At 47.2% G+C, this 121,896-nt stretch overlaps 5 protein-coding genes across 6 annotated transcripts in view; 3 read left to right on the top strand and 2 right to left on the bottom strand.

Moving 5' to 3' along the window:
- Positions 1-11,998: 11,998 nt before the first annotated feature.
- Positions 11,999-17,113, bottom strand: fbxo4 (F-box protein 4). The gene is made up of 7 exons (XM_035435572.1): positions 16,728-17,113; positions 16,102-16,328; positions 15,604-15,824; positions 15,342-15,417; positions 14,170-14,342; positions 13,386-13,573; positions 11,999-12,805 (listed from the first exon to the last, which is right to left on the bottom strand). Exons 1-7 carry the CDS (start codon positions 16,926-16,928, stop codon positions 12,722-12,724), a joined length of 1,170 nt encoding a protein of 389 aa, XP_035291463.1. The 5' UTR covers positions 16,929-17,113; the 3' UTR covers positions 11,999-12,721.
- A 314-nt stretch (positions 17,114-17,427) lies between these two features.
- On the bottom strand, positions 17,428-24,048 carry c10h5orf51 (chromosome 10 C5orf51 homolog). The gene is made up of 6 exons (XM_035380344.1): positions 23,912-24,048; positions 22,230-22,339; positions 19,764-19,910; positions 19,340-19,471; positions 18,813-18,927; positions 17,428-18,373 (listed from the first exon to the last, which is right to left on the bottom strand). Exons 1-6 carry the CDS (start codon positions 24,003-24,005, stop codon positions 18,138-18,140), a joined length of 834 nt encoding a protein of 277 aa, XP_035236235.1. The 5' UTR covers positions 24,006-24,048; the 3' UTR covers positions 17,428-18,137.
- Positions 24,049-24,961: 913 nt separating this feature from the next.
- On the top strand, positions 24,962-80,826 carry oxct1a (3-oxoacid CoA transferase 1a). Its single transcript, XM_035380064.1, has 17 exons — positions 24,962-25,188; positions 29,842-29,950; positions 31,328-31,418; positions 36,577-36,712; positions 37,741-37,890; positions 38,317-38,423; positions 39,414-39,474; positions 51,661-51,768; positions 52,968-53,082; positions 53,655-53,749; positions 55,833-55,881; positions 56,206-56,278; positions 59,179-59,254; positions 69,489-69,578; positions 71,902-71,982; positions 79,735-79,836; positions 80,229-80,826. The coding sequence occupies exons 1-17, from the start codon at positions 25,090-25,092 to the stop codon at positions 80,262-80,264; spliced, it is 1,578 nt and encodes a 525-aa protein (XP_035235955.1). The 5' UTR covers positions 24,962-25,089; the 3' UTR covers positions 80,265-80,826.
- Positions 80,827-83,286: 2,460 nt separating this feature from the next.
- plcxd3 (phosphatidylinositol-specific phospholipase C, X domain containing 3) lies at positions 83,287-110,630 on the top strand. The gene is made up of 3 exons (XM_035435724.1): positions 83,287-83,541; positions 101,901-102,609; positions 105,390-110,630. The coding sequence occupies exons 1-3, from the start codon at positions 83,439-83,441 to the stop codon at positions 105,544-105,546; spliced, it is 969 nt and encodes a 322-aa protein (XP_035291615.1). The 5' UTR covers positions 83,287-83,438; the 3' UTR covers positions 105,547-110,630.
- Positions 110,631-115,647: 5,017 nt separating this feature from the next.
- Positions 115,648-121,896, top strand: part of c7a (complement component 7a) — an 11,295-nt gene continuing 5,046 nt past the window's right edge. Inside the window, exons 1-11 of one of the 2 annotated variants that reach the window (XM_035435492.1) lie at positions 115,648-115,790; positions 115,970-116,069; positions 116,787-116,848; positions 117,209-117,284; positions 117,720-117,861; positions 118,212-118,347; positions 118,675-118,813; positions 118,992-119,126; positions 119,652-119,895; positions 120,246-120,359; positions 121,120-121,286. In XM_035435492.1, the coding sequence (XP_035291383.1) occupies positions 116,064-116,069; positions 116,787-116,848; positions 117,209-117,284; positions 117,720-117,861; positions 118,212-118,347; positions 118,675-118,813; positions 118,992-119,126; positions 119,652-119,895; positions 120,246-120,359; positions 121,120-121,286 (1,221 nt within the window). In that variant the 5' untranslated portion in view covers positions 115,648-115,790; positions 115,970-116,063. Of the gene's footprint in view, positions 115,791-115,839; positions 116,070-116,786; positions 116,849-117,208; positions 117,285-117,719; positions 117,862-118,211; positions 118,348-118,674; positions 118,814-118,991; positions 119,127-119,651; positions 119,896-120,245; positions 120,360-121,119; positions 121,287-121,896 lie in introns of those variants that run through there. The other variant, XM_035435493.1, reaches the window with a different exon arrangement.

Here is a 121,896-nt window from a genome sequence, read left to right as displayed (position 1 = left end):
TTTTATCTCCCTTAAAAATCCCCCTGAAATAAAATAAGCTCAAAGATGTTCCTCATCAAATCATTCTGTCACACCGTCCTAGATAGATATAATATACAACAGATTCTGTAAAACGTGGATTCATCTGATGATTCATCTCAATATTATGCAGGAAATTATTAAATAGCTAAATCTATAAACTTCAGAACAAGGTTAAAACATGACTTTCTGTATTCACCCAGCTATAACAAATAGGGTACATTCTTGTTTTTTGCGAGGTTAATATTATGACAAGCATTCACCCAAACAGTCCTAGAACATATTCGTTGTTCAAAACAAATTCTGTCAAATTCACAGAAAAACCAATCTGGGCATGTTGTATTCAAACTCACTGGTAATATTGTTTATTCATGGGAAAAATCATGGAGGATGCTAATCATGTTCTAAGTGTAAACGGTGAAAGATTTGTTTGTTGTACCATCCGCAGTTCAAATTCTTTTATAACAGCAATGTCAAAATTTGAGCATTATGGTAATGTTTCTTGGGAACATCCAAGGAACCTGGATACATTAACATTTTGTGAAACTTGTACTGTAGCATTCCAAGAAATCAACATCTTTTTTTTTTTTAGTTGGGAACTGTTTATTCAATCGCTAAAGGTTAAAATCCTCTGTCTGGCGTAGAATTTGTGGGATTCACAGGCCAAGAGCAGAACCGTGGAGAAGAGTGTAAGGAGAGCTCATTTTGATAATGCTAAAAGCTCTGCAGCAAGGTATGCCAGGGATAATAATCTTCTCTTTCTGGGTTTTCTTTTTGGGCAGCACTTTTTTTTGGGTGTTCTGATTGGACAGAATGTTATCAAGTCTGTTAAACAAGGCGTGGGGACCCGGTGGAGGGGCCTCCAAATATTTCATCCTTCAGTCTTGTCCTGAACGACAGTTTTTGGAGCAGTTCATTGAATGTGATGTTGGAATGACACTGAATACCGTGGCAAAATGGCTGACTACCAACAATCTCCCATTACAGACAAGGTTTGAACTGAGACAGGGGATGCTGAGTGTACCCCCCCCACCCCCCCCCCCCCCCCACAAACTTATTGTGTCCTGAATGATCGACAGCCTGCTAACTGTCTAGACAGAATTTCACCCCCGCATTTCATTACTCTGAAAACAGGCTTGAACCGAGCGCCGCGTTTTTGCAGGGGCACGAAGGCAGCGTTTGGTTTCGCTCAGACGGTTACCCCTCGCCGATAGCACCCCTTCCAGGTGGAGAGTGCCAATCGGACGCAGCTATCGATCTTTCCGACAACGTGAATTTTCCGGAATAATGAAGTAAAGGACCAAGTGGGGCTGATTAGGGCTCCTTTTCTGTCTTTCAAATCATTCTTAAGATTCTCGCAACAAAAGACCTGGGGGGGTTGGGGGGGGGGGGGGGGGGGGCGAGGCATTGCCCTAAGCTGTCGCCCACTACGATCCCTATTCAACTGTCTGGTTTGAATTAGGATACCCCTGGGGTGCGATAGGGGTGGTACAGACTCCGTCCCGCAGGCTGTTTTGTTTTTTTTTTGCAGAGAAATTAGTATGCGCTTTTATAATCCCGCTCTGTGAATTTGGAAGCAGGGCGGTTGTTTCTGGGTGGGTGGGTCTGCCCCATGCGGCCGAGACGCATGAAGACCAAAAAAAAAGTTGAAGGTAGGGGGTGTTTGATTGAAGCGTTGCTTCCACACGAGCGGGGAGAGGTTTTCAAAGGTCAGACTGCCTCGGACGCATTCTTCCTGTTCTTTTGGTTTGATTTTGTGCCACGTTTAATTCTGCTCTGATCCCTACTGTGTGCCCTATTCAACATTGATTCCAGTTCGTTCCCCTCTTGAATACGGCTATTGAAGAGGGGAGCCGCTACCCTTCTCACTGTTAATTATGGTCGTGATTTTTATTGCTATTTAATCTGGCTTTAATGAAGCTATGATTAATGTTTCCACCGGGGCAATCAGATCTGAAAGGAGCATTTGACACAAGATGTTTTTCTCTTGAGAATGAATCAGCCTAAAGTACTATACAGATGTGAGTGATTCGTTTTTTGTTTTTTTTTGCTAAAAATTAATTAACAGCTTGACATAATCTCTGCATTGTGTTCGTTGGGAAGAATAAAACCAGAATAGCGATATGCTCTTAAAGCAAAAAAAATTATGAATAAAAAAATGTCACCAGGACCCTGTTTGACATGGGAAAACTTCAAAGGAAACAGTCTCATGAATTCTGATCCATCGAGAATCTGTTACTGTTGAGGTTGCTAAGAAACAAAAGGAAAAAAACCCTGTGAACCTGTGGATGGCCTCCCAGGATGCACTGGGCCAGGGTTCATCCCGAGAACACATCCATTTAGCTGTGATGTCAGCGGGCAGGCATTAATTAGATTCGGAGGCTGATGCGGTGGGCCTGGGGCTAGCAGGTACAAGGGGGGTGAGTCGGTCTGCCCGCCCGCGCCGTGGTTACAGACGGGTAATGATGTTTGCGTTACCGGAGGCAGGGGGGGAACGCGGAGAGGGACGAGCAGCCGACGAGCCGCTGGGAGTTTTGGCGCGCTCGTGTAGGGCGTGACTGGGGCCTTCTGTAAAACGCATCGGCTCTTCATCGCCGCTCTGCTCTTCATCCTCCCCCCCCTCTCTCTTTCTGTCTCTCTTCCTCCTTTTCTCTCTCTCTCTCTCTGCCTCCATATATGTGCAGGTAAATGCCGTGCCTGGTTGGGTGGATTGGCCTGTTCTGTTCATTATATTCTCTCTCTCTCTGCCTTCTCTCTCTCTCTGTCTCCCCCCCCCCCCCCCCGTTGTGCAGGGCCGGGGACTCAGTTCTCGGGGCAGATGGGGCAGGTGTATATACGGGGGCCAAGGTACAGGGTGTCAGGGAAGGGGAGAAGTGTGCTTGCTCAGTTTTATTTTTGGGCAGGCCGAGCTGGCTACTTGGCTCAGTGGGAAGAATTTGAGGCTGAGGGACAGGGTCTGTGGAGGCAGGCTATGTTCTGAGGGGTTCCACTGGCAGCGAGTCCGAGGGGGTTATTTTCGTAGTACTCACTTGTGTACAATGTACCAAAGTTTGTGTTCCTGTGGGGGATTGACTGGGCCCTGTGTCAAGTCGATGGGGACGAGAGGCTGGACCTTCATTTTTAGTGCTTGCACAGTAGTGTTGTGTTTTATGATGATTTTGTTTCTCCTTGCAGGGCTGCCAGATGATCTTATTATATTTTGATCGTCATCTGTATATGTGGTGGAATTGTGACAATAAAGACAGTTTTTAATATCGCGCTCTCTCTCTCTCTCGCTCTCTCTAATTCAATTCAATGCAATGCTTTATTGGCAGGACAGCAAAGGTTGGCAAAGCACATTCAGAAGATGTCAATGATCTATAAAAGTTGAATTATTATGTCTATGCTATCATACATATAAACATAACAGAAGAATTAAAACGCACCACCACCAATAATAACCAGCACTGAAAGGAGAGTGTGTTTCTTAAACATGTCAACCAGACATGTAACGCTGTACTGTGTTTCTGTCTAACAATAACAGGATGCACCAAGTGGAACATGTAGCGTGTCTTTCACAGAATTGCTAATTTATTCATCAGGAAGTCAAGATAAAACTTGAAAGTGCTGCTTTTTACTTATTCAGTTAGAGAAGGCCCGGTAGATCTGGTAGGCAGTGTCAGGGGAAGCGTGTCGTCTCAACCTCACGTGTATGTCTGGCCACTTCTCTTAGGGACGGCAGGTGTGTTCGTGTCACCTGTTTCAGTGGCTAGACTATGGCCTCTTCATCTGTGCTGGCTAAGGGTCTGTTGTGGATGTTGACACTGCTGCTGATGCTGATGATGATGATGATGATGATGATGATGGTATTAAAAAAATAGGTTGGCTGAGAACGTTTTAAAAAATTCTCTCTGATGAGCAGCATGGCTTGCGTAATCTCCTCTTGTACTGAACAAAACCTTGACAACAGGGAACAACTTAACTAGGAGTGCATGGGCTACTCTTGTATAAATATTCTTATCTGTGATAAATTCATTTTCCCCATTGACCCGTGTGGATGAGTCATGCACGGCGTTTGCAGAAAGGATTATTTCATTAGATCCGTGTGATATAGTCGCCTGAGAGCCTTACGCTGGAGTGGGGTCTGGTTACTGAAGCCTTTTGGTTGAGTTTTGGTTGAGCATCTCCAAGTGCATCTTATTTTTATTTTACCTTTATTCACCCCAGAGGGAATCTTTTACTAGGGAAACCAATCAAAGGAAAATGCATTCCATTTCAGCTTGTACATGAGCCAATCATAGTGAAATATGTTACATGTCAGCTTGGACATCATCCAAACAAATGACAGAATGAGGCAAAAATGAACAAACCTTGCTGAAGTATGTCAGCATCTGGGACTGTTCTTCATATAAATCAAGTAAATAAAATCCCTATTCTGACAAGATAGTTTTCAATTTGAAGCAGCGGTTCCCAACCCTCTTCCTGGAGATCTAGTTTTTCTCTGCAACCCTAACAGAGTGCACCTCATTCAACTGCTAGAGATCTCACTGAGGGGATTAGTAGAATCAGGTGTGCCAAATTAGGGTTGAAATGAAAACCTTCAGGGTGGTTGATCTTCCAGGAACAGGGTTGGGAACCACTGATTTAGAGCTGAAAAATTAGAGCCATTTGTAAAATAAATAAATGTACCCCATTCTTTTTTGGAATGGTCCCGCTGCATTATTGAGCCAATCACAAACAAGAGCAAGCTCTCCTTCGAAACTCAACAGTGCCAAACCACTGCTTCCTCGTACCGCACAGTCCAATTGACACAGAGGAGGACATTTCACATGTAGCTTCTGCAGGCAGACTGCTGACACCCAACTGTCCACAGGGGGTCACTGGTGAGCGGGAAGACGCAGTCTGTTCGCTGATTGGATAGCTCACCCTTCCAGATGTTCTGGGGACTTTTTGTTTGCCTCTAAAAGCAAAAGCATCAAAACTTAATAGCTTTACAGAATATGTGACATGGATGCATTTTTTACCAAGCGATTTCCAAAAAAGGGGCTACTTTTACTTTCCTTAGTTATTTTTTTGTATATGACGTGTCATCATGCCGTAACATTGTCACGTCAAGTGACAAATCGGCCAATCGGCAGAAGTGTGGAAGATGGGTAAACTGCGTTCTGTTGGTTTGATAGTGACCACGGTTGCCACAGTGATCCTGTGGAACAAACACTGGGGGGAGGGGGGGGGGATCCTGATCCTAACGAGACAGGTCCTTGCAAAGAAACTGAAAAGAGAAATTGATGTAAATTGAAGAGCATTTCGTACGCGGACACTAAGAGACATGCTAGTGTGGGCTGTTTGTGTGTGTGCGTATGTGTGTGTGTGAAAGAGAGAGTGTTGGGGTAGGGGGTGAACCTCAGAGGGTATCTGGGAAAAGTTAATTGGCACTCCAGCGCTATTAATCATTTAGTATATCATGCAAATTGAGTGTTTTTTAAAAGCACACTTGTATTCTAAAGGTTTCAGTAACCGATGAATATAAATCAGGTACCAACTTCTGAGACGGACTGTTCTAAAGGAACTGCTGCATCCCTGTTGTCGTGGTTACTCATGATGATTATGATGAAGATGACGTGCAGCTTTTATTCGGATTTGAAAGAGCATTTCTTTTTCTCATTAGCATAACCAGCTAAGATAATGTATATGTTTTTAAACCAAGATATGCTAGTCAGATATGTAATTATTCTGCTTCCGTTGATGATAATAAGGCTATTGTTGCGATCAAACCAGTCAAGCAACATGACTTCACTAGGAAGAGTGTTGTAGCAGGTCTGAAGGTTTAGTAGTAATGCTGTGTTCACATTCAGCAGATGTAGTGCCCCACCTCAGAATCAAACCTGCAACCCCTGAGTTCTAAACTACAAACTACTACAAAGTAAAAGTAAAACTAAACTACTAAACTACAAACTACTACAAAGTAAACTACAAACCCCAACTGTACTGCTCAGTAGACATGCTCTCACCTTCATCCTGGTTCCCGAAATACAGTACTTAATTTATTTTTTGAAAATTATGCAAGTCATGTCTGTCTATTAAAAAAAACAACCATGCTCTGTCTGCAAAACGATGCAGACCTTGCCTTGTGACAGGCGACCCAGACTGGCCTCTGCCTCGACCCAGACTGGAATCTGCTCCCAGTTCTAATTGGAAACACTGAGAATATTTTTCACAGGGGAAACACTTGCTCTTCAAACAAACGGGTCATTGTTGGTACACGCAGCCAGCCAGTCCACTGACAAAATTTATCGCAAGGCAGGGTACACAAGTGTTATCAACCAAAGCGAGAGAGGGAGAGAGAGAGAGAGAGAGGGGGGGAAAAAAATTAAGTCAACACAAGTGAATGGACTTTGGAGCTCTTTCTCCTGGTGGTTCACCAGATTTTAGAAACCAAGCTCCAAACGTCTGAGCCCAAACGGCCATTTTAAATGGAGCCTAACAGATGTTCAGGCGCTGCGGGCGTCACCGCGTCACGCGTCAGGACCCTGGTTCTGTTCGCGGTACGCAGGCTGGGTTTGGGTCCCAGGACCCTGGTTCTGTTCGCGGTACGCAGGCTGGGTTTGGGTCCCAGGACCCTGGTTCTGTTCGCGGTACGCAGGCTGGGTTTGGGTCCCAGGACCCTGGTTCTGTTCGCGGTACGCAGGCTGGGTTTGGGTCCCAGGACCCTGGTTCTGTTCGCGGTATGCAGGCTGGGTTTGGGTCCCAGGACCCTGGTTCTGTTCGCGGTACGCAGGCTGGGTTTGGGTCCCAGGACCCTGGTTCTGTTCGCGGTATGCAGGCTGGGTTTGGGTCCCAGGACCCTGGTTCTGTTCGCGGTACGCAGGCTGGGTTTGGGTCCCAGGACCCTGGTTCTGTTCGCGGTACGCAGGTCAGTCAGCATTTTAACGTTTTTTTTCGTTTTTCTGCTGCTGCGGTTGCCGCCCCGACCCTCACTGTCGCCACGGGTGTAGGAGACCCTGCTGGTTACCGCGGTGATCTGTGACGTGCTTGGCAGCGGAGTTCAATGTGTGCCGGGGTTTTAAGTAGCGGGGGGGTGGGAGTGGGGGTGGGGGTGGGGGGAGTATGGATGTGAACCGAAGAACCCCTGGAAATGGACTCAGTTAGATGCACTGTTAGTTTTACGCATAGGAAAGGGAGAGATTGAGAGGGAAGGACAGACAGAAGAGAAGTAAGAAGGGGGGGAGAGAGGGAAGGTCAGAGGAAGATGTCGGTTGATATAGATGTAGGGCGGGTGAAAGAGATCGGACTTCCTTAGCAGATGTTCAGAAAGACGGCTCAACAGGGACGGAGGGAGGGAGGGAGGGAGGGAGGGAAAGCTGGAGCGTAATGTGGTGGAGAGGATGACGGAGAGAGAGAGAGAGGGAGGGGGTCTCAGTATCTGATGTCCAGTACAGACTGTCTCTGAGTTCGCTCCTAAAAATAACCACCTGGCAACCAATCCCGGCGGTATACAAATCATCACTAATTTGTTGTCAATGGTGACACACCTGTTTTTTTTTTTTTGTTTTTTTTTTGTGTGTGTGTAATTGGTTTGCATGCCACAGCCCATGCAGGCCAATCAAGCGTCAGCTTGTTCCACTGAGTAAGGAGCTTGTGAGCACTGATTGGACAACCCAGTTTCTTACATAACAAAAATAAATAAATAAATGCATAAAAACACTCAAAGTTAGGATAAACATTGTTTCTTAAGGAACATCTAAAGCACTGAAGCTTCAAACAGGAGTGAAAGAGCCATTACTGTTATTTTTGTTTTTGTTCCGGTCTTGGCAAAGCATCCGGTAGGACCACGTGAAGGTCAAAGGTCTCTTCAGCAGCCTCTTCTGGGCAATGATGTCATTTCCTGCTTTTCTTTTCTGTGCTCCGAAGCAGCCCCGCTCCCTACCAGTGATGTGTCCCAGGGCAGTTCCCTCCCTTCTCCGTGCCCTTGTGTTGGGACAGCACTGCCATCTGGTCCCAGGTTCGATTACATCACAGATGAGTCGATGGGTCTAGCACGGAAAAAAAGAAATCCCTGTGGAGTGAACATGCACACGCACGCACACACACACACACACACACACACACACACACACACACACACACACACACACACACACACACACACACACACACACACACAGCAGCCTCTGGCTCTAATGTAGGAACGTCGCTGTGGGACTTGGCTTGTCACCGCCAAACCGACTTCTTCCTCCTCCAATTTTAGCTTGACCTTTACCCTTTGACCCGACGGGAAGTACTGATCAAACAGAAACGACCTTCTAGGTCACTGAGAGATGCAGGCTAGCTGCTCGCGCGCGAGCGAGCAGTCTTCGAACAGTCCCGGGGTTCACCGAACACGGTCCCTGTCTGGGCTGAAGGCAGACGCATCTGACGCGCGTGTTTTTCTTTGCACGGCTAAGTGCTTCTTGGTAATGAGCCCAATTGCCTCATTAGTCACACGCATCTGCTCCAGTGCGTTTCCTGCGAGCTGCAGCGGCAGACCGCCTGGGCTCGGCGCGGCTGCGACGCTCGCTGACGCGCGGGTTTCCCGCCAAAAATGCACCACGGCCAATCAGGAGAGAGGGGGGCGAAGCCCGGGCTACCGGTTCCAAAAAGCACAACCTGTCAAATGGCTTCAACTAGAGCACGAATAAGACGCGTCTGAACGCCATCTTAAAAATGCAGAAATGTGTATTATTCTGTCCTTGGTGAGCTGGCCCGTCACATTTTGGATAATATTTTTTTTCCTTCTCAATCGTCAATGGGTCAGTTGTGTCTGTGGGGGGCTTCATCTGGTTCTACACCTTAGTAGCCTAGTAGTGCGAGGCCACAGAAGCTTCAGATTAGGGAGAGCGGTCGACGTCCCTCATAAATCCGCCCTCGTTTTCTGCGTGAGCAGTGTGCGGATTTGAGCGCGCTACTGTCCCTGCGGCCGGGTGGGTGACCCTGGCGGCTGCACCGGCTCGTCGAGGTGCCGTGTGGGACGAGACGGCGGCCCTTTGGGCTGCCCGCGGCGATTTGCCGATGGGCGGCCGACGTTTCGTAAGCACGGCATTTTTCATTTAATTTCGGCAGCGGTGAATAAAAAAAAAGAAAAAAGAAAAAGAAAACCGGGCCAGTCGGTGCACTTATCGCCCGAGATCTCTTTTTCCGTAATGGCCGTGATAGAAATATATGCCTTTTGTCTTTATTCATTATTTCCTGCCTGTCTCCAGGAAGAGATGTGCAATTATTGAGTGATTCCGCCTGGCCAATGAGGACGCGGGTCCTCTTCGCGGTAATTGGATAGGTAAAGAGCGTCAGGAGACATCCCCATTGTGGAAGAGCAGATGCCGGAATGAACCAAACAATTTCAGTTCCTCCAAAGGTTAGCTCACTCCATTACCGCACATTTCGCCGCAGCAGGAGAACAGTCCTTTCTCTTATTCAAATTGGACTTAATGCAACCAAATCGCACCAATTATGATTTCACAGTCTCTGTCTGTCTGAGGAAGATCACAACCACTTACAGTCCTTTTCGTGGAAACAAAAAGTTTAAATAAAAAAGAAGCAGGCAATTCAAATTCCTACTGGGAAAAAAAAACACACGTAGGGGTAATGTTTCAAAATGTAGCTTCTGCAATTTCATTTCATTAAAAATTGAATAAGAGCATGCTGTTTATTGAATGAATAAATTTATGAAAAAGTTTTTGAAGTTTTAGGCTTTCCAAGGGCAAGTGGCTACTTTTATCATTAGATAATGACACTTCTTTGACATTGAAAGAACAAAATGAAAATGCTGACAGGAAGTACTTTTGAGAATTTGAGAATTCAAACGAGGGGAACACTGGTGAGACTACTGCATAGCTCACATGCTCTTTCTCTCGGTGGGGCTTCCAGGTGCAGGATGCTGCAGGTAAGGTGACTGAGAGGGCGATTGGCTGAAGCCTTTATAATCTGGCCAATTATGCGCATTAACTCCGCAGTATGCTACTCCACCACCAATCAAGGGGAGTCTACGCTATTACACACACAACTGTTCAGACAGAGCATCCTGTTCAAAAGATGGAACATTCTAAATATAATTCTGCCCACTGAATGAGCCCTGCGTATCTACATACCTGTTTCACTGTGACCTTTGACCTAAGCAAGGACTCCCAAGGAGAATTTGAACAAAAAAGATACTTGTTGTACTTTAATAGGAAGCGGTCTATCAGATAAGGTGGTAAAACGGCAGCATTCACTCTTGTCCTTCGAGCTTTTATGGACCCTGTATGTTTTTACTGTGACTTGACACTTAAAATCATCAAAGCAGTTAATTACAGTTCGTCCCCCTTTCCTGGTTTGTTTTTAAAAAGTACAGAAAAACTGGAGCAGAACCCTGTGTAGGTCTCCACGGGCGTGAGTGGACCACACCATACTGTTCTGGGATCCCAATTCAGCATGCTTTCGGACCCCATGGGCTCAGAACCTCCTGTACAGAGGTGTCCCTGATGTCCAATCAGGTGCTGTAAATCTGCTCATCTAAATCAAATCCCCACTTTAATTGGCTGAATAATTACCCAGCTGGCGTACTCTGGTCATCTGCGAGGAGCGTTCTACTGGAAAATGGTCACTGTGCAACAGCTGTACGGATTAATTACTCTCCTGGCAACGGGTAAGTGCTGCATAGGCCTACATGCAGTTCATTATGATATCATTTCTATTATTAACCCCTTAAAATATTGATAATTCACAGAACTTTTAAAAAAAACGTACTACGTCGATTTACTTGGAACTTACCAAATGTAAGCTCTCAGGTAAAATGTCAATAGATCTTAGTGAAAATGAACAATAGGGAATGCATTAAGTTGGGCCTACCAGAGCTGGGGTCAGTGCCGTTAGACCTCGGGGATCGTTTGAAATGAAATTACTTTTTTACATCTATTTTTATCGTAATTATGTGCGTTCTGAAGCCCTTAACGAGGATAAAAATTAGCGGGTGACCAAGAAATTCCGCGAATACAGCGATAACGGATACTGATAGCGATTTAAATATGCCTATATAATGACTATATGTGCAAAATATTGAACCACTAATGATCTATTAACTCTCTGAGCACTAATAGAATTGCACCATTTCATTTGAAATGCAAACGTAGGCATTATAATGGGCATTGTTAATTAGGACAAAAAATATGTTGGGCGTCCTCCTCCACTGCTGTATCGCGCAAGCATTGACAACGCTCTCCGGAGTCTTGTGATGGTCTGATCATTCCTGACAAATCTTAGCACTCGCCATCAATTAACGGTCGCTGCACTTCATAGCAGCACTGGCCCCTCCTGGAAGAAAGTGGAATTGCATTCCTCGCTCATGCACAGATGTGAAATCACTTCCACATGTTGACAGAGAAACGCTTCCTCGGAAAATTATCCAGCAGAATCCTGGAGAAAACACACTGTACTCGCGATACTTTGACCGGACTAGGACCGCTACCAAGGCCAGAGGGAAACACTGTTTTCTCGGTTCAAAGTCATGGCGGAAATTTCAGTTGCTGGTGAAATGTGAACAGGCACACAAACACATAAACACTTGTGAATAATAAATACATACAACGAATAGTCCCTGAATGTGATCCAAAGTAACCAAAATAATGTAATGTGAAATTATGTGTTTTTGCAATCTTAAAGTCTTCCAATCTTCCTTGTTTATACGTTAAATCCTGACTTATAGTAACCTTACATTCAAAGGTACAGGCTTAAAAACAAACTAATGGGCTTCAAGATTTCAATAACGGACCTCGCAGAATAACCATGTAATTTCAGATGAGTAAACTGGCCTCTAACAATAATAATAATAATTATTATTATAACAATAATAATAATGCAGAATGTCAACTCCAAAATACCAGAGCTTTATATTAAAAACAAGAAACAAGAGTTCAGAAAATGTGAAAAGAGTGACACAGTGTGGTCATAATCAGGTACTACACACAAATGTAAACTGTAATGCCCATAGTGATGTTACGTGCACAGAAACTTTAATCTTTGGACTTCATCGAACATCATCCCTGTTGCAATAAACCGGGAGACCATACGGTCACTGAACTCGCCCCATTTTTACACAAAATTCAGCAAGTTTATTTGTCCTGAAGAACAAGTAATTCATACAGACGTACAATTAAAATGTTCACTTTCTATTATTTACACAAATGCAAATATATATTCCACTACGCATGTCACTGGGAAACTGGGGGGAAATAGTTCCATTTAAAAAAAAAACGTTTTCCATTCAAAAGTCACAAGGGTTTTTACAAAAAAAATCCAAACTCCAAACTTTTTATTTAAAAGTAATTTCTTAAGCCACTTCATTTCCATCCAAGTGCAGGCTTTTCTAGAGAACAAATCAGGATATTCAAATTTCTGTGAACCCAGAATCTTAAAAAAAGGGAGGGGGGTGAAACACCTCTGTTGCGTTAACCCAGGCAGCAGCTGAATATTTTATTTATTTTTATTATTGTTATTTTTTTTTACCTTGCATAAATCACAGCACCTGTCAGGTGATGGCAGCTGTGGGGTAATTAGGGGCCGTCTCAGAATGAGTGGATCCACCCCTTCATACAGGCCTGTTTTTTAAAACGTATTCCCTGGATAAAGCACATTAATACCGGCGCCGTTCGGTTATTTTTGCCGCGAGTGGGCTAAACTTCGGAGCCTCCGTTGGGAGCCGTGGTCGCCGTGGTTACAGCCTCAGCCCGCACGCGCCCAGCAGCCACCCGATGCCGTCGGTGACCCCGGCGAGCGACTCGCACACCACGTCCTGGACCTGCAACGACAGCCCGAGATCTCGCCGATCAATTAACCCAGGGGCTCCCTAACGCTGGTTAAACCAGGGACTCCCTAACGCTGGTCCTGGAGAGCCACAGGGTCTGCTGGGCTCCCTAACGCTGGTCCTGGAGAGCCGCAGGGTCTGCTGGGGTCCCCAGCCCTGATCTTAGAGAGCCGCAGGGCCTGCTGGGGTCCCCAGCCCTGATCTTAGATAGATCTTTCACGTGCGCTGCTTAAACATTCCAGGATAATTTGATGCGTATCTTACCGAATGATCTCATCAATTAAATTTGGGCTCGCTCCATTTCACAAACGTGAATTAAGATTTGATTAGTTTGTCCAGGATTGAATCATCTCGGACAACTGCGCGCACCCACTCTGCTATAAAGGGGAGATGGATCGCACGGCAAAAACAGGATCAAAGTCCTTATATGGACACAAAGGGAGGTGGTGCTGACCTTTGCAGGATCATATAATCCATAGAAATTGACAAAAGCAGTCATTTTTAAACTCTCATAATGTAACCCACTAATAAAACCCTAACCCTAACCCTAACCCCCCACCCCCACCCTGCTCACCATCCAGGGGTTCTGCAGCTGCTGCAGGTCCAGCTGATGGGCCAGAACAACGCAGGGGGTCCTGGTTCTGGTACCGCCTGGCGCCTCCCTGGACACACAGGACAGCACCAGGACCGGCCGGCTCGATTGGCCCCAGGACGGGTCCAGCATGGCCCGGAACTGTGCCCGTTCCACCTCGAGCCCTCCAGCTTTAAAACAGACCAAACGCAGGCATCGTTATCCCCAACAGCCACCAGAGGGCGCCCCTTTACTCCTCTCATGGCGTGAACCTGAACCGCTTCATTGATTGGTTTGCGCGACTGATGAACCAATCAGTTTAAAATACAACAAACCCATTATCTCTTTTTTTTTTTTTTTTGGACTCAGCTGCATCAAACACAGTGATCTGTCTTTCGTCACACAAAATCATCTACAAGTGAAAGAAGAAAAAGAAATCTTGTTTGCAGGACCGCCTCGGCACCAGATTGCCCTCCGTCGATCCGGGAGATTGCTTCATTATAATCACAGTGATTTACTGCGAAGGGCCCAAAGGCTAATGTGATTATGTCGGGCACAATGACAGAATTCAGATGAGCCTGAGGACAACGCATTTGCCAAGCGGAGGCACCGCTAGAATCTCTTACACAGCGCACCTGAACACAGGTCGAAAAGGCTCTGCCCCTTACACGCGAGAATAACACGCGTGTAATCCTGCAATTTCAGGAGGAACTCTTTCAAAGAATTAGATCGGTGTGAAGTGAAGGTGGATGCGTGTTCACCATGTCCACGGGTTGGGGCCCCTTACCCATCGCAGCTTCCGCATTGGCCACGTAGATGAACCCGTCGACGGCGCGACACACCTCCTGGACAAAGGGGGCGATGCTGAAAGCGGGGCTGTCCGTCTGTCCGTCACCCTCCTGGACGAATAGCCTGCTGTGCACGTTCTGCCGCTCCAGGCGGGCCCTCTCCCGCTCTGCACTGCCAGAAACAAACATGGCCGCCAGGGTCAGTCTCCTTTGTCCATCGTGCTAAATTCCAGGATGGCATTTTTTCTGATCAGTCAGGAAATCCTGACTAAGACCCAAAATCTCTGGGGGCCACTACTATTTGGCTTTGTTGGTGAATATTCTCCCTGATATTAACCATCAAGGAGAAAAAAATATCTGGATTTGTGCACCAATGACTTGAAGGCCCAGTCAGTTGCTAATAAAATGCTAATTGCTTACAACCAGCAAAAGGACAAAAATATAGTACAATAGAATACTATTATTCTCCAAATAAAAATTATGATGAAGTTCCTCATGAAAAGCACTTAAAAAGGAAAAATAAGTACTTAAAATATGTGTCTGGCCGAGAGTACTTCCTTGTTCATCTTCAGTCTTCTGCATTTCATTCTTCTCCTTTGTTTTTTGATATCTGAGCATTTTTGAGGAATCCTTGCACAGCTCATCGCCATGGAAACAAATGAACTCATCACTCACTTGTCAACTACGACATCAAATGGAACAGTGTTTTTATGTTTTCCCAAATTAACTATGCCTAACTAGCTAAGGGCGATGTACTAAGAAGGAAGCTTAACACACCCAGGGTTCGCTTGCGATAGATGACTTCACAAAACCAATCTACCACAATCTGGTTTAACCGGTATCACAGGGATGGCTATAAATTTGCAAAGTGTACATGGGCTTTGTTAAGCAAGCTCTGCGCGCATTCCCTTAAATACCGGTGTCTGTAAAAATGAGCCTATAGCAGCGCAGCATGGACCGCCTTAAAAACTACAAGTACCATGATCCACTGAGGTATTTCATTGCCACCCACATCGATAAGCAACTGAAATTACGGAGTGGGCCTTTACCGTCTGCCTCTGGTTTGAGATTTAGGGTCTTGAAATCAGAGTTTTATTATTAACGGGGGGGAGGGGGAACTTGCATCTCCTTAGATGAGAACATCTCTGCTGTCCAGTTCGAGTCAACTCACCTGTTGTTTGAGTACAGGACCAAAATGTTGAATTTATGCTGATCACGGAACATGAAGCTAACTCCAGACCCAACACCTAACAAAGGGAGGGAAGCATGGGGGGATTAACAGCATTCTGTACCGGGGCAATGACTCAATCAACCAGCGCAGGGGAGGGTTGCCAAAAATGCAGGATTAAAACCCCCAAATGTAGAGTCCAGGGGCGTTTTCCTCCATCCTGGCAACCCAGGTCCCGGGCAGGTGGGCGTGAGCGGTAACGCACCGTTGATCTGCCGCCGTGGTATTCCCGCCACCGGCAGCACGTGCGGGGAGCGCATCAGCACGTTCATCAGCGAGACCTCCAGCTGCTCCAGGCCGGGCCCGAACATGAGGAGGCGGGGCTCCGCCGACAGGTAGAGGGACTGCAGGAAGGAGGCCACCGCCCCGTGGCCCTGCCTCGGGGGTCGGCACGGCCGCCTGCACGCCGGGCTGCTCCTGAGGTACCTGCCAGTGCGGCCAGAACCACCATCAGACCCGGCGGGGAGCTACTCCATTCCAGTGTGCACCTGTTCTGGTTTTTGTTCAAACCAACTATTCTTGAGAGGCACAGAACAGCAGCTTAATTGGAACAGATGCACAAAATCGGCCAAAATGGTGCCATTAACCTACAGCCACCATCTTCATAGTAACGTAGCTACACTCTCAGAACGGCGACTTTAACAATGAATTCACAGATTAAATGCAGAGATGTAAAAAAGAAAATAAGAAAAGATCTACTGACTCCGCCATGAAGTCGTGGTCGGGATCTTCGTGCAGGGGCACGTCCAGCGCCTCCACGCACGGCATGGAGGTGTGGTCAATGGAAGACCAGAGCGGCATGTCCCGGACGAAGAAGTATCTCCACAGAAGAGGATCTCGAACCACTGACCTCCAGTACCGACAAGTGCCCCCAAGTCGACACAAGTCTCGGGGAGACAGGAGCTTCATGAGGTGAAACTGAATGTCTGCCTGCAGAAACAGAGGGAGCCAGGTTCACGACAAATGTCACACCGTCATCGTCCTAAATCTCCGTGTTTCTTATTTAAAATAGGTCACAGACGACACAGCCATCCATTCTCATCAAACCTGGCTAACAATCCATGCAATCAAAAAGTAGCGATAACAAATAAAGTTATGGCTGCTGTGAGATTAGTTAACTGTGACTAGTTGACGTTGCCGGGCAACTTTAACCCAGTGAAGCAGTAAACAGCTAGGCTAGGCTAAGCTAGCTAACGAGCACTGAACAGAATCATACACTACATACTGTATATGATACGCTCTATGCCAACGAGCCGTGGTCAGTAGTGTGAATATAACGTGTCATCTGGTTATCCAACTAGCAGCAGCGGATAATTTATGTTATCTCACTGGTAAACTCTCCAAAACTCCAGGCGCGGCATCCTCGTCCTGTCCCCCGGTGCCTGCACTCGCGGCGTTTCGGGAAAGCAGAAAGTATTTCTCCCTGAACTGCCTCAAGCTTCTTCTGAACGCAGACTCGCTTCCCCACTGCGTCTCTGACATCTCCGGCTTTCGCCAGCTAGCCAGCCAGTCATCTAATGCTAAGGTCATGTGGAATCTGTTCACAACGTTTTTCGCTGAATAGTTGACGCGTCGCTACTGATCTTATGTTAAGGTGCATGCTCCTCCGTTACTATTTAAATGTTTACAGGTCTAAGAAGCAGGAAGTGGGAAGTTGTGTTAAGCTCATGACGTTTCAGCAGCTGCCATAACAAGTTCCACGAGGCACACCAGATGCCACTGACGTGTAGTGAACTGTTGCATTGTGGTCATTATAGTTTCTCGCCAGGACGGTGTCGTTAATGTCAGGCTGTGTTGTGAGAATACATCGTTTCAAGCCATATTTTGACAGTATTGCTGGCTGGTGAATCAAAAGTACAAGTTTTGTTCCAGGTGATTATTACAGTTTTAATTTTTTTTTTTTTAAACCATATTCTCCCTTCAGAACATCGATTCTCGATTACTTTAATTTTCTGCATAAGTGTAGTGCAACATACAAGCTATCACATAAAGACACTGTAACAGTATGCTCAAGAAAGTCCCCAAAACATTTTTTTTAAACCAACATATATTTATTTTCAATGAAGACATAAAAAATGAAATACATTTTGAAAGAATACCAACACTGAGATTTTCTGTTTAGATGTATACTATCAAAATATCAAAGTTCCCACTGTGGGGCGTTACCTCTGGTCAAAGCATGAAAAACAGAATTTTTTTTTTAATAAATGAGAAAAAGCCTTTTACACAGCAGAAACAAAACTGTACATACTTTAAAATAGTCATGAATACTTAAGTCTTCAACATAGATTTGTGTTCCTCTCCCTCCCTCCCTCTCTCTCTCTCCACCCCTCCCTCCCTTTAATATATATAAATGCAATTAATCAAAAACAAAACAAAAAATTAAAATAATAAATACAAGCAGCTGCTGTGTGATGTTTCATTCCCAGCTGAATTAAGAACTTTTGACCTTTTTCTTCATTTTTTTAATTACTATTTGTTATTATTAATTTTTGTTTAAACCACATTCTCAGAGCAAACACATGGGCAGCCAACAGTCTGGAAGATAAGCATTTTTTTTTATAGGGAAGGGGTAGGGAGGGAAGGGGTGGGGTTGGTGGTTTTGGAAATTTTTTTACTTTTTTTTTTTTTCTCGTCCCATTTTATTTTAGTTTTTTTTAATGATTATTTTACAGACGCCCTCCCTCTCTTCCTCGGCCCCCAGCAGGTCGCCCCCTGCAGGATGACCCTGCAGGACGCTCACTGCAGGATGTTGAGGATCTCCTTGGCGTTCTCCGTGTTCCAGCCCTGGCCCTGGAGGGGTCCTTCGCACACCAGCACGTACTTGTGCAGGATCTGCGTGCCGATGTCTCGGAACTGCAGGCGCTCCTCCTTGCGCTCGGCCATCTCCACGCCGCAGTCCTCGTACTTCACCGCCCAGAAGCACATCTCCCCGATGTACATCATGGTCAGCAGGTGGGTGTCCGAGAATATGCCTGTTCAAAAGACGAGACGTCGTGGTCCCCGTTTTAAAAGAACATAACCATGTACTGTGGACAGTGCATTAGTGTCTGCAAGTTTAAAAACAATTACGATCAGCAGGTGGGTGTCCAAAAATATGCCTGTATTAAAGAACAGAGATGTATATCACAGTCACAAGTTTTGTGTCCTAGAGTGTGCCTCTTTAAAATAAGAGACATACATGGTGTTCAGCAAGTAGGTATTTGAATTGATGCCTGTTTAAAAGCATTAAGATGACTTCCTGGGTGGCTTGTCAAACTAAAGCCGTAGACCTTGGTATGGTATCACAGCAGTTTGACAACTGTTCTCCGGTAGATACGCACTGAGGTGGTGGGCTGAGGGCATCTGCGTCGCTAAGAGAGCTGTCGACGTACGTAGCGATGAAACCGCGAGTGTGGAGGACAGAGTTTTTACCTTCCGCAAGGAAGTTGGCCGTGGCGGAGTCGTGGAAGACCACGCCGTCGTTGAGCTTCACCGAGTTCCTGACCTGCAGCATCCTCATCAGGTAACGTACGCCCTCATGGAGACACTGCAAGGCATTATTATTATTATTATTATTATTATTATGATGATGATGCTATTGACATTACTGCTAAGCAAATGTGTACAGTATTCTTAAATGGTTAAATGCAATTTCGGTTGCCGGCGTGAGCCGATTGGCTGTGGAGATGTGGGGACTGGGAGGGCCAGAAGTGAGGCGTCTGAGGTGAATGCCTGGCAAACCAGGCAGGAAGAGAGCAGGGATGCAGACTGCAACTCCCAGTGCACCTCAGACTGAGCGGCTCCAGGTTTTGCAGGAAGCAGAGTGGCGGTGCTGAGGGGGAATACACCAGCCACCTGCGTGTGGCAAAACCTGGAGCGGCTCAAACCGACGTGGAGCGGGATCAATGCTGAGTCCACCCCCGGAGTGGGAGGGAAGGAGGCGGGGTTATGCTAATGACCTTGAGGAAGGTGGCTTTGTTCTTTTTGATCCACTGCTTCCGTCGGTGCAGGGTGTGACAGTACATGTACAGGAGCGCCCCCCGTCGCCAGTACAGACACTCCAGCAACTCCAGCCCCAGCACTGACTGCACCTGACAAACGGAGAGAGAGAGCGCTGCGTCACAGAGTACATGACCGCATCACAGGACATGACATCAGCACAGGACATGACATCACATCGTACGATTCGGTACCTGATGGCAAGTTAATCACATCACTTCCCTGTAGGCATAATATGGCTTCCGTATGTTATGACATCATCATATAATGTCAGACCACATTATGCATCACTGTCCCATGTACAATGTACAAAGATCTATGTAAATCCTCCATACATGGTCTCACACACACACACACACACACACACGCGCACACACACACTACCTCTTGGGCAGGTGCAAGTCTTCCAGCCAGCACCTCTGGCTCAGTCAGGTCCTGCAGCAGCTGCTGGATCTTATACGGGGAGCAGTCTTCCGGAAACTCCTGATCAACCAGCTTGTTCTCCTCATAAAACGTGATGTCAAGAACCACCTGGAATGGATGTGTGAAAGCCCGCCCACACAAACACAGACATTCACTTCCTTATTTACCACAGCTCAAAACATTCCTGAAGAACAAAAAGGAAACCGAACTCACCCACAAAGGCTTTGTGGAGTTCAAAATAAAATGTATAATATTGAGAGGGGGGGAGGTCAAATAAAATAAGCATTTTGTTCTGAACATTCAAGAAATAAACTACCGTTTATACTATCATTACTTCTCCTGTGAAGCAGCACACCAAAGCGCTGTTGCTTTGCGCAAGACTGATCGTCTCCAACTCCACTCTTGTGAGACTAGTGCCATTTCTATTTAAAAATGTCATTCAAAAGCCATGACCTTCCAAAAGTGATGTAGCACCAGCAAATATGATAGGAAAATCCCTCCTGGGTGGCAGTGCGATGGTGTGATGGTTAGAGAACTGGGCATGTGAATCAGAGGTTGCTGGCTTGATTCCCAGGTGGGGAAAAAGGCAATGCACCCCTGAGCAAGGTATTTAATCTGAACTCATTCAGTGAATATCCGGCTGTACATGCATTTTAAGAAAGTGAGCTGTGTAAATCGCTCTTAGTGTCTGCTAAATTCCTAAAATGTAGAAATGCACATTTAAAAGGACACCAAAAAACATGTCTGTGCCCGATGACGAGTTTGACTTCTACCTTCCATCCCACACAGCGAAGCTGCAAACTGACAGCAGGGCTACTGGAGGTCAACAGGACCAGAGGCAGGAAGACAGAGTGTAGTATAAAGATCAAAGGTCAAAGGCCATACAAACCGGTAGGAACACTAGTCTGCTATTGATGAAGAGGAAAGAAAGGTTTCTGATGCTGAAAGTGCTGTTCTTAAAAAAAACTAAAAAAACAACCACTTTCACTGCAAGCAAAATGTCAGACGATGTTGAAAGTCACAGCTAGTGTGTGTTTGTGTTTGTGTGTGTGTGTGTGTGTACAACAGCAGTAATCCTGAGTGTTTGAGAGCAATCCCTCCAGTTCTCTCCTGAGCTCTAAATGCTGCTTTAGAAGTGAATCAGCCCATTGTGCGAAGGTTCTTCTACTCTTAATTCCTGCTGCTTAGTGTTTGCCTGCCTTGTGTTTTTCACGCAGCTGTCCTTCCATCTACATGCACCGCTTTCTGATGGGCAGAGGTACCCCAGAACTGCGTACCCCTCAATAGTGTATCTCTGTTGAAAAGCACAGAATACGTTTACGCGCAAACAGAACTAATGCTAAAGCCTCCAAGGAAAACACTGTGTTTATTTATTTTCATTGTCTTCCCATAACCTTTTAAAGACACACAACATAAGAATTCATTTTAAAATAGGCTATTCGATTACATCAACGCCCCCAAAGTCCTAGGAAGCTCATCTGAACACAATCAGAGCACCTGAACTATACTTACAGGGGACAGAGGCCACTTTCATAGAGAGGTTATCATCATGGTAATTGCAGGTAATTAAGTTCTTAAAACAGCAGGTGTGGAGGGAAGATGGCCATATGCTTTCACTCTCACTAATGGAGAACAGAGACATGCTCAGATAGGCCCTAACCACAACCTGCATGTGGAAACCACATCACCCGTGTACAGTTCCCACATCAGCCATCACTGGACTTTTCAGACGCCTAAAATGGCTTTCTTTTTTCATTAATTTGTGAACCACGGGTTTGAACACAGTTTAACATTTAAAGAATGTGAATATTTCTACAGACATCAGTTGAACGCAGCACTGTTAAAATTACCTATGTGTAGCTAATTCATGTAAAACTGAACCTTCTACAGTTAGTATGTAGGGTTTGATTTCATCTTCGACCCTTTTACTATAACAATGACTACTACTTTTGATCTAATGGGTGTTAGTATGTTGAGGGAGGGACAACAAGTTAAAGAAAATATTTTTGTTTGAAGGGTACAATGAAGGTTTACACTCAATTTGGATGCTGGGCATAGACATGGCTAAATAGTAACTAGATTTAACTCCTTTTGAGAAAAAACAATATACACGAGCATACTGTGGCAATATTTGCATGCAATATCCCAGGTGAGTCATGGGGCTATTAAAAATAATCCAATTTAGTAGAGGAAATGGAAGTCACAGCTCTCTAACCAATCAGGGGGCTTGGCTTGGCCACATTTCTTCTATGACGTCATAAATGGTAAAATGTGCTCCAAAATTCCACGAGTTTGGAGACAAAAAACAAAAAATCAGTTCATGCTTTTCAGTTCCATAATAGCACATCTGTTGAGGAGACTTTTGGAGAGTCCCAACAATTAATGATTGAAGTTCATTTTGCGGTTTAATTGAATTAACTGCAATACCTGCGTGTAATCCTGGAGCAGTCTTGGTAGACTGTTACTCTCTCCCCCTTGTCTGTAATAGCTTTTCAACTTGTCTAGTATGGCAGACGCATTCTGTAAATAGTCATCATCTAGGAAAAAATAAAGTATGTTAATTGTTTTTTCGAAGTCCAAGACGAGAGTGCATAATTAAGCATAATTACGCACAATTGTTTCACCTAAAACATCAAGTGCACCATGTTATCAACCGAAACTCCACTGTCTGCTTTGAACGGAAACTATCACTGTAAGCCAATTGTGAACGCCAACTATTTCCTGCAGAATACGCATTTTCCGTTTTCTTTTAAAGGACAACACTAATCTGTCTCATTTAGCTACGAACAACCCTGACAAATTTAACAGAAAATAATTAGTCATCTCGGGTTTAGCAGTAGACACACATGGTTGACAATAGGACAAATATAATTGCGCATCATGACTTGTCCACTGTTTGATCAATTAAGAAATAAGCGCGTGAAATGAATTCTCTGTTATGGACATGCTAATCTTTGGCGGTAACGGTAGTGGTAGTATGGTGTATAGATGGCAATGTTGAGCATAAGGAATACAGCGAACAGATCGAACGACCTGACATTAACATCATTTGAAAGTGTGGATTGTGTAAATTAGGCTACTTTTCTGCGAGGAAGGCAATGTTTGAGAAAGTGAAAGCAAACTAACAATCTGCGTAGCACTAGCAGATCAAAACGCAGTGAAAAATGAGTTTAGCTATACAGTTATACACTTAGTAATAGCATTAATCGAAAAACCCATTAGAATGAATAATTCACAAAATATTATCTGCACGAAAAAGATTTATTTACGTTAATTTAGGACGCATAAGTCATGCTTAAACTGACGTGATGCTAGCCAGCAAGCTCACCACCGGTAGGCTGTCAATTGCAGGCTAGGAGCTAACGTGGCTAGCGCTAAATTAGCTGTAAACACACTGAAGAACGTCAAGACCTGTCATTGAGGATTGGGTCAGTATTACAGTTCACAAAAGCAACAAGGTAAGGTTAGCTATCGTTAGCCACTTTTTACTGAAGTTAAATAAACTTAACAAAACAATAGCAACATTAGTGACACGAGTAGCTAGCTAAGCCTGCTTACGGACAAACTAGCTAGCTGGCTAACGAGGCTATACGTTAGCTAACAATTGCGATGGCCTGTGACCGAGCCAACTTGCAAGGCTTCTTCCGTAAACAAATAACGACCGAACGTCAACGTTTAATTGTTGTTTATTTACGAATGACAGACGGCCAATTTCGTACCACAGTCCATCGACCTTATCCAGCTATTTGACGCTGCCTAGCTACCTAGCAGGCTATATAATGCGCTAGACTCGCTAACCACATTCGCATGAAAAATCGGAGTTAGCACAAGCTATTGTCACGGTGTTATATTGTTTACTGGTTGCTTATTTTCACAAACCTTGTCATTTACAGCTAGAATATAATTTTACAGCGAATCTAAAGGTCTGGTTTACAACGATGAAATTGCCATAGCTATTTGCACAGCTATGAAAACACCAATGCCGCAAGCCAATGTACTGTTCTGCATTTTTTGCGAGCTAGGATGCTGCACCGCAGCTAGCTACCTGCCTATAACCCTAAACTCACAGGCAGTAAAATGCAATCATTGTGATGAAATGTACGTTTTACCTTGCTTTTCTATCCGGAGACTGGCGCACTTGTTGTCCAACTCAAATATTCTTCTTTCCAGCTCAAAGCCCTGCCTCCTGCAGTCGTCGGCCATGACTGAAAATGCAATCACATGGTAAAATGTGTTTGCTCATGTGATAACGCGAAGTCTCGGTAGCGATGCTTTACTCACCGTTTGCATCCAACTTGGTCTGTTATTGGTCCATATGGGTCACAATGGAAGTTTAGACCAATCGGACGATCGACGTGTTGCGTGCGAAGAGACAAATGACGCAGTGATTGCGTGGACGCTGCAAGGCTCACCGGGGAGTTGGAGGGGAAAGCGTTAACCCTTGTCTCCAGCTGGTGGCATTATTTGAATACCAGTGTTCTGTCACCTTTGGCTTGCTGTGACATTTGTCTTAAGGTTATATAATTACGGAATGTTTCTTCTCCCTCTTTCCATTTCCCCTGCCTTTCTCAAAGTATTATAAAATGACACCAAAACTACATAAAACCAATTAATCAATTGAAATAATAGGCTACCAATAATGTCAACAAACACAACCACAGATGTTTGTTTTGTGGTGTGTAATCTTTTAGCTATTTTGAATGGTAGACGCTTAATGGAATCATTTTATTTGTGAGAAACACACACACATCTGCTAATAAAATGTGTAGATATTCAAAGGGTACCTTTCAATTATTTTACAATGTCATTTCAAATAAATGATAGTTCTGTCTTAAACATGAATCACATTTGTAGCAAACGAAATGGAATTTGTCATATTTATACATAATTTGCATGATAAGGCATATTAGGCTATTTATAACAAAACATTTTGTTATATTGAAATAAAAACTAGTCCACGTGGCCCTCCGTGCAAACAGAGCTCACCGAACTCGCTTCGGAAACCAGCCCGGAGGTGAGATCTATTAACAAGGTGCATAAAGTGGTCATTTTTGACCCACTGGACTGTGCATTTTCGCAGGTTTCGCCGACGACGTCACGGGAGTGAAACGGTTAAATTATAATTAGCTTGACAAGCCCCTCTCACTCCCTCGCTGAGCCTGCCCCTTGCGCTCTAAACAGTATGTCATTTGCAATACCGTTGTATGACACAGGACTGATCTCTTTTCAAGCCCTCAGCCGACGCACATCATCATCATATTAAAAAGGAGACGCGAAGCTCAGAAACATGGCGGCTTTCAAAGTCTTGTCGAGAGCGGAAAAAGTGATATTCAGAAATTTATCTGCTGCCTTCAGATCAAACATCGCCGCTCATCGAGTGAACAAGGTAGGTATATAAAATAAATAGCACTACTCAGCGCGTAACCAACCATTTGCATCCATGTTAAACAAGTCTAACAAAAGGCTGAACCTGCACCTTGTCGGTAGCTGCTTATATATAGGAATTTAAGTAATTTTAGCAGATGCACTGGTAAAATTATTTTAAATTGATTGGTCTCGTTTGACTAGTTGGCAAGCAATTATTTTGACTGCACTGCAATGCTTGTATTGAACTAGAATAGATCATGAGCTAACCGGAAACCGAGCTAGCAACCTGCATGAAGATTTCACTCCTGTCCAAAAACTTGCAGCCACCCAATCCATCTAATACGTTAGCCTACTAGCCGGGGAGGTTGCCTGTATTTTTTATTTATTCACAGCTAAGCTGCGTGGCCGTGTTAGGTAGGCGGCTATACTATGAGCCATCCGTTTGATGCAGCAACTGCAAACCTAAGGTCAATTCTGATTGAACTAGATAGGTATGTTTGCTGCCTGACCTTGATGGGAAAGCGATGCAAGAAATTATTCAGTTACATTGCTCCACAATAATGTTGCTCATTTACAGCGTTGATAAGTAGAGCGCTCGTTTTAAAAAAAATAAACGATAGTCTTTAGAAGGACTGTCCTTTGTTTTGCATGGGGTTCTTTGTGTGTATGGAACGACCGTTGCTTTGTCAAGCAAATAATACCTTAGATTATCTACGTGAGCCATTTGTAAGTAGCCTGGCCTGAACGTGTTCCTCTGTACCCACAAGCCCGGACGGTGTGAGGAAAATGGATCAAATCGAGAAGTAACGAGAAATGTACATAATAAATAGTTTTAAAATTCAAATGATAACCTCATGGTCTAAACGACGGTTTCAGTCAGTGGTCATTGTTCAAGACAACTATGACAATGAATGGTCTTTGACTGGAACCACTGAGATCTCAAATGACACTGTCCCTAGAGTAACTTCTATTTCAGAGTAACTATATTCCCATTTTCTTTCTGTCAATATATTGACTCATTGGGTTATATGTTATAATTCAAGGAAAGTTTTGGTAAAAGACAACATCCAGGAGTAAGATTATTGACATAGGGGCACAGTGTATGAGTGGGTCCTTCTTTCCTATATATTCTTTTTTTTTTTTAAATCGCAGATTCATTTTAAATGACAGTGGCCCTCACTTTCTTTATCTTGATCCTCTAAGGCCCACTCCAAAATATGCGACCACAAAGTACAATAGGAGGTCCATATTACACCTGTTCTAGTGTTTCACTGATATATGATCTGTAACAGATTCTGTTCTACATGGTTACAACTGTCTAAATTTGTGATTAGACCAGTTTTGACAATGGTTGTTGATAAGCCCTTGAATTATAACCAAGTACATTTACTGTCCACTGAAGACCATGTTCTTTGTTTTTAATTGGCAAGCATTTGGAAATGTTCTGTTAAGGTTTTTGATTACATTGGGGAGTTCACCAGTCTTTACAGATGCAGACAGTCTTGTGATGATCTCTCGGCCTAGGATGACATTTTCAGACTTTTTGCATTGGAAAATTATTTGTCATAAGATAAGCTTATTTTAGACCTGTCATAAGATAGAGGACAAAGCAGTCGGTATGACTGCACTATCTTGTACTGGCCACCAGGGGAAGTGTTCTAAATATTTTACAGCTAGAGACAGTTGCTTGGGTTTCATGCCCCAGCTAAGCTAATGGGGACCACTGCAGCACGTTTCTTGCAATTATTCATGAAGTGAAGGGCTCCTTTACAATGCAAGAAATCCGCACTTGCTTATAGCTCTTCCATCTGGACGATGAGGCTACAGGCTGAGCACCAAGTTGTGTTTTCGTGTGGTAAGGTTCTAAGCTTAGAACCACGGTGTGCTCTGTGTGAGCAGCAAGATTTTGCTGTAGAACCTTTGAGTGCTTGGCACGAACAGCATCGTTCTTGGCTTGTAACCATGCGGCTTTTCCCATCGAGATGATTGTGCATTCTCTGGTTTGAACCGGTTAGATCGTTGTTGTCAGGGTTGTCCGTTCGTAATGTCTGGAATGAACCGGTTAGACAATGGTAATGTCAGGGTTGTAGGAGGTAGGTTAGCTGTTTAGTGCAGCGGTCACAGGCTCTTTGTATTTCTCTGCCAGAGCTGATTAGATTGGGTGACACTCTGTGCTCTTGAGTGACTTGACTGCAGCTATAAAGATATATAAGCTTGTATATAAACAATAATTTAGTTTGCCAAAGCAAGCAAGTTATGCAACAGTGCAGGTCTGCTGTCTGACCTTGTCACATGTCGGTCACGAGGTCTCATAGTGCAAGTGACACATTGACTGACATTTTAAAGCTTTTCTTGGCAAAGCAGGAATGCGATTCGGCGAAAGGAAACGCGCCGCTCCGGTCAGCTCAAACGGCAGCGGACAACCGCCGGACCGAAGGGCTCGAACGTACAGCTTCCAAAACAACCTGAAATGACCGCGCAGGTTCCCGTGTTCGTTCCCGTGACCGTGCGGCTTGTGGTCACATCAACTCCAGTGCGGCCATGCTGGTGTGTGAGACTGGAGCTGACCCCTGGTATCTGTTATTGGGCATAATAGTAAACATGGGTTAATGGTGCCCGGGGACGCTGATCTTCTCCTGGAGGTCAGGTAGATTTACCTGTAAGGGGGAGGGCAGGCACACGTGCACACACAGCTCGAGGTGGTTTGATTAGCAGGCACAATCGTAAGGTCACCTGGAGCTCCCCCGTTCTCAATCTGCTGCCAGTCTTGAATCGCTGAGGAAAAAATGACAGCCGGTAGACCTTTTTTTTTTTAAATCAGGAAGTGCAGATCATCCTAAAACCAACCGACCAATGAATCAGCCACATCATTTTCCAATGGTGAAGCTGGCGAAGTGAGAAGCTGTTATGGCTGTTTTTTAACTGCTGAAGTACAGACGTCCACTTTTGGTCAGTCAAGCCCCACCTTGGAGATTTATGGGCTGAAAACAGTTTCCTGAACCACGTGAATCGTAACCCAGTCAAGCATTGAGGCAGGTTTGGACGGCTCTTGTCCCACAGGGGACATTATCCTCCGCACCACTCCCACTGCCACCAGTCACTCCAGTGTTGAACGTTTCTAGGGCAATTTTCAAGCACCGTTTGGAAATTCAGTTTATTCTGTTTTATTTATTTGATGCGCAACACCCCTGCACCTGAAAACAAAGGAGAAGCTTTTTTTTTTCTTCTCCTCAGTAGAGGGATCTCCTTCAAATTAGCTTCAGGGAATGGGCTTCACTCCCAAGGGTGTGTGTGTTTGTGTCTGATCTGAACAATGTTTTTTTTTTTTTCTCGTCCTCAAGAAAGCAGCGCATTTCTGTGTGCAGGCAGGAGCTTGAAAACCTTTGTTTCCCCTGCGTGGATTTGCCAGTTTAGTACAGACGAGTGCCTTGGCCTAGTGCACGTCTCCCTCCCCAAAGAGCAGCTCTGCAACTGCAGCTTCAGTTAATCGCCATTTGAGCTCTCTGGCAGTCTGCTGAGCCATGACTTTTGTTTTTCTGCCCTTCCTTCTTTCTCTTTTTTTCCACCCCAGAGTTTGGAGCATTCCTGAGGACAGTCGCAGATCTGCCATTTTCTCCTTTCCTCCCTCTGTCCTACCGTTCTGGGAGGAGCTCCCTCTGACTATTATTAGTTACAGTCTGTCGGGTCGATGAGGTTAAAGGATAAGCCAGGCTGGCTGGATAATGAATGAAAATGAAAGCGGTGATGAGGTTAAATATATCCGCTTACTCTGTGTCCCCCCCCCGCCCCTTCTCTCTCCTTCTTCTGTCTAGTAATTGTAGTAGTAGTAGTAATACTAATTGTTGTAGTAGCAGTAGTAATTGTTGTTGTTGTAGTAGTAGCAGTAATAATGATAGCTCCACCCATTGCTCTGAGGCAGGAATTGACCCACATTTCTATCAGCTGAAATATTGACTTTTTTTTGCTCTTCAGTTAGTTATTTCTGCATTTATTCATTTGTTTCTGAAAACAAACGTTATGAAGCATGAACTCTGGAGTGCCAATAGTAATTTTAGGGGTCTCCTTAACCTGTGTGTGTGTGTGGTGGTGGGGGGGGGGGGGGGGGTGGGGGTTTTTTTTATTGGGCTGCTCCTAATCCTAATGACCACGCGCAGTTGGAGCTACTGAACATGGAGGGAGGGCAGGGGGGCTGGGGGGCTGGGGGGCTGGGGGGGGGGGATGACACTGGTGGACCAATGTTGAATGACACTCCCATGGCTTTCCTTTGTCCTCGCTGAAGGGTGGGGGTGGGGTGGGGGTCTTTGGTCACCCTTTCTAAAAAAAAAAGGTGATTTCATTGCAACTTTGGTCAAACCCCTGCCTCCCTCTCCTGACCTACTTTTCGAAAGGGCGATCGAGGTTATGGTTCAGCCGAATGAGAACCCTTTCATTATGGCGGCTTTTAGAATTCCTTTTAAAGCTTGTACAAAAATGCGAGAACTGCAATCGTTTCAGAAAGTTTTTATGTGATATTTATGAATTGCCCAGACCCTTTTCACAGAGTTGTCATTGTTGACAAGTAACCAAGTAACTAGGTAAACAAGACAAATAGCAGGTGTATTCCCTGAATCTTAATATATAATATTCACCCAGCATGCCTCTCTCTGTCCCCCTTTCCCACCTCTCCCTGCAGACATGTAGCTGTTATTTCTCCACGTCCAGCGGCCGGAAGTCCAGATTTTACACAGACTCCTCAGAAGCAGTTAAAGACATCCCCAACGGCGCCACCCTACTGGTGGGAGGTATGCTCTGCCATTAATCTAAAATTTGGTAAAATCCTCATTCAACTGAGGTCTTGCAAGCTGATATGAACAATCAACATTTACTTTGTTGTTATTATTATTATTATTAATAATAATTTTAAAAAATGTATTATTATTATTATTATTATTAATAATTTAAAAAATGTATTATTATTATTATTATTATTATTAACAGTCTACCTTCCTTTTGTATTTTTTGTTGTTGTGTTCAGACCAGTAGAAAGCTGAGAAGGTTACAGATAGAGAAGGGACGTCAGCTGAAAGAGCTCTATGGCGGGGGCCGATCCCCGGGGGGGGGGGGGGGGAATCCTGCATGACCGAGATTCGGCTGCTCTGTGGACTGCACCACACGTCTCGCCTATTGTTTGGACCTTAAAAAAAAAAAAAATTTTTTTATGGTCCAATCTTCCTTGTCCTACACTTTAATTTCACATTATGAAATCAATCCACTTTACTGCTTGATTGAGTCATAAACACTGTGCTGTTGGCTCTGTGTGTTTGTTTATGGCCATACATTTTATTTCATTTTTTATTATTATTATTCCTTTGCCCATTTCTCTGCAAAACTCGCAAGTGGAGATAGAGCAACACCCATCCCAACTGCAACCGCACTTGTAGTGGTGGAGAAGGATGTGAACTGAATAACCCCACTACACCAATCCCCAACTCCACCCCTCCCGACGGCCAGTCATGTTACAACGTGCCCAGCGGGCTGAGGGTGTGGGGGCAGGGCTGACACTCCTTTCTGTAGCGGCCCCAGGATTGGTCCTGCGTCGTGCCCTCTGTCCCGCCCCCAGCCCCGGCCCCGTCCCCGTCCCCTACACCCCGTGCCCGCCCCGTTTGAAACTCTATAGCTGGTTATATATAGCAACAGTTGCCATGTCCTGCGAGCACTGCTCAGTCAGGGCTCTCTTAGTCATGCAGTCAGCCATGCTGTAATAGACACCTGAATGAAGACGGGGGTCCCAGAAAATGGCCCCTTTGGGTACATCTGTACCCCCTCTCACCCCCCCTCCACCTCCAAGTATCAGTGCAGTTCACCGGCGTTCATTGCCCCCACCCCCCGCCACATGTTTTTATTTTTTCTGTAATGACACCAGCATTTAAAATGAACAATTCTTTGTTAACATTATTCCTGAGATGGGCAATTGACAGCTCTGTGCTGATGTTATTCCTAAGAGTAATTCCTGGTTTTCAGGCAAAAAATAATAATAAAGTGTTCCCTTTGTCCTATTTTTGTGCTGCTGACCTGGTGGTGTAGAGCATCAGGTGGTGTCACAGGTGTGGAGAGGTGCAAACTGGCGCGCTGGGTGAAATGATGACTCATTGTCTCTCTGCTTCCCGCTCTCCCCTCAGGGTTTGGCCTGTGTGGCATTCCTGAGAACCTCATTAACAGTTTGCTGAAGACCGGCGTGAAGAACCTCACCGCTGTCAGCAATAATGCAGGGTAAGAGAGAGTGTGTGTGTGTGTGTGTGTGTGTGAGAGAGAGAGGAAGTGTGTGTGTATGTGTGTGTGTGTGAGAGAGAGAGAGAGAGAGAGAGAGAGCAAGTGTGTGTATGTGTGTGTGTGTGAGAGAGATAGAGAGGGAGAGATCAAGTGTGTGTGTGTGTGTGTGAGAGAGAGCAAGTGTGTGTGTGCGTATGAGAGAGAGAGCAAGTGTGTGTGTGTGAGAGAGAAAGCAAGTGTGTGTGTGCGTGTGTGTGATTGTGAGAGAGAGAGCGTGTGTGTGTGAGAGAGGGAGCAAGTGTGTGTGTGTGTGTGCGTGTGAGAGAGCGCGTGTGTGTGTGTGTGTGTGAGAGAGGGAGCAAGTGTGTGTGTGTGTGCGTGTGAGAGAGAGCGTGTGTGTGTGTGAGAGAGGGAGCAAGTGTGTGTGTGTGTGTGTGTGTGTGTGCGTGTGAGAGAGAGCATGTGTGTGTGTGTGTGTGTGTGTGTGCGTGTGAGAGAGAGCATGCGTGTGTGTGTGTGTGTGTGCGTGTGAGAGAGAGCATGTGCGAGCACGTGTCTCTGGTACTGTTGACACTTGATATCACTAACACTACCAGCTTCACCAAAACATTCCCGTCATCACAACAACGAATGCAAGAAATTAGACCAGCTAAGACAACTGAGTGTCATGGTAACCCCAATGGCTGGCATGTCGAACAGTCAATCAATCAATCAATAAATCAATCAATCAATTGTTTGGCTCACGCTCTTTCCCAGAGCTCATCAGCTCCTTTGTCAGTATGTTGTGAACTTACAGGTCCGTTCCGCTATGTTGCTAGTCCGGTCGGCTATCTAGTATGGCATCATTGTTCACTTAGTCCTGCTGAGTCATCATGCACTTTGATAACCCTGTCAATACTGTATTCTTATTCACTTATAAGGCCGTTTGAAACCATGAATGTTTGCTGCAGGAGAGCAGTGCATACAAGTCTTGAAGTGTTCAAGGAAGAAAAACAGTTGCGCTTGGAAATGTTTGGCTCGGAAACTGCCCCGTGTGGTTCAGTATGCATCCCAGGTTAACCCACTTAAAGAACTTGTCTGAAAGCATTCTTGGCTCATTTCCAATTGTATCTGTTCATTTACATATTTGCAGGTTTATGTTGGCTCAGGTCAGAAGGCAACTGTCATGTGACGGGTCTCTGGAAAACTCTTTCATTAAAATGCTGAGATATCACCGCGGGGAGGGAAGTTAGCTTGAGCCTCGTGGTGTTTGAATCCTGCAGTGTTTGAATCCCACTGGGTTTGAGTCCCGTGGTGTTTGAGTCTCGCTGTGTTTTGGGTCTCGCTCCAACGAAAACCACTTCCTGCCACATACCCTTCCAGAAGCATGCTGTCCTTGAAATGTAGGAACTGTCTCAAGAATCTGTTTCTAATTAAAAACAAAAGCAGAACCGTCAAGTGTGAGCCTGTACAGTGAGTGTGAGCCTGTGTGTGTGTGTGTGTGTGTGGTTGAAAATGAGTCCTGGTCTATTAGCTCTTGTCATTTTCGGCATAGACATACAAATTCCTGTGGCATAGAAGATTTTTGCTGATGGTGTAGCTGGAGGAAGACTTAATTATGCCCAAAATGTGTGGGAGCTTGTGCTGGGTGCTGTGAGTCACTCACAGATTTGAACCAAACTCACGCTGTGGAGTACTAACTCCAAGTGCTTTTGATTGATTCAACCAAATGATTGACAGTGCAAAGTAGCTGCAACCATGATGGGGTTCACGACGCCCCATTCTCTCTCTTTTCTGCTGTGTTCTCTAAATCGCCTGTGAGATCAGTGTGTCTTCCTGCCAGGTCTTCTTTTTGTGTGATTGCGAATCTAAGCTGCGACAGTCTGCAGCGGAGGGAGGGGGGTACTTTCTGCGACAATAAAGGCTCTTAAACGGAGCCGTCACACCCTTGAATTTATCACTGAAAGCACACGCAGGACCTTCGTAAGCAAACAGACCCTGTGAAACGAGCTGAAATCGAAAGTGCCGTGTGTAATGTTTTGCTCGTTCCGCTCGTTTCCGTGGCAGCCAGCATGATACTGGCGCGGGTGACGCGCGAGCAGGAGCGGTCTCGCACGATTTGATGAAAGCGACGGGGAGCGCGCGGTCATACGTGTCAAACGGCTGCCTTTGTCGGCGTCCTTTTCACTTGGACTCGCGAGAGACCGTACGGGGCTGTCTTTTCGCCGTCATAAATTTTCCGTGTGATCGCGAGTCAAGAAACTGATGTCTATGGTAATAAAGCGCAATTGACCTGCCATGCGATTTAGATTTGAATAGCAATGCTTGTTAAGATCAGTAAGGGAATAAATTCTACTGCTCAGTTAAAACACGACTTGATAAAACAGACGCCATGCCTTAATAGGACATCATAAAATTGCACAAGTAAGGTCAAATGACAGAAGATTTGCTCAGCTGGCACTACTGATTCTGTTTATATTGTGTCGTGTTCTCAGAAACAATTCTCTGCCTATAGATTATTTATGAAGAAATTTTATTGCTGCTAGAATCAGTCTTGCTTAAGAAAGCTTTTCTCCCTTTTCCCCGTAATCTGTCGAATAACCAACAAGCTGCTGCTATTGTACTAAGCTTTTCATTAAATAGACTGGGACCTCATGAATAGATTTGTATCTTGAGAAACATTTCTTTCCTCCGCCAATGTCCGACGACGCGCTTGGAGCACTGATTTTGGGAGGACTGAGGACAATGGGTATAATCAGTGCCCCCCCCCCCCCCCCACCCCAGCTTGTGTGATTACAATGGGAGTCCTGCCAGACCTAATTATGGGAGAATTAGCAGGTGTTTTTTTTTTTGAGTGCAGTGCACATTCACGTATTACCCTCCTGTTGTTTCTCTTCTTTTGGAGTCATGTTTGACCTCCATTTTGAATCCTGGAGTGCTGCTGAAACTCTAACGTCCAAGTATACTTTGGCTCAAGTGTGGGAAGGAGAACTGTCTCTCCGTGAAAGAAAAATACATTCTTATAAACGTTGAATTAACTAGTTAACTTTTTCTCCTTCAGTGAGCGCAGCTGTTTCTGAAAGTGAAAAACGCACGTAAACGTTCATCCATTAACCTGGTGTGTGCCGCTGAGCCGTGTTAGTGAACCAGTCTGTTTTTTTTTAAATGTGGGGATTATACTAGGCTGAGAGGTGAGTGTTTCCTGGGGGGGAGATTTAGCGGATGGACCACTGCAGAGAGCTCTGAGGTCGAAAAAATTAAAAATCCCCCCTGGAGTGCATAAATGAAAATAATGAAGTTAACTCGATTTCCCCCCCCCTTTCTCTCCCGATTCGTATCCTGTGGAAAAGCGAAACGGGTGCTAAAAAGGGGATAGAGGATGCTTGGCATGGCTGCAGCGTTAGCAGAGTCTGTACGGAGTGTCCTCAAATAACCTTGAAAAGCCCTCGCTGCTGAGAGAGGGAGAGGGTGGGGGAAGAGAGAGGGAGAGAGTGCTGAAGTGGAGACAATGAGAGGTGGTGTGAGTGAGTTCGTGTGCGCGGGAAAGAGGGAGGGAAAGATGGAGGGGGAGGAGATGGAAGAAGATGGAGGAGTGGGTGGGGAAAGGCTTGAAGACAAACCGTGACTTTGGATGGACGTCTGCTCAGTCCGCTGGTGCTAGACACACACACACGCGCACACACACACACACACACACACACACGCGCACACACACAGGAGCACACTCTCTCTCTCATACACACACACACACACACAGGAGCACTTTCTCTCTCAAACACGCATACGCGCACACACACAAGCACACAGGAGCACTCTCTCTCTCATACACACGCACTCAGGGACACGCACATACGCACAGGAGAACGCTCACGAGCAGACAATCCCCTGGTCACACACTGACGCACGTATACATACTGTACAGACACACATCCTGACGTATACAGGCACACTTGAATACACAGATTCCATGAGGGCTGGTGGGAGCAGGACGTTTAGACGACAGCTAAAGCTTCAATGGGCTGTTCCCACACTAGCCCCACCTCTTCCCAGCCCCCCACCCTCAAAGTTCTGTCACCTTGACGGCTGCTAATCTGTTACCGCCCCGCCCCCCTCTCTTTCATTTTTGCATTCTCCTCAACCGCCTCATTTGTTTAACCCGTGGCTGTGGCGGTTACGCAATTGTTTCCACCGCCCCCCCCCCCCCGGGTCACAGTTCAGTCACCTCTGCCCCGTTGCCTAGCAGCGCTGCTGGCGGGGGGTCCGTCCGCGCCCGTCGGTGTTCTAGAACAGTCCGGTTTTCCAGGAATCCCTGATCCCTGTTCGGGGTAACCGTTGTGCTCTGACGCCCGTCCAGCTCCCTGTGGTTGATCAGCTGACCCGTCCTCCCCAGCTTGAAGGCCACCTGTGCGACGGTGGCTTGCTTGTTTGCATAGGAACAAATCCTTCATTAAAAAAAAATAAATAAAAAAAACCTTGCCTGATGAAGCACACTAAAGAAAGAAGTTGTATTCACAGCTTTCGCTTGAGCGACTTCTCAAGCACACTCTGCCCTGTCCCGCTGATGCTAATGCTAGCACAGCTGACCCAGATCTCAAACCCATGCGAGTGAATGGGTCATAAGGCTTTTGACTGCTCCTCACTGCTAAAGAGAGGAAATGACATCATGTGACACTTGTGCATATGCCTTTTGACTGGCTACCTTTAGCTGAGTAATGAGTACTGCCTGGCCAGCCCTGTGTAACGAGACCAGACATGGGTCAAATACGTGCTTGTTTTGGATTCAAATACTTTTCTACGCTTTACTGGTCTTGTGTATATAGCCTACTCGCTGTGCAAGAGATTATTTCCTTGGGGATAATCACTGCGGTTCTGGGTTTGTTTCCTTGCAGGGTGGATAACTTCTTTCTTGGGGATAATCACTGCGGTTCTGGGTTTGTTTCCTTGCAGGGTGGATAACTTCTTTCTTGGGGATAATCACTGCGGTTCTGGGTTTGTTTCCTTGCAGGGTGGATAACTTCTTTCTTGAGGATAATCACTGCGGTTCTGGGTTTGTTTCCTTGCAGGGTGGATAACTTCTTTCTTGGGGATAATCACTGCGGTTCTGGGTTTGCTTCCTTGCAGGGTGGATAACTTCTTTCTTGGGGATAATCACTGCGGTTCTGGGTTTGCTTCCTTGCAGGGTGGATAACTTCGGGCTGGGGCTGCTCCTGCAGTCCAAGCAGATCAAGCGGATGATCTCGTCCTACGTGGGCGAGAACGCGGAGTTCGAGAGGCAGTACCTGTCTGGGGAGCTGGAGGTGGAGCTCACGCCCCAGGTAGGGTAACCGCAGGACCCCGGCGGGGCGGGGTGGGGTTGGGCAGGGCAGGGCATGAGGCAGTGGGGGCGGTTCCACCACACACCTTTAAACTCCCAGTTTATTTTTGTCAGCTTCCATTTATAACGCGAGAGAACACTGTGCAGGACATGGTCGCCATGGTAATCTGACAGGGATAATAACGCCCTGCAACGCTCCACCTGTTCGATCACCTGGGGGGGAGGAGGGGGGGGGGGGGGAAAATTCTCTGAAACTCTCTCTCCCTCACCTTCCTCCGGATCAGTGTGGAGCCCTTTATCGCTTTACTTCTGTTGTTAAAATTCTGCCTCGCTCGTCTGGGGTATTTTTGGGGCCTTCATTCGCGCGTGAAATCTGCCGCTTTTTCGTCTGCGTTCCGTAGCCGCGAGTGGCAAAGTGGTGATTTCTCACCTCCTGCTGGTTGAGAGAGAAAGAGAGAGAGAGAGTGAGTGCACACACTCCCACCATATCTCAAAAACCAAAAAACACTTCTAGTTTTTATTTTAATTTAATTTTTTTATATATAAGCCAGCTTAACCCTTATCTTTGAATTTTTTTTCTTATAGTTTTGCGTGCCCAGTCTCTATTGTTGTAGTGCACCTCCCGCATGATACTTCAATAAGAAAATGACCTGGAACAGGCGACCTATTCAGAGTAGAGCTCCACCAATCGCTGAGAAAGTTCACTTTATAGAATAGAACAACCCTGCTTGTGATTGGTGGATACTTTCTGGCTATACTTCCTGGATCCCTGTTGCCATGGATGCTGTTCTGTTGGTTGTTCCTAACCTACTTAGTCATTGGTGGAGCTCCTCTTTGTTTTATACCTATCAGGCGATGTCATGACTGCCGTATGTTCACTTTATCATCCTGGTTCCCGACCAGGAACACACTCAGGTGCTGTGGGTTGCCACAGCAATGTTTAGGAGCGTAATAATGGCGTGGATATGGGGTCGGTGGTTTCCGTGGCAACGGTGGTGGTGGTGAGGCTGTGGCTCGCTGTACCCACAGGGCACCCTGGCAGAGAGGATCAGAGCGGGCGGAGCAGGCATTCCCGCCTTTTTCACCGCCACGGGCTACGGAACCCTCATCCAGGAGGGCGGGTCGCCTATCAAGTACAACAAAGATGGCACCATCGCTATTGCCAGCGAGAAGAGAGAGGTGAGGCTCTGGCCAATCAGATCACCCGCTTCGCCTCACCGATGGGCCAACTTCTGCCAGCGGTCTTCAGTGCAACTAGGCAAAACTGTTGTTTTTTCTCAGCGCAGGCCAGTGTCTAGTGAATAAACAATCCTCATTGTAATTAGGCAGATTGATTTTTTAAAAAACTCTGTTAAATCCCAAGGAGAAATTAGTTTTTCCTCTGCTCAAATTACGATTTGTGTGTGCGTGCGTGCGTGCTTGCACGTGCATGTATATATGTTTTCTTGGCCAGGTCACTCTTGAAAAAGAGATTTTAATCTCAATGAGACTTTTACCTGGTTAAATAAAGGATATATATACATGTATGTGTGCACATGTGTTTGTGCATGTCTGTATAATGTATGTGTGGGTGGGTGTGACGTGTGATGTCATCGCCGTGCGCAGGTGCGGGAGTTCAAGGGAAGGCATTACATCATGGAGAAGGCGATCACCGGCGACTACGCGCTGGTCAAGGCCTGGAAGGCCGACAAAGCCGGAAACGTGGTGTTCAGGTAACGGGGGGGGGTGCCACGCCCCCAATCTCCCTCCCACATTACACCTGGTTAACATGGACTCTCCAGAGCTGAGGACCATAAACATTTACCTGCGTCACTCACCCCAGCACCTGCTGTTTGCACTAAACAGTCTGAAGCCCTTTGGGGATGGCGGCATATTTCCACTGGGTCACACGTAATTCTGCAGAATCGCCACCTCAAACGCTGCAGGTGCTGATAGCTTTATTTAGGGAGTTCATAAAAATCTGTCATTTTAACATTAAATAGAAAATACACTTTCCTCAGTGTAATCTACAGTGGATCATAATCGTGTGAGCGTTTTGGTAAAACTTCGACTGCAGGAGGGAACAGGTAAATTTTGCAGGGGGGTGCTGGTTGTTCAGTCTACGGCAGGTTCATGGCCGTCATTTGCCAGCCTACGTGTTGTATTTTAAGCCCTCGGATGGACGAGCGTGGGCAGACTGTCTGCTGAAAGTGAGACATTATTTCAGGTGTGTGGTTCACGGTGCGCTACAGCAGTGGCGTGGAGACAGTGTGGGCAGCTTCGGAAAAGTTTGGCTTGGGCGAAGTCTAGAAATAGCCACCGAAAACACTGGCTCAGCTTGTGTTATTTACCACTGTAGATATATTCGAGAACAGAAACACGTTAGAAAGATCGTGTGCAAGGCGCCTAAAAAAAGAGCTTTATAAATACATTTTCGTTTTCAGTTATTCCGGTTTAAAATTCACTGCGGTGGTTCTCAGCCTTGTCATGCCTCGTTTTCACCACAAGGGCGCACTGTTTACTTTTCCACCATCAAAAATAACTTGCGCCAAATTTCCCTGCCTAGCATGTCTTTGTGTTTAGAGCGTACCAGTGCCAATCATTGTGATTAAAACCGCGGTCACTGGCGTTTCAGCAAGGACAGGAGAACAGAAGTGTTTTGTGCGTTGCGTGTACAGCATGGTACAGCCACTTTTGACATATGTCTCCACCTCTCTGTACAGGAAAACGGCCAGGAACTTCAATCAACCCATGTGCAAAGCGGCCAAGATCACCATCGTGGAGGTACGGCGTTCCAAAGGCTCTTGTTTGCGTACGGAATTAACGCATTCGCACCTCATCGAGGCGATTTCCCCCCGGGGAGGAAGTGTGACTGTTGTGTCGGGCACGTTTCTCGCTCTGTTGTAGTTGATGCCCGAGATTAATTTAGCGTCGTAGCCTCAGCTGGCGGAGATCCAGGGCTTTATTGTTTGCCTGAGCTGTTGGAGTGCCCGCGGTATCAGAGGAAGTAGCTGAATTAATAGCGCAATCACAAAATGCTTCCGGAGGAATTTATGAGCAGCTGGAGTAAGCTGGCACCTGTAGATTTTTATTAGATAGTTTAAGCATCCATCCATCCTTCCATTATCTACACCCGCTTATCCTGGGCAGGCTAGCGGGGGGTGCTGGAGCCTATCCTAGCGTGCGTTGGGCGAGAGGCAGGAATACACCCTGGACAGGCCGCCAGTCTATCACGGCACCATTCACTCACCATTCACTCACCGGCTCATACTTATGGGCAATTTAGAGTCTAAATTCACCCGTGTAGAGTTGGGCTGCCATTTTGCAAATCCCACCAGATTAAAGTTTAAGTGGTCCCTCACTCAAAGGTGTGTTCCCCCCCCCCCCCCCCCCCCCCCAAATAAATAAATTCTAAAATTTGCACAGTACGTTTGAAGTGAGTGCACACTCACACATTTCTGTATGGATATTTGAGACTTCTGTGGAAGCTTCACTGAGAGCTGTGACCAAGCGCAGCACTGTGGTGGTAATGGACAGCGTGCGCTGTAAATGTGTCGGACCGCCCCGTTAGAGCGGGCGCAGGGACCAAGCGTGCGGCGAGCGCGGTGAATTTGGGGTTACCGCGGCGCGTAGCGATCCAGGACGCGCCTCGTCTCCCGTTCGTTCAGTCGTCGGCTGCGCGTCGTCTGTCGGCTTCGACCTTTAAAACGTCCGCACCAGCTGTCCGCCGCGCCGCGGGACCGGCAGCAGTGGGGCGTCCTGACGTCACGTGCCTGAGAATGTTCCGCTCCGTTCCGCGCCTCGCCACCCTCCCCTCTTAGCGGCCGCTGTTCATTTTTCGAAGTTTTTACGCCAACCCGGCGAAGTCGTTTTTTTGAAGGTTTTTTTTTTAAAGCCCCGCCCGTGTCTCCTCCCCATGGGGTTCCGAGCTCTGTTTAGTCGCTCAAGGTTGGAGTGATGAAGGACTCTTGTGCTTCTGTTCCAAAACTTTTTTGAATGTTTTTTTTTTTTGTTGTTGTTTTTTGTATGCAGCCATCTTGTGGGCCACCTCTCCCATGACGCATAGCTCTGGAGTAGAAATGTGCCTCATAATTTTGTAGTCAAGTCATTTACTTCCTCATTCTGCAGATGTTTGCCCCGTTGTTCTGTAGCTTGGCACTTGCTTCGTTGTCTCCTTTGACTGCATTTGTGTTGTGGAGAAGAAAGTCACAGGAAAAAATGATAAGAAATTTTACCCAACTGAGGAATACCAGGTTTAAAAAAAAAACATTTTTAAACAATTTTTTTAACAGCATAACGCCAAATAAAAGTAGTTTTAAACCACTTGTTCCTGTTACTGTCTTCGGGTAATGACAGCCATCTTACGCCTACTTTTCTAAAATGGATAACCTTGAGCTGACTCTAAAAATCATTCCTTCTGGAGGGTCCTTCCGCTGCTGTCTCTCAGGCTTGCTTCGAGAGCTGGTCGAGTGCGTTTGGGCAGATGTAATATCCCTGCGCTCACCGACACTGAAATTCTAATGCGTCCAAACAAGCGGGCGAGGCCTCTGGAGTCTCTAGGTTTCAGATTGTATTGTAGAACAAATTTAAAATATACAATCTTGAAGTTAATGCTCTTTGGGGAAAGTGCATTTGTGGCCATTCACTGTGTATCTTCCTTCCAGTCCAGTTAAGGGATTAAACAAAGTCCACACACGGTTGTTTCTTGAGATTCAGAAAGAGCCAGAATTCCTATATTGCAATATTAATTTGGACAGCTCCATTTTTATTTTCCTGATGCACCACAGTAGAGAGGATTTAGGGAAAATAACACATTGAAATGAAATTTATACTGTACTTTCACGGTCTGTGTTCTTTATATGCAATAATAGTCACAAATTTATTGATGCACACAAGGCTGTAGAGCACTCAGCCTATCCTGAAATGCGTTTCTAACAATGTTCTGTGCCAGTGTTCTCTGGCTATAGCTCAGCAGGCTAACCAAATCTTCTTTGTCTTATTCATTATTATTATTAATACTAATAGTAATAATAATAAATAAGTAGGAGTATTTTTATTTTTATTTGACATCAGTCCCATTAGCTCTTATAGAAATTATTTTTAAGTTTGCCTCTTTTTGAAAGACGCACAGTTAGGTCTTTCATGCACGTGGCAAAGAGTAAAAAGCCCGCAGAACGGAGTGCCGCAAGGTAAATGAAATAACTGTGTCAATTTCATAATACATCTTTGAAGTTTTACGAGAGACGTTTCTCCTTTTCTTTTTTTTAACAAACCCGGTCTTTTCAAAGCCGGCCCGCGCGTATGAAACGTGCTCTTTTATTCCGGCGTATTCTCTTTTGTTTGAGTCCAAGTGAGAATGACAAAGAAGCCACATCAAAAGGCATTTTTTATTCACGCTGAAAGAACTCCATTAATTACGAATGTCGTCCCCGCTTTGTGACGAGCCGCTGCGAGTCGCGTGTTTTGGAGCCTCGCGCTCCTCATCAACAGAAAACCAACCGAATGAAAACGCTGAGTGAATCATCAGCCGACCGAAGTCCGTATCGGAAAAGAGAGAGAGAAAATAACCGCAAAAATGTAAATGTTAACACACGTACTTAAACTCCCTATCAGGAAATCGATGTCTGGCAATAGCATTCGCACCATTAGTCATAATCCTCTATTTCTGTGAATATTTTTATCTGGACAAAAAAGGCAGCCATATTTCCAAGACAGTTGGAGGCTTTCTAAGATTTATATATTTGGCTCTGTCAAACCCCCACTCCCTCTGTGTCAAGAAATTGTGTGCCCTTTGCTTACTTGTTTATGTCATATATCTTTATAATAAAATTGTGATAAAACTTGAGTGAAAGTGGCGTCTAACTTGCCTCTCTCTCTTTCTCGTGGCTCAACAGTTCTGGTTATAACCCTGTCGTACTTGCATTTTGAGCAGATGTGTCTTAAAATGCAACTGGAATTTCTGTGGTGTGTCGGCAGACGGTGCTTCTCTTGCAGGCAGCTTGCAGTGTTAAGACTGCGGAGCTGAGTATCGTCCGGTGTCTATAGAACCTGTGCTCTGTCTCACAGATGCTTACATGCGCCTGGCCTGTTCTGCACTCGTCTGATGTGGTGCCCTCGGTCCCCTTCTTACAAGTAGCGAAGGCCCCGTGGCGGTTCTTGTACGCCTGTACCATGCAGGAGTCTGTAGAGGTCTGCCCATGATGGTTTCCCTGTACCTCTGTCCATTGAGTGGGAAAGAAAAGCTATTGCCTGGAGAAAAGGTGACCAAGTCATTTGCATAGTTTACAAAGAAAAGAAAAAAAAAAAACAGAAAAAAGGAAGATGTCATTATTGGCATTCAGAGAAGCTGTTTAGATAACAGAAAGACGTTCGGATCAGTGAGGGTGGCCGCTGGGTTGCCTGGCAACTGTGGGGGGGGGGGGGGGGGGGGTGGGGGGGGTGGTGGGTGCTTGAAGCACCGTCGAATCCGACGCCTGAACTGTTATCTGGGCCGCGGTGCGAAAAGGCCCAGTGCATTGTGGATAAGGCGGAGTATTCATTCGCCGGCGAGGCGTTTCAAGGTTGTCATGGTTACAAAGGGGGCGAGGGCGGAGCCTCTCGAGGTTGCAGGAAAGGCCCGTCTCCAGGTGTGCGCTCTCCTCACCTGTGTAATTCCGGAACTCGGGGCCTCTCCTTGTCGGGTTTGACCGGAGCGTCGTAGGACGTTCATTTCTGCAGGGTTTCCAGAAGCACGCAGGCTCCACAGCTTGCAAAAGGAGGGAGGAGGCTTACTCAGTGTGAAACTGTAGCTGACCGGGTTGTGTGTTCTTTTTACCGTTAGCCATGAATGGTATTTGTAATGGAATCTCTCTGACACAAGCGTTGCCATCTCGTTAGCTGTTGTGAAATTATTTGTGCTGTGATTCTATTCCCTCCGTAGCTTGACATCAAGAAAAAAGCTAAAGAGGTTTGCGCTCCTATGAATAACAGTACAGACGGACAGCAGCTTTGTTTCACACCTTTATTTTCAAAAATATTTCAGAAAACTGCCACCAGGTGTGTTCTGCTTCAGTTTCAGTTTAAGAAAACAAACAATAACAATAAATAGAACTGAAAGAACCAACAGTGACAATAAATGACATCTCTTTTCATTTTTTAAAAGAATGTCGTTTTTTCGTGGGTGGATGACTGCAGGCTTGGAGAAAATGGGACTGAATTGGCGTGATAGTCGTGTGGATATTTGCATAAAAGCCTTTTCCGTTCGCCGCGGACTCTTCTGGAGTGCAGCTCGTGGGGGGAGTCGGGGTTTGTACAGTAATTGCTCGCCGTGAACCTCGCTGGACGGCCCGGGGATCTTAATGGGTCTCAGCGCAAGGTGCTTCCAGCCCGATAGCCGGGTTATGAATTGTGATTTTTTTCTTTTGGGGAAAGTTGAACGCGGGCGACCGGAAGAGAGGTCAGGTGCATTGTGTAGCTTCTCCATGTTCTCCTGTGATTGCGATGCTCTGTTCAAACTCTGCTTCTAGTTACAACAGTGTTTTGGGGGGTGGGGGGGCTGGGGGTAAAGGTTCCACAGCCACACATTGAGAGTAACTTGTAGGCCCTTTTGTGGGGTTAATAATGTCTTTTCTGATTCCCTTTTGTTGGGTATATCACATAAAGATCAAACACACATACTTATTAAATGGTCCTCTGCAATTTGGCTTTGCCTCTGATATGCCCCAGCTGAATATATAATTAGCATTGAAGGTTTGACCTGTGGACACATCAAGCAAATTGGGTGTGAGCACTCGGTGTGTGTGTGTGTGTGTGTGTGTGTCTGCATGCTTGTATTCTTACATGCGTGTGCGTGTATGTGGGCGTGTGGGCATGTGTGTGTGTGTGTGTTGTGCGTGTGTGTGTGTGTCTATCTGTCTGTCTGCATGCATGCATGCGTACCTGCATGTGTGTGTTTCTACGGGAACGGGGTTACCTCAGGGTGAGAGAATCGCTGTTCATCACACTGAGGTGACACTGAGCTTCCCGGAGACACGCGGTGGCATTAATCTGATCTGTCCCTCCTCTGCTGCATCGATTAGGTCCTGTCCATAGCAATCACCGCTAACCTTCAGAGTCTGTGGCGGTTCCTGACAGAAAACCCCCCGCCCCCAGCAAAAAAATACCACATTAAGTGCCACCCTGCTGGAAGAGGAGGGAGATATATGGATGTGGGGGGAGGGGGGTTATAAAGATAGAAAACAGCCTCAGTAACTTCCCATGAACCTCCCCATGAAATGTCCGTGGACCTTCATGTAGACACCGTTGAAAGGCAGCTCCACAAATCGTACCCCTAATAAAAGAGAAAAAAAAAAAGGTGGGGGTTGGAGGTTGTGGTGTGTGCTCGGGAGCGATTTCGTCGTCTGATTTTCGCCGCCCCGTCGAAAGACGCGCCTCAAGCCGCCCGCTCGCGCCTCGTTACCCTGCGCGCTCGGTCGGCGTGGAAACGCCCGTCGGCCAGGCGAGAGGAGGGCTGGAGCTATAAATACCCCTTTTTTCCACCCGAAAACCCACCCACCCCCCCCACCCCCCGGCGCGCGCCAGCCGAACCACGAGCTCCGCGCCCCGCGGGGCTGGCAGAAAGGAACCCCTGCGGCCTGTTTACGAGACCAGCGCCGCGTCGCGTCCTTCGTTCCGGAACATTCTCCGCTCTCTGACCGTCTAAAAAAAATAGACAAGTGTTTTTCACAGCCCCCCCCGAAGTCCTTTTTTATTTATTTATATATTTATTTATTTTTATTTGTTTTCGTTTCCTTTTGTCGGCTCGCCGGCCGTGCCGAGCCGCTCTTTCCCTTCGCGCTTCCTCTGGAGCGAAAACAAGCGCAGCGGCGGGCGGGAAAATATCGAGCCGATGTTCGACCTCTCCGTCTCTCCGCCGGAGGCGCGCGCCGTCGGGCGCAGCGGTGCATTGTGGTCCGGGCTCTTCAAAGTCGAATGCCGCGACTGCGAGTGCGGCGTTTCTAATCGCCTATCGGGCTTCGCTGGGGGGGGCCGGGGGGGCCGGGGAGGCCTGACAGCAGAGGGCTGCTTTCACGTTCGCAGCGATAAGCAGGGGAATCTAATGGATTGTGCAGCCAATCAGGTGTAAAAGGTGACGGTCAGGTGACCAGATGTTTTTTGAGAAAATTTGTTTCCTGGTGTCAGGTTTGGAAGGAAAATGTAATTGGGATTAATATCTTAACTCTTTTTGTTAAGTGTTGTGAGATTTCTAACAACCAGGACCTCATTTAGGGTTTCCCTGCGGAAGACAGGAAAGACTCTCTCCAGCACCGTGTCCCTGTCACTGCTCCGGGACACTGGATTTTAATTTGGGGCGGAGAGGTGAGTCCCCCATTATTGATCATGGGAAAGGGTACGGGGTTGGTAGGGCTGTTGGATCCACATTCTCAATTTCTTCTGTGGTGTAGCGGCTTCAGAAATGACTTCCAAAATGTGCAGCTTAAATAAAAATGTACCAGCTGGCACAAAGACGCAAAGGAGACCCCTTCATTTTGCGTCTTGTGTGTGAGGTTCGTCCCCGGAGTCGGCCAGTTAAGTTTCTTCCCCCGGAAGCCGATGGCCGTCTCCTTCCGGCTTACCCGGGCCGCACCGCGACCCCGCGACCTTGAAGCCGCCGTCTCTACATCTCCCTCTGCCCTCTCTCCTCATCCCCCTCTTCCCTCTTCTCCTTTTTTTTTTTTCTGCCTTCGGAACCTGTCAAGTGGAAATAGATTTTTCACGCCAGGAGGAGATATTTAGGGCTTATCGGCACTGCCCGTATTTCTGCCCAGCATTTCAAACGCTTACCTCACTCGCTCTCAAAAGGCTCGCAAGTCCCTGTCGGAGCTAGGAGCCTGCCCCCAGGAGTGCCAGGAATTCTGGGAAACCCGCGTTTAGGGCCGCCGAGCACGGCGAGACCAAACGGCCGAGCCCAATCGATTTACGACTTCATTTTTCACGCGCTGCGTTTAAATTGATGCCGCGTTATTGCTGTGCGTTACGTCACGTCAGTGGCGTTTAGCAGACTTCCCCGGAGCGGCTTACCGTGCCGACAGAACAAGTGTCGAGATCAGGGATCAAAGTGCCGGAAATTCTCCAGAGGGGGAAGAGCGTCGTCTGGAGACGAGTTCAAGAAGCTCGAGCTTAATTACCAAGTAGTCTGGTAATCTACCGCACATTAAATTAAATTACAGAAAGTGACACCACTGAACACATCACTATGTTTAGGTACTGTAGCAGTAGTGTAAGAGCTATAGGGACTTAAAAAAATGATCTCGGTGTTTCTTTAACTGCCTAATTCGGAACACCTTTTCAGAACCAAATAGATGTCATTGCGGTTCCTCTACCGGAGGAGACCTGGAAGGTTTTCTGACGGCGGAGGTTTTTGATGGGGAGTTAATCGGACGGATAATAGGATGTGCCTGGTCATAAAGCTTTTGGGACCTTCTCCGTCGGGCCGCCTGATGGTGGAGTTCTCGGCAGTTTGTCACAGTTGCCCGATTCCAGAAAGTTTGCTCCCTTGATCTACCGCTTCTCTTTTTGTGTTTTAAAACCGAGACGTTGTCAAACTGCGACCAAATGAATTAGAGGCTGGCACGTGCTGAATCGGTTGTTTTTGTCAGCGAGTGCCAAAACCCTTTCTGCTGACGGTGACGCTTTTCGAGAGTTTCCTCTGAAAAGTCCCGGATGAGCCCCCCCCCCTTCGCAACTGCAGTCTGCGTGTCCCTAGAGGACCCCTGATGATTGCAGTCTGTTTCAGGTCCCTGGTTTTTTTTTTTCGGTCCGACAGGATTAATGCGTCCTCTCGACCTGGCAAACTTTTAACAAACGAGTTTGTGAAATTTGCAGGTTATTCATAGAACGAATTAGGGAAACATCGTATTAGGATGCATTCTCAAGAAGGATGTTTTTTTTGTCAAAGGAAATAGTGCGTTTTTTGGGGGGGGGGGTGCTTATGTTGCTAAGTAACGGTGTGGGAACGGAATCCTGTGATGAATTGGAATCGCTTCCTCAGAGGCGTAAATGGCCGTGACAGTGTGTGTGTGCATGTGTGTACGTGCGTGTGCGTGCGTGTGTGTGTGTGTGTGTGCGTGTGTTACCGTCACGCGTTACATCTCCCGTCGATACTGCGCATTTCGTTCGGCCGCTGAAATTAGATTTGATATTATTTCTAGAAATAGCATTTTAAATGTATAATTTTATGTATTATTATTATTATTTAATTAATTTTTTTACTTTTATTGCCAATAGAATTTTGTGAAAGTGTGAAATGAGCAGTCTCGGGGTAGACCCCGGGCGGTCGGACCTTGAGAGCGGAGAGATGTTGAGAGCGGAGAGATGTGGAGAGCGGAGAAATGTGGAGAGCGGAGAGATGTGGAGAGCGGAGAGATGTGGAGAGCGGAGAGATGTTGAGAGCGGAGAGATGTTGAGAGCGGAGAGATGTGGAGAGCGGAGAGATGTGGAGAGCGGAGAGATGTGGAGAGCGGAGAGATGTGGAGAGCGGAGAGATGTGGAGAGCGGAGAGATGTGGAGAGCGGAGAGATGTGGAGAGCGGAGAGATGTTGAGAGCGGAGAGGTGTGGAGAGCGGAGAGATGTTGAGAGCGGAGAGATGTTGAGAGAGGAGAGATCTTGAGAGCGGAGAGATGTTGAGAGCGGAGAGATGTTGAGAGCGGAGAGATGTTGAGAGCGGAGAGATGTTGAGAGCGGAGAGATGTTGAGAGAGGAGAGATTTTGAGAGCGGAGAGATTTTGAGAGCGGAGAGATGTTGAGAGCGGAGAGACGTTGAGAGCGGAGAGACGTTGAGAGCGGAGAGACGTTGAGAGCGGAGAGACGTGGAGAGCGGAGAGACGTTGAGAGCGGAGAGACGTTGAGAGCGGAGAGACGTTGAGAGCGGAGAGACGTTGAGAGCGGAGAGACGTTGAGAGCGGAGAGACGTTGAGAGCGGAGAGACGTTGAGAGCGGAGAGACGTGGAGAGCGGAGAGACGTTGAGAGCGGAGAGACGTTGAGAGCGGAGAGACGTTGAGAGCGGAGAGACGTTGAGAGCGGAGAGACGTTGAGAGCGGAGAGACGTTGAGAGCGGAGAGGTGTGGAGAGCGGAGAGATGTTGAGAGCGGAGAGATGTGGAGAGCGGAGAGATGTGGAGAGCGGAGAGATGTGGAGAGCGGAGAGATGTGGAGAGCGGAGAGATGTTGAGTGCGGAGAGATGTTGAGAGCAGGGAGATGTTGAGAGATGTTGAGAGCGGAGAGATGTGGAGAGCGGAGAGATGTGGAGAGCGGAGAGATGTTGAGAGCGGAGAGATGTTGAGAGCGGAGAGATGTTGAGAGCGGAGAGATGTGGAGAGCGGAGAGATGTGGAGAGCGGAGAGATGTTGAGAGCGGAGAGATGTTGAGAGCGGAGAGATGTGGAGAGCGGAGAGATGTGGAGAGCGGAGAGATGTTGAGAGCGGAGAGATGTTGAGAGCGGAGAGATGTTGAGAGCGGAGAGATGTGGAGAGCGGAGAGATGTGGAGAGCGGAGAGATTTGGAGAGCGGAGAGATTTGGAGAGCGGAGAGATTTGGAGAGCGGAGAGATGTGGAGAGCGGAGAGATGTGGAGAGCGGAGAGATGTTGAGAGCGGAGAGATGTTGAGAGCGGAGAGACGTTGAGAGCGGAGAGACGTGGAGAGCGGAGAGACGTGGAGAGCGGAGAGACGTGGAGAGCGGAGAGACGTGGAGAGCGGAGAGACGTTGAGAGCGGAGAGACGTTGAGAGCGGAGAGATGTTGAGAGCGGAGAGATGTTGAGAGCGGAGAGATGTTGAGAGCGGAGAGATTTTGAGAGCGGAGAGATGTTGAGAGCGGAGAGATCTTGAGAGATCCTTCGTTCCGCGGCCGACTGGCGCACGAGGCTTCGGGCGGAAGTTGTTTCCGAGGGCCGTCTGCGTCGCTGGGCAGCGCGACTGCTCTGCGAACCCGTCCTTCATTCCCTTTTCAGAAACCAATTTCTGTGTATTCATTAAAAGCGAGAGCGAGCGTTCGGAAGTGGGTAGCGGCAAGCGGCGCCCTTGGCTCGTCTCGAAAGAATTCGGGACAAAGAGGAGGCCGTGGCGGCGCTTGGACTTCCTTCGGCGCATTTGCGAAGCGACCGGTCTGCCCCAGCGTCCCGACACGCGACCTTCCTCTCTTTGTGCTGTGAGAAACGACCGGAATGCTCCGGCCGACCCTCTCCAGTAGCACATCGTACTTGCATGTCAGGGACCAATGTGCCGGGTTCAATGAATCTATAAGCGGAAAGGGGCTGTATTTGTGTGTGTGTGGATATATGAGGAAGAGACCGTCCAGATTGTGAGTTTCCTGGTTCATTAGCATATACCACTGAGCTACAGTCTCTGCTACTGGAAATAATTCCTTCAGAAGCTTAGCAGGTTTTTTTTTTCCATATACGTGTTTTTATTTGTACATTTTTTGTATGGTATCGTGTTGCATTAATCATACACAATACCACGCCGAAAATGAATAAACTTCATGTTTATACCTGCGTGGTGTGCATACATCCCGGTGCTTGTGTTCAGTCTTCGGCTGCGTGAGTATTTCGGGGATGTTGCCCAGTCCTTCTTTTGTTATCGTCTCGGTGTAACGTTAGACCAGGAGGTGAGCTTTTGTTTTTTTCCCCAGAGGAGTCCCTAGCCTTTCGTTCCTCACCCTCTCGCTGTCATGTTAAATCCCCCACGAAAAATGGCGGGGATTAGAGGGTCTGGCGCGGTCCTGTGGGGGCCGGGGCGTTACCGCGGCCGAAGGAGGCCGTGCGGGGCGCGTTTGGGGGGTGCCGCTCCCTGGTTCTGCGCCACGGCGGTCAGGCAGAAGTGTCCCACCAAACCCAGACGTCCCACGGGGAGGGGGAGGGGGATGGGGGCTTCTCTTCTCTTCTCTCAGGCTTAATGTATCGTATCAGTCATCTTTAACTCCCATGAGCCTTTGCAGTGGCAGATTGATGTGGGGAGCTGGCTGTGCAGGGAAGCGCTGTGGAGACCCTCTGTGTCTGTGTGTGTGTGTTTGTGTGTCTGTATGTATGTGTGTGTGAGACTGTGTGTATGTATGTTTGTCTGTGTGACTGTGTCTGTCTTTCTATGTGTGTGTGTGTGTGTGTCTATCTGAATGTATGTGTGTGTATATGTGTGTGTCGGTCTGAATGTATGTGTGTGTATATGTGTGTGTCTGTCTGAATGTATGTGTGTGTATATGTGTGTGTCTGTCTGTCTTTCTCTGTCTGAGTGTATATGTGTGTGTGTATGTGTGTGAGAGAGTACACTGTATCTACCATTAGACGTGTCTCTATTAAGAATAACAGAGGTAGCTTATCCAGCATCCGTGCTGCGTTATCTGGGCCCTGTCAGCTTTAATAAGAATAACAGATCCCATATTTCAGCCCCGTCTTCCGCTGCTGGTTTTAATAGCACTGTACCGCGAGCGTCTGTGTGTGACTTCCTTAATTATTCCATTTTCTGCCAGGGCCTTGTCAGTACTGGGGGTGTGTGGGCACTGTAATGGGTGGGGATCTGGGCTAGTAACTCTAAGGCCGGGGGTTTGGATCCCTACTGGGGACACCGTCATCGTACCCTTGAGTGTGGTGCTCTGCCTGAACTGCTTCAGTAAAATATCCGGCTATATAAAATGGGTTTTTATATAGAAAATGCGCTAGTCGCTCTGGATAAAAGCACCTGCTAAATCTCAAAATGCAAATGTAATGTAAGTGTCCTTTGTCTCTCTTCAGATCCTAACTCTCTAAAAGAAGAGTGCTTGGTGATTTTATAAGGGTTGTGTGCTTTTTTTTCCTTTTTTTTTTGCATTGAGCCGCCGGATTTTTAAAGAATTTTGTTAATATTAATCCTGAGAATCATAAATCAGAGTCATGCTCTCATGTAGGAGCTGACCCCCCGCCCACCCCCCAACACTCTCTCCCTCACCTTCGTCCATCTGTCTGTCCTCACGCTCCTGGCAGGTGGAGGAGATCGTGGACGTGGGGACGTTTGCCGAGGAGGACATCCACATCCCCAGCATCTACGTCCACCGCGTCGTCAAGGGCAACCAATACGAGAAGAGGATAGAGGTGCGCGCTCCCCAAAAAAAAGCACCCCGAGCCACCGGTCCCCAGTGCGTGTGGGCTTTGAGGAAACACACAGGAAGAACTGCTTCCTCTTTATTGCACCGCACGTCGCACTGACGTTCACACCCGCCGAGTTAAATGCTGCCCCTGCAGTGGGGCTGTACAGGCGGCACTCGCAATTCGATATTTCAGCATGTTAGTTTGCGTTTCAGTCAGGGTTGGGTCGCAGGAAAACATGTACCCGCAGGTGCAAGGGGATCATGGGAATCCCCGCTAATTTTAAAGGCTAATTTGTGAAGGTAGATTTGAACAGCGTGTGCTATGGGGCCAGTTTACGGTCTTTAATTTTGGACATTGAACCAACAGTCTCCTGCGGGGCGGGGGGCGGGGGGGGGGGGGGGGGTGGGGCGGACCCACGGGGGCTCTGACCAGGTCGCTCCGCTTGCGCGGTCGCTCGCGCGGTTCTGCAGCGGTCGGAAGGCCGGTCGCGTCCGCGGCTCCCTCCTTAACGAGCTGCGTAATTAAGGGTCTCGCCGATCGTGCCGCCGGTCGCGCCGCCGCCCCGGTGTCGGAGCCGGGGGATTAAACGCGGGGTCTGAGTCACCGCCCGGTCTCGCCGTCAGCGGCTAGCGCTCGCGGTCCGGGCGCCGGTTGAGCCCCTCCCGCGGACGGCGCGTTCCCGACGCTCTTTGGAGAGACGCCGACGTCAAATGGATTGTTTTTTTCCGTTCGACGACGGCGGTGTCACTGATTAGCGACTAACAAGCGGTACGGGGGAAATTACGGTGGTGTGATTTGATTGGGGTGGGGGGGGGGTATTTTTTGCCATCCCTTGGTCAGGCTGTTTAGTATTCTAGAAGGCACTTTGCATTGGGCGGTGATGACATTTGCGTTAATGTCACACGGTGCGACCTTTGACCTAACGGGTGATTTGATGCAGACATTTTTATCTTCTCTCTCTCCCATCTCCCTCTCTCTTTCTATCTTTCCTCTTCCTTTCACACACACACTCTCTCTCTCTCTGACCCTGCTGTTCCTCTTGCGCTCTCCTTCCCCCTTCTCTCCCTCTCCTCCTCTCTCCCCATACCCTTCTCTATACCTCCGTCCCTCTTACCCAATGTCTTCCTGTGCCCCTCTCATTCTTTCCGTCCCCCCCTCTCTCTCCCTCCCTCCCTCTCTTCTCTCACCCCTCCCTCCTGCAGAAACGAACGGTAAAGAAGGACCAGGCAGAGGCGCCCAAACCCAAGAAGGAGTCGGACCTGGTTCGGGAGCGAATCATTCGCAGAGCCGCTCTGGAGTTCGAAGACGGGATGTACGGTATCCTTAAGCCCGTGCCCTCATCTGGCCAATCGCTGTTGCCCGTCAGGTGTGTGGGCGGAGCTTTAGGCGCTGAGAACCCCGCCCCGTTTTTTAATTAAAACTATACACAGGAAGTTATATTACTGCCAATTTGCAACAGGTCAGTAATGGAAAAATGTCTGTAAACATAGAAAATGACAATAACCAGTTTAGACCCATGTGACTAGGTGTGGTCAGGTGACCGTGATGTCATCGGCTTTAATTGATCAATTTTAGAGCTGAGTAACAACAAAAAGTAGCTGATCCTGCAGGTCTCCCGGACAAAGGCTGTCCACCCCTGTATTCCTGCGTTCGGTTGGTCTGTTGTTTAATGGGAAATTTTGATCAAACTCACAGCAGCAAAAAAAAAACAAGATGATGGCAGTGAGTATGTACATCTGCCAGTCATGGTGAGGGTGTGAGATGGGGTGGGAGTGGGGGGTTCAAATCCCAGGCAGGACGTCCTGCAGCTGGAACCCTGAGATGGCAGCTGGGTTCCTCCTTTAGTTATTCGGTTGGTCTGCGACCTCCTTGACCGACCGGGCGACCAGCGAATCTCGGCATTGGGATCCCAATGCTGGCCAGTAACTTCATCAAGCCCGACATCACCGTCCACCTGCAGAGTGAGAACGGCATTCTGGGATTGGTAAGCCCTTCTTGTGCTCCAAAAAGAGTTAGATTAAATCAGCCATTATTGTTCACTTCAGTGGAAATGCATATTTGGTCTCACTAGGTTGACATGAATTCAAGACATAAATAATAATAAAAAACACAGGACAGTACTGCTGTAAAATGCATTACAACACTCAAAAATAATCCACATTCGATGTTTGATTTAACGTTAAAATCAGCACTTATATCGTTGTCATGTAATAAATAGGCCAAACTCTTTTTTCAAATGCTCTGTTCTACTGATCAGTAAACTTCTCCTGTGGGTATTTTCTCTGGTCTGAAGGGTTGAATGAGAGTGTGTGATTTGAGCCCCTCAGCACGCTAGGTCCAGATAGCGGAGAATGCTCTGTGGTGAGATAAGCTTGTAACTCTGCCGTGTTGTGATTTTCTCCTTCCGTTGAACGAGACCTGTCGCGATTCCCGCCGTTCGGGAAACATTTCTTGCTTCAAAACCGATATGATAAATCCATTATGCCTTTCTTCAGATTTAAAATTCTCTGGTGTTTATGTGGATGTGTTTTTTTATGTCACGGAAGACAGAAATAAATGAAAAAAAGCACTTGAAATGGTGACATGATTATTACAGGCGCGTGTTCCAGCTGTTCATTGTTTTAATAAATAAATAAATAATAATAAATAAAAAACTGATCCAGAATGCCGCGGGGAAAATATCTCATTTCCACTGTGGTGACTTCTGCCAATTGAGTCATGAGACTAGGACTGGTCTCAGAAATGGATTCAGAGAGAGAGGGAGAGAGAGGGAGGGGGGAGGAGAGAGAGAGGGAGTGAGGGGGGAGGAGAGAGGGAGTGAGGGGGGAGGAGAGAGAGGGAGTGAGGGGGGAGGAGAGAGAGGGAGTGAGGGGGGAGGCGAGAGAGAGAGGGAGGGAGAGAGAGAGGGGGGAGGAGAGAGGAGAGGGAGTGAGGGGGGAGGAGAGAGAGGGAGAGAGAGAGGGAGAGGGGGAGGGAGGGAGAAAGGGAGAGGGGGAGAGGGAGTGAGGGGGGTGGAGTGAGGGAGTGGGGGGTGGAGTGAGAGAGAGTGAGGGAGTGAGGGGGGAGGAGAGAGAGGGCGGGAGGGAGAGAGAGGGGGGAAGGGAGGGAGAAAGAGAGAGAGGGAAGGAGAGAGAGCGGGAGGGGGGAGGAGGGAGGGAGAGGATGGGAGAGAGAGAAGATAGCCGATTGGAGAGGCAAGGTATAGAGAGAGCGAAAGCAGACATGGGATGGAGATGGGGAGGCAAAGTGAGGGAGAGGAAGATAAAAATGGAACAGGGGATGAGAGAAGAGAAGGGGAAGGCAGAGGTAGTGAGATGGAGGAGAGAGAGAGGGAGAGAGAGAGGAAAAGGCTGACAGAGGGAGTGAAAGAGAGGAGGACAGCCTTAATGGAATGGATGGGGTGTGAATGGGGTTTCTGCCATTCAGATCAGATTGATATTTGGATATAAATAGCGCCCCCCCACCTTTACATTCCACTGAGGGAGGTCGGCTGAGAGGGAGGGACAATATACACCCCCCCCCCCCCCCCCATGCATCGCATCACTGAGAGAGAGAGGGAAGAGAGAAAAAAGAAAGGGAGGAAGAGGGAGAGGCTGATAAAGAAAAAGAGACAGTGGGAGAGTGAAGAGAGGGAGAGAGAGATGGTGTGAAAACAAAATAGGGAAGGACAGAGCGAGAGGAGGAATGACGGGGGAAAGAAGTGAATGGAAAAAGAGGGGCGGGGGATGGAGAGAAGGAAAGATGGAGAGGTGTGGAGGCAGACGGAGGGGGGGGGGAGATGCCGGCAGAGCTCCTGTCTTGTCCGTTACGCAAGAGCAGTTATTTCAAAATGTCAGACCTCCACGCGGCGCGGTGCGGCATGGCGGCAAATCAAACAGCCGGCGGGAGAAACAAGCGCGACATGACCCCCCCCCCCCCCCCCCCCCGAATATCGCCCCTTCTCCCCCCTGTCTGCATATCACACCTAGCTCTGGAGCGTGTGGAATTATCTACCTATTTTCCTTTTTTTTTTTTTTTTTTTTTTTTTTTAAAGGTGACCTTTGACCCTTTCCTTTCTCCCTCCGCAGGGCCCCTACCCAACGGAAGCGAACGTTGACGCCGACCTCATCAATGCCGGTGAGCTCGCCGCCCCTGACCCAGAGAAAGGGCGCCGCCCTGTTGTCTGCTGGCTGGAGCTGCAGCAAAATTTAACAGCCCAGCCTCTCCTTCCTCTCGGGCACCCATTAAACCCATTTCTGGGGGGGGGGGGCGGTGGGCGGTGTTTAGCCACTTAAATATTGATCCCACAGCGGCCTCCATAGTAAATTATTGCCAAAATACAGCAGTTATTGAGCAGAATGGGCTTCAGATTAGCAGCCACTTCGCTACTTTCAATTTTTTTCTAAAACTTGGCCTGTTGTGACCTTTATGCCCCCCCCCCCCCCCTTTCTATCTCCACAGGGAAAGAGACCGTCACCGTGCTTCCTGGCGCTGCCTACTTCTCCAGCGACGAGTCCTTCGCCATGATCCGAGGGTGAGGGCTCCAGGGGCATGCTGGGAAATTTAGGGCCATTCCATTTTCTCTCTCTCTTTTTTGTTGTTGTTGTTTTTTTGCCGCCGGCCTTCGTATCGCCCTAGACCACTACTCTAACGCCTCCCCTTTCCGAAGCACAGACAGTCTCCTCGTGTAAACTGCTGCAATAATATCGTAATGGATTTCTATTCCTTTCTACCTTCCTGCACTGTCCAACGTTCGTTTAAAATTACATTGCTTTACATTGCGTTCATTCGGCTGACAGCCCTATGCATCCGGCAGAGCGATTAACAAAGGAGGGTACAAAAGATTACTGAAATGGGTTAATTGGACGAACAGTCACACAAAGAGGATAATTAAAGACGCTTGGAGCCATCGATGTTCCGACAAGAAGCGCTGGAGTCAACTGCGCCGGTAAAGACCGTCAGAGTAAAAGAGCACATTCACATGAGTCCTCATCGTTGGACTTAATTCAAGCTGCTTGGTAAAAAAAAACAAATGGTGGTAATTTCTCCTAATTTCATCACAATAACAGTTTTAGGAACGTTCCATTCAAACTTCGGATGTTTTTTTTTTTTTTTCTGGGGGGGGGGGGGGGGGTAGAGGGTTTGGGTTCATTCCAGTCCTGGTTTTGACTTCACAATCTAAATTTATTAACAACAAATACCGGAATTGAAAAGCATTTCAGTCGCGGTTTTACAAGGTCGCGTTCATCGTGGCGGATTTTACTGAATCAGGAAGGCAGCCTTTTTATTCAGCAGTAAAACATGCCAATTTGAAATTCTTTTATTCTCCCATTGTCAACTGAGCCTGCCAAAAGTCTTTAGAGTCCACTATTTACACCTTTTTCCTGAGTTCCTTTTTTCTGCATACCCGTTTTTCAGTGTCCTTTCGCACGGCCGGGCGTCTTGCCAAAAGTGCCTCAGATATAGTGCCTCGCTGCATACGGCTGTGCCCCTGGGATTTATCCCCGCAACCCCCCGAGACACGGGTCGAACTGCTTAACTGCACCGCTGCCCCCCCCCCCCAGCCTGGTTAGACAAAAAACCCAAACTTATGTGAAAATGCTGGGTCAGGTGATAGCATCGACGGCACAGCTGTTCGCAGGAAAAACGCCATGGTGGGGCTGCACTGCGAAATTTTTAAAGCGGTTTCCCAGATCAAACCCGATACCGTGGACTGGTGATATATCATATTCCATTTTAATACACGTGTGTGTGTGTGTGTGTGTGTGTGTGTGTGTATATGCATTTAAATTAATATTTTAGTAATTCATATGTTGATATTTGTTGAATTGTCCGTATTGGTATAACGAGGCTCTGTTTATTCTCCTGGAGTGTGGCACTGCATCGGCAGCTGATGTGACAGAATCATCTGGAAGGGTTGCCGAAGGGGGGGGGGGGGGGGGGTGGGGGGTGGAACTGTAAAACACATATTTTTTATTTCTTTATTCTCTTCCTCCGGCCCGGGATGCGGGCGCTGACATGTGGGCTGTCAGTGGGCCCGCTCCCCCGCTCATTAGAGACGCAGCCCTGGTGCTGCCGCAGTGGGGGCCCGGCGCAGCTGTCATCCTAATGGGATGCTAATGCTGACGCTCAGATCCCGCCCTGTCACTGTCTCAGAGCCAGAGAGCCCCCCCCCCCGCTCTCCTGGCCTCTCACACGCACACACATACACACACACACACACACACACACATACACATATACACGTATATACACACACACACACACACACACACACATATACACACATACACACACACTGACACACGCACACATACACACACATACACACATATACACATATACACACATACACACACACTGACACACGCACACATACACACATACACACATATACACACACTGACACACACACACATACACACACTGACACACGCACACATACACACATATACACACACTGACACACACACACATACACACACTGACACGCACATGCACACACACACATATACACACACTGACACACACACGCACATATACACACATAAACACACACACTGACACACACACACACACACAAATACCTACACACTGACATACACACACTAAGACACACACACTGACATACGCGCACGCACACACATACACACACACACACTAAGACACACTAACACACATATACACATAAACGCACACGCACACACACATAAACACACTAACATGCACATAAATGCACAAGCACACAGACACATTATTCTCCCACCAACATGGAAGCACAAATACACACACACACTCATATACACACGCGCGCGCACACATACACACACATTTCCACACACACATACTCTGTCAACAACATGGACGCACATATACTCACACACACACACACACACACACTTCTGTGTGTGATAGTGCATATCTCTGAAGCTGAAATGACTTACTTAAGGTAAGGGTGTCCACAGCATCGTCTGTCTAGGTGTGAAGGAGAGAATTCTTGGATGGTACTCAGTCGTACAGGTGTGAAAGAGAACTTTTGGATGATACTAAGTTTTACAGGTGTGAAAGACAGAACTTTGAGATGGTACTCAATCATCCAGACATGAGAGCTGACACCTGTCATTCAGACCATCCTGTCTGAGAGGCACTTGATATCGGCTCGGATGGTCTTGTGTCTGAAGCATATCAAAGACAGGGGGCGCTGTTGCACCCTTGAGCCGTGATGTGCATTGGTTCAGTGGCCCAGTTAAAAATCGACTGTGTCAGACCCTGATTGGACTGCTTACTGCCTGACTGATATGCCTATTCATTTACTGATTGATCTGTCGATAAAATTCATTTACTTCTTACCTGGCTGAATCTTTGATTGATCAGCTTGATTGGCTGATTAATTGATTTCGGTATTGATTTTTCTTCCTCTCCCCCCCCCCCCAGGGGCCACATCAATCTGACGATGCTGGGTGCCATGCAGGTGTCCAAGCACGGAGACCTGGCCAACTGGATGATTCCGGTGAGTGCGTTCCCGTGGTTACCGCCGCTTCTCACATGGAGCCTCATTGGAGGGCAGGGGGGGGGCAGCGTCGTGTCTGCCCTGTGATGCATTCGGCTGTTATGGGACGTCCCCCAGGACCGGGGTTGAGCTTTCTAAATATGAGTGTGTGTGTGTGCGTGTGTGTGTGCATTCGTGCGTGTTTTTATGTGTGTAAATATGTTTGTATGTGTGGGTTTGTGTTTGCGTACGTGTGTGTGTGAGTGTGTGTTTGTGTGTGCACACGTGTATGTGTGTGTGTGTGTGTGTGTGTGAGTGTGGGTTTGTGTGTGCACACGCGTGCGTGTGTGTGTGTGTGTGTGTGTGTGCGCGTGCGCGCATGCGTGCGTGTGTACATGTGTGTGTACATAAAACACAGTACGTACAGATGTAGTTGTCTCCTAACCCCTGTGTATCTGTTGTCTGGACTTTCGTTAGCAGTGGAGCTTTATTGTGTCTGGTCTCCCGTGCTGGAGGAGGCCAGCTGTTAAAGGCTGTGTTTCTCCAGAGGCTAACCGATCGCAGGGCTCCTTGTAATGAATCACACATAATTGCCCCTCTCTCCTTTTATTACTCGGCTCCCTTGATCCTAATACCCCCAGCGGCGGACTGGCAGTTTTTTTTTAAAAGCCCCGGCTGGTTTATTTTGGAGATTTTACCCTCGTGTCAGTGAAAATAATCACGTTATCAGAGACGGGGCGGAAAAAACGTACGACCCGCAAAATTATTTTCGCCGAAGCGAAATATAATTAACGCTCAGATTAGCGTTGAAGTCAGTGGGTTAAAGGCTGTTATAAGTGCCTCTCGCAGCTCGTGCCTCTTAATCGCCATCGCGGCAGAACAAACCTAATCTGTCAGCTCCAAAGGGGCACATTTTTTACATGTAGGGTCGGCTTAATTTAATGTCTCTCAAAGTAATTTTAAGAAAAGGGCCGGGCCTACTTAAAGCCTGCGGAAATTACATTTCTGCTACGATCTCATTGTGCTTTTGTTAATGAGACTGCCTCTTTACTATTAAACTTCAATCCATTACAATTAATCATGGCCAAATGTGAGACGTGTGGAGCAGGCAGTTACCCACACAATACATTAGAGTTTTCAGCTGGGTAAGGCCAGCGCAGGTAGATAATGATAACAAACCACTTGCCAAAGTAAAGATATAAAAAAAGAAAAAGTGGACAGAGAGAGGTAGAGGGAGGAAGAGGTCGTGGCTGAAGAAAGCGTTTCATATTCACAGTGTGCACAGAAAGTAATGAAGGTAATGAAGTAGCAAATTTGCGTACAGGGATGGGTTTGAGAGTGATACAGCTGGATGCAAACTGGCAACCCCCAACCTCCCCATCACTGGACTGGGGTGGGCTGGGGGGGGGGGGGTTGCTCTGTCCCGCCAGGACTCCTGTCTTCTCTCCCTCTCTCCCACCATACAGACTTACTGAAGTTTATTAGTTTCCTGGTTGGCTGGTTGTTTGTTTGTTCAGCTTCCGTTGGCTGCAGTGATGTTGTTGTTTTTGACCGTTCATACGTCACCTGCCTCTTTAGATCAGGGGGTTTTCAGTCTTTTCAGATCCAGGGACCCCCACCATACTTTAAAAAGGATTATAAATAAAAAAGGTTTTATATTTTGAAATGCTTTCTCAAATCTGTGCATAGTCATTGCATAGCTGGCCTGGGACATCCTACAGTTTCTTCAAGGACCCCCTGGAGTCTGCGGTCCCCCTGTTGAAAACCAGGGCTTTAGATGACTTTTCTGAAGGGTGTTAGAGCGCTACCCCCACCGGGGATTTGAACCGAAGCCATGCTGGTGCCCATGTTGTTGCGCGTGACCCTCACACTCTCACTTTCCGCAGCGTGATGCTACTCAAGTCCGTGTCCTGGTGGAAAGGGGAGCTGCCGTTCGCTGGCCTGTTCCTGGCGCGGAGCTCGGCTCGTCCCTGTAATTACTCCAGCGCTGCCGAGCCGGAGGAACGCGGCCGACCCCGTTAGCCCGTTAGCTCGTTAGCCCGTTAGCTCGTTGGCCTGTGTTGTGAGTTGTTGAATTAACCTTCGCTGTTTTTGCTAATCGTTTTTGCTGCTAGCTTTAAAAAAGGAGGGGGAGGAGGAGGAGGAGGAGGAGGAGAGGCAGAGGAGGGGTGTGAAAAGAACATGCTTTCTGTTTTTACAGATAACGGAAAAGTTACGGACGATTCCTCAGACACACTTTCTCTCTCTTTTTCCGTTTTTCTCTCGCTCACGCACACGCATACACACGCGCACACACACGCGCACACACGCATACACACACACACGAACACACTCAAGCACATGCACAGAAACACACACACGCACACACACAAACGCACACGCACACACACAAACGCACACGCACATGCACACAAACACACGCACAAGCGCGCACACACACACACACACACACACAGATCACTGCTTTGGGGTTCCATTTCTCTCTCTCGTTTTATAGCTCCCTGTATTTCTTTCACTCTTCATCTGTCTCCCTCTCTCGCTCTGTCACACACTCTCTCTCTCGCTCTCTAAACTGCCTTGGAAATGGCACAATAATAAAGTAGTATTCTAATGTCTACGCAGTCCTATCCCAGGGTGCAGCTTTTACTGGCAAAATGCTCAGTTTCGGTTTCTTTTTTTGGCTAATGTGGCATTTTTTCAGCTCAAAGGGGAAAAAAGCTGTCAGATTGTGAATATATATTAGTGTTTTAATATTCAGATATTCTTTATTATAGAGAGAGAGGAAAGCAGAGACAGTTTTTTTGTTGGAAGGGGGTGTTTAAATGTACAATCGCGTTGAATCACTCCTCTCTCTCTCAACACAATTTTAAAATGTGAAAACACCCATGGTCTGCTGAGCGAGTGACTGCGCAGCTCAGCTGGTAGACAGCAATGTTACTGCGCAGCTGGACTGATAGACTGCAATGTTACTGCGCAGCTGGACTGATAGACTGCAGTGTTACTGCACAGCTGGACTGATAGACTGCAGTGTTACTGCACAGCTGGACTGATAGACTGCAGTGTGACTGCGCAGCTGGACTGATAGACTGCAGTGTTACTGCACAGCTGGACTGATAGCCTGCAGAGTGACTGCGCTGTTTGGCCGATAGACTGCGGAGTGACTGCATCGTTCGGCTGATGGACTAGGGGAGAGAAATGTGCTTGTGCTTTGACGCAGTTTCTCCCAAACTGGCAAAAATCCTTGAGTTGTTGCGACAGGCCTATGAATATGATCGGCTGCTTCAAATTTGAAGAAAAGAAAAAAAAAATGGGAATGAAAATTGCATTATTAATGGAAAACATCTCGAACTGGTGAATGCGGTGTTTGTTAATGCCCTCTTGAGGGATTGCTGCTCATTAGCCTTTGAGGCGGATGCCGGATCAAGCAAAGTTGTTGACAAGTTCTCTTCAAAGCCGACACACACACATACACACACACACAAACTGTCTCTCACACACGCACATGCATGCACACACATACACAAAATGCCGAACATGTTTTGAGGCGGTCGGCCTATCAGAACCCCCCCCCGCCCCCCCCCCACTCCCGCCCCCCAGCTGTGCTGTTGGCTCTGGAATCTCTCCTGCTGAGTCGTGAGGACCCTTAACCCTGGCAACCCTTGTTAAGAACCTTGCTGAAATCTGAGCCAATCAGAGCCCACTTCAATCAATCAATTTCCCACACGACACCCGTCCTGCCACGTTCAAAGTATTTGTCATGCAGAGAGGACTTCAGGCTGTTGTCGAAATTGGGTGGGGGGGGGGCGAGGGCAAGGGTGGGTGAGTGGTTCTGGTGAGGCGAGGGTCATTTTGGGTCACTTCACTTTCGGTGCTACTGCTGTTAAAAATATTTATTATTCATTTTTTTGTATTTGTTGAGTGCTCTCTTCTTGAGCAGCCTACAGGACAATCTGAGCAGGTACATTCCAGTAGGTGACTGTCAGGGGAGCTCATGCTATGGGGAATTGTATGACAGCTAGCCTTTTTGTAAATATACACAAAACATAAGTTCTCATTGGGAAACGTCACAGTCTTGAAATATTATATACGCACATCATCTTACTTTTTTAAAATTAAGAGTGTGAAAAACGACAATTTTCCATCTAGCTAACTGTAATATTGCTGACAAATATTCTTTCTTAAGCAAACCCAGGAAAAACGAAGTTTTGCTAACTCACTTCCCTCACACAACCCAGCTCTTCCTTATTTCCTCTCACATGACAGGAAGTTTTTTTCCAAGTCCATGTAGCAATGCATAGATCTACAGATACTAGACCAACTGAGCATGGACTGATGACTTGTAGATGTTATTATATTTGCTCAGAGATCTAGACAATATTACACAGCAGGCAATGAATGTGCAAAAATATGGCAGTTAAAATTCAAACATTTGCTTTTCCTTTATGTGTCTTGCAAAGATTATTTCTGCTTTAGTTGCATCTCATATATAAATGAAATGAGAACAACTTTATGTGATATGGTAGCTGCCTCATTTTGTTGATGGAGAGGTTTGGTGGGGGTGGTGGGGTTGGGGGTGGGATTTTATTTGTTGTCATGGAAACATTCTTGGTGCTAAGTGCTGTGTTCTGAGTTGCCCTTCTCCATGAATCTGCCCCTTTTAATATACTTTTTTTTTCTGTTTTCTTTTTTATTGGAGTGAGTTCAGACACTTAAGAACAGAGGTTCTGTCTGAACAGACAGCTGACGAGATGAATGCTTCAATAACAGAGCCGTACAGCATATAGCACAATGCTAGTACAGGCTGTAGCACAATGCTAATGCAGGGTATAGCACAATGCTAATAAATGGCATAGCACAATGCTAATTCATGGCATAGCACAATGCTAATTCATGGCATAGCACAATGCTAATTCATGGCATAGCACAATGCTAATTCATGGCATAGCACAATGCTAATTCATGGTGTAGGACAATGCTAATACAGGGTTTAGCACAATGCTAATACAGGGCGTAGCGCAGAGCTATTGTGCAGTCTCTTTCTAGTAAAAATTGAATATATATTCAACAAAATCTCCCTTGAAAGATTATTATTGGTGAACTGTATCTAAAAAGGCTATGACCGTTATTTGCAATATATATATATATATATATATATATATATATATATATATATATATATATATATATTCAAATCCGCATCCTTACGGTTAGTTTAACCTAAACTATGACAAACTGGCCTAACGGGGCCTTCCGAATCCTAGGGAGCCCACCCTGCTCACCTGCCAAGTGCTCAGAATGGTCTTGACCATGGATGTCTGCGCTCTCCCGAATCGACAGCGGGGGGCGTATGCGTGTCCGCGCTTGCCGGCGATTGGTCGTTCCAAATTTGGGTGGGAATCAAACGCGCTCAACCCTGTGTTAGGCGCAACGTTTTTAAGAGGGAGAAAAAGACAACCGTCCAGAATAATTTAGAAAATTGTTTTGTGTTGGAAAGCACTGTCATGACATACATCAATGAAGAGTGCTCTTAGTGTCTTATATTGGCTTTTTTAAAAAAAGCCTTTTTATTTAAACTGTCACTTTAGTATCATAGTACCGTAGTTTTTTTTTCCTCTTCTGTGGTACATATTTTTATACGTATCATTGCATAATAGGGTGTATGCCATTAAAAAAAAAACTTCCATTAGAGAGATTCTCGTCCTCTTCATGTTTTCTCTGTTCCCGCCTCTGCAATCCCTCATCAAACGGGAGGGAAGTGTGCCCGGGCGAAGACGCGGGGATTCAGATTTGTGTTTTCGTTTCTTTTCCATTAATGGCGCCCGAGGCGACGCCCGCGATATGGCGGTGATTACTAGCGGAGGAGAACGGGCTTCAGATGTTCGTTTGAAGCCCCAAATTGGTTTTATTGGCATGTGGTCAAAAAACGGAGCGAGCGAGCGAGTGAGCGAGAGCTCTGAGTATTCGGGCCGTTCCTGACGTCTCAATTTCAGGACGCCGTGCGGGATGTCGAAGGAGGGGTGATTCGTGGATCAGAATACTGATGGCCGTTTATTTATTTTTTATTTTCGCAAATTCTATTCTCCCCTTTATTTGTTCCCTGTTTGGAACGTCCAGTCATCGTATTTCCTAACAGTGGAGAGAGCGGCTTTATAAATGCCTTTTCAGTGTTTTCTGATCTGATTTGTATTCCAGAGGGATCGGATGCGCTTCCACCAATCTGTGCATGTTTCGCGCACCCCGAAAATTCGGTCACACCTTTTTTTTTTAAAGGCTTTTCACCCCATACCTCCTTTTTAAATTGCTCCCATCTACCATTGATTTCCATGTTTGTTTTGGTTTCAGACTTATCTCGTGGATTCTTCTTTCAAAATCCCCCGCATTTGGGGGATGATGCCTCCTTCTGGCAACCGTGGCGATTTACCGCGGGGCTAAAGGCTAAGGGCGAAATGAGATGGGGAGCCATGGCGGGAATGGGGGCGGGGGCGGTGGCGGGGGCGGGGGCAGGGGCAGAGGGGGGTTAGAATAAATGTTGCAGAGGAATCGCTGCGGCATCAGCTAATGGATCTGGGCCAGACATTACAGTATATATGTCACGCTGTTTGCACACGGCCCTTCACCTGGATTATGTAAATGGGAGTGGGGGCATTATGCTCGGGTGTGCAGGTTGTTATCTGGGAGAGGCATGCGATGCTGAGACCGCAAAGCTTTGCCTGTTTGTGCCGCGCTCCCGTTCCATCGGGGGCTCAGCCACCGGCTTGGGGGGGGGGGCGGGGAGGGGGGGGTAAGCCCGCAAAATTCAAACGGCGCAACTTCTCGATCGCCCTGCTCTGGGGCTCCATTTCTCTCGCTCTCATTTTCTCACTCCCTCTATCCGTCATCCCTTGCCCCTTTTAGACTCTTCATCTTCTCCCTGCCCCATCTCCATCCATCTCGTTCCATCTCTCTGTCCCTCCCTCTCTTGCCCTCCTTCTTCGTTCTATCTCTGTCCCTCCCTCTCTTGCCCTCCTTCTTCTTTCTGTCTCTCACTATCTCCCTCCTCTCTCTCTCCCCCCCCTTTCTCTCTCTCCATAAGGTGAACAGGAGTATAACGGCATAAAGTCATTAGTCTCATAAAAGCCTTTGGTGGTTCTAGCCACAGGTGATCCATGCTCCAGTCTCCTAGCAACAGCGCTTTCTCAGTAAGAGGCCAAAAATGTACACAAGGCAGGTTTCTGTCTCCCTCCAAAACCAGCGGGATTAAATTAGAAAGCAGCCAATGAGGGGCCGGCCAAGCCAGAGGCAGCCCTCAAGAGTGCTGAGCTTCCTGCTGACTTTGTACACAAACACACACACACACACACACACACACACACACACATACAGAAACACATACACACACACACACACACACACATACACACACACACACACACACACACACACACATACACATACAGAAACACATACACACACACACACACACACACATACACACACACACATAAACACACACATACAGAAACACATACACACATAAACACACACACACACACATACATACACATAGACGCACATGTCCAAACACCACATAAAGACACAAAGACACACATACGCATGCACACAAGCCTCATAAACACATAAACGTGCGCTCACGCACTCAGTGTTGGAACTGGTTTTTACGTATTTATTTATGTATTTATTCAATTTTTCTTTTTCAGTTAAATCACATAGAATGCGGGTGAAGGCTTTTATACTCGCACGTTAAATCCTGAAATCACGTTGGCTTTTCCCGCTCGATTATTTGTGCCCCTGCGTCTCTTTTTTTCACGGTTCGGTTTTTCCGAGAAGATGACCGTCAAAGCCTCCCCAGCCGGCTCCGCGCCGCGAGCCGCTATCGTTTGGTACCGCCGGGCCGGTTCTGACCGGCATCGTAAATTCTGCCCCCGCGGGGTCGTTGCGAGGCGAGGTGGCCGAGACGGCGCGGCGGGGGACGGGGGCGTTCTTCCGTGGCGGGCCGGGGGGCCCCCTCCGCCTCTCTCTCTCTCGTCCGCTGTGCGCGTTTCGCCTCGTCTTGGCCCCTACTTCCTGTGTGGTAGTGAGAAGGGAGGTGAGTCCACGAGAGGTCATGTGACCCAGGTGCACGTGAGAGTGGGTGGTAATGGTGAAAGGTATAGCAGAATGTCGGGAAGCCCCCTAACCCAGAGATCTTCATTCCTGGTCCTGGAGAGCCTGCTGGCTTTTGTTGTTGCTTGGCGCTTAATTGATCAATTAATTAAGTAGTTGATTACACAGTTGGCTCACCTCACCTGGTTTCTTGGGTCTGAATTGGTTGCAAATATTTAGGTGAGAACAATAACCATCAGACCCTGTGGCTCTCCAGGACCAGGAATGAAGGTCACAGCTCTGACCTTGCAGATTAAACCACAGTAGAATGTTTCATACATCTTGTCTTCAGCTGTCATTTTCACGCTAGTTAGGAAGTTAGCACCGGTGTCAGAACGCGTAAAGGATATGGGGGCAATTAACTCTCATTAAATTAAATCAGTGTGTGTAAACAGTTGGCGTGAAATCCAGAAATAGCGAGGACCTTCCTTGCTCACCTGTGCTATGAGGATGTGTGTGACTTCATGTTTATATCTGACAATATCTTCTTTTTTTCGTATCTACGAGAAGCCCATTGTTATGCTAAATTGCCTGCATATCCGTGTAATTACTGTGTCATTAGGGCTCCGTTGGCTGAGTTTGCATGGAGGGAGAGTTGATGAGATGACTCCGCTCTTGTTACCCACTCCCTGTAGTGCTGACTTCAGCCGTGACCCTCATTCTGAGCCCAACCAGCTCCGTATCCACAGGAGCGCGTGAGCGTGCGCTCTGGTGCTTTTTTTAATTGCTATGTAATGCACTTCAATAGCACTTTAATCAAGAGCGTGAGCAAAGGGTGACGGTAGTTAGTACTGTTTTTGTGTGTAGATATATGTGTTGCTGTGGCTAAATTAGTGTGAAACAAAAGGCATTCAGTGCAGCCCAGGTCCACACATACAGGCAAGCACACACACACACACACACACACACACACACACACACACACACACACACACACATCGGGTATAGTCAACAGTATAGTCACAGTCAAACAGAAGCTGACACGGCTTCTGTACTCTACCTTTCCCTCCTAATACCTCCGAATCGCCAGGTTTCTACTCCCACACCCCCTCCTCCACTAGCCCCATTCATCCTGGCCTACATGCCCCCCCCCCCCTTTCTCTGGGTGGTAAATTTTGGCGGTAAAACGTGAGCAGCGGATAATCGCCTCCTCAGCTTCGTCGGCACACCTGGCAGGGAGCGTGATGTCATCACACCGTAAATTTGTGGACGAGGCGTGTTGCTGCATAGGATCGTGGGATGGCCCAGGAAAGGAGGGGATTGGTCTGTGTGTGCCCGTCCGCCTCTGCCTGACTTCACCTGCGAGCGTCTGCACAAGGTCGCCCCATCACTCAGAACAAAAAGACGTGCCAGGGCCTCATTGTATTCATGGGTGTGTGTGTGTGTGTGTGTGTGCGTGCACACCTACTTGTGTGGATGCCTTCATGTCTGTGTGCGTGTGTGTGTGCGTCTGTTTGTGTGTGTGCACGTGCCTGCTTCTGTGCATTCCTGCGTTCGTGTCTGTGTGTGTGGGTGTGTGAGAGAGAGAATGATGCTGTGTGTGTGTGTGAGAGAGAGAGAGAATGATATTGTGTGTGTGTGTGTGTGTGTCATCACACTGTACCGTGCTGTAAATGTTTCTGTGTGGAAAGTTGCAGAGCAGTACCCAGGCATGGATAAACATGCCCTGGAAAGGGTAAACAAATATCACACATCAGCACAAACATTCTCAACAAGTCTTCATGCCTGGCGGCACTTCTGGTGCAGAATGCCAACACAACCATTCATAGCTGGGATCAAAACGGTCCAGCCTGACTTCCTTAAAGAGCCGACGGGAGGCTCTGCCTTTGTGACGTCACAATGGTCACCAAGGTCACCGGCGCACGGAAGGTTTGAACTCAGGCCTGGTATGGCCTCCATGAGTGATGTCACGCATTGCCATGGCCACTAGGCCAGGGCTGCCCATCCCTGTTCCTGGAGATTTACCGTCCATGTCAACTCTAACTCTAATCTTTCAGGCTCATTGACAGGTAGAATACGGAGCTGGATCTCCGATGCGATGAGAGCACACAGCGTTTCTCTGTGCCTTGCTCATGTGTGTGTGTGTGTGTGTGTGTGTGTGTGTGTCTTGCAGGGTAAAATGGTCAAAGGCATGGGAGGAGCCATGGACCTTGTCGCCAGCGCTGGAACCAAGGTGGTGGTTACCATGGAGCATTCCGCGAAGGTAGTCCCGACTCCAGCTGTCATCCGCGATTCGCGCTGTTTCCGTTATTTCACAGCCTTGACGGATCTAAAGCGCGGAACTGGCAACCGGTCTTGTTAACCACGTAGGTTGGGTCCCCAGGTGGGACCCTGCTGTTCCGCAAAGTGCTTCAATTTGCTCAGTAAAATACCCAGCCGTATAAATAGATTATATTTTTAAAAAATATACGGTATACTGTGAGCTCCGTAAATCACTCTGGATAAGCTCTTAGAGACCGAATGTGATGCGGTGTTGCGGCAGTGTAGTGTAACGGGTAAGGAGCTGGACTTGTAACCCAAAGGTCGCAGGTTCAATTCCCGAGGAGGACACTGCCGTCGTACCCTTGAGCAAGTTACTTAACCGGCATTGCTTCAGTATATATATCCAAGAATGGATGCATTTAAAAATGTTGCTGTGGATAAGTGCGTGTGCTAAATGCCTGTAATGTGATGTAAATGTATTCGAGGTGCTGACACGGCTGTCTTCTGTTATGCTTGTGCTCACCATACAGTCATACGTTGGCCTTTGTCTCCTAATTATTCGCGCCCCCGCGGCCCTCCATTGTGCGGCTGTGTGGCGACACAGCGGGCACTGAAACCCTGAAGCTGTACGTGAGGCACATCTGAGTTGGCGTACAGCGATGCCCCCCCCGCCCCCCCCCACCCCACCCCGCCCGCGCAACCCGGGGCGCTAGCTGAGGCTAAGCTAAGCCTTCTAAGGTCTCTCCCAGAACACAGAGCTGAGGCTGCCTGACTGAGCTCCATTCAGTCTCTCAGGCAGTCACGCGGACTCAAGGACGCGCGGTACAGAGCGAGCGATTGTCTCCTGAGTTTCCCCCCCGGTGGACTTTGCGGCACTGAACCGGGCCAGCGAATGTGGCTGGGCTTTCCAGAGTGGGAGAACAGAACGAACTCAGGGCTTACGAGGACACCCTTTGTTTAGAGGTTACGGTATGTAGCGGTTTAAATAGCGCAATGCTCCTTCGGTTTAATCCAGTTCTCGGGCATCACCGGTTTTCAGTTGTGAGGGAGGGAATTAGGAATTATTAAAGCACCTAAAAATAACCCATTAAACTTTGGGAGAGAAGGACATTTTTAAAAAAAACACAAAAAAAAAGAACGCTGGCTTTCATTGGCCGAGGCGCAAAGTGGGCGGGGCCAAGACCCCGGCGGTTTTCGATTTGTCGGGTCACTGGAGTCCATTCGCGCTTCTCAGCGTTGTGACGTCAGCCGGTCGAAGCGCTGTCATATTTATGTGGATACCGTGGCGACGGCCGGCCGGGGGGGGTGGGTGGAGGGGGGGTTAGCGACTGCGATGCGGTTGCAATTTAAAGAGCCGGTCGGAAAGGGAGCATAGATCACCCGGGAGACGGAATTACGGATGAGGAACGAGGGGATGGATGGATGTGCTTTCATGGCAAGGTGTGGGTTGCTGCCACCACCTCTGAGAGGAAAACGACCGGGTGGCCAGATTGTGCACGTGCCTCCCCCACCCACCAGTCCTGGGGACATTTTAAAAGAAACGTTTTTTTCTCCCCAGTGTGATTGCCTTCACCGTGTACTTTTTATTTAGCTGCGTATTTCTTTGAAATTGAAGCGGAAACCTGAATGAGTGTTTTGTGAGCACACAAGCACTCATGCGCACACACACACACACAAACACACTAACACACTAACATACACACACACACAAACACACTAACATACACACACACACACACTCTCCAGTTTCCCCGGCTCTCCAGGAGCAGATGGTGCAGCAGGTGTTGGGTGGCTCCCCCCTGGTACGCTCTCTGACTCTTGGCCCCAGGCCTATCTGGCCCCCGTGTTTGGGGGCCTGGCCCTCTGACCCAAACCCTGCAGGCCCCTTCGGAACTCCTGGGGGGGAGCTGTGGTTGGCGCCCTTGAACAAATTGAAATTGCCACAGTAAATCTTCAGGAGTGTAAACGCAGTCAAGCCCTTGAACTCCCTCTGATTTACCTGATACAATAAAATGCAGAGGAGTCTGGTTCTGGAGTCTGGTTCTAATCTTGTTGGATCCTGAGGTCGACATGAACCACAAAAATGGGTTGAGTTATCGTGTTTCGAGATTTCAGCCAATCGTAGCATTGCTGTGAGGGCAAAGGTTGTTGATTGACAGCACATGGTTGCCCCACCCTTGTCGGGGGGGGGGGGGGGGGGCATGATGTAGCTGTACTCTGTTGTAATTAGCCTCAGTGCAGCTGACATGTTTGGGTGTGCTGTGGTTGGCGGGGGGGGGACACAGCAGAGAATGATCATGTGACCTTTGGCCCTGTGCTTCCAGGGGGGCGGACACAAGATCCTGGAGAAGTGCAACCTGCCGCTGACAGGGAAGCAGTGTGTGGATCGCATCATCACCGAAAAGGTAAGAGCGGTTAGCGCATTCTGACTCTAATCTCTCTCCCTCTGTCTGTTGGTCAGCAGACACACAAAAGAAGACACACGAAAGAAAGCTCTGGAGTTTCTGCAGGGCCGGGGAGTTCTGCCGGGCCGGGGAGTGCTTGTGTGTGTTCAGACTCATCATTTTTTTATGGCTTCCCCAGTAGTCCCCCCCCCCCCCAGTGGTGGGGGAAGTAAATCTCCCTCATCCCTCCTGGCAGGAAAATGGGGGGGTGATGGGGGGTGTGATCGAGTGTCCCAACGCCTCGACACGGGGGCGCGGGGGGGGGGGAGAGAACCGGTAGCAAAGATCAGCGTTTGTTTTGACCATAATTTAATTGCAGCCTCCCTCCACGGACCCGGCGTCTGATTTCATTTTCCAAAAACAAGAGCCTGGCGAAGACCTATTTTAACGGCATTCTCGCTTCGGTTGCATGGTGTTCAGCTGTGTCAGAGGCCGCGTTAGCCTCCACCGTCGCTTGCTGCTTGTTTTCTGAGGGGTTCCATCCTGTGGCCACTTCAGGAGTTCCTTTCTCACCTAAGTAGTAGTGTTGTCATAACAGCAGCAACTTGCAGGCATACTCAATGCCTCCTGACAACCCTCTTTTACTCCGCCCACTTTTTTTTTTTCTGATTGGCTGGACAGCCGAAGAACGACTGTTCCTTTCACTCTCGGAACCGAAACACTACAGTTTCCCGTTTGAGTTGGAGGAACGGTGTCGGGAAGCAGTCAGAGGCGTAAGCTCTGAAGAATTTAAAGATGGAGCGTTTTAATCCCGGCTCGCGTGTTTTCACCAGGGGGGATAAGAAAAAAAAATAATTCCAGCCGTAAGAGATCTGTCCAGAGAATCTGTCCGACGCAGAGGCCCCCGGTTTGCAAAGCAGATAAGGAGATAATGCGCCTTGCCACAGACGGTGAATTCTGCCATTAAGGGACGACGCCGCCGCGTTCCGACTCATTTTATTACACGCGCGAGCGGAAGCCGCCCGCCACTCGTTTCCGTGGCAATGTGAGAGCGGCTCGTTTTCACGAAGCATTTTCGGCGACTCTCCCGCTCCTCTGGATTAACCGTGAGCGATCGCGCCTCGGGCGCTTGTTCCGGTCCTGAGCGGGACGCGTACCGCGCGCTCGCCGCTGATCGGGAGCGCGGCGCGGTGGGTCCCGAAACCGAACGGCCGCCGTCGCCCAGAGGCGGTTCGGCGTCGGTGACGATGACGGGACGTGTCCCGGCCGGTCGGGAACGGTGGAGGACCGCGCCGGATCGCACGGAACGAACGAAGCGGAACGGCGCGTTCCCATTAGCCGGGGGGGGGGCGTTTCACCTCAGGTCACACTTTTTTGATTGGTGTGGGGAGAGGAGAGGAGAGGAGAGGAGAGAGAGAGAGAGAGAGAGAGAGACAGATAGAGAGACAGAGAGTGAGAGGGAGAGAGGGAGAGAGAGCTCCCGTTCCTCGCCGACGGTTGCTATAGCGATCCAGCTCGCGGTTTCGCTTCGCTTCGCTGGGTTCCTCCCGTTCCGAAGACAGATTGCGCCACACGCTCCGGACGGTGAATCTGGCCTTTCGACATTTAGAAAGGTTAACCCCGCCCTAGTCTCCCTGTGTCACAACCCCGCCTTCCGCCCCCCCCCCCCCCCCTCTCAGCTCAGAGGCCGCTGGCCTTGCCCTCTGCCAGGTCAGTACCTTCATTACCTTTAGTGCTGCGAGGTTCTGCCCCCTCTCCCCCCCCCCCCCGCCCAGGCTTCCTGTCAGCGACAGGATCTGCCCAGCCCGGCGCGGCGAGCGGATTTTCCCGCCCTTTCTCCGCGGCCCACCCGTCACAGAGCAGCGCCGTGTCGCGTTCCCGCCGTCCCCGGCTAAATGGAGGCTAATGTGCGAAGATTTCGTTTTTATTTTTGTTGTTTTTTTTCCTCTTCACTACATGTGCATTAGTTCACTGGATTTTCACAGAGGGAGCTGGAGCACAGTCTCACCAAGTGCTTGGTCTTTATATATATTTTTTTTTAAAAAAGCTCTTTTTCCCTGAGCAAAGAGCTTATGCAAGTCTGCTTTTTAGCATATTTTATTTCATCAAAAAAACCCGCTAACTTGAAACCACTGTCCAAATGCGGGATAGAAGGCTAAGCATATAGACTAGCTTGAGACTTTCTCATTGTTACTAATATCAGCTGCTAATGTGAACCAAGGTGGGTAACCAAACTGAATATGCAGTGAACTACCCAATGAGGGTGTCACTGAAAATGTATCATTTCACCAAAATTATAACTGTAAAATGGCCGAAAAATGACAGCAAAATGGCTGTCGTAGTTGAGTCGTTAGCCCTCGTTTTCGGTTTAAACCCCTCTCGCTGTCCCGTGTTCTCTCGGCGGTGTCCCCCGACTCCGGCAGCCTTCGAACCCGGGGCGGGCGGGCGGGCCGGGCGGGCGGGCCGCGCGATTATCGCGAAAACCCCGGCACCTGCGTTTCGCCCGCCCGCGAGCTCCCGCCATCCGTCCTTATCGCTCTCAGCCTCGAGAAAGAGAGAGAGAGAGAGAGAGAGAGAGAGAGAGTGGGAAAAAAAGGAAAATACATAAAACGGATTCGAGTTTAAATGTGAGGTTGAGAGAAAAAAAAACTGTCTGGAGAGTGGAGAGGAGAATCATAAAGTAACAGCTACTGAGAGAAAACAGAACAGCCGAGCCAGAAGTAATTTGTGGAGAAATGTGACGGAAATATACTGATTTTCTCTTCAGGCGATATCCCAAATCTGGCTGTGACATTTCCTAAATCCGTACGTGCGTTTCCTTAATTGTACATTTTGTCCTGAGCTTTGCTCCGAGCTTAATATGGATTTTTTTTTGCGGGTGTTGCCAGTTGATAAATCGCACCTGCGTGTGAATTGTCCACACGTTCTCACGTATCGGCATGTTTGTGCCATTTTGGAGCCGGGCTGTCTCTCAGTGAGATTTTATTTACGGTTTTATTAATTTATTTTTAGTTTTTTGTAGTTAAGACACGGTGTCTTTCTCCTGCCGTTTCTCGGCGTGGATTTCCAAGCATCGCTTATTCATTGATAAGGGTGTCGTTGAGATTTGTGAATTAAAAAAAACCTATAAACTCGATACCGGGGGCTTGTTCACCTGTGAATAAGACTGCCCCCCCCCCCCCCCCAAACACCGCTCTCTTTTGAAGCAGATAGCCCCCCCCCCGGGTGACGTCAAACCGACGCCCGCGTTCAGTCGCCATCGCGGTCAAACCTGATTACCGCGAAGCAGACGCGGCGAAAGCTGAGCTGGCGCACGCGGGGTTCGCTCCCGCCCGCGGGGTTGCCGTGGACGCTGCCGTGCTCCGCTCGCCCGAGCCCACCCCGAAAAATCACAACAACAAACTGACCTTTACCCACGCCGCTGTTCGCCCAACACCATTTACCGAGCCGTCCTGAAGCGGCGTTATTAACGCTGTTTTATAGCGCGTGAACACGTGACTCGTGTTTGTGATGTATTAGCACTGACCAGAGCAAGAGGAAACGGTGAGGAGTACCGGAGAAAGAAAACGAAGAGCTCCGTAATTTGATTGGTCGAGAGGCGAGGCAGAAAGGGGCGGCGTCTGCTTTCTGGAGCAGATGGAGGCCTGGCGTTCTGCGTTCTGCGTCCCGTGACCGTTTTCCGAATGGCGGGCGCGGTCTCATTTGTTGGGATGGCTGTACCGTCATGCATGGCTGCCTCTCGCTCTCTCGCTCTCTCTCTCTCTCTTTCTCTCACTCGCTCTTTCTCCCTCCCTCTCTCTCCCTGTGTCTCTCTCTCTCTCTGTCTGTCTCTATCTCTCTCTGCCTCTCTCTCTCTACCTGCCTCTCTCTCTGTCTACCTCTCTCTCTCTGCCTCTCTGTCTCTATATCTCTCTGCCTCTCTCTCTTTCTCTCTCTCTCTCTCCCTGTGTCTCTCTCTCTCTCTGTGCCTCTCTTTCTCTCTCTCTCTGCCTCTATCTCTCTCTGCCTCTCTCTCTCTACCTGCCTCTCTCTCTGTCTACCTCTCTCACTCTCTGCCTCTCTCTCTCCTCTCTCTCTCTCTCCCCCCCTCTCTCTCTCTCTCTCTCTCTCTCTCTCTCTCTCTCTCTATCTCTCTCTCCCTCTCTTTCTCTCTCTCTCTGTCTCTCTCTCTCTCCCCCCCCCCCCCCCTAACCGAGAGGAGGAAGCCGCTGCGGGCTCTCGCCGTGCCTCGGAGATGGCGGTGTGATGTAACGAGGTTCCTCTCGCGCTGACGGGCCCCGAGTCTGCCCCGTGGAGGCCAGACACGAGCAGGGCCGGCGTGGAGCCGGGTCCGATTCCGCAGCCCCCACGACTCGGACCCGATCCGCCACTTAGCTGCCGAGCCGGCTCTGCCGCTGTGCCACAGGATCTCTGCAAGCCATCCTGAGCGCCGGCATCTGCCGGACAAATAGGGGAATAACGGCAGGTTTAGGCTTTGTGGTGAGCTTCAGTGCCTGAGCATCTGTGTTCACCCTCTGCATGGGCACTGCCTTCCTGATAACCTGGGGAGATGAGCCAGGAGTTTGTCTAAAGTGACTGTCGTACGATCGTACGCATACACCCCAGAAGGTCCTGGTGTGAGTCAGTGTCGTACTAGGAAATAAAGAATAAAATATTGCAGCCTTGCATATGCTCCGATGACTTAAGTAGCAGTTTGAAGTTTGAATTTTATTTTATCTGGCAGTTAATGACCCGTAGGTCTTCATCTAAATAATTTGGCCGAAGCAGCAGCATTAACATACCGCCAAAAACAGCCAAATATCCCAGGGGGAACATTCTGCTCCGCCATCAGTACCACACTCTGCCTGGTGACCTCACAGGCAGCGTGATTGCCGCACTACATTTCCCATAATGCCTTTCAGTCAGTCGTGGTGAGTTTGAAAGATTGCTGCTTAGGTGGCGGGTTCTGGAGTGGCGCAGCCGATGCAGGCGCTTGTTCCGATTGCAGTCTGGGCCCCAGGGCCAGAACGAACGAGGTCTGCTTTGTCTCGTGGAGTACAGGGGGAAAGGGGTATAATTCAAGTCGCTCAGGGGTGCTATTTTCGTGAATTTTAATTTATTTAAGTCGTCAGCCTCTTCTGAGTAAAAGCAGCAAAGTCTCACGTAACAGGAAAGAGTCACTGAAGCACCTTTCTTTCTTCGTAAATTTAATTTCAGACAAGGCTGGGGTGATGGATCGGGAAACTGACCTTCATTTGTAGGCCTCCTTACCTAATTGAAGATCAATAGTCATATTCATCATTAATCTGTATTTATCCGTCTTGCACAATGTGCGTAATCTGGCGCTGACGCATTAGGTGTAGAGTTATGGCTTTTTTATCGTCCTGTTTTTTTTTTTGTCTTGTGCTCTAAAGCCGGTTTTTTAAATTGCGTATTTCAGTGCGTAGGAGTCCCCACTGCAGCGATGCTCGGGCCCGTGCAAACCGATCAGGACAAGAAAGGAGGGAAACAGCCGGAGAGACTGGGAGGAATCGACGAACGCGGTCGCGTTCGCAAAGAAACCTACCGTCCTCTCTCTTTCTCTCATTCTCTTTCTCTCTCTGTCTCTCTGTAAAATATGAAATTGGAAACAGCATTACCAGTGTTCCGCTGCCCACCCCCCGCCCCCCCCACCCCCCCACCTCCAGTAATCCCCCGCCCCCACCCCAGCCCGCCCCCGCTTGGTGAAATCTGGTTATCGTTTCCAATATGCCTTCATAAACCCCTCAACCCCCCCCTTGCCACCTTCTCTCTTCACATGGGCTGCATTCTCAATTAGTTGTACAAACGTAAATAAGGGCAGCGTTTGATAGAAAGCAGCGCTGGCTGCATTAAACAACTTCTCTGGCTGATAAAGTCCGAGCGCGTGTAATGAGAATCTGGGAGTAATTCAATCTGTGTGCCATCCTTAATGCGCTCCATTTATCATTAAAGGCCTGCAATCCACAAACCGTAATCCCTTTTAAAAAAAACAACGTTTAAATCCCAGCAAAGCAGATCTTGATCGTCACTTTAATTTAGGGGGAAAAGGGTCAATTGTAGCAAAAATCGCATTAAAAGCGTCACGTTTTTTTGGGGAACTTGCATCGTATTTTTAGATCGTGTTTTCTGAGTTGTGCTCGGGTTCGCTGCAATACTCGTTAGCTTCCACCAGCAGAGCTCCGGGCTATTTTACATAACTTAAACTCAACCGATTTTTATCAGTGTTCAGCTGAGTGATTACTGATGTTGACTCACCAAGCCGCGTTTGTGAAGGGGGAAAAAAAAATGAACATGTACTTGGGAGTCGATGTTGAGGACGGATTGTCGATCGTGTCCAGACCACAGTCCCTTTCCCCCGCACGGCGAGGCGGCCATTCCAGTTCCAAAAATGGAGGACCTCCAGAAATGATGGCAGAACATGAACAAACACCTCATTTTCCCTCAAGCCAAAGGCCAGGATCTGGACTGCCCCTTTGAGTGGGGCAGTTCGCCCGAACTGCTTCAGGAAATGTCCGACTCCATAGCTGCTTTCTGTGTCAAAATAAAAGTACGGTTGGGTGAGCTGCCCAGGGCGAGGATTTCTACTAAGCCGTTCAATTAATGAGTGTTATGATATGGAAGCTCTTGGGGGCTGGCTTTAGAGATTCATACTGGGCCGGTGTTCATATTCTGGGTTAAATAGCCCCCCCCCCACCTCCCCCCCCCCCCCCAGAGCTGGTGATTCAGCCCATCGTGGCTCTACTCTCCTAACAAGCTCGCCGCTCCAGCGATGCTAGCGAGACTGTGTCACTCACAGCGGGCTCTCCTGATGACGGACAGGAGAGAAAATGGCCTCTCTCACCCCCCCCCAAAAAAAAAAAAAACCAACTTCAAGTCAGAACGAGCGACCGCAATTATTTTGGGAATCGGTTCAGGCAATAAGAGGACACCGTGTTCATGTTCCAGAAAATCGTAACTGAGCTTCGACTGCGTATCTGCTCATATATTTGTCCTTAACTTTGTCCTGCAAAGAGATAAGTAAAAACCATGCATTTCTCCAGGAGAGAAACGGTTGTGTTCAGCGTCCTATCTTGTCCACCTCCTTTAGGCCCTTGCTGGGGCATGAGAGCGGGGGTGGGGGGTGGGGGGTGGGGGGGGGGGGTGGTGGGGGACGAGGGACGAGGGCGAGTTTCAAGGGTACACCTGGCTGCTCTCGAAAAGATGATACATGTTAGCGGCTAGTGCGTTAGCGGGGGGAAAAGGCGCGATCGCACTCAGCCGAACATGCTTTCCCGCTGTTTCAGTCCTTTCCTAGAAACACCGGCTGCTCTTTGCGTCTCAACGGTCCTTTTAATTAGCAGCCCAGTTCAGCGCTAAAGCTGTGCCTGAATTTATTTTTTTTCCATTTCTTTTTTTTTTTAGCTTTGGCTAAACTGTTTCACCTCAAGGGAGCCTGTCGGGCTGCTTAAGCTTAAAAATGAATGAAACACTGCTTTTGGGCTCTTCTCCAGTAAGAATTTTTTTATTATGTATTATTATTATTATTTCCTTAGGATTTTTTGTAATCAGGACACTATTGCGTAAAATTCATTCATTTTTTTTTTTTTTTTTGGTCAAAGCATTTTCACGTGAAACGAATGAGCAGATGGAAAAAATAATTGAGCTATGCAAACGAGGTGGAATCATGGTGGGATTCAAACCCGCAAGTTCTCGGTTTCCTTGGTCCCTCACACGGGTGGGGTGGTGGGGGGGGGAGCTATCGGATTGACGCTTTTTTCCTCGTTCCCGCTCCAGGCCGTCTTCGACGTGGACCAGAGCAAAGGCCTCACCCTGATCGAGGTGTGGGAGGGGCTAACGCCCGATGACATCAAGAAATGCACCGGTACCGATTTTGAGGTGAGTGTGGGAATGTGTGAGACTCGTATCTCCCTTTCCCACTGTGGAGCTGGAACCAGGCTGGCTCATTATACCCCTTTCCCACTGTGGAGCTGGAACCAGGCTGGCTCATTATACCTCTTTCCCACTATAGAGCTGGAACCAGGCTGGCTCATTATACCCCTTTCCCACTGTAGAGCTGGAACCTGGCTGGCTCATTATACCACCTTCTATTTTTTGACTGTTGTGCTATTTCATGAATGATAATCATTTTTCATAAAAATGCATTTATATGGAACAGTTTCAAGAGAAACAATGTTCTGTACTGTGAAATTGAAGTGCTAAGTTATGTGTTTTGTCCGGGTAATAATGCTGATCATTCTTCCTTTTCTCCATTCTCTTCTCTCAAACAGGTATCTCCGAACTTAAGACAGATGCAACAAATCTAAATGTTCAGGAACGAACAAACTTTTCATTTTTATTTGAAACGGTACGAACGCCAAGTTCCCAGTCATTATCAAAACGAACAAAGTGAAGAAATCATAAACATTTCCGCTGCCTCTGTACGTCTGTGAATGGAAATGTGTCAGGAATGATCGAGGCATCTTGCGCAGCATTCTCATTACTCAAACTGACTGAGACCGAGAGAAACATCTAGAAGGCTGATCATGCCTGTGGGGGTAAGATATGTATTAAGCGCTCTGCGGTCGAAATTATATCGGGAATAGATCCCGTCTGCTCCGGTGGGTAGTGCCGAAATGAATCCCCGTCTGTGACATTTCAAGCCCAGCTCTTATTGGGTTTTAATTTAGTTTTTAGTCTACCTTTTTTTCGTTTGAAACGGAATTAGAGTATGTGCTATTGTTTTAAGTTATTACTCGCACGTGCTCACTGAGACACACACATTGGCCTGTCGGTGGTAACATTTTTGAAGCCTTACCTTTCCTGTCGGTGCCCTTTGCGTGTTCTGTTCTTCCTTTGTAAATAAATATGTGCGGTTCGTAAAAATCATTGTATTTGTATTGTATTTTTAATTGAAAGTTTGAGATACAGATTGACTTGGTCATGTGCGTTTGTGTGTCTGTGTGTGTGTGTGAGGGTGAGGGGGGGGTGCGATTTATATATTTATATTTCTTTCAAATGTTTTACACATTTCTGTGGTAGCACACTTTGTAATCTAGGAAGGATGCATATTTTAGCCAGGAATTGTGTAATGAGGACACGAATATCGTACAAAGTCGTTTTTATGAGTCCGCGTCAAACAACAAATAGTGTGATTTCATAGAAGAATGAAATGCATAACTGCAATGCATAGCTCTCCAGAATCCCACGTGTATATTTATCTAGTTATCTGGTAACTAGGAGCTATTAGAGTGGACTTCATTAATCCATGCCCAGTTTGTACTGGAATGGGAAGTGCAGGAATTGGATATCTGTTAAACTTCTGTTGCTTAGTAACAGTCTGATGATTCGCGCAGCGTAGCACTTGTGCGTGTATCCCCATCTTGGAACAAACCCGTTAACGGCCATCAAAGCTTAACGGGCGTCTCGTGAATGGACTGGTAACTTCCGTTTCGTTCTTTTTTATCTACTTGTGTGCTTGAGAAGGGCGATAATGTTTTGGCCTTGGGCGTGCACTTGGATGCTATTAATTTTCGCGGGGTTGTAAAACAGAAATTCTTTACAGTATTCTTATCTGTCGTTCAGTCATCAAGACTGGTGCAACAGTTTAGCAATAGGCCCGTCTCTACTCTCTTGTGTCGGCTCGAGACGCCTGGTACTTCGCCCATTTTATTTCATTGTGTTTATACATACTTTCCCGAGCTGATCAGCTGTTATTTCGGTTCGGCGCTTGATTGATGCCTACTATCCCATAAGGTGCCCTCTGGCTTTCGGCTTAACAGTAGCCAAGACAAGACCCGTGGATCTGCCAGAACGGAAACGCAGGGAGGCGGCAAACTGCCTGCGCACACATGCCGGGCGGCCTCAGGCGGGAGAGATAATGCGTAGTCTCGCGCCGCCTGTGCTAGCTCCGACAACGCCACTCGCACTGTGGGAGAACAGCTGACTGACTGCTCAATAAATTTCCTATAAACCCGCTAGAAATAGATGCACGATGGGAGATGCTGTGCGTATTTCCAATCCGGATTTTTTTCTCTCTTTTTTTGCAAGTATTACCATTTTTACCTATTCATTGAACATGTATGAATGTTCTGAACACTGAACCTTTCATAAATGCTTCGAAATCTGGTGAGCAGAAATAATTGAAATACTGGACAGGTCTTTGGGCTTCAAGTGAATAGCCTTATTCTATGCATAGGCGACAAGGGCAGACGCCTCGTGCACAATCTGTCTAGGAGGTGGGAAACGAAGGGAAAAATGTACCACCCCCCCCCCCCCCCCCCCCCCCCGCCCCGCAATCGAAAGGCTAGAGCCATGCCTGTCTGAAAGCCTAAACTGCTCCTTTTTAACAGTGTCTACTGCAGTGTAAGCACCTGTTTCCTCAGTGAAGTGAACTGAGCAGCCACATTTTCTACATACAGGTTATAAACAATGGATAGAGTCGTGCATGGGTGCCTCCTGTGACCTCTTGAAGCCAAAAGAGCTTTCTGCCCATTGAATTCAATGTAGAATACCAAGGTGATTTAACAAGCAAAGAATGTAGATTGACATCAGCGATTTAAGACGTACGTATTAATGAAAGTCATTGGTGAGTTATCTGTAAAACCTGAATGAAACACGCCTGTCTACATGAAAGAGAATATGAGTTGTAATCTATTCAGCTAGACATAAAGCTTAACCCCAGACCCCCAATTGAGCATCCATGTCACTAGAATACTGTTCCGCCGTTATTTCGGTGTCCATATACGATGCCAGTCACGGACGAAACCGCTAAACTGGCAAACGCACAGCCTCGAGCACAATGTTAATAGTTCAGATCCCAAGGAGTATACCTGTGGGTTGTACCTACAAGGTACTCGGAATGTTGACTGTTTGGGAAGCTGGTGCCCGCTGGGTGGTGCTTGAGGAGCCCAGAAAATAAATTGGTGCGCCGCACAGGCGCGAGCCTGAAGGCAATATATTTCAGAACCATCGGCGTGGACAGCGCCAGCCGCGGCCGGGTACGAAGAAAGTGGAGGCGGGCAATTACTGCACACGAAGGAAACAAATGTGCGCGTGCATGCAGCAGAGAGAGGTAGTCTGCTTCATTTCTATAGTCGTGTCTCATCCTTCGCACAACGAATTTCCATTCATAGATACCTCTTAAAAAGCATCAAATGAACTCTCGCGTCTGTATGCTTGACACAGCAAGCCCCCCCCCCCCAAAGTGTTTAGTAAAACCGTGTTTTTTCCACTGCCAGTGTAAACCTTTTGGTGTTTTACACTGATAGTGAAACAATGCTACAAAGCTGATTCATGTAAAATCCGAAGATTATTAGTTGTACACACGTTATATATATATATATATATATATATAATGGCATGTGTGCGCGTCGTTCTGGGGGTGTGGCCCCCGCGCGTGGTGTGAACTCGCTCTCTGTCTGGCTGTGTGGAGGGGAACGAGCGTTGCACAGAACACACGGCGATCCGGCACAACGAGAGAGACAGTGAAAAGCGGAGCGATGGCGTCATCTCAAGGGAAAAACGAACTCCGATACGCGGACTGGATGGCAAGTTTACCGGAGAGCATGCACAGCATCCCGCTCACCAATCTTGCGATACCTGGTAAGTCTTTCCACATTTGATTTGCCTTGTCAATTAAGTGAATGCGGTACATTATTACGATGGAATTGCATTACGGTAACGGGTCCGGTTGCCTCGTAGTGAAACGCATGGTTTAGTCCAACGTATCCATCTTCCGATGGCTGATTGATACAGCGGATATAATCTACAGCTTCAGCAGTTAACAGTTTAAATCTATTATATCTGACACAATAACGGAATTACTGTTACTGTTACGCCTGTGGTTACCGTTAAATATGGGCACAACGCTCTCTTCGCTTCGCCAATCCGGACAGAAAGAGTTTAGCTTTACTCGTCTCTTTTGGTGACTGAAGGTGACACTTGTTGCGCAGCCCGAAATGTAACCTATAGACATGCGTTGAAAAAAAAAATTGCGGGTTTATTCGCCGTTATCATCCGCTCGCTGAAGACTCAATCACGGAAGACCAGTGGGCGGGGTGGTGACAGACAGCGCGGGTGTGGTGGTCTTCTTGATAAGCGAGTTGAAACCCCGGCGTGTATGACCTGTCTGTCAAGGTTTGGTAGAAGTGGGACTCGAGATGTGCCCAACCGTACAGTTTCCCAACTGGGTCGCAGTCAATCCAGCTTTGAAGTGCCGCAACGACTGCGTGTCACTTTTGTGGAGCAACACTGACTGTCGTGCGGACGGCCTCGGCTCGGCACGTGAAGTGACTTTTGTTGAATTAACCTGTCCAGATGCGCAGATGCTCAGAAAACGTGACACGTGCTGCAGAGCCGAAATTCGCGAGGCATGGCACCCTGGAGCGCAACGAGCGTATGCTCGGCGCCACACAGCCTGCAACAGCAAGACGCATCACTTGTCAAGCCTGGTGTATTATTTCATACCTTTGAGTGTGTGGTGCACAGTCTGAGGCACATATTGTGATGTGCGTGCACTTAAGTGCGCGGCACAAAGTGACAGCTGTGTAGAAAATCACTACCTTTAAAAACTTCTAAATCCCATGATGTCCCCTGGGTTTATTATGTACTGTCACAGCCTACGACTAACCGTGCAGGCTGCGATGTACGTGAATTGGACTGAAACGATGTCTGGAGTCGCTAGGAAAGGGGGCGTGGTTTTATAAACGCAATATGACCCTGGGTGGGAACGCGACCATTCCTACCCTTAGGAACCGGTGGAGCAGCGGTTGCGTTGTTGTGGCGCGAGCACCAGCTGCTCAGCCGTCAGGGACAATCAGCCTTAAAAGGCTGCAGAGAACTCAACAGTGATTATAGGACCCTGATTAGCTGTTCCCGTGATTTAACCCACCCACCCACAAAAAATAAATAAATAAATAAATGAAAAATCATAGAACTAATTAATCACTGGCCAATTCTGGGCTCGGCGATAATTCACTGACTTGTTTCATAACTCGTGTGTGTGCGCATGTGTGTGCGCGACAGCGAGAGAGACGCACGCACACACAGTCGACGTCAAACCGGGCTGTCGATAATATCGGTCCGAGAAGGATCCACGCGATTGGGCCTGACTTCTAGCGCTGCGCACCAGCGCGAGGGTAGGGGCCTGAAACGCTTTCGCTAATCTCCCTTCTCCAACGAATGTGCCGCGCTCAAGGCCTGAAAGTGCTGCAGAAGTGTAGATCTCTACTGAACTCATCGCCAAAACACTTTCACCTACCTATCATGCCCTGGACTCGCCTCCTATCTAAGCTTTCAGACTGGTTTAAAAGGTTTTAGCCAAAGACTAGATTGAAGGATTATGGATTTATACAGTGAATCTGAGGGATGGAATCAATGAATGAATGAATGACTGAGAGAATTAATGAATACAAAACGACCACTTCACCACTAACTAATCCGTTGGCAAGCATGCATTTGAGGTCTCAGGAAATTCTCTGTCATTTTCGAACCAGATGTGTCAAAGGAAGGCAAACATTGGGTGTCATGTTTCATACCAGTTTAATCTCTTTCACAATGTATCCTGTAGTGGCTTTACAGGATTATGAAGTTTGTAACCATTTTAGATGGTCTTACTTTGTTGTCCATATCAACAGTGGTCCACAAGAATCAGTTTGAGAGCTTCATGAGAATTTCAGCGTTGCTCAAACAGCCACTCCCCTCCAGCAGAAGCATTATCCACCGGCATCTTCAAATAGGTTCTGTGGTTAAAAAATATATATAACCAAAAATCTTGTGTTGGTAAAACTCAAAATCCCAGAATGCACTGGGCACATCTCGACCTACGGATGCCATTTTCCTTTCCATTACTCATTATTTTGTACACTTTGTGCTAGAACGCTCAGCTCGCATCCTCTGGGTACTGGAGAGGGAAGAGGTCATAATCCCGTTAGACTAGAGGAAAGTCTGATGGCCAGATAGGGATTTTTCGAAGGCACCAGGAAATGGTACATCCTGTTGAGCTAAGGACGATGGGACCCTTAATGACCATTGCACACCAGGACATCTGCTGTATGTATGGTTTAATGTCATCATTCGAAGATGTAATCAGCCAAAGTGCAGCATAACCATCGATGCACAGGGGCGTTGGTCCTTCCCTCAGTCTGCACTATTCTGCATCAGTGATGAGAAAGTAGGCTTCCCCAACTTCATGGGGCACTTTGCGCTGAATGGAAACAAAATCCATTATAGTTTGCCCAGATGTACAAATGTGCAATGCCGGTCGCTCTTGCAAAACAAAAATATATTCAGTTAAATTAAAAATTATTAGGACATTGACACAATTCATTTCATGCGTAAGAAAACAAAGAAAAAGGTCTAGAGTTGATTCTGTGTATGGAATTTTGCTGTTGTCCCTCAACTTGAGGATCAAATAAGTGTCAATGAATTTCACTCCACTCGTTGGAATGGAGAGGGATTTCCCTTGTAAGGTTGAATTATAGCCTCTGGCCCCTGCACGTATATATTTATATATATATATATAAATATGTGATATATATCTGTAAATCGTCATGGAATTTTCTTGCTGATTTGCGAGGGGCTTTGATGAATCAGATCTGAAGTACGGACTGAGGAATGGTGTTCGAAAGGAGCAGCAGGGTGTGATGTCCGGACCCGGCAAGCTCCCATCGTATCGCAGAAAATGCTCTGTGTGAAATCACTATCCACCCCCCTCCCCCCCCCGCCCCCCCGCCAGTCCAAGCCTGCATCGAAGCAGGGCCTACAATGACCTCCATCTGGGCTGGGGTAGGTGCTAATTAGGGAATCATTTCCGCTAATTGACCAGGTGGAGTTGCGACCTCCAGGTTCCCTTGGAGTTGTGCTGCTTGCCCCTAGGGGCCGTTTCAAAAAGACTATTGTTTTCTCCCTCACCCCCAGAGGCAAATTAGTGTCAAAATTCAACAACAAAAAAAAAATGTATGAGTGAAAAAAATATATCAACTGACTATTGATTTTTTTGTTTCTCCTTCCTTCTTGGGTGCCATTCTTTTGTGCGCGTAGCTTGGAGCAAATTAGCTCAACATGCTGTCAAAACCCAACCCAGCTTATTTATTTATTTATATATGTATTGCTACTCATTGTATTTTTTTTCCATATACAGCTGTGAAGGGTTTGTACGGATTTGGCGGTTCGTCACGGGGTGTTCTAGAAGGGTCTAGAAAGCGCTCTTAATTCTCACGGTACGGATTTGGCAGTTTGCAGCGGGGTGTTCCAGAAGGGTCAGAGAGCGCTCTAATTCTCACGGTACGGATTTGGCAGTTTGCAGCGGGGTGTTCCAGAAGGGTCTAGAGAGTGCTCTAATTCTCACGGTACGGATTTGGCAGTTTGCAGCGGGGTGTTCCAGAAGGGTCTAGAGAACGCTCTTTACTTTCGCGGAACTCACTCGTGCGAAGCTCAGGACGGCGGATGTGGGCCGACAGAGCGTGGGGGACCGACGTGGCGCCACGCCCTCGTCCGTCCCCCTTTCCGCGAATTAAACCCCACCACGGTTCACCTGCGCTTCTTCCACAGGACCTCCCCCGGCACTGCCGTTTTGGTGTCACCCTGAATTTTACCAAACGGTCCGGTGAATTATGATTTTTTTTTTTTTTTTTTAGTTTAGGGGCAAGTGCGCAAGTAGCTTCCTGTGCTTTTCTTAAACTTTATGGGATCATTGTCTAATTCACGTAGTTTTACAGTATTTCATTTACAATGAGGAAATACAAGTGTGTGTGTGAACATATACACAGTCCACCACACACACACACACACAGAGCTTTATTCAGGTGGAATACACAATTCACACACACATACACCATTTTTGCTTTTGAATGTGACAAATCTGTTTGGATCCAGGAGCCTACATTTTAAAGCAAGATAGCGTTTGGCAAGCTCCATATCTCTACCCTTCAGGTTGATAATGTGCAGAGATGCCCACGTATTAGAAAATCTGTCTGGGACTCTGCAGCCTCCTGTCAACAATGATTCAATTTGCCATTTGATTCTGTAATGGAAAAAATAATCGCATTCTGCCCCGCAAACAAGAATTTAAATATGCAATGTTTCCGAGAGTGCCCTTCACATTTTTTTTGCGTGTCCCTGGGCATTTTAAATTCTGACCACCTGTCCTTCTACCAAAAAAGGGAGCGTAGAGACCTTTCACAAGGGCACACACCGGTAACAAACATCCAATTGAAATTTACATTACTATGATCGTGTCCAGGCTCACACACTCATGTGAGGTGAGTCTGCCAAAATTTCCAGGCTAAACAAATGCCCCCGTTACTCATTCTGACAAGTTATGAGCTCATGTAGGTAGAGTTCCTACCAGAAAAAAAAGAAATCCAGCCACACTCAAGCACTCTGACCGCTGCTTGGCTAGAACTTAACGCAACCAATCAGATTGCAAGGGAAAAAATAAATCTCGAAAAAATGCATCATCCCCTTCCCAGACGTTCTAGAGTAAGAGGCGTCTATGGTTTGGAGTGAAGGTCATGTGATAAAAACGTGACAGGAACGGTGCTGAAGCCTGCAGAAGTAGTTGGGTGCCCAGCGCATGTGTTTCAGTGATCTCGTGCGGACGGAGAAGGCCGTTGTGTAAGATATGCAGCATAAGTGCTTTAAGTGCTTTCGGACGAAGAGGCGCAGGTCTGCATGACTCCCAGGTACAGCTTTCAGATTACCCAGTCATTTAGCACCCTGACCTTTCGCCCGGCTGAGAGAGAGGGCACGTTTTAGGCTAATGAGGGGCACCTGCCTGGGGGCGAGGGGCAGCGCGGTGCATTGTGGGTAGGTCACCTGATCTGTGAAGTCGTGTGAAATGCCTGAGCAACACAGCGCTGGAGCCGCTCGGTGGATTTAGTCACACCAGAGTTGTCTCACATATTGCATATGGCTGTTTTTTTTTTTTGTTTTTTTTGCACAAGTTGTTTACGCACACGTTTGAATTAATGCTGCCACTGTCAGTTATGACATCACCTTCAGCAGACCTTGATGTTGATTGAAAAATATAAGAAACAGCGTGTGTATGTGTGTGTGTGTATGTATATATATTTACACAAAAACAAACATTAATGTAACTTCCTAAAATGTAAAATCAATGAATAGGATAGTAAATCGATTGCTGCAATGAATGCTACATTAAGTTGCATAATGGTGATCATAAGGCACTTATGCCAGCTCATAAAGAGGCGTGACACTGCAGAGGCATGACCTTGCGGTCCTCTGTTCCAACACGCAGTGTGCATCTGTCACATTCAATGGCTGCAGTGATCTGTGATGAAAATCGAGGGCCAAATTACGGGAAGGAAGGAAACAAACGGCGCACATGATCACACAACTCCCACTCGAGTCTGACCTCTGACCCCTGTGTTTGGGAGGGGTCAGGAGCGTGGTTTCCGGTTTATGACGCCGTACATTTTGCGACCGTACCCCTCGGTTTCGATCCGGTCTAGCCCTAACCCTAATTTGCTTTTTGATGTTTGGCGGAAAAAAAAAAAAACCCCCCTTCGCCGAACGTTGCGCCCCTGTGCCGCGGTTGCCGGCCCGTCTTGTAATTTCCTGGAGAGATTAGCGGCTAATTGCCGCAGCTGGCCGAGCGCTGGCCAGTAACCTTCGGCCGAGAGACTGAGCGCTGTCATTACCCAGTGGGTGAGGGACCACTTTATATCACCCCCCCCCCCCCCCAAACCCCAGCCCAAAAAACCCCAAGCTTTCATCTCCATTCTGCCCCCTCCCCCCGCCTGCAGTTTACTGGACTGGCTGGGCTCTGCGCCAGGACTGGAGGGTGAAGGACGGCTGCCGGGTGTCTGATCCTCGTTCTGCTTTATTTATCCCCCCCCCCCCCCCCCCACCCCCGTTTAGCACCTGCTTTTGGCAGAGCCTCATCCCCGCGGTGCCGCTTTCGCGTTCAAAAAAACGTCGGTTTGTTTCTCCCGCGGCCTCGTGCGTCGCCCGCGACTGCCCGCGCTCGTCGTCGTCGTCGCGGTAACGTGGGCGGTGGCCGCTGTGCCGGTGAACCCCTAGCCGCGGCACGCTACCGGTTCTCATCAACGGTACCGCCAACGCGACGCGGGGGTCAGAGCACGGAGCTCAAACAGCTGCTTTAGGCGTCGCATAAAAACGCCGCGCCTCAGTTATGCACTCAGCAAACGCTGCAAACAGATGAGCTGATAGGATGTCTGGACAAGATCATCTCACAAGCTGAGAGATCACAAGCAAAGACTTTCCACATGCAAAACAAGATTGGCTCGTCCCCTTCCGCACTCTGTACTCTCCTGTAAACATGGTTCCTATTAATAACCGGGGCTTGTACTCAGAATTAATTAAAAAATAATAGAATAAAACCTGATCTCAGATCCACACTCATACTTTATGAGACACTTTATGAATATAGAGCCGGAAGTTACGTAGCTGTCCGTGGTCCTTAGGGATATTCTGCTGTTGGCCACACCCCTTCATAAATAATTTAGAATGAACCAGCAAATCAGAAGCCCCCTGAGCTTTGTCAATGGTAGAGACCACACATTTAACATTAAGAGCATCGAGTTGACCATCTTAGAAAATCAACAAAATAGACAATCTGTATTGCAAGCGAATTGGAAGGTTGATCACACATCTCAACCACATTAACAGGTCCTTTGTATGAACTTGCTTTTAAACAAGTTCATACAAAGTCAAATATCCCATTCCTTTCAGTGCTTTTGAAGAATAATTGACATTTATAGATTGAAAAAGGAAATTGCGATTATGTAACTTCACATTTTTAATTTTCTTTTTTAACACTGCTCTTCACTATTGGTCATGAACGTTAACCTACGAATGATACCCGCAGGCAAACACTTTTCTTTCTCAGGAAATTTTGCTGCCTCAGTCTGGCTCTTAAATGCTAATTGTCATTTCTCTCAAATGTCATTTGAATGGATCGATTTTCAAAATAATAGCGAATTGCATCTTCTGTCTGTGACATCATCAAAGACCGTCAGCATGTCTTTCCCCAACCAATCAGCATCAGAGAAAATGCCGCTAGCCTTTTTTTTTTTTCAATTGTGTCGTTTTATCTTCTTTGATTTTTTTAATTTTTTAATTTCTTGACATTGATGCTTGCTGCCATCTGAGACAGTTAAAGGGGTAGGAGAAAAAAAGACAACAGACAAGGTTACGTCCTTTTTTCCCCCACCATTCTTGCCAGGGGTGTTATATATATATATATATATATATATGTGTGTCTGCATGCCCACTGGTGAACAGCTGTGCCTCAGCAGGCTTTCAGAAAGAGGACGGGCTTTTTTTTTGGGAGCTCATTGCGCAAGGTGGTTTCAGAAGAAAAGCCGTGGGGTTTTTTTTTTTTTTTTTTCCCCTGCGCTTACGCCGGCCTTCTCCGGCTCGCTGTGCCCTTGACGTGACTGGCAGCCACCTGCACTCGCTGCTAGCAGAACGGCGCCGGGTCCGTCTGCCCCGGCCCCCCCCCAGTCAGAGCGCGCCGGCGCCCTCCAAGGCCACCGGGGGCAGTAGCACTGCTCAAACTGCTTTTGTACTGCATCAATTCTGGCGGCAATGCTGATAAAAGAGGAAACACACACAGACACACGCCCACGCAGCACGCGCACACACATGCGCACACACACACACCCATGCAGTGTGCGCACACACACGCACGCACACATATGCACACACACACACCCATGTACGCACACACACACACCCACGCAGTGTGCACACACACGCACACACACACACACACACGCATGCATGCACACATGAACATCTCAAGACTCTACGAAGCTGCAGTCAAGGCTAGAAACTAAATTTGCCACATGAAGTACAGGCTCTCAGGGAAAGAACATTTTCGGGCCAGTGTTGGGTGAAGCCCAAGCCTGATTTTTTACGCTGTTTTTCTCCTTGTCAACAGACTAAATAAAAATCCTGTCTGTAAAAAATGCCCGCCGTCACTCAACTGTTTCATAATGGCTTTGCGCCTTCCAGAGGGCTCCTGAAGACATGTGAGATGTCAGCACTCGGAGTGCGATGAGACGTCTCTTCCCTTCTCCCTTTTCAGAGCGCAGATGCCCTGCGCGCTACTGTGGAACTCTCAGCATCTCAGTCTGGTGTAGTGATTTACCTCCTTATGACTAGAGAGAGGATGAGAGAGAGAAAGAAAGAAAGAAAGAAAGATAGATCGAAAGAGAAATAAAGAAAAGGAGGGGCTTGGCTTTTTCTACCTCCGTGTTCTGGGGTGACCCCCGCTTGCATCCTCACAGCGGGCAGGGAGCCACGTTACCCATAATGCACTCCGTGTTGGTAAAGCCCAGTTTTTATCGTCTCAGATGGTGCAGCGAAATCTCCTGTTGAGACTCTGACTGTGATTATGTTACTGTTGATCAACCTGGCGGGTATGCTCGAGGAGCTTTATCCAAATTCCATTTATTATTTTTAAATTATTATCCAGCTGGTTGTACCTCAACTAAACATCTAATTTCCTAAGGAATGGATGCACCTGGAGACTTGAAAGTCCCTGTCTTTTCAGTTCATTTTGTAGTATGTGAAGAAGTAAAACTCCTGTCACTGTTAAGAAATGTTCAGGCATTTGAGAGAAACTGCAATGATGCCAAAACAAAAGGGGGGAAAAAATCCTGTAATGTTTTCGGTTGTCTGTGTGATATTGCTCTTCTCCTAAAAAAGAAAAAAGAAAAAATGAAATGGGCAACCTCAAACGTAGATGGACAAAGATCCAAATTGCACGATGGTGTTTGTGCAGAAATGTTATTTTGGCTCTCTCTCTCTGCCTCTCGGTTCGTTCCAGGCTGGAGATTTACTTTTGATTCATAATGCAACTGGGTCATTGCCGCTGTAGAATGCAATCACACCGCTAAATTAAAACAAATTGTGGCTTGCGGATTTAGGTGCTCCTGGGAAACTCGGTAAACAACAGAGACAAAATTTCCTCAAAAAAACAGATGTTTTTTTTTTTTTTTGGAAGGTTAATCACTCTGCTCACAGTGAAAAGCACAAAAGTGTTGATGTAGCCCACAGAGAGAGAGAGAGAGCTCGGCTTGACAACAAAGTGTCCTCACGGTCATCTTTCAAAAGACAAAATTATGGAAGAGGGGAAAAAAAGGAAAAATTTGATAAGCATTATCCATTTGTCTAAGAAAGATAGTGTAGTGCTGTGATGCTACACTCATGCCAATGTGCAGCGCTACTCCAACCAAGTCCTGGAGGGCCACAGTGTCTGTAGGGCTACTCTACCCTGGTCCTGGAGGGTCACAGTGCCTGTAGGGCTAATCTACCCTGGTCCTGGAGGGTCACAGTGTCTGTAGGGCTACTCTACCCTGGTCCTGGAGGGTCACAGTGTCTGTAGGGCTACTCTACCCTGGTCCTGGAGGGTCACAGTACCTGTAGGGCTAATCTACCCTGGTCCTGGAGGGTCACAGTGTCTGTAGGGCTACTCTACCCTGGTCCTGGAGGGTCACAGTGCCTGTAGGGCTAGTCTACCCTGGTCCTGGAGGGCTGCAGTGCCTGTAGGGCTAGTCTACCCTGGTCCTGGAGGGCCACAGTGCCTGTAGGGCTACTCTACCCTGGTCCTGGATGGCCACAGTGACTAGGGTGACTCAAACCCTGGCATTGTTGGTTGAGACAGGGCTGGGTTGGGGCTTCCCCTTTGTTAATCAGTTAATTGATCATCAGTTTCATTCATGACCTCGTGCATTATCGCCATGCATTATCACTGTGATTCATTATCACTGTGCATTATCACCATGCCTCATTCTCACTGTGCACTCTCACCATGCATTATCACTATCATTATCTGAGAGTGCACCTGGGGCCTAGCTTTAGCGAGGACTGCAGAAAGGACTGCAGAAAATCAATACTTCATGGCACAAGCAGCTCATTGGTTGTGCTGGCTGTCGATCACCATGGTCCCCCACTGGCAACTGGATGCAGAGCATTCTAGAACAGGGCGAGCTTCTCCACCGCCAATGGGGACGGGCCTGGGGTTTGGGGGCGTAGCCTGTCTGCGGGTACCACACACTGGAACGGAATTCTTCCCGAGGGTCTTCATTCTGAGGCTTAAAGCAATTACCTGTGTCAGGTGACAGGTTTCAGATTAGATCAAGACGAGCTGGCAACATGTCAGAAATAAAACGCTTAAAATAGGACGGTCTTACCCTTGCTTACATTTTTTTGTTGTTGTTTTTGCTCCTCGCTAACACTGAATGAAGACATACAATATGCAGGGAGGCATTAGACAAGTAAAATTACGAATGAAACCGACTGGGAATGTTTTGACATTCAGCGAGAGGGGGGGACAGCTAATGATGTCATAGAGCGATCGAACATAATGATCCGTGATACATTATATTAAAAAACGATCTGTCTTCCTGTCCACCCATCTATCTATTCGGCACCCAAGTGTCTGTGTGTGTTGTGTGTGTGTAAGTGTGTGTGCGTGTGTGAGTGCGTGGGGTGGGGGGGGGGGGGGGTTGTGTCAATAAGCAGGATAAATGGAGATGGTTAGGAGAATACAATGGAAAATTTATCAGTTTAAAGGAGAGTGAGAGATGGATAGAGAGAGGCAGACAGAGAAAGGTTTTTTCTTTCATTTTTTGCTGTCTTTTAAGGCTGAAGAAGGGAGGGTTTGTTTTTAATGCCATGAAATGCTTTTGCATGTCAGATACTAATAGGGCTCTTTGACTCTGTGAAACACTGAGAGGAGGGGGCAAGATGAAGAGGGAGAGAGATGGAGGGAAAGAGAGGGAGAGAGAGGCAGAGGGAATGATACAGGGAGAAGGAGAGAGAGAGAGAGAGAGAAAAAGAGACGGGGATTTGGAGGGGGATGAAGGGAAAGACACGGAACGATACAGGGAGCGGGAAAGAGAGAGCAAAAGAGATGGGGATTTGGAGAGGGAGAGGGATGAAGGGAAAGACAAGGAACGATACAGGGAGTGGGAAAGAGAGAGCAAAAGAGATGGGGATTTGGAGGGTGAGAGGGAGAGAGATGGAGGGAAAGACAGAGGGAGAGGCTGAGGGAACGATACAGGAAGCAGGAGATAGAGAGAGAACGAAAGAGATGGGGATTTGGAGGGTTTATCTTACCCGCTACTGTCTTAAAATGCTTTGGCAGCACCAGATAGCTCATGTGGTGCCAGTATCCTCAGTTAGAATCCTTTTACTGACAGACGGAGAATGAAGGAAAGAGAGAAGAAGAGAAGAGCAGGAAAAGGGGGAAGTGTTGGTAGTGAGTGTGACTGATAGAGGAAGAAAAACCTCACAGAGCGGGTTGTGGTACACAAAGAGGGAGTCGGGAAAAGGCTCTTTTTCCGGTAGAATAATGATATTTCTTGGTGACGCTGCAGAGCCTGGAGGGATGTGATTGACAGAAAGATGTCCAGCTTCTTGCCTGTAAAGTTGGCCAGTCTGCCAGTGTCCTCCATGGAGGTGTGAACTAGCTCTTCTGGACTCCGCAATTCTGGCATGGGGCTGTGTGTGTGTGTGTGTGTGTGTGTGCGTGTGCGTGTGCACAATTGCATGTGTATGCGTGTGTGTGCATGCGCACTTGCATAGGTGTGTGTGTGTGTGTGTGCATGCATACTTGCGTGTATGTGTGTGTGGTGTTTATGTGTGCCTGTGTGTGCGCGTGTGTGTGTGTGTGTATGTATGTGTGCCTGTGTGAGTGTGTGTGTGTGTGTATGTATGTGAGCCTGTGTGTGTGTGTGTGTGTGTGTCTGTGTGTGTCTGCATAAGACAGTGTACTGCCTGCCCAGTCATGTGAGTGGTGAACTTGCACACACAGCATCATCGCCTCATACGCTTTTCAATCACACAGCAACTGAACTGAGGGGACCAGTCACGCGCTGGTGGGGAAAAAGCCGTCGAGCGCCCGCTCTGCATGCTTGACTGTGTTCCCATCAGCCCTGAAAAGGGGCCTTCTCCTTCCCCCTCCTCCGTTCGGCGATGAGCATGTACCGCTCACGTTCAAGGTTATTTAGCAGTCGACAGGGGGATTTTTAATTAAAGCAGCCGCCGCCGTCAGATTGCGGCACGCGCCGTATGGAAACACTTCAGCCACAACGGGAGAGAGAGAGAGAGAGAGAGAGAGGGAGAGAGAGGGAGAGAGAGGGAGAGAGAGAGAGAGAGAGAGAGAGAGAGAGAGAGAGAGAGAGAGAGAGAGAGAGAGAGAGAGAGAGAGAGAGAGAGAGAGAGAGGGAGAGAGAGAGAGAGAGAGGGAGAGAGAGGGAGAGAGAGAGAGAGAGAGAGAGAGAGGGAGAGAGAGAGAGAGAGGGAGAGAGAGGGAGAGAGAGGGAGAGAGAGAGAGAGAGAGAGAGAGATGTGAATTTAGATCCTAAGAACGGGGAGTTGAGCATCTGGTGAGTCCGAATGGCTCTGTTGTTCACGTGCCGTGCGTTCGGGAAAAAGGCGGTGCGGGCCAATCGCCTGAGTGGGGGCGGGGCTCTGTGGGGGCGGAGCCGTGCGGGGAGGGGACATTGTGGGTGGGGCGAAGAGAGGGGAGAGGCTGTGGCGGGTGCGTGCGGATGTGTCGGTTCAGCTAACCAGCCTGGGCGTGCAAGCATGACAGGCAGTCAGTAGAGAGAGAGAGAGAGACGGTGAACGGCTCATTTAACCCGTCTCTGTCTCGGGAATCATCTCGCTGCTTGGGTGCACCATTTTAACGTCCCTGTGATGGTGCAAAGTCCCACCAGGGATCCTGAGGCACAGTGTTTTTGAGGGGGTGTTGTGTAACAGCTGTAGTGTATCATGTGTTTGCAGAACTGGTTTTTTTTTATGGGGGGGGGGGGATAAAATCTGAATTTGTGAATGAAATTCTGCAGTGGTCTCAAGTGACATCTGAGTGCTGAGAAACTGGTTGAGTGGCGTTCCCCTCTGACCAATGAAGTTGGAGGTTCTGACCTTAACCAGGGTGCCTCTATGACCTCACAATGCACTGGCCAGTCATGGACTTGCTATCTTTCATTCAGCCTTTCTCTCTCGTACGCTCGTACAACTGCGGAAGGTTGTCAAACTTACAAAAATAAAAAACAATAGCAATATTTTAAAAAAATAATAATGTTGCAATTTTATAAAAACCTAATTTGTATCTTTACTCTCAGCATGATCAACTTCAACTTCAATTTTATTATATCTTCCAAAAGACTGTTTTAACTGTGTTCAGGCTCCTGAAAAATTGTGCAATTATCAGTCATTTTTTTTTCCTCCCGCAGAAATTACATTACATTTTTTTTTCCACATGGATTCTTTCATTACCCGGTCCCCCCCGCAGATGGAGGGGGAATAACTGTATTATTGTGTCGGTGCCAAACACACATCCCCCTGTAATTTCAGAACAGGGGGAGCAGGATAAATTGTTTGTTTTTGGAGCTGGCGCTGAAGTGCTCGGGTCCGCTCTGATTCCTGATGGGTGTTTACCGAGCCAGAAGCCCAAGTGCTTTTTGGTAAAAATGTTTTGGCTTTACCGTTTTCCTTCAGTTTTTTTCTATTTCCTTTTTTGTGCATCTGTGCGTGCGTGCATGCGTGCTTGCGTGCGTGCGTGCGTGCGTGCGTGCGTGCGTGCATGTGTGCGTGTGTGTGTGTGAGAGAGAGAGAGAAAGAGAGAGGGGGTTCTTTAACTTTTCGTCTTTTAGGCTGAACGAGGATGGGGAGGGTTTGCATTTATGCCATAAGGTAGAATGAGTGTGACTTATGGGATTTCAGTCTGCCTTGAACATGTCACTGTACGGGGAATACCTGGATTTGAAATAAGGAAACCCTTCAGAACCTTTCATTACCTGCTGTGTTACCTGGGGAACGGCCAGACGGGAGTTACTCACTCCCACATATTTTGTCCAGAAAACTTCAGCCGCTGTTTGAGAGGGTCGGATTTATTCAGCCAGTTAAACCAGCATTTACACTAACCTGACATGTACTGCAATACATAGTGAACATGTGGACTTATAATTTATGGAAATTATAATAATAAATATATTACAAAGCACTGTGTTCGAAAAATATATGCATTTTTCAAAGGAACGCTCAGTCAGTACCAGTGACCTTGTATGGATCTGTGGGTGGAATGAGGAGTGATCTGAGTGTGTGTGTGTATGTGTGTGCACATAATTGCGTATGCATGTATGCACGTGTGTATTTATGCAGTCATGCACGTGGGTTAATACATATGTGGCTTTGTGTGTGTCTGTGCATGCGCTAGCACATATGTGTGGGTGTTTTTTGTGCGTGTATTTATGTGCATTCATTAGGTTTTTTTACATTGCATTACATTTACTTGGCAGACGCTTTTATCCAAAGCGACGTACAAAAAGTGCATTTCATGGTCATAGATAAAATTTTGTTACAGCATACATGTGTGAGTGTTGTGTGTGCATGTGTGTGCATGCGTACGTGTGTGGCTGTGTGTGTGTGTGTGCGCGAGTCTTTGCTGAGGATGTGCTTGTCGGAGTATTCTGGCGGTCAGTGTCGAAGGCCACCAATCAGGTTGTCCCGGGGCTGCTGGCCTTGTGCCAAGTCTGGCATGCTCTTTCCCTCCATTGATTTGACCTTGACCTTGCGGTCCCCATTCTGGGATGGGAACCTGACCCACGGTCGGCATGGAGATGGTGATGCTGAAGGTCACACCGGGAAAGATCCAGCTGCGGGAGGATGGCTGAAATACACCACATGGCCAAAAGTATGTGGACACCTCGCAAACAACATCTCAACCAAAATTATGGGCATTGATATGGAGTTGATCCACACTTTTGCTGCTGTGACAACCTCCACTCCTCTGGGAAGGCTTTACGCTAGATGCTGGAGCACTGCTGCAGGGATTTGCTTCCGTTCAGCCAGAAGAGCATTAGTGAGGTCGAGGCACTGAGTGGGCGATTAGGCCCGGCTCGCAGTTGGCTTTCCAACTGATCCCAAAGGCGTTGGATGGGGATGAGGCCAGGGCTCTGTGCAGGCCAGATCTGTGTGGCTGGGGGGCACTGCCATGCTGAGACCGGAAAGGGCCTTCCCAAAACTGTTGCCAAAAAGTTGGAAGCACAAAATCGTCTGATGTCACTGCATTAAAATTTGCCTTCACTTGAACCAAGGGGCCCAGCCAAAACTGTGAAAAACAGCCCCAGACCCAGGGGTGTCCAGATACTTTTGGACACATAGTGTAGCTTCAATCAGCACCCGGGATCATCTCTCTCCATGCTCTCGAAATCGGGATTATTCAATCGGCAACAGTATTCAATCTTCCCAAATTTTACGGTCTAGGAGCCTAGAAAATTTGTTTGCTAGCTTTTTTTTTTTTTTTTTGCACACCCCCTGTACTTCAGCTACTTTATGTTGTGGTTCGGTGTTGCCGTTCAATTTCCGATCGAATTAAAAGTTTAAAACTGGCGTGAGTCAGCCACGCGGAAATGAATCTGGTCCTGATCAGTTATTCAGTGCTGCTAAGACCAAACCTGGAAATGCGAGGCCTGTTTTTCTTTCCTCTAAAAAGATGTTTAAAAAGTGTACACTCATAGCCGAGTTCAGAGATGTGAATAAATCTGCGGTCGCCCACTGCTGGGGGTGGGGGGTGGGGGGTGTGGGCTGGGGGGGGGGTTCTGATGGTCTGTGCGTATTTATACACACAGCAAAGCTCTCAGTGCTAGATCAGCTCAGACGGAGATTAAACTGTGACCGTGTGCAGTACACTGCTGGAGCTTTAAGAGTGTTCTTAAAGTTCATGTTGCTGTCTATGTATACACATAGAAAACATTTCTAATGTAAGTTAATGGTTTAGCAGTAGCCATGAACTTGCAGTGCCTCCTACACCTCAGTTGTGACCAGAAGTGGACATTCCAGGAGTCCTGCCATGTATTTCATCCACCCCTGAACTCAGCCAGCTAATTTAGCTCTACCTCCTGGCTGGTGCTCATAAGCAATCCAGGTGACTGGAACAAAATCCTGGGATTAACTTCTTTCTGAACCTGGATTGTCCACCTCTGGTTGTGACCCGGGCCAAAGGCTATTGGCTGAGGTCACTGAGCGAGGCAGCTGCTGGGCACTCGATCGTTGGTAGCTTGACGGAGTGCTTCTGCGCTTCCCGTCGAAGCTCCTGACGTCTCCTAGAGGACGGAGCGCTTCATTCCCTGGCGACGGGCCTCGGGCTTGGCACGCAGGCGCTTGGCGCTGTTGGCGGGCGTGTGTTTGCGCCCCACAGATGGCGGGGTCGCGCTTGAAAACGCGCGGCCGATCTGTTGCGCTGCGCTGCGCCCGGTGGCTGGAGGAGTTACGCGCAGAATTACCGTCCTTTTCACCTTTTCCGTCTCGCGATAGAGGCTCGCGGTTTGCTGAGGCCCATAATGGGCGGAGCTACAATGTCACTCATCGCCTTTCAGCCAATCCAAATATTTTGCTCTCCGCGGCAGAACGCAACGATTGGTTAAAATTACCGAGTCGTTGACATCATAATGTAGCTTGGCATATCTTCATTTTCCTGAAGCCTCACTCTCCCATCATACTTTGCTGGTGCGTGTGAGTGTGCATGTGTATCAGTGAGTGGGTGTGTGTGTGTGTGTGTGTGGTTTGTTGAAGCCTCACTCTCCCATCATGCTTTGCTGGCTATTTCCTTAATGTCTCCCAGGGGAGCGTCCCACAATTACCCACAGCCATAGCATAAAGCAGGGAGTATCGCTAACATTACAGCTGAATGTGCAAGACACTGCCACAGAACTTGTGAGCGGGTGTTTTATCTGCATTGCTCGTCTGTGTAATTAAACAAAAATACAATAAGCTACGTTCGTCAGGATTCGTTCCAAATTAAACACACACCCCCCTCCTAAAAGATAAGCAATTATGCTATGAAATGCATATGTTATGAAACCCTGCAATTACGCTAAAAACAGCGACTTGATAACAATTTCTGAGCTTTGTCGTGCCTGTCGGCTACAGCTAATGTATGCTAATCGACACAGATGGTTCTATGAAACATTAGAAACTACTCAACGATGTAGGCTACACTTCCAGTTTGGATGTCAAAAGGAAACTTTGAAAAGATGTTTTATTTAAAAAAATTAAATTAAAAAATTTTTTAAAAGCGTGGCATTTAAAAGTCTTATACAAGCAAAAGTATCAACAAGAAGTATTTTACACTGTGATTTGGCCATTGTGGTCTTCCAGAAGGCCGGGAGGGGAAGGGGGAGGGGGAGGGGGTAGGGGATGATATTGTTCAGGTATAGGTGTTGCACGCTAACGCTAACTATACTGGCGAGGAGAGTGAAAAAGGTCCACAAGGTTAGAGGCCTGGGAAATCAGAGTAATAAACTAACTGAAATCCACCTGCTTTGCATCCACATGCTGGTCTGACAGACAGCAGATGGCCAGGGATAAGAGACAGGGATCCGTTTGAAATGTTAATGCTTGTGAATGAGAGAAAAGGGGCCACAGGCTCAGTATGCAGATGAGAGGCCTGTGTGCTTAAAATGGGTGGCTCAGGGTCCGGGACAAGGGGCTAGACACGGGGTCTGCTGGGGTCCCCAGCCCTGATCTTGGAGAGCAGCAGGGTCTGCTGGGGTACCTAACCCTGTGTGGGTATGTGTATCAATGTGTGTGTGGGTATCTGTGTGTGTGTGTATCTGCGTGTGCGTGTATTTATGTATCTGTGTGCTCTCGTGTTTGCGTGTGTGTGTGGACGCGTGGTTCTGTATGTGTATATGTGGGACTCTATATGTGAAGGTAGATTTGGGTAGATGTATCTATGTGTGTGTGTGTGTGGGGGGGGGTATCTATGTGTGTGTGGATGTGTGTTTCTGTATGCGTGCGTGTGTGGGTGTCTATGTGTGCGTGTATGCGCACGAGTGTGTGTGTGTGTGTGTGTGGGTGTCTATGTGTGCGTGTATGCGCATGAGTGTGCGTGTGTGCGTGTGTGTGCGTGTGTGTGCGCTCTTCCTCTTAACGCCCTTTCCGTCCGTCTCCCGCAGGCTCCCACGACTCCTTCAGCTTCTACATCGACGAGGCGTCGCCGGTGGGGCCCGAGCAGCCGGAGACGGTGCAGAGCTTCGTCTCCGTCTTCGGCGCCGTGGCCAAGAAGCTGATGCGCAAGTGGCTGGCCACGCAGACCATGAACTTCGGCACGCAGCTGGAGGCCGGCGTGCGCTTCTTCGACCTGCGCATCTCCACCAAGCCCCGCGACCCCGACAACGAGCTCTACTTCGCCCACGGCCTCTTCAGCGCCAAGGTGCGCGAGGGCCTGGAGCAGATCAGCGCCTTCCTGGCGGGCCACGCCCGCGAGGCCGTCTTCCTGGACTTCAACCACTTCTACGGCGTGCAGAACCTGCACCACGAGAAGCTGGTGCGCATGCTGCGCGAGGTGTTCGGCGACCGCCTCTGCCCCGCCCTCTTCGCCCAGGAGGTGACGCTCAAGTACCTGTGGGAGAAGGAGTACCAGGTGCTGGTCTTCTACCACAACCCCGTGGCGCTGGAGGTGCCCTTCCTGTGGCCCGGCCAGATGATGCCGGCGCCCTGGGCCAACACCACCGACCCGGAGAAGCTGGTCCAGTTCCTCCAGGCCTCCGTGGCCGACAGGCGGCGCAAGGGCACCTTCTTCGTCTCCCAGGTGGTGCTCACGCCCAAGGCCAGCACCGTCATGAAGGGCGTGGCCAGCGGGCTGAGGGAGACCATCACCGAGAGGTAAGGGTGGGGCTGGGTGGGGCTGGGCGGGGCAGGGTGGGGTGGCGCGGGGCAGGGCGGGGCCAGGGGGAGTGGGCGGCGTGGGGCAGGGCAGGGCAGGGCGGAGCAGGGCGGGGCAGGGCAGGGCAGGGCCAGAAACGCTGTTTCCTTGCAAGGTTCTTTTGGGGATGTGCACCTCCCCCCATAAAAAAACAAAACAATCCACCTCCTGTTTTCGAAAACCTGTGCTACCACGATTTTATCACGACCTCGCCACAGTTTAGCACCTACTTTTTCAGTTTAATTTTTAACATAGACCAAAGTGGAAGAGCATGCCAAAAAGGCTTATTGTTATCATTATTATTATGCAATACTGTTTGCTATTATTGTAACAAAAGCTTCCTTGCAATAAAAATTTTAAAATGATTCACTGCTTGTTTTCAAAAGCCCGTGCACTCCTGTGAACAATAGCAAGCAACAACTGAGTATTCATGCGTCTTTTGTTTCATTTGGAATGCAAATAAGGCAGGGCAACACTCATTCTCAGTCTCGCGCGCTGACCTCGCACCACCCCTGCACATAAATCGCTTCACAATTGCGCAGATGCACGAGCGTTTGTTCACGATGAAAGGGGGGTGCGTAAGAGGTGAGATCAAAAATTAACAATTCAGTTCGGTGTCTATTTCATGCACAGCATTTATGTCCTTCAAAATCCAACAAAGACAATCACCTTCCTACTTGTATGCATGCCTTTTTATAAAAACAGGAGAGGCTGCACGTCGGCGCGGTTCAGCTACTGTGCTATTTCTGTAAAATGTAAACTGGGACATTCGCTAGGAGCAAGGGACAACCTGAGTCATAGCGGCACGACATTTAGAACCGAGCCGTGAGACCCACAGAAATTAGTGCGAATTCCGAGCATTCGCCTTTTACAAAGGCCACCAGAAACTTCACTGTAGGGAGGTGAACTGAACCGCATTATTTTTAGAAGCTTTTAAAGTATCGTGTGCCATGCGGCGGCCTTTCTGTTCTACTTTCCCCCTTATTCCCCTTCGACGTGCACGCGCAGGCTTTCTCTCGCTCTTAACGGCAATAACGTTTTTATTTGTACATTGCTGGACTTACAGCCGCATCAGCCGACTCAGATCGGCAAATTACGGTGACAAAAATGTGCAGTTGAGGGTTAAAACACAGTCAGGTAATCTAATAGTTATATTAACTTGCGAGGTGTTTATCATCATACATTTCCCCAATGACCCATACAGTGTTGTGAGTGACATGGGGAAATAAAGAGTTTTGCGAATAACCGCAATCAATTACCAGGGATGCGCGCACGCATCTGTGAGTGAGACTGGGAGGTGAAAATGCGGTGACTCACCGGCGAAGCAGCCGGACTTCTAGGGGCTCGCTAAGTGGCAGTCGGTGATGGCGGGGAGGCGCGGCGTACGCGGTCATCACTGGAAAGACGGCTCCTTTTCAAGAGAAGCCACTTCACTCTTCCAGGTCAGATTCAAAACGCCAGCTTCCCTGAGTCATCGCCGGCCGCGGCGCTGAGTAAAACCATCGCTCTGAGTCACGCGGTCCCAGCTCTAACCCCGTCGTTACTTTACATGACCGCGCGCAAAAAATCCTCCGCTGTCGTGGGCGGAGTGCGCCATGGATGGGGAACGATGGAGGGTTAACTGTGCGCAATTAATTCGTGAAGAGCACTTTCTGGGCGAAGAAGAAGGGAATGGCTTATAGCTAAACGATTTCCCCAGTATTATTGGTATTTCAATATTCTTATTTTGTATTACAGTTGTCTACTTCTTGATTTAACCCATTTATTCTTTCCAAAATCTCATTGGTTTCATTTCAGTCTACATTTTTAAACATTTTTAGTCATCATTTTCAAAAAGTAAAATGGTTCTAAGAGGATAAACACCAGTGACCAAATTTTTGAGCTCATGCAAACATCCTAAATACCAATCTCGTTTTCCACCCACTGTTTTTTAAGCATAATTAAAAAATGTATTGTTGTGATCCTAAACTCAAATGCTAATTACTAGTGGCTTAATTTCATTACTTCCAGCTGAACGAGAATTTTCTAAGTGAGCGAGGGAGCAGCAGCGATCCATAAATGCACCTGTCAAAAGCCTGTACGCAATAATTATAGTTGCCTTTTGAAAGGATTGTAGCTGACCTCAGTATGTGTCCGGTGACCTTCACTCAATTCCGTGCTGGGCTGCCAGCCCTCCAGGTGATCTGTGATTGGCCCTGGTCTGTTGCCCAGTGAGGGAGGGTACTGTCTCTGCGGGACAGATTGTCCTCGTCTAATGGTTCACCAACAGGCACATACTGCCACTTTTAGTTGTGTTCATGTTTGTGTTAATGGTTGGTGTTTTGTTCATTATCAAATAAATGTATTAAAAATATATTCATTGAAACACTACCGTCTCGCAAAACTGATCTCTCGCAAGTTGAGAGAGCAAAATCAGTTTTACGTTCAGTCAGATTTTGACATAAAGTAGCTGGCTTTGTTTGCCAGCACCTGTAAATAAACCTCAGCTATGCAAACACTAATCTTCTGACAATTATTAAATAAACAAAACAAAAAAAAAGAACAACACCAAAAAAAAAAACAACCAAGCAAGAACACAAACCGCCATTTTGAAAGGTTCTGAGGCAACCTGTGACAAAACCCAGGTACAGTGGTCGGAGTTGGAGGGAGGTGGCGGTGCTGACGGTACTGACGGTGCCTGTCCCATTCAACCCCCCCCCCCCCCCCCCTCCTTTTACCCCCCCACTCCCCCCCCCCCCAGGGCACTCCCCCTGATGATGCACTGGATTCGGTCCCAGCGTCCCGGGGAGAGCGGCGTGAACATCATCACGGCCGACTTCGTGGAGCTGGGCGACTTCATCAGCGCCGTCATCGCGCTCAACTACCTCTTCGACGACGAAGAGGAGAACGCCACCTGATCGGGTGCCGGACTGGACGGGCGGGGAGGAAGAGGGGGTGGGGGGCACGACGGGGCGAGGAGGAAAGGGGGGGGGGGGGGGCGTAGGAGGGGGTTAACAATTTGGGTATCGCCCTTCCCTGTCGCTGTTCCAAAGATGGTGTTTTTCTTTCCCGAACAGCCGCCATGTTCTTCTCGATCTTTTAGGGCTAAAGTACAGTCAGTACAGTCGGGAGAAAATAGGAAGAGTCAAGTGAGGGGGGGGGGGGGGGGCGACTAACACTTCCTTTTCTTTCTTTTTCCTGGGCTGAATTTTAAAATGGAATTTGTCTTCAATCGTTGTTTTTGTTGGGCTTTCTGGTGGGGGTCGGTTGGGGCGGGGGGGTGGGGGGTGATTGATGTGACTGTGCTTCGCTTCTTGTCAGCCGCGTCGGTAGAACCGTTTTTCTCCTCGAGCGCTTTTTCCCGTCCTGTCGGGCTTTTAGGGATTAATCACAACCCTCCGCCCGGTGTGACCTCCAGGGTCCAGTGTGTTTCAGTGGAAATCAGTCAGTGTGTGTGTGTGTGTGTGTGTGTGTGATAAACGTACTGTAACGGTCACCCTCGCAGTACGGCATCTAACTGTAAACCTCACCGTGTTCGTTCCGTATATTAAAGAAAAACAACAACAACAAAAAACAACAAAAACAAAAAAACGGTGTGAAGTACGTCTAACTGTAGAAACGCGAGTGTACCTGTGTGTTATTTTTATATGTGTGGTGCAGTTGGGAGTGGAATGAGAGTGAGTGTCACGCAGATTTTTATAGAAGATCTCCAACGAGAAGCCTTTTTCCCGTCTGTCCGACCGTGGCAGCCTGACGCTTTGAAAGTGAAAACGCCATTAGACGAGACCTCCGCGCAGCTCCAGAGTTGAGACAGAGACAAAGACAGTCCCCTTGTGTGTCTTCAAATTTCAGTCCTCCAGTCAGCATCTGGTAGATATTCAGCGTGACCTTGACGAATGCAGACAGATCCTCTCCTGTGAGGAACTTCAGTTAGCCAGTCTCCATCTCCTTATGCAAGAAAATGTGATTTGCGGTCGTCTATCTTGAATTATCTCTGAGAAATGTAAATAAGAAGATTAATCGCACTATGCTACATGTTGCAATTATAAATATCAGATTTCATGGTAATAAGTGTGATAACCTGAACGGTGTCTGAATTTGTCTTTCTTTTTTTACGCTCTTTTTCTTCAATCACGGTGTAAAAAAAAAAAAAAAAACAAAACAGATATTTTTAGATTTTAGGAGCCAAGTGTGAATATTTTCCCGAAAGGCATGCAATGATGTGCTTACAGTTAATTCAAATAAAAACATAGATAACAAATACTAATCTCACGTAATCTTACTTGGAGATGAACTTATTATACAGTACCTGGGATATCTTGTTGTGAAACAGTGTTTGCCCTGTGCTTCTGGAAACTTCTCTGCATAAATATATCAGGGAGGCAAGGAAGGACACCATCACATCCCATACGCATTTCCTGTAATTAGCGTAAAATGCTAACAAACGTTTCTTGTAAGCAGCACTGTCAGTGTTCCTGGAACACACGCTGTTTTAGCATCTTTTTGTCTCTCTCATGTCCTCAAACGGACATCTTTTTTTTTTGCAGCTTCCTCTTCTTTAACTGTTAATCTTCATCAAACACACCCTTCTGTCTGCTGTTCTATTTTTGTGGGAGTGTAAACTCAGTTTTTATTTGTCTATAACAAGGATTGGCTGGAGGAACAGACGGGGGGTGAGGGGGTGGGGTGGGGGGAAACACATTTGCCTCATGTTAGTGATTTTTAAAAATTCTTTAAAACAAAAACCCTTCATAGCACTGTGTGTTCATGCTGATAAAAAATCATATTCCTGTGTTTTCGCTGCAGCCTTGTCATGCCAATCAGCATAGCCAGAGTACATCCGACTCTGACAGACCATAATTCATCTCAGATGGGCGCGTATAAACTCTGTTAATGGGTAACGTTAATGCGGAGCGCGGGAAAAGCACGGACAATGAGCATCCATCGGAGAATTGATTTGATGAAAAGGACAGCGTCGATAAAGCCCTGCCTTCGCAAACAAGCCATGTCAGGGAGTGTTAATTAAATGTTGTTCATTTCATTAATGGTGGAATAATCCATTGAACGAGGTTGCTTTTGCTCCTGCAAAGTAAAAAAAAAAGACTAATTGTTTCAATGTTTTTGAAACAATGTTTTTGCAATGCTTCTGGACCATTATTTACAATAAATCTCACCTAACTGGAAGCCGTCAGAACTCAAAAATTTACTCCAATGTTCATAGCACTTATATAGATTTGCAAATCTCCTTAACCAGATAAAATTTCCTAATTAATTTCCTAATTATCATAGTTTGTGATGTCCTCCAGCTAAAAACCTAGAATCTAGTATTTCTGCTCTAGCACCACACATTCAAAAATTCAGCTCCAGGATTTAATTGTACATTAATATGGAAATATCAAACATTTATTATCATCCTCATATCTGACTGTGGGTTGCTATCTAAGCATCTGTCTTTGCAGCACACGCGTCTGATATCTCATGCCGAACGTCAATAACGTGTTCAAGGGAAATCAATAGCTGGGACCTTGCTGTCAAGTGTTGACAGCTGAAAAGATGAACGCGTTTCAGAAGCTCAGAGCCTTTGTAACTGCTTTGCCTTGAATGCGCTGATGGTATAAAGTGAGATTTCTTCTGCTTTAGTACAGGGCACCCCCCTTTTTTCAAAGGCACCCCCCCTGGTTGGTGTTTGAAAGGTAAACCTAGAAAACCTTGGCTGGGTTTGTTCGTCGTGTGTTTAGAAGGCGGTGTTGTGCTTGAGTCACATTCCATGCCCATCCCTCTCTCTCACTCTCTCTCTCTCCCCCCCCCCTTTCTGTCCCCCCCCCCCCACCCCCCACCCCCTTCGCTCTCCCCTTTAACGCTGCTGATCTCAGACCAGCGTGTAAGCGGTATGAAATTGCGTGAAATATAGCGCTCACTGATCTCAGATCAGGGGTGTTCCGCTCCCTGGCAGCCTAATTTCCATGGCAACGTGGATATCTGAACCGCACTTGGCACTTCAGTGCCCTCTAATTTTTATGCGTTACCTTTCTGGAGATCTTTTTTTTTTTCCGCAGGGCCTATAATGGTTTCCGAGCTTCTTTCGTGAGGACCCAAGGGAAGGCATCGATCGTTTCTCGGAAACTCTCCCTTTCGTACGCGCGTCTGCGAAGAAAAAAGGTATTAAATCAGACTTTGCTCTTCCTAACAGAAGTCACGCATGAGCCAATGGGATTGTGTCTCTGTGTGACCGCTCTTCTTTTCAAATGTTTTACATGGAGAAGATCGTTCGCCAAAAATCAGCAAAATCTTGTATTGATTAAATGGCAAATGAGCGATTCGGTCCTGAGTCAGGTCTGAATAGCCCTTTTTTTTTGTCTCCATCGCCTAGGTCTGTGATGAAAGCTTAGGTTTAGTTTTCATTGGCCGAATAATGCAGTTTTAATGAATTCATTTTGTCCCCAAGGTGAAATAAGCTCAAAATTTAATTTAGCTTATTAAAGAAATGACACCTCATTTTCAAAGATTTCAGGAGGTCACATATTTTGGGAATGGGTTCTGAACCTCTGGTCATGCTTCTCACATATAATTGGAATGCACGAGTCCAACCTTCGCAAGATTTCGGATTCCTCCACAACTTTTTAGTTGGAATGTTGACCTTAAGTCATATATGTGATAAGTACTATGGTAAGCAGTGTATAAAACAAACTGAAACAATATAATGTCATCCTCCATAATGCTTTGCATTTGCCTATGAACGATTAGTAAACTTGATACGTACATGTTCCATACTTGCTACACACTAGATGCATGCTACATACATAAACATGTTACATACATGCTTTGTGATGGATTGAGGACTACATTCCTCCAGTAATATTACAGTGCAGTACATGACAGTTGCCGTATCGCTATCTGGAAGAGAATTAGTTATGTGGGAAAGTAATGTTATAATGACCAGTGTGCACCAAAAAAAGGTTTCAGCTCTACGGTCAATACAGATTGAACAACGGTTGTTTGAAACCGCTTGGTGTTTTCGATTTTCTTTTTTCGTGAGTGCATTTTTTGTAAGTGTAAATACAACCGTTGTCTAAAGGTGAAACAGTGAAAGAAACTTTACGGTTATTTACGTCTATTTTCTCGTTTGTGTTTCAGAACAGATTAGCATTATGCTCTCTAAATGTAACTGTGTCAGGAATGTTCTAATTTGGGCGAAATTCAAGTTAAGTCAATCAATTAAATTCTCTTTATGCCTTGCTGTCCTTCGGCATTTCATTCAAAAAATCATGAAAATAACGCTTAAAGAAGAGAAGAGAGGAGAGATAATTGGGTCTGGTTAAATTAAAGTGGTTTATTTAGTCACTTGGCTATTATTACATGAATTTTCACTTGTTCTGCAACAAAACCAGTCACCAGAGACTTAATTTATCAACATTGTTGTCCTGAGAAATATTTTCTAGTCATACAAGAAGTGTATTGATTCTTTCCTGTAAATGGGAACAAAAAAACGAATGTAAATGTTTATGAATTTCATATTTGTTTTATGGGGATTTTGCTAAATAGAAATGGACATGAAGAATGCTGAACTGCTTACGGTACGCTAGTCAAACTCATCAGTTCAAAGTTTTTTTTAATGACAAAAATACATTTTCAGTCTCTCTTTGTATTTTATACTTTTCACATCTTCAGCTGAACCTTTGCCCCTGAAAGCTGTATCTGAAACAAATTACATTTCTGCCACCGAACACCCATCAGTCTCTCAGTCTCTCTCTCTCCCTTTCCCTCTCTCTCTTTATGTTTCTCTCTCTCTCTTTCCCTCTTTCTCTTTCTCTCCCTCTCTGTCTCTGTATGTGTGTGTGTCTGTGTGTGTTCATGTATGCACATGTGTGTATGATATCCACTGCTGTAAAATTGTTGTAAAAATTGTATCTTGTGTGTAAAAAAAACAAAAAAAACTGAAACTTTATTTGTTGTAAGTGGAAAAAGACAAATCAAATAAAGATTCTATGCTTGTATTTGAAAAGTGTGTGTTTGAGTCTTCCTGTAGCATACGTTCAGCATTACACCGGCACAGCAGGTAAGACACTTGCACCTGTCTCTCCTACTTTCTGTTCCTACCTCCTGTTCTGATCAGAACAACAACTTACTGTTTTTACCATCTGCCAGTTACAGTGTGAGAGGGTGGGAATTCTGCGAATGCTGTGATTTGATTGGCTTTAAGTAATCACGGGATCACGCTTTTGAACAGTGTTCAAAACACTAAACAGCAGGATGTCCTGGAACATATGCATGTGAACACATGAAACATATGTTCACCACATATGCATGCACACACACACACAAAGACATGCATGCACGCACACACATACACACGCACGCACACGCACACACACACATGCACACACACAAACAAATCCTTTTGGCCCACTTCTTCATTGTTCACATTCCCTATGTTTTCATAACTGCAACAGAAACAACAAACTTTTGTTTTGAAGAAGGAAGGATCACAAAGTTCACTTTAAGGGTTTCCAAAAAAAAAAAGAAAAATCAGGCTGTTATTTCCAAAGAAGTGAGAAAAGAAAAAAGAAATTTTACAAGAAGGACACGCTTACATTACACTGGAGAAGAAGCAGCTGGTCTTCATACAAAGGGGGGGGGGGGGGTCAATCTAGCTTTTTATTCCTCCCTCTACACATGCTCACATCATTGCCTATTGGCAAATCTTTTTTTTTTTTTTTGGAGTGGGGGGTGGGGGGGGGGGAGTTACAGGAACTGCAAATGAAATCACGCAGTGCTGTAATAACACAGGCTGCTATTGCACACTGAAAACAAAACTAAATGAAAGCCATGTAAACTGCAGTTCAATTTAATTCCAGGTGCAGGAGAGTCCAACAGTGATACAAACACTTTGCGCAATCCAAACAAAATTACAGGCCGATGGACAGGCGGGAAGAAAAAAAAAATCATTTCATGTGCAATTATTTAGTTCACCGTTTAAATGCATCATTTAAAAAACACACCTACTGTCAAAATGAAGGCTACTCCATCACACCGGAAAACTGATCACCCTTGGACTCAAAGACGTTCCACTCCTCTCTCATCCCTGACGTGAACGCACCACTGCAACTCTATCAATCTCACAGCTGTTTAGGACCCAAAGAGAAGCTGCCCAAAAAAGTGCCTTCTTAAATTTTCCCTCCCTCCCCATGGCAACGGTAGCACAGAGGAGCTGAGAGCCATAAGGTCATGTGACCTTCGCTAATTGCGCCTCTGGTGGGACGTGTGGAATTTACTGAATGTTGAGCCAATGTTTCCTGGTAGTTCAAACTATTCCTGAAAGACAAACAAACAAAAAAGACAGAAAAAAGAGGGGAAAAAAAGGGAAGACAGAAGAAAGAGAAGCATTTCATTGACATCACACGGAGAGAGGACCAGGCCTAGCGGGGGGACCTTTATTTATAAATACCATTTGACCCAAATGTGCACATTACCCTGGCAGTACTGGAGCGCGTTCTGATATGATTAAAACTGAGACCTAATCCTCGTGTGACGGGGGGGGGGGGGGACTGCCGTGAAGGACGGAGCCACGCCCAGCCGTCAGGCGGCAAGTTCCATGACGACGAAAACTACCATACTCAACCCACTGTGCTGTCTATGGTGTCTTCCTGCGGTAACTCGATGCCGATTCGCCGATTCGGTCGATTCGATGTCCGCTCCGTGTTTCGTTTCTGCCTGACGTTCCGCGGGTTAAAATCACCCCAGCGCCTGTGCCCTATCGCCCCTTCAGATGTTCAAGGTCACACAAGGTCACTCGTGAATGAGCGTTCGCACCCGCAGACACCACAGGTGTACAGAGCGACACCACCTGTATGTCACGCGTTTAGAGCAGCTTGGCAGTTCTGGTCCTGGACTCCGTCTGCGTTGCAAAAATCTGCAGGATTTACGCGCGCACATAACATGCCCTGGCAGTGCAGATGTTCCCATTTTTCACCCACGTGAGGCAGTCTGAATTTGAATGAGAAGAGCGAGTGAGAGAGAGAGAGAGGAGAGAGAGGAGAGAGAGAGAGAGAGAGAGAGACTAGAGAGAGAGAGAAAGAGAGAGAGGAGAGAGAGAGAGAGAGAGAGAGAGGAGAGAGAGAGGAGGAGAGAGAGAGAGAGAGAGAGAGACTAGAGAGAGAGAGAGAGAGAGAGAGAGAGGAGAGAGAGAGAGAGAGAGAGAGAGCGCGCTAATTGAATAGGTATGTCTGAAGTGACGAGCTCGGTGCCGCGGCAGGATGAATTAGCCGCGCCGCTCGCTAATGACAGCCTGCCAAATTAAAGGTTCTCCCGGCAACCAAACAACCTATTAATTACTCCAAAAAACTAATAAATAATAATAAAAACGCTTCTCATTAACGCCGGTTGTGGCACCGCGGTGCGGCTCCGGGATCCAGCAGGACTGTCCTCGGATCGCAGAAGGGATCGGACCGCCAGCACCAGAGAGTGCAACAGAAAGGATCCAGACGTGCCTGTCTGCGTCCAGGCCGGTCTGTGGAACCTCCCAGCTGGGTCTCCGGTCCGTGTAATGAGACAGGAATTGAACATCAGCACGCTAATGAGTGGATTTCTGTTTCGTTTTGTTCGTTTCCAGTTTCCAGTCAGGAAGACAGTCGCCTGATTTCACTATCAGGCAGATGGAGTGGCAGGCTTTTCAAAGAGTGACTGGCTTTTCCATTAAGGCAGATAGAGAGGCAAGATTTTCCAATTAGCCCGGTAGAGCGTCAGGCTTTTCCAATTAGCCAGACAGAGCGGTATGTGTTTCAAATAAGGCGGACAGAGTTGTGAGCACCTCACAGCTAGACCAATGGGGGTTTGTAGCTGGAGGGGAAGGCACAGCGTGTTTTCCCTTGGCTGGTGTGAGTCAAAACCAGAGATGTTATTTATTTTCCCTCTGTTCGTAGGAACAGGGCACAATTATACTTAAGAATGCACTGGGTCCGTCGCCACGGGTCAGATATGAATGCGCTGCTCCATATCCCGCTTAAAGCTGGCCTGAAACGGACCAGTAGCATTCTTGTTACTCTCCGTTCGCGCACGGGGCAATGTTGTCATCAGAGATATATCTGATCTGTTGCCCGACTGTCAATATTCCAATGGGAGCTGTCCAAACAGAGGTCATAAATCTCGGAACTGCTTAGTCAGCGGTCAAATTGGAATTTTGATTACCTTTTCCAGATGTCCTTCTGAGAGAATATTTTACCAATGCGGGTTTTTCTCCTAAGTTATTGAATAGATATGAAATCTATGTCCGCTGTTTATGAAATTAATATTACTGTACTCCCCACCCTGATGCGCTTCAAACAAGACCAGACATGACACAGTCTGACTTGATACTGTCACTTTCTGTCATGAAATCTCCCCTTTTCACAGTTTTACTAATCAAATTAATAGTTAAAACCCAATCAGATCCCTGGATTCTGATTGGAGCAATACACACAATATACACCTTTAACCTAAGTTAGGTAAAGTATGTGTATTAATATAGATATTACATTTGTTCAGTATATTGTAATGATGTTACTCTAATACAATATATTTAATCAGGCAAAACAATATCTTAATGATCACATAATGCAGAGTATTTGAATAAAATGTCCGGTTTCCTTTATACGGCGCTTCTGGAAAGAAAAATGCATTTTTCCAGCTCAGTGCATGGTTTCTGTATGAGATCCCTTGTTTGGAGTAAAGGAAAAAGGAAGGAGGTGTCCCGACTCACTTTTACCTCATGAGGGTAATGTCTCGCTGTATACAGGTAATGTCCGGTTGTGGCCGAACAGTGACCTCTGCAAACAGATGGTTCTTGTCCTGAAAAAGGTGCCCTGGGGTTCAGGAGGTCGTAATCCATCTTGCAGGATACGGGAGCCCTCGGCCTAACGGTTTTATGACCTGCCGTAAAGGAAATTCCTCCCATACTGGCGCGGTTTCTCAGACCCAGTTCCCGTGCCTCTATGTTAAAGATTTCCCCAGGTGTCCAGTCTTTCAGTCTGCCTTACGGAGTGCCAAGCTTCTCCAGTCAGCTCGGCGCAGCGGTGAGTGTTTCAGATAAGGCAGACAGAGTTCCAGGCTTCTCCAATCAAGCAGACGGAGCGTCAGGCTTCTCCAATCAGCCTGGTGGAGTGGCAGGTTTTGTTTGCTGATTTCACATCCTATTTTGTCCCTATGCTTTCATTGTGATTTCTATTGACGATGGAGCTTGGAGCACTTCAAGGGGCACTATCAGAATAGCTCTCTATCGCCCTCTTGTGTTCCTAACATTTTGATTTTTACAGGAAACCTCTGTGATTTAGTTTTTAGTGTGTAATTGTAACCTCTCTCATTTTGGCAGGAGAAACAGTAACATGTTAGCAAGCCGTCATTCAAGGGTGTCCAACTCTTATCTTAGACAGTACCAGGATTCTCAAAGGAGAAATCTGTGCGGCTCAGTGTTAGCATAAACATTTTTCGTTAATACGGATGCGTCGCAAGTATTTTCAGCTACAGTACGCTGAGTTTCCTGTGTTTTTTCTATAAATGTCCATGAGCGAAAGTATATAAATAACACACTGGAGTTATTCCAGGATCTGTGCTGGCTGGAAAATGAAGACCAAAATAGTTGCACATGAAAAGTGTTTTCTCCTCTTCTCACCTGACCACAAACCTGTGATTCTGTTGGGACTGTGCACAGTGTTAGGACAGCTGCTGTTGGATTCTCGTGCATCCGGAGCCCCATTCAACTGCAGTTTACACGGCTTTGATTTTCAGTTTTGTTTTTAGTCTGCGATAGCAGCCTGTGCTCACACTTGACTGTGTTATTTCATGTGCAGTTCCTGTAAATCCCACCCCCCAACCCGCCCCCCCCCCCTCCCCAAAAAAGAGATTTGTCAACAGGCAATGATGTGAGTATGTGTACAGGGAGGAATGGCAAAAAGCTAGTTTGACTCTAAACCCCCTCCCCCGGCCCCACCCCCCCCCCCCCCCCCCCAGTATGAAGAAGACCAGCTGCTTCCTATCCAGTGTAATGTCGTAAGAGTCTCCTACTCGTCTAACTGTCATTTTCTTTTTACTTCTTTGGAAACAAAAGCATTTTTTTGAAAACCCTGAAAGTGAAGTTTGTGATCTTCCTTCCTTCCTGCAGTTCTGAATACTTAGGGAATCAAACAGATTGGTGCGTGTGTGTGTGTGTGTGTGTGTGTGTAGCGGGGTCATGAATAATTAGACCATGATGGGTGTGGGGAGGTTTTAACAGAAGAGAACACCCCCTCTGTGAAGCGATAAATTAGCATTTCTGTCTCATGGGGTACAATTACATAATTTTTTTTTGTTCTTTGCCAAATGTTTGCACAGCAATAGCCATTTCTGAAGACTCTGGAGTGTGGAGTCTACAAAACCTGGAGCAGCATTCACGTAGAATCGCTGTCAGTTTCTACAGCCTCACAGAATGAAGGTAAGCTACATGGTTTCCTTTTGATTAGTTTCCATATCCTTTCTTTTGTATGTTTAAAACAAAGAGGAAAAACATTTGGCCACATGACAACTCAACCAGTGCAATTCTTTGTTTACCAAAGTAGAACTCCTAATTCTATTGTATTCTATGTTTTTCAAGAGAGAAAGACTTATTTGTGTAAGTTTTATATTTTTCTGAATATTTTGGTGGCACGCCATTTAAACAGTTTCGGTTAATTGATCACAGCTTATAAAGGGATTTTAAAAAATATGTCTATTTGTGAAAACAGGCTGTGATCATTTTTTCTCATGCAACAAAACATCAAATGTGAGAGTACTGTAAGGTGCAATTTTGAGTGTTCTTGATCATTTACCGCTATGTGAAATTACTTGGGATAGTTTGTTGGAATCCACAAACTAAGGATTGAATTTTATGCGTTCCGCCTGAGAATATAATCGTTCTAAAAAGTAGCATCATGGGAAACAAAACCTAAAAGGTTTCTAAGTTTGTTTCTCATGTATTTTCATGTACTAAAAGAAGTCCTGCTATGTTGTTGTTGTTGTTATTATTATTATTATTATTATTAATAATAATAATAATAATAATAATAATAACAACAACAACAACAACAACAACAACAACAACAATAATAATAATAATAATAATAATAATAATAATAATAATAATAAAATGTCTCCTGTGGATCTACATTCTCAGGGTTGGGGCAAAGTCACCCTGGCATATCTGCTGCTACTCCCGTCTCTACTGCTAGAAGTTTGGTGAGTATCCCCCCCAAGCCCCGCCCCTAAGACAGGACAGGCTGTTGCTTACCCACTGGATGCTGTAGCTTTCTTTCAGCACCGGAGACAGTATCCACGGCAACACGCGGCACACCGCCAGACTGTTCCGTGTAGCCTGGTCTTACCTCAGCGCTGAGATTGTCCTGGTGATTTCCCTGGAAATCTGATGTTATGTAATCGCGTGGTATCGACTTCCTGTGCAAACCTTCCCTTGATTACGCTGATGTTTACTCCACGAACAGATGTTTTAATGAGCTATTAAAAGAAAAGAAAACACTGCAGTAACTAAAACGGTAAATACCAGAACCGGTCTGTCTCTCTCTCTCTTCCTTCTGACAGCTGTGCTGAGCCGGTGCAGTGCCAGTGGGGCGCCTATGGGGACTGGTCCGAATGTGATGGGTGCACAAAAACACAGGTGAGGTACCCGCAGAACCAAAAACACAGGTGAGGTACCCGCAGAACCAAAAACACAGGTGGGCTATACTCTCATCCAAAAACACAAGCGAGCTATGCTCACATCCAAAGGCACGATGGACTAGACTCACATTTAGAAACACAGGTGAGCTAATGCTCACATCCAAAAACAGGTGAGCTATTGTCATATCCAGGTGTGTTAATTAAAAATGCCTCAGCAGAGGTGTGTTAATAAAACACACAGATGAGGTGTTAATATGCACACAGACACACACCTACACATATAAAGACACTGACAACCATGATTGCCACAATTCAATTGGTCAGGCTGATGGACCAATGAATTAGCGAAGATGTCGGCCCAGGAAATGTATAACATGAGAACAGAATCTGGGGTCACACACTGATACCCCTAATGGGGGGGCTGTTGTTTCAGAGGCGGACTCGACCCATTGTCACATACGCTCAGTTTGGGGGCGCTCCCTGTTCAGGGGAGTCCACGCAGACGCAAGGGTGTACCCCAAAAAGAGGCTGTCCTCTGGATGAAGGGTGTGGAGACAGGTTCCAGTGTTCCTCAGGTACTGCAGCTGTGTGTGTGCGTGTGTGTGTGTGTGTTTGTGTGTGTGTGTGTGTGCTTATGTGTTTGTGTGTATGTGTGTGAGCGTGTGCATGTGTGTGTGTGTGTGTGTGTGTGTGTATGTGTGTGTATGTGTATCTATGGCTGTGTATATCTGTGTGTGTGTGTGTGTGTGTGTGTGTGTATGTGTATCTGTGGCTGTGTATATCTGTGTGTGTGTGTGTGTGTGTGTGTGTGTATGTGTATCTGTGGCTGTGTATATCTGTGTGTGTGTGTGTGTGTGTGTATGTGTGTGTGTGTATGTGTATCTGTGGCTGTGTATATCTGTGTGTGTGTGTGTGTGTGTTGCAGGGAAGTGTATCAGCATGGCGTTGGTCTGTAATGGAGATCAGGACTGTGAGGAAGACGCGCTTGATGAGCAGGGCTGTGAAGGGTCCCTGTGTGACATCCAGCGAGTACCACCCAATGTAGAGCTCACCGGCAAAGGGTGAGCCACACACACACACACACACACACATACGCGCACATGCACACACATACACAGGCACACACATGCACGCACACACACACACACACACACACGCACACAGACACAGGCACACATACGCACGCACACACATACACACACACACGCACAGGCACACACACACACACATGCACACACACACACACACACACACACATACACACAGGCACACAGCGTCCTTTATGGATAAGCAGCATATTTAATATCAGCTCAGTACCTGCAGCCTGTAACCTGAGGTGTTTTTGATCTGTCCGCTCCGTGTCTCCGCCTTGTGCAACGCCTCATCAGATTCGACGCGGTGACGGGGAAACTACGAGGCGGAGTCATCAACACCAAGAGCTTTGGGGGACAGTGCCGAAAGGTGTTCAGCGGTGACAACAGATACTTCTACAGGCTACCGCAGAGCCTTGTCGGCTACAACTTCCAGGTGAGGTACCTGCGACAGACACACCTGTGTCAGGGTTGAGGCCGGGCTCCCAGTTAGCTAGTTCTGAACATTTTCTAGAATTTTACTGAACATTTATCAGTGTTCGTGTCCATAGGTTACACTGAGTGGATTTCTGTTAGCTGTTCGGTCAACTCTCGGTGACTGTGCTCTTACCCAGGTGAAGATCGAAAATGATTTCAGCGACGAGTTCTACGACAGCTCCTGGTCGTACGTGAAGCATGTAGAGCAAAGAGCAAATTCGAATGAGGGACACCATTATAAGACCTTTCACCAAGAAGCGACCAAAAAAAAGGTATTCACTCACTTAAAATGTTCATCTGCTCTGTGATTTCTGATTGATGGGCTGGTTAAATAAATGTTTTATTGATTAGATAAATTGGTTGATTTAAGTGATTATTAGATTGTTGATTTATTGACTGATTGATTGAGATAGTGATTGATGTATTGAAACGTAATATATTCATTGCCATATATAACTTATTGACTGTGGTTGACCAACAGAATTATTGCTTGTTTGACTCTTTGATTGGTTGATCGGCGGATTTATTTGATTGGTTGGTTGATTGACTGCCTGATTGTTTTATTGTTTGATCCGGTCGTTGCTGGGTGGATTGATTGCTTGAGTGATTGGTTGATTGGTAGATCGATTGTTTGATTTGTTGGTTGATTTGTGGATTGCCTGATTGGTCGGTTGATTGACTGCTTGATTGTTTTGTTGTTTGACTGGGCTGGTGCTTGATGGCTTGATTGCCCGGGCCGGGTGATTGGTGGGTTTCCGGTTTGATTGCTTGATTAATTGGTGGACTGATTGCCCCAGACCCACAGGTTGCTGATAGTGAAGAATGACGTGGAGGTGGCACAGTTCCAGAACGCGCCGCCAGCGTACCTCCCGCTGTCTGAGGAGTTCTGGAAGGCTCTGTCCGCCCTCCCAGCGGTGTACGACTATCCGGCCTACCGGAGCCTCATCGAGAGGTACGGGACCCACTTCCTGTCCGAGGGAACCCTCGGGGGGAAGTACCAAGCCATGCTGGGAATTGATGTGAAGGAGGACAGCCAATCAAGTGAGTCACTGCACTCCCCAACTCTGCGCTCCATGTCAGAATATACCTCAGGCTGATTATTAATATATTTACATTTCCTTCTTGTGTCTTTAATATTAACACAGTACAAATATTCACATATGATACATTTATACGGATAAATATACACCTGAATGTGACATAAATTTGCAGTAACTGGATCCAGGTCTGGCGCTGTTCAAAATGTAATTTTTCATAACGTTAAACCAAATCTGTGTATACCACTGTACAGAGCACATGCATGAAAACCTAAGCTTAAGTAAACTCGTCTTGGAAAATGCAGTGTCTACTGTACTGCTCAATTGCTGCATTTTCTGTCTTCTCACACAAAGGCTCCAGTTATGAAGATTACCACAGGTGTGTGACAAGAAGGTACAGCTTTCTGTTCATCTCGTGGTCGAAGACCGAGTGCAGATCGTTCGTCAACAGTGTCCAGCGGGCCAGTGGTATGTCATGATAAACCTTAAAATACGCGATATTAAAGTCGTCACATGACAATGTAATAAACAGCAATGTGACAATGATTCATGAAACAAAACAGATGAACAGATGGTTGAAATTGAAAGTGCTAGTGCTGACGTTCCTCAGCTTTTTCTTTTTCGTACGTTTGCATTTCGCTTCATGACCCGGCCTCTCATCCCAAACTGCGAGATGAAAAACTCAAAAGAACTTTCAGCTGATAAGATTTCTGATTTTTTAAAAAATGTTGCTATGGTGTAGCAGGTGGTTCTGGTGATAAGATGAAACGAAATGGATTTCTTCTCCAGTGTTAGTAATGGCGGACGAATGGAGATGGCTTGGCGGTCTGAACAATGGAAGGCACTTCAGCCTATGAGAAATTTGCAGCAGGAGGAAATGTGATAAAGCAAGGAGATTCTAAACACAGGCTTCACATGCAGGTTTCATCTGCAGCCAGTGCGCAGAGTGTGAATTTAAGCCGCGTGCGTTCCAACAAGAATGCTGTTCTCTCACTCTCTCTCTCTCTGTATCTCTCTCCTTTCTGTCTCTCCTTTTGTCTCTCTCTCACTCTGTCTCTCTCTCCTTTCTGTCTCTCCTTTCTGTCTCTCTCCCCTCTCTCTCTCTCACTCTCTCTCTCCTTTCTGTCTCTCTCTCCCCCTCCCCCCCTCTCTCTCCCTCCCTCCCTCCTTCTCTCTCTCTCTCTCTCTCTCTTTCTCTCTCTCCCTCGCCCTCTTCCTCACCGACCAGGGTCCAACAGCAGAAAGATTCCTGTGGGCACGGACATCGTCGGCGGAGACCCCGCCTACATCGCCGGGCTGTCATACGTGGACCTGGACAACCCCGCCGGCAACAAGGACATGTACACAAAGTGGGCGGGGTCAGTGAAGTCCTTCCCCACTGTCATCCAGCCCAAGGTAAGGCGTCCAAGCCCCCCCCCCCAAGACATTCTCGGGTCTCGCGCTTCCGTTCCCTTTCTTAATTTACTAACCTTTAGATTTATTAACCATTTTAGCAGGTCAGTTTCACTGAGACTCAGACTTATTTTAAAGAACGCTCTGGCCAGAGGCTAGCGCTGCGCACAAACGGCATTATAAAAACAATCAGCTAAACGTAATTAATTAGCAGACTGCACAAAACAGTTGACGAGTAACATGGGAAGCCTCAGAAATAATTACACAACCGAAAGACCCCCGAAGGGCCAAATTTGTTTCGCTAGTCTCAACGCTGCATTGTCCACCCTTTGTCATTCACCAGCTGAGCTGTGCAGTCATTATCAATCAATCAATCAATCAAAAAATTTTTATTTGTATAGCACATTTCAATGTGCTATACAAAGGGATGGAATGCAAGGTAAATTGCTAAATACATTGTACCTTGCAATTCATCCTTTTGTAAATTATAATGTGTATATTAATGATACTTAATTACATGGACATATAGGAGTCACCTGATTGGACAGAAGAGTCATACTTAAGATGGTTTGAGACAGTCTAAAATCATTATACAATCGTTAGGGCTTTAACT

Source organism: Anguilla anguilla, chromosome 10 (genome assembly GCF_013347855.1).
Source record: "Anguilla anguilla isolate fAngAng1 chromosome 10, fAngAng1.pri, whole genome shotgun sequence".
Taxonomy (NCBI): Eukaryota; Metazoa; Chordata; class Actinopteri; order Anguilliformes; family Anguillidae; genus Anguilla; species Anguilla anguilla.
Note: the sequence above shows the minus strand (reverse complement) of the source record. Positions and strands in the feature narration are given on the sequence as shown.

Coding starts and splice junctions, on each gene's coding strand:
- c10h5orf51 (XM_035380344.1), bottom strand. CDS start 24,005: ATGGCCGACGACTGCAGGAGGCAGGGCTTTGAGCTGGAAAGAAGAATA. Junction 19,911..22,229: donor TGCTCCAGGATTACACGCAG/GTATTGCAGTTA, acceptor CATCCATTCCAG/GTGGTTCTTGACATCACGTT. Junction 19,472..19,763: donor GACTTGCACCTGCCCAAGAG/GTAGTGTGTGTG, acceptor TCCGTTTGTCAG/GTGCAGTCAGTGCTGGGGCT.
- plcxd3 (XM_035435724.1), top strand. CDS start 83,439: ATGGCGTCATCTCAAGGGAAAAACGAACTCCGATACGCGGACTGGATG. Junction 83,542..101,900: donor CACCAATCTTGCGATACCTG/GTAAGTCTTTCC, acceptor CGTCTCCCGCAG/GCTCCCACGACTCCTTCAGC. Junction 102,610..105,389: donor AGGGAGACCATCACCGAGAG/GTAAGGGTGGGG, acceptor CCCCCCCCCCAG/GGCACTCCCCCTGATGATGC.
- fbxo4 (XM_035435572.1), bottom strand. CDS start 16,928: ATGACCTTAGCATTAGATGACTGGCTGGCTAGCTGGCGAAAGCCGGAG. Junction 15,825..16,101: donor GACCACGACTTCATGGCGGA/GTCAGTAGATCT, acceptor CCGCACTGGCAG/GTACCTCAGGAGCAGCCCGG. Junction 15,418..15,603: donor ACCACGGCGGCAGATCAACG/GTGCGTTACCGC, acceptor TCCCTTTGTTAG/GTGTTGGGTCTGGAGTTAGC.
- oxct1a (XM_035380064.1), top strand. CDS start 25,090: ATGGCGGCTTTCAAAGTCTTGTCGAGAGCGGAAAAAGTGATATTCAGA. Junction 53,750..55,832: donor AGAACGGCATTCTGGGATTG/GTAAGCCCTTCT, acceptor CTCCCTCCGCAG/GGCCCCTACCCAACGGAAGC. Junction 55,882..56,205: donor CGCCGACCTCATCAATGCCG/GTGAGCTCGCCG, acceptor CTATCTCCACAG/GGAAAGAGACCGTCACCGTG.